Raw genomic sequence first — 144,179 nt, forward strand, 5'->3', positions numbered from 1 at the left:
AATGACTGAAGCTCGGTTAATGTCAATATTATTTAAAAAAGCACGTAAATAAACTTATTAATACATTGTGGTTCGTACTACACAGGTTTCTCACCGTCAAATTCAAACTTTTCGTTGGTTACAACAATTATAATATAACAAAGTTGCATATCATAACTTACAATATTGTTGTTGGTGATGGTGTGTGTACATTTAAAGAGTTCGTCATATCACCCTTTTACTCCGAAGTTTATTAACGCACGTTTTAAACTCCCTCACGTTTATGATGCTCCAAGCGTTCGTAAAATATGAAGAGCAGGATTATTATTTATATTTTATTTAAAATCCCTCACTGATGAATATACGATTGAAGAGAAGTTTGCTCTCCCACTAAAGCGTGTATTGCCTCCACTTCTCTTATTAACGATGATAATCCATATGAGGTTTGAATTGATGGAGCATCTTTAATGATGCCACCTAAAGGAAGTATTGCCATGGTATAATGCTATTCAGCCCAACTCAAATCTTTTATAATTTTTGTTTTTTGCAATGCATATTTTACCTGAATTTATTTTATTAATCTTACTTCAGCAAAACGATTAAAGAAATTATTTACAAGTCTTATTTCGATTTAACTTCAGTTAAATTATTTACGTTTTGATTCTTTTATTGACTGCGTCAGTTATATATTTAATTAAAACACAATTTTTATGTAAAAAAGTAGGGAACCTCCAAATTGGTCACACTTTATGTATATGTTTTATTTTAACCAAAAATATGTATAGTATTAAAATAGTTTATAGTAAGTGAACTTAAATTTATGTATGTTTTATCCTTTAAACTGTTGCTAACCGGCTGAACTCTTTTGTTACCGGTGTAGGGCTACAAAGCTTTTTTTGTAACCGCGCAAATATTGAAAAGGCGAAATGTTTAAGCGAAGTTGTTACAGCGATCAAATACAATGGGACGAGTAATGATGCTATGGGTGGTCAGCTATTAGACTAACTTCATTTGCAAAACTCTTCTCCTTAAATAATATTCTAAGCAATATTTCAATATCGTTAAATACATAGTTTCGTTTTGTATTAATGCATCTTTATATATAATATATATTTCTTCTGTGCGTGTGTATGTCACTGAACTCCTCCTAGACGGCTGGACCGATTTTGATGAAATTTTTTGTGTGAGTTCAATGGGCGTCGAGGATGGTTTAGATTCACAATTCGATCAACTAGATAATGTTTTTACAATGAATTTATTTATTTTTTAAATTGTTGTTGATTTTAGAACGTTTTACATAGAATTCCGGCAGACTGCGATGCAGTTGTGTCAGATATTCAAAAGTATATTTGAGTTACAGTTGCCAATGGTAGATGGCGCTGAGATAATATTCTAAGGTAGCATAAAGTGCATTAATAAATTATGTAAGGCGTTTATGGGAGGAAGGTAGTTGAGTGAATTTTATAACTTCTACTATTTATATACTACTTATTACGTAAGATTTTAAATTTAAAAATTCATCCCTTTCGCGGTAAGATTTGGCGTTATAGAATAGCGCCATCTGTACTTCATATATTTAACTTGATATTGAAACAGATAAAAATCTATGCCTATGCTTATATACCCTACATACATTGGGTCAATTACACTTTGAAAATTTACAAAATTATATAAACAAGTGTAGAATTACAAAAAAAAAAAAAAAAATAATAAACGTTGTGGTAAAATTAACACTACTAGCAATTAAAAATTACATACACATTAAAACATTGGCATACATCCCGCAATACCCCTTGTAACAAGCAGGATTGCGTACAAAAAATATATATAAAAGCACATTGATCTCTTCAACGAGCTCTCAATTGCACGAGCACATAAATATTATATGTATAATACATACAAGTCCATGTATTGGGGTGTACCTAAATACATCAACATAAGGACATACCAAATATTGTTAAATTGAAAGTGTAAAAGTTTTTAATAATTAAATTAAGAAAATATAATTTACAATCGGCATAAATAATAAAAATATACACAAGTAAATACAAAACGGTATTCTTAACACTAAATGAACGTTTTTAAAATATAATTTGAAATACTAAACTCTTATTCACCTAAAAGAGTATTTGGTAAAAATTATCATTTATCGCTTTAGAGACATAAGTTTTTAGTTTGCACTTAGAAAAGTTTAATTCGTTTTGAAAAATATTTAACATACTACAAAAATGATAAATGTTGATAAAAAACAAAATATATTCCTGGAGCTACACGTTCAAAACTGGTTGCTATATTTATTTCAGAAAGTGACAGGTTAATAAGATACTGCAATAGATTTTCATCTTCACCGATTCAAGACTATTCTGAATTGGTACTAGAAATTAAAATTAAAAATCTCGACAATTTTTTGACACGACTCCAAGCAAACTGATTCATCAGATCTACCACAGAATCTTAAAACCTCAGCTTTTTCCAATTATGAAAACTGCTTAGACCAGAATGAATCTACAAAAGCTATGATCTCCGATCAATTAAAACTAATAAAAGCTATTGCACCTACTCCACATCCAAGAGTAGAGCTGTCACAAATTCAAAGTCTAGAAACAAGTTCAGGCAACGAGGTTCCCACATGTGACACAGAAATATTTAATGAAGGTTATGAAGAATGGCCGTCCTTTCGGGACATGTTCACAGCCGTATACATCAACCATCCAAAAGTGTCAAAAGCAAAAGCAAAAATTGTATCACCTTCGATACAAGACTAAAGGTCAAGCAGGCGTCATAGTCAAGCAGTTCGCACTAAATGACGATAATTTCAAACTGGCTTGAGAAGCTCTTAAATCAAGATACGAAAACGAAAGAATATTGGTCGATAAACAAATATGGATATTAATGAACTTGCCAAAAATTCAAAAGAAAACAAGTGAAGAATTTATCAAACTTCAATTCACTGTTTCAACGTTTGTCGGTTTTATCGACACAAAACATTCCCACAGACAGCTGGGACCCTATACCGGTAAACATATATACCACCGCATTACCAGAAAAATTATTACTTCTATGGGAGCAATCGCTCTCATCACGAAGAAAATTACCCACGTGGCAACAAATGAAAGATTTCCTAACTACCCAGTAGGAAATCGCTGAAAGGGTAGACAAAAAAATAGTCAAAACGAAAACCGTTCAACACGACCTAAATAGAAGCTTCCACAGACCCCAAGCCAGTAGCAACAATAATTTTGATAGAAGCTTTTTTAAAAATCAATCGTTCACATCCGAACAATATAAACAAACGTCATGCGAACTGTGTACAGGAGGGCATAAGCTCAAATCTTGCAAGAAATTAAAAAACATTGAATATTATCGACCGAAATAATTTTGTAAAAACCAAAAGACTTTGTACAAATTGCCTGTCACATGTGCATACACTTAAAGAGTGCTAAAACAAATTTAATTGCGTTTATTGTCATACACGACATCATTTCATGCTGCATAAAGCACATTTTCCAGCTCACCACCAAATAGCGCAAAATATGAAAACAACCACGGGCTTAGTTGCAACAGCAAATCCCGAAGTGAGAAATCTCGAAAATTTACAACAAGAGCAACACTGCGAAAATCAAGGTAGAGTACTATTACCCACAGCAGTCCGCCCCATCGAACACCGAGGAGAACTGTTTAAGCTTAGGGCCTTAATAGACCAAGGATCACAACGATCATTTATAGGATCTAGGGCACAAAATAGGCTACAACTGCCGACAAAACTAGCGAACTTTGAAATCACAGGAATGTACGAAAGAGTAGACCAAAACTCAAATAAAATCTACCCCATTACCCTAATTTCCCCCTTAGCAGATAAGCGAATTGTAGCAGAAGCTATAGTCCTACCGCAACTTACTAACATGCTTCCAAGCTATCACATAAATAGCAAGCATTGACAAAAGGTTTCACACCTAAATCTAGCAGACTACAACACCCCCGCTCAAATAGATATTCTAATAGGCAGCGACCTTATACCGCAAATAATACTTGAAGGTGTTGAAAAAATTTCAACCACCCTTCTAGCCCAAAATATTGTACTATTTTTGGTTGGATCCTAAGTGGACTAGTTACCGAACCAACTACCACCAGGATCACTCAAGTTGACGAAAGTTCAAAAGAATACCTTAATTCACAGTTAAGGAAATTTCAGGAGTTAGAAAAACTCCCCCCTATATCAATTACAACTTCAAAGATAAGTATTGTGAAGACTTCTACAAAGCCACAACTACTAAATCAAATAATGGCCGGTACCTCATATGACTACCACTAAATTCACAATGTTGTAGAAAAAACAAAGTCAGAGATCGGGTTTAAAAACACAAATATGTAACTTTTCGACCCCGCAGGATGGCTCTTGCCAATAATGATACAAAAATCCTACTTCAAAACAGACAACTCAACTACTTGTCAAATTGGAGCGTACGCACTTAACATAACATATAACAAAATTATCCTAAAAAAGTCGAAAAACCGACACCTCTTTTACTATAGTGCATCATAGTTGTCAAAATTTTCATAGTTATAAAATAATTCAAAAATCAAGTTAAGGGATCACCATACTCCCAATGTGATACAGTGACGTACCTAGACTTACAAAAAGCTAAGTTTGCACTTATCGCATCTGTTTAAGTGCTCCTAATATGGGTGGTTTATGGGAATCGTCTATAAAAAGCTTCAAATCCCATTTCCAGAAAGTAGATGGATATAACATATATAAATATGTATATTGAATTTGCCACATTACTATCTCTAGAAAAAGCTGTTCTCAATTCTCGGCCAATCATTGTACTCTCGCAAGATCCCTCTTCACTGGTTTCAAAGGAGCACCCTTTCTGGCCAGGCGTGGAGTCGGTATCCTATAAGCCGAAATAAAGAAATTGCAAAGAAGTGCCGCTAATACAGACAAATTAAATAAACAAGCTTCTTCAAGTACCAACTCCCATATCAAAATACATAACATCCATTTACAACAAAAAAAAAGTTTCTTACACTTACAGCATGTAACTGTCGGCTGCTCCATTAGCACTACGCCGAAATACATGTAACATCAGTACAATACACCACAGTCATACATCACCACACGGGGCAACACAACACACCACAGCATCGCGCCTGTACAACTCACATCAGTTTGACTCGACACCACTCCGCAAGCATCTTATAATTTCGTTTTTGTCTACGGGCCTGAGCGCCAGATTGACTTTTCGATCGACATCGGTCCAAATTATTACTTTCCAGATATTAATACATATCAGCAATAAAAATAACTTGATTTTATATATAATAAAATATTGTATATTGTAAACGAGAAAAATCGCATTTTTATTTATAATTTTAAACGCGAGTGTATTGAGTGTCAGCATTTTAAAGACAGTGGTGGGTGCTCCCATACAAATTGTGTATCGCTTTAAACAAAGTTATCTCTAATAATAAAAGTTTATATAGTTTAAAGGCTTCTAATTCTGTTTCGATGTCTTTTGCATGGTATGAACAACGAACGAATTTGAAATTTTAAATTCTCCAAACGAGTATATTATTTTATTTTGTAAAATGTTATACTGATTGTCGTCTAGCTCGGTATATATCCCTATTTTCCCTTTTGTTAAATGCTTTTTCAAAATGATTTCTAAATTGTTTTCTAAGTCAAAAATGCTTATATAAATTATTTATTTGTATGTTCAGTACTTCCGTATCTTTAGATTTGTCGTCTGTTATAATAATTTGATTTTAAACCTAATTCTATATTCCTATATTCCAAAATTGCGATGTGGTCATGAAAGTCATCAGATTGTGTGTGAATTGTGTCTAAATCGTTTGATATGTTATTATATAATATAAAGAACCTGTAGAGGCATCTAATAAATATAATAATTTCGTTAGTGTCTGCGTTAATTCTGCGAGGGAAATCCGCTACTAGATTTTCTTTGCCTTTAATGTAAGATGTATTTATATTAAATTCACTTAATTTGATTAACCATCGATGTAGCCTTGGACTAATTTTTCCTTGCGATTTGATGAAAAGCCATTTCAATGGACAGAATTTAAAACTTACAACTGAATGTCGCCACAGCATGGTGTGGTCGACATAGTTCGTAGCTAGTAGTTCTCGTTCGGTAACCGAATAACTTTTCTCATGATCGCTTAACATTCTACTCGCTTTTTGACCATTGGTTGACCATCCTGTTGTAAAACTGCTCCAAGAGCGTCGGTACTTGCATCTGTCACGAGCTGGAAATCTTTCTTAAAATCCCGGTACTTAAGTACCGGTGATTGTGTAAATATTTTTTTAAGATTTTTCAAATGAGTTTATATAATTTGGATCGTTTAATTTAACCCCCTTTTTTAATTACCTTATCATGGGGTAAGATACCTTTGAAAAATCTATTATAAATTTCCGATAGTAACCGGTTACACTAACAAACGATTTAATCTGTTTTACAGATTAACCAATTCTAATTCTAAATTTTATCTATTATAGTAGTATTTGGCTTAACACCTTCGGCTGTTAAGATATGACCTAAGTATAAAATTTTTTTTGCAAAGAACTTACATTTATTGATATGAATATTTAAATTTGCTTTATGAAGTTTTGCAAGTACTTGTTTTATGTTATTTATATGTTCTTAGAGACTTGTAGACACATATTTTATTAATTAGGTCTTTTAACAGAGTGTTAATGTGAAATGTGGTAGGCGCATTTGTTTAGCCCAAACGGCATTCGGTCGAACTCAAAATGTCCATATGGAGTGGAAAAGGCAGTTTTCACCCGGTCTTCTTGTTTAACAAGAATTTGGTGAAACCCTTTTGCCAAATCGTATTTTGTATTGAAATATTGCCTAGTTTATCCCAAATACAAAAAAAAATTCTATATTTGGTATAGGAAATTTGTCATTTACGGTTATGTTATTTAAGCTCCGGTAATCGACGACAATCCTCCATTACTTTTCACCTGAACTGTCTAACCTTTTTGTAACGGACTATTATATGGCGAGTTGCTTTCTCAAATAATACCTTGCTTAAGCATATCATCAATTTGCCTACATATTTCTTGATCGTGTATTTGAGGATAACGATATATTTTCGAATATATTGGTCTATCTGATACAGTTTTAATTTCATGTTCTATAATACTATTTGTAAGATATTGGCCTTCCATGTAAATAAGGTCACTATAAATGTTATGAATTTTTTTAAAACATTTTCTTCTTCTTTGTTTAAACCGCGATATACAAGTAATCTGTCGAGGACTTGCTTATCAACATTGATTTCTTCAAAACTATGAATTTCACTGAAAATAAACGGATTTGGCTGATAAAAATTTACTTCATTACCATTAAACGTAATCGTTCGATTGTACAACGCTACGTATTAGAGTCGATATATTCTGTCCAATAATTGCATTAAAATATTAACCCTTGTTTCCAAGTCATAGTTGAATTTTCATTACATTCTAAAGGATCATTTGTGATTATTTCTTGCTTAAAATAAGTGCTATTATTTAATGATGTAAGACAAATGTTTTGCATAAGCAGTATTCTTTTATATTTTCGTAATTTATTTATATCAAGTATAAGAGTTAGAAAACCTCCGAAAATGTGTATGTCTACTCGTATTTTGGTTATTAAAGGACTGCGAATTAGATTGCTTATTATATAAACTTGTTTTTGCGTTGGAAAAGTACAAGGAAACATTAAATTGAATATTGCAAATATTAATTATATTGATTAATATTACATTTATTTAAATTTCTTGAATTTGTATTACTTTTATTGCAACTTAACAAAACCATCTCTATATATTTGTAACTTTAAAATTTATAATGACTGAAGCTCGGTTAATGTCAATATTATTTAAAAAAGCACGTAAATAAACTTATTAATACATTGTGGTTCGTACTACACAGGTTTCTCACCGTCAAATTCAAACTTTTCGTTGGTTACAACAATTATAATATAACAAAGTTGCATATCATAACTTACAATATTGTTGTTGGTGATGGTGTGTGTACATTTAAAGAGTTCGTCATATCACCCTTTTACTCCGAAGTTTATTAACGCACGTTTTAAACTCCCTCACGTTTATGATGCTCCAAGCGTTCGTAAAATATGAAGAGCAGGATTATTATTTATATTTTATTTAAAATCCCTCACTGATGAATATACGATTGAAGAGAAGTTTGCTCTCCCACTAAAGCGTGTATTGCCTCCACTTCTCTTATTAACGATGATAATCCATATGAGGTTTGAATTGATGGAGCATCTTTAATGATGCCACCTAAAGGAAGTATTGCCATGGTATAATGCTATTCAGCCCAACTCAAATCTTTTATAATTTTTGTTTTTTGCAATGCATATTTTACCTGAATTTATTTTATTAATCTTACTTCAGCAAAACGATTAAAGAAATTATTTACAAGTCTTATTTCGATTTAACTTCAGTTAAATTATTTACGTTTTGATTCTTTTATTGACTGCGTCAGTTATATATTTAATTAAAACACAATTTTTATGTAAAAAAGTAGGGAACCTCCAAATTGGTCACACTTTATGTATATGTTTTATTTTAACCAAAAATATGTATAGTATTAAAATAGTTTATAGTAAGTGAACTTAAATTTATGTATGTTTTATCCTTTAAACTGTTGCTAACCGGCTGAACTCTTTTGTTACCGGTGTAGGGCTACAAAGCTTTTTTTGTAACCGCGCAAATATTGAAAAGGCGAAATGTTTAAGCGAAGTTGTTACAGCGATCAAATACAATGGGACGAGTAATGATGCTATGGGTGGTCAGCTATTAGACTAACTTCATTTGCAAAACTCTTCTCCTTAAATAATATTCTAAGCAATATTTCAATATCGTTAAATACATAGTTTCGTTTTGTATTAATGCATCTTTATATATAATATATATTTCTTCTGTGCGTGTGTATGTCACTGAACTCCTCCTAGACGGCTGGACCGATTTTGATGAAATTTTTTGTGTGAGTTCAATGGGCGTCGAGGATGGTTTAGATTCACAATTCGATCAACTAGATAATGTTTTTACAATGAATTTATTTATTTTTTAAATTGTTGTTGATTTTAGAACGTTTTACATAGAATTCCGGCAGACTGCGATGCAGTTGTGTCAGATATTCAAAAGTATATTTGAGTTACAGTTGCCAATGGTAGATGGCGCTGAGATAATATTCTAAGGTAGCATAAAGTGCATTAATAAATTATGTAAGGCGTTTATGGGAGGAAGGTAGTTGAGTGAATTTTATAACTTCTACTATTTATATACTACTTATTACGTAAGATTTTAAATTTAAAAATTCATCCCTTTCGCGGTAAGACTTGGCGTTATAGAATAGCGCCATCTGTACTTCATATATTTAACTTGATATTGAAACAGATAAAAATCTATGCCTATGCTTATATACCCTACATACATTGGGTCAATTACACTTTGAAAATTTACAAAATTATATAAACAAGTGTAGAATTACAAAAAAAAAAAAAAAAAATAATAAACGTTGTGGTAAAATTAACACTACTAGCAATTAAAAATTACATACACATTAAAACATTGGCATACATCCCGCAATACCCCTTGTAACAAGCAGGATTGCGTACAAAAAATATATATAAAAGCACATTGATCTCTTCAACGAGCTCTCAATTGCACGAGCACATAAATATTATATGTATAATACATACAAGTCCATGTATTGGGGTGTACCTAAATACATCAACATAAGGACATACCAAATATTGTTAAATTGAAAGTGTAAAAGTTTTTAATAATTAAATTAAGAAAATATAATTTACAATCGGCATAAATAATAAAAATATACACAAGTAAATACAAAACGGTATTCTTAACACTAAATGAACGTTTTTAAAATATAATTTGAAATACTAAACTCTTATTCACCTAAAAGAGTATTTGGTAAAAATTATCATTTATCGCTTTAGAGACATAAGTTTTTAGTTTGCACTTAGAAAAGTTTAATTCGTTTTGAAAAATATTTAACATACTACAAAAATGATAAATGTTGATAAAAAACAAAATATATTCCTGGAGCTACACGTTCAAAACTGGTTGCTATATTTATTTCAGAAAGTGACAGGTTAATAAGATACTGCAATAGATTTTCATCTTCACCGATTCAAGACTATTCTGAATTGGTACTAGAAATTAAAATTAAAAATCTCGACAATTTTTTGACACGACTCCAAGCAAACTGATTCATCAGATCTACCACAGAATCTTAAAACCTCAGCTTTTTCCAATTATGAAAACTGCTTAGACCAGAATGAATCTACAAAAGCTATGATCTCCGATCAATTAAAACTAATAAAAGCTATTGCACCTACTCCACATCCAAGAGTAGAGCTGTCACAAATTCAAAGTCTAGAGACAAGTTCAGGCAACGAGGTTCCCACATGTGACACAGAAATATTTAATGAAGGTTATGAAGAATGGCCGTCCTTCCGGGACATGTTCACAGCCGTATACATCAACCATCCAAAAGTGTCAAAAGCAAAAGCAAAAATTGTATCACCTTCGATACAAGACTAAAGGTCAAGCAGGCGTCATAGTCAAGCAGTTCGCACTAAATGACGATAATTTCAAACTGGCTTGAGAAGCTCTTAAATCAAGATACGAAAACGAAAGAATATTGGTCGATAAACAAATATGGATATTAATGAACTTGCCAAAAATTCAAAAGAAAACAAGTGAAGAATTTATCAAACTTCAATTCACTGTTTCAACTCGTTTGTCGGTTTTATCGACACAAAACATTCCCACAGACAGCTGGGACCCTATACCGGTAAACATATATACCACCGCATTACCAGAAAAATTATTACTTCTATGGGAGCAATCGCTCTCATCACGAAGAAAATTACCCACGTGGCAACAAATGAAAGATTTCCTAACTACCCAGTAGGAAATCGCTGAAAGGGTAGACAAAAAAATAGTCAAAACGAAAACCGTTCAACACGACCTAAATAGAAGCTTCCACAGACCCCAAGCCAGTAGCAACAATAATTTTGATAGAAGCTTTTTTAAAAATCAATCGTTCACATCCGAACAATATAAACAAACGTCATGCGAACTGTGTACAGGAGGGCATACGCTCAAGTCTTGCAAGAAATTAAAAAACATTGAATATTATCGACCGAAATAATTTTGTAAAAACCAAAAGACTTTGTACAAATTGCCTGTCACATGTGCATACACTTAAAGAGTGCTAAAACAAATTTAATTGCGTTTATTGTCATACACGACATCATTTCATGCTGCATTAAGCACATTTTCCAGCTCACCACCAAATAGCGCAAAATATGAAAACAACCACGGGCTTAGTTGCAACAGCAAATCCCGAAGTGAGAAATCTCGAAAATTTACAACAAGAGCAACACTGCGAAAATCAAGGTAGAGTACTATTACCCACAGCAGTCCGCCCCATCGAACACCGAGGAGAACTGTTTAAGCTTAGGGCCTTAATAGACCAAGGATCACAACGATCATTTATAGGATCTAGGGCACAAAATAGGCTACAACTGCCGACAAAACTAGCGAACTTTGAAATCACAGGAATGTACGAAAGAGTAGACCAAAACTCAAATAAAATCTACCCCATTACCCTAATTTCCCCCTTAGCAGATAAGCGAATTGTAGCAGAAGCTATAGTCCTACCGCAACTTACTAACATGCTTCCAAGCTATCACATAAATAGCAAGCATTGACAAAAGGTTTCACACCTAAATCTAGCAGACTACAACACCCCCGCTCAAATAGATATTCTAATAGGCAGCGACCTTATACCGCAAATAATACTTGAAGGTGTTGAAAAAATTTCAACCACCCTTCTAGCCCAAAATATTGTACTATTTTTGGTTGGATCCTAAGTGGACTAGTTACCGAACCAACTACCACCAGGATCACTCAAGTTGACGAAAGTTCAAAAGAATACCTTAATTCACAGTTAAGGAAATTTCAGGAGTTAGAAAAACTCCCCCCTATATCAATTACAACTTCAAAGATAAGTATTGTGAAGACTTCTACAAAGCCACAACTACTAAATCAAATAATGGCCGGTACCTCATATGACTACCACTAAATTCACAATGTTGTAGAAAAAACAAAGTCAGAGATCGGGTTTAAAAACACAAATATGTAACTTTTCGACCCCGCAGGATGGCTCTTGCCAATAATGATACAAAAATCCTACTTCAAAACAGACAACTCAACTACTTGTCAAATTGGAGCGTACGCACTTAACATAACATATAACAAAATTATCCTAAAAAAGTCGAAAAACCGACACCTCTTTTACTATAGTGCATCATAGTTGTCAAAATTTTCATAGTTATAAAATAATTCAAAAATCAAGTTAAGGGATCACCATACTCCCAATGTGATACAGTGACGTACCTAGACTTACAAAAAGCTAAGTTTGCACTTATCGCATCTGTTTAAGTGCTCCTAATATGGGTGGTTTATGGGAATCGTCTATAAAAAGCTTCAAATCCCATTTCCAGAAAGTAGATGGATATAACATATATAAATATGTATATTGAATTTGCCACATTACTATCTCTAGAAAAAGCTGTTCTCAATTCTCGGCCAATCATTGTACTCTCGCAAGATCCCTCTTCATTGGTTTCAAAGGAGCACCCTTTCTGGCCAGGCGTGGAGTCGGTATCCTATAAGCCGAAATAAAGAAATTGCAAAGAAGTGCCGCTAATACAGACAAATTAAATAAACAAGCTTCTTCAAGTACCAACTCCCATATCAAAATACATAACATCTATTTACAACAAAAAAAAAGTTTCTTACACTTACAGCATGTAACTGTCGGCTGCTCCATTAGCACTACGCCGAAATACATGTAACATCAGTACAATACACCACAGTCATACATCACCACACGGGGCAACACAACACACCACAGCATCGCGCCTGTACAACTCACATCAGTTTGACTCGACACCACTCCGCAAGCATCTTATATTTTCGTTTTTGTCTACGGGCCTGAGCGCCAGATTGACTTTTCGATCGACATCGGTCCAAATTATTACTTTCCAGATATTAATACATATCAGCAATAAAAATAACTTGATTTTATATATAATAAAATATTGTACATTGTAAACGAGAAAAATCGCATTTTTATTTATAATTTTAAACGCGAGTGTATTGAGTGTCAGCATTTTAAAGACAGTGGTCGGTGCTCCCATACAAATTGTGTATCGCTTTAAACAAAGTTATCTCTAATAATAAAAGTTTATATAGTTTAAAGGCTTCTAATTCTGTTTCGATGTCTTTTGCATGGTATGAACAACGAACGAATTTGAAATTTTAAATTCTCCAAACGAGTATATTATTTTATTTTGTAAAATGTTATACTGATTGTCGTCTAGCTCGGTATATATCCCTATTTTCCCTTTTGTTAAATGCTTTTTCAAAATGATTTCTAAATTGTTTTCTAAGTCAAAAATGCTTATATAAATTATTTATTTGTATGTTCAGTACTTCCGTATCTTTAGATTTGTCGTCTGTTATAATAATTTGATTTTAAACCTAATTCTATATTCCTATATTCCAAAATTGCGATGTGGTCATGAAAGTCATCAGATTGTGTGTGAATTGTGTCTAAATCGTTTGATATGTTATTATATAATATAAAGAACCTGTAGAGGCATCTAATAAATATAATAATTTCGTTAGTGTCTGCGTTAATTCTGCGAGGGAAATCCGCTACTAGATTTTCTTTGCCTTTAATGTAAGATGTATTTATATTAAATTCACTTAATTTGATTAACCATCGATGTAGCCTTGGACTAATTTTTCCTTGCGATTTGATGAAAAGCCATTTCAATGGACAGAATTTAAAACTTACAACTGAATGTCGCCACAGCATGGTGTGGTCGACATAGTTCGTAGCTAGTAGTTCTCGTTCGGTAACCGAATAACTTTTCTCATGATCGCTTAACATTCTACTCGCTTTTTGACCATTGGTTGACCATCCTGTTGTAAAACTGCTCCAAGAGCGTCGGTACTTGCATCTGTCACGAGCTGGAAATCTTTCTTAAAATCCCGGTACTTAAGTACCGGTGATTGTGTAAATATTTTTTTAAGATTTTTCAAATGAGTTTATATAATTTGGATCGTTTAATTTAACCCCCTTTTTTAATTACCTTATCATGGGGTAAGATACCTTTGAAAAATCTATTATAAATTTCCGATAGTAACCGGTTACACTAACAAACGATTTAATCTGTTTTACAGATTGACCAATTCTAATTCTAAATTTTATCTATTATAGTAGTATTTGGCTTAACACCTTCGGCTGTTAAGATATGACCTAAGTATAAAATTTTTTTTGCAAAGAACTTACATTTATTGATATGAATATTTAAATTTGCTTTATGAAGTTTTGCAAGTACTTGTTTCATGTTATTTATGTGTTCTTAAAGACTTGTAGACACATATTTTATTAATTAGGTCTTTTAACAGAGTGTTAATGAGGCTTTGAAATGTGGTAGGCGTATTTGTTTAGCCCAAACGACATTCGGTCGAACTCAAAATGTCCATATGGAGTGGAAAAATTCTTGTTTAACAAGAATTTGGTGAAACCCTTTTGCCAAATCGTATTTTGTATTGAAATATTGCCTAGTTTATCCAAAATACAAAAAAAAATTCTATATTTGGTATAGGAAATTTGTCATCTACGGTTATGTTGTTTAAGCTCCGGTAATCGACGACAATCCTCCATTACTTTACACCTGAACTGTCTAATCTTTTTGTAACGGACTATTATATTGCGAATTGTTTTCTAAAATAATACCTTGCTTAAGCATATCATCAATTTACCTACATATTTCTTGATCGTGTATTTGAGGATAACGATATATTTTCGAATATATTGGTCTATCTGATACAGTTTTAATTTCATGTTCTATAATACTATTTGTAAGATATTGGCCTTCCATGTAAATAAGGTCACTATAAATGTTATGAATTTTTTTAAAACATTTTCTTCTTCTTTGTTTAAACCGCGATATACAAGTAAACTGTCGAGGACTTGCTTATCAACATTGATTTTTTCAAAACTATGAATTTCACTGAAAATGAACGGATTTGGCTGATAAAAATTTACTTCATTACCATTAAACGTAATCGTTCGATTGTACAACGCTACGTATTAGAGTCGATATATTCTGTCCAATAATTGCATTAAAATATTAACCCTTGTTTCCAAGTCATAGTTGAATTTTCATTACATTCTAAAGGATCATTTGTGATTATTTCTTGCTTAAAATAAGTGCTATTATTTAATGATGTAAGACAAATGTTTTGCATAAGCAGTATTCTTTTATATTTTCGTAATTTATTTATATCAAGTATAAGAGTTAGAAAACCTCCGAAAATGTTTATGTCTACTCGTATTTTGGTTATTAAAGGACTGCTATTAGATTGCTTATTATATAATATAAACTTGTTTTTGCGTTGGAAAAGTACAAGGAAACATTAAATTGAATATTGCAAATATAATTTAAATTGATTAATATTACATTTATTAAAATTTCTTGAATTTGTATTACGTTTATTGCAACTTAACAAAACGATCTGTATATATTTGTAACTTTAAAATTTATAATGACTGAAGCTCGGTTAATGTCAACATTATTTAAAAAAGCACGAAAACTAAACTTATTAATACATTGTGGTTCGTACTACACAGGCTTCTCACCGTCAAATTCAAATTTTTCGTTGGTTACAACAATTATAATATAACATAGTTGCATATCATAACTTACAATATTGTTGTTGGTGACGGTGTGTGTGCATTTAAAGAGTTCGTCATATCACTCTTTTACTCCAAAGTTTATTAACGCACGTTTTACACTCCCTCACGTTTATGATGCTCAAAGCGTTCGTAAAATATGAAGAGCAGGACCTTGCATTTTATTTAAAATCACTCACTGATGAATATACGATTGGAGAGAAGTTTGCTCTCCCACTAAAGCGTGTATTGCCTCCACTTCTCTTATTAACGATGATAATCCATATGCGGTTTGAATTGATGGAGCATCTTTAATGATGTCACCTAAAGGAAGTATTGCCATGGTATTATATAATGCTATTCAGCCCAACTCATATCTTTTAAAATTTTTGTTTTTTGCAATGCATATTTTACCTGAATTTATTTTATTAATCTTACTTCAGCAAAACGATTAAAGAAATTATTTACAAGTCTTATTTCGATTTAACTTCAGTTAAATTATTTGCGTTTTGATTCTTTTATTGACTACGTCAGTTATATATTTAATTAAAACACAATTTTTATGTAAAAAAGTAGGGAACCTCCAAATGGGTCACACTTTATGTATATGTTTTATTTTAACCAAAAATATGTATAGTATTAAAATAGTTTATAGTAAGTGAACTTAAATTTATGTATGTTTTATCCTTTAAACTGTTGCTAACCGACTGAACTCTTTTGTTACCGGTGTAGGGCTACAAAGCTTTTTTTGTAACCGCGCAAATATTGAAAAGGCGAAAGGTTTAAGCGAAGTTGTAACAGCGATAAAATACAATGGGACGAGTAATAATGCGATGGGTGGTCAGCTATTAGACTAACTTCATTTGCAAAACGCTTCTCCTTAAATAATATTCTAAGCAATATTTCAATATCGTTAAATACATAGTTTCGTTTTGTATTAATGCATCTTTATATATAATATATATTTCTTCTGTGCGTGTGTATGTCACTGAACTCCTCCTAGACGGCTGGACCGATTTTGATGAAATTTTTTGTGTGAGTTCAATGGGCGTCGAGGATGGTTTAGATTCACAATTCGATCAACTAGATAATGTTTTTACAATGAATTTATTTATTTTTATACTTTCGCAACCTGTTGCTACAGGGTATAATAGTTATGTTCACCTAACGGTTGTTTGTATCACCTAAAACTAATCGAGTTGGATATAGGGTTATATATATATAAATGATCAGGATGAAGAGACGAGTTGAAATCCGGGTGACTGTCTGTCCGTCCGTGCAAGCTGTAACTTGAGTGAAAAATTGAGTTATCTTTATGAAACTTGGTAGGCATGTTTCTTGGTACCGTGAGACGGTTGGTATTGCAGATGGGTGTAATCGGACCACTGCCACGCCCACAAAACGCCATTAATCAAAAACAAATAAATTGCCATAACTAAGCCCCGCAATAAGATACAAGACTGTTGTTTGGTACACAGGATCACACTAGGGAGGGGCATCTGCGGTTGAAATGTTTTTTTTTTAAACTGGGCGTGGTACCGCCTCTAATAGGTTTAATGTGCATATCTCCTAAATGGCTAATGCTATAATAACAAAATTCACTGGAAGCAAATGTTTTTAGCACTTCTATTGACGGTGTGAAAATTGTTGAAATCTTGTGGCAACTCCGCCCACTCCCGATATAACGGTACTGTTAAAAACTACTAAAAGCGCGATAAATCAAGCACTAAACACGCCAGAAACATTAAATTTTATCTCTGGGAGGGTATGAGATGACTTTATAGGAACCGCGTTCAAAATTAGACAGTGGGCGTGGCACCGCCCACACTTATTCATTATTGAATACCCTAATAATCTTAATGATAAATTAACTTTACTACTTAATAAAACGATAATGACTTACGGATCGGATAGTGCCGTAACTAAAGAATTAAACGCAAAAGATAGGCGGGATAGCCAATATATTATTTTCACTATCACCAAGTGATTTGCCAAATGCGTTGGCAAAAGCACAAAAATTAGAATCAAATAATATGCGAGCAATTTTCGCATCACAATTCGGGAAAAATCCGAATTTTTACAGACAACGTACAAACAACAAAACATTCAGACACGACCTATCCCAATGGATGTCGATCCAAAACCGACCACATTATAACGTAAATAATAATGTTCAGAACACAAGAATAAATACTACAGATAAACGAACATATGAGAGGGCACAACTAAGTAATCAACCACCAAATAAAACGCAAAGGATATATAATATTAAAGAGGATAATTTTTTAGATCAAAACTAACTCTGCCATATATTTTCCTACATGACAGGGTTAATGGCCAAAACTTTAAAATACTAGTAGATACGGGAGCAACATGTTGCTATATAAAATCAGGAATTTATGAGAATAAAAACGAGTTAAATATATATAAAAGAGTAAAAACAATTAATGGATTTTCGATAATACGTTATTATCATTTTATTACTCTTATTCGGTAAAAAACAAATTTTTTACGAAGTCGAAAATTTAGAAGCAGACTTTTTAATTGGATACAAATTTCTGAAAGCAATTAATGCAGTGATCAACTTGAAAGAAAAAAAGTTAATAATAAATATTGAAAAGGAAGAAAACAAATTTAGCTTTGGAAATGAATCTAAGTACCATGAGAGTTGAATAAAAATATACCCAATTTATTGGGAGCACGAAATTTATTTTCACTAGCTTTAAATAGGGTTAAAGGAAGCACTCGATTATTTAGTTGTATAATTGAACCTAACGGTTGTTTGTATCACCTAAAACTAATCGAGTTAGATATAGGGTTATATATATATAAATGATCAGGATGAAGAGACGAGTTGAAATCCGGGTGACTGTCTGTCCGTCCGTGCAAGCTCTAACTTGAGTAAAAATTGAGATATCTTTATGAAACTTGGTAGACATGTTTCTTGCTACCGTGAGACAGTTGGTATTGCAGATGGGCGTAATCGGACGTAATCGCCATTAATCAAAAACAAATAAATTGCCATAACAAAGCTCCGCAATAAGATACAAGACTGTTATTTGGTAAAAAGTATCACATTAGTGAGGGGCATCTGCAGTTAAATTTTTTTTTTTAAAGTAGGCGTGGTCCCGTTCTTAATAAGTTTAATGTGTATATCTCCTAAGCCGCTAATGCTATAATAACACAATTCACTGGAAGCAAATGTTTTTAGAACCTCTACCTACAGTGTGAAAATAGTTGAAATCGGGTGGCAACTCCGCCCACTCCCCATATAACGGTGCTGTTAAAAAATAGTAAAAGCGTGATAAACCAAGCACTAAACACGCCAGAGACATTAAATTTTATATCTAGGATGGTATGAGATGACTTTATAGGAACCGCGTTCAAAATTAGGTAGTGGGCGTGGCACCGCCCACTTTTAGGTGAAACCCCATATCTTTATATATCTTTCATACTTTTAAGTCATAGTGCGCCTACTTCCAATATAACACCATTTTAAATTCCATCTGATTCTTTCACTTTCCACTATGCATATCAAGTAACAATGATTATATCGGGATAAAACTTTGCGTGAATAATGCGATTAAAGTATGCCACCTTGTGGCCAAAAATTGTCTAAATCGAACCAAAACTGTTTAAGCCCCTAAGTACTAAATATGTGGACCCCAGTGCCTATAGTTGACCTTCTACCGAAAATATCAGTCAATCCACAAAGAAATCTCAAACGAGTATACCATTTGACTTTGCGAGAGTATAAAATGTTCGGTTACATCCGAACTTAGCCCTTCCTTACTTGTTTGTGTTAGTTTTGTATATCGCGCCCGTTGTTGTAATTTTATTTAACCACTGTTAGTATGTATTTAGGTATGCATATATGTACTTATATTAGTACTTTTGACCTTTCCGTTTTTGGGTTTTTTTTTATACTCTCGCAACCTGTTGCTACAGAGTATAATAGTTTTGTTCACCTAACGGTTGTTTGTATCACCTAAAACTAATCGAGTTAGATATAGGGTTATATATATATAAATGATCAGGATGAAGAGACGAGTTGAAATCCGGGTGACTGTCTGTCCGTCCGTCCGTCTGTCCGTCCGTCCGTGCAAGCTCTAACTTGAGTAAAAATTGAGATATCTTTATGAAACTTGGTAGACATGTTTCATGGTACCGTGAGACGGTTGGTATTGCAGATGGGCGTAATCGGACCACTGCCACGCCCACAAAACGCCATTAATCAAAAACAAATAACTTGCCATAACTAAGCTCCGCAATAAGATACAAGACTGTTGTTTGGTACACAGGATCACATTAGGGAGGGGCATCTGCAGTTAAAATTTTTTTTTAAAAAGTGGGCGTGGTCCCGCCTCTAATAGGTTTAATGTGCATATCTCCTAAACCGCTAATGCTATAATAACAAAATTCACTGGAAGCAAATGTTTTTAGCACTTCTATTGACGGTGTGAAAATAGTTGAAATCGGGTGGCAACTCCGCCCACTCCCCATATAACGGTACTGTTAAAAACTACTAAAAGCGCGATAAATCAAGCACTAAACACGCCAGAGACATTAAATTTTATCTCTGAGATGGTATAAGATGACTTTATAGGAACCGCGTTCAAAATTAGACAGTGGGCGTGGCACAGTCCACTTTTAGGTGAAAACCCATATCTTGAGATCTGCTTAACCGATTTCAACCAAATTCGGTGCGTAACGTTCTTTTCATGTTTCTATGTCATAGTGCGAAAATGGGCGAAATCGGACTACAACCACGCTTACTTCCCATGTAACACCATTTTTAATTCCATCTGATTCTTTCACTTTCCACTATGCAAATCAGGTAACAATGATTATATCGGGGTAAAACTTTGCGTGAATAATGCAATTAAAGTATGCCACCTTGCGGCCAAAAATTGTCTAAATCGAACCAAAACTGTTCAAACCCCTAAGTACTAAATATGTGGACCCCAGTGCCTATAGTTGACCTTCTACCGAAAATATCAGTCAATCCACAAAGAAATCTCAAACGAGTATACCATTTGACTTTGCGAGAGTATAAAATGTTCGGTTACATCCGAACTTAGCCCTTCCTTACTTGCTCTATTGTTATTTTCGTTGTCATCTTATACGTGGACTAAGGTAATAAATAGATGCATCTTTTTAGTTAACACAACTTCTTTATTTCACTTCACTCCTACAGTATACTTAAACACACAGTATATACTCACATGCTACTGATCGGTCGAATTTGGATAAGTGTACAAGTTAACGGCAGCCTCCACACAGTAGCTTTACGCTAATTATAAAAAAAAACTCTATCTTTGCACTTAGCAATAATACAGCTTCTTAATAAGCATCTTTGCTTATTTAGGTAATCAATATTCTTTTTCATTAAGCTAAGACCACAGCTTCTTAATAAGCATCTTTGCTTATTTAAGTAACCAATATTCTTTCTTATTAAGCTAAGACCACCCATAAAATGTAAAGAATAGAACCAATTACTGAATAAGCGAATATTGTAACTGACAGTTATTGTAAGAATTTAGCAAATAAGAAAATTGTATAAATAGGGGAAAATTGAAATAAAGAGACTAGTTATCCATCAGGATCGTTTGCGGAATATTTTTTTTAACACTTCCTAAACGAAGGAAGTTAATTGGCGCCCAACAACGTTGGGCATGTGTTACATTTGTTAAGTGATATCCTAGGCAAAAAAAGAGGGAGCAAATAACAAGTATCCCTAGTCGAAAGGACAATCACAGTGAAGGGTGTCGGAACCGCAAATCTAACTATCAAGTATTCTCTCGGGAGGAGAAAAGTAAAAAAAAAACCAAGGACGAATTCTCCAACAACATTACAATTCCTAAGTTCCACAAGTGACTAAATTTTTTACAACACTAAAATTAATAAACTCCACTAGTGAATAAATGTTTTACAAAACTTTAAAATTACTAAATGCCACAAGTGAATAAATATTTTACAACAACATTAAAATTACTAAATTCCACAAGTGAATAAATGTTTTACAAGAACAATAAAATTACTAAATTCCACAAGCGAATAAATGATTTACAATAACAAAAAAACTAGAACAAACAGAATAACACAAAAAAGAAGAATTAAGGAATTGCACGCTAAGCCGAAGCGTTGCCAACGAGGGACACAATTAATTAAAAACAAAACGACCAGGGAAGCTAAACAGCAAGCAACACTGGCAAAGGAATTAAAACAGCAATCAACAAAACCCCTTTAGAAAAGGACGAAAAGTAGTAAGTTTATACTTTAATATATTTACGATATATTTAATTTTTAACAAGAAAATTGAATAAAAATTTTGTAAAATAATCCCAGTAATATAAAATATTTTAAGCCTAAGTTTTCTGAGCATTGTAAATCTGAAACTTACAAGTACTCAAATTTATAAAAATAAACATGTTATAAATGAAGGCTCGACCAGCCATATAACAAATATTTTGAAACCGCGATCCACCACCGCAAGGGGGACCTTTTAAAAATCTTAACATATAAAAACATAGAAGAAAATATTTTTTTTTTTAAATGGGATAATTCAAGTACACTAAAATACGAAAGGAAAATGTACTATTGTAATCATTGCAAGGGCAACCATAGAACTGAAACTTGCCCATATTTAGAACACACAAGTCTTTGATTATAAAATAGCAGTGATCGATCCATATATCAATTGTGATGAGTCACTTGAGGTGGTCAAGTCACTACCAGAATTTAATGGAAAACAAACTAAATACGTTAGCTGAAGGGAATCAGCCAATAACGCAATGAGCTTAAATGTAAGGGGCAGCCGTAGATATTTTTCTGCATTAACTATACCAATCACGGAACGGTTCTTAATTTCGATGCCATTTTCGCACGACTCGAATTTGCTTACGCGGACAAGCGACCAGCTTATATTATCGAACAGGAGATGAGCATTTTGCGACAGGGCACTTATTCAATTATTGAATACCCTAATAATGTTAATGAAAAATTAACTTTACTAATTAATAAAACGATAGTGACTTACGGATCGGATAGTGCCGTAACTAAAGAATTAAACGCAAAATATAGGCGGGATGCGTTGTGTATATTTACAACAGGTCTAAATGGAAATTTAGCCAATATATTATTTTCACTATCACCAAGTGATTTGCCAAATGCGTTGGCAAAGGCACAAAAATTAGAATCAAATAATATGCGAGCAATTTTCGCATCACAATTCGGGAAAAATCCGAATTATTACAGACAATGTACTAACATCAATAACGGAAATTTCAATAATAATTTACGGTTTCCACAAACCCAATTTCAAAGAGGCTACAACCAAAGGCCCTTACAAAAAAACATTCAGACACGACCTATCCCAATGGATGTCGATTCAAGTACTCGAATCCAAAACCGACCACATTATAACGTAAATAATAATGTTCAGAATACAAGAATAAATACTACAGATAAACGACCATATGCCAGCGCACAACTAAGTAATCAACCACCAAATAAAACACAAAGGATAAATAATATTAAAGAGGATAATTTTTTAGATCAAAACTAACTCTGCCATATATTTTCTTACATGACAGGGTTAATGGCCAAAACTTTAAAATACTAGTAGATACGGGAGCAACATGTTGCTATATAAAATCAGGAATTTATGGGAATAAAAACGAGTTAAATATATATAAAAGAGTAAAAACAATTAATGGATTTTCGATAATACGTTATTATCATTTTATTACTCTTATTTGGTAAAAAACAAATTTTTTACGAAGGCAAAAATTTAGAAGCAGACTTTTTAATTGGATACAAATTTTTGAAAGCAATTAATGCAGTGATCAACTTGAAAGAAAAAAAGTTAATAATAAATCTTGAAAAGGAAGAAAACAAATTTAGCTTTGGAAATGAATCTAAGTACCATGAGAGTTGAATAAAAATATACCCAATTTATTGGGAGCACGAAATTTATTTTCACTAGCTTTAAATAGGGTTAAAGGAAGCACTCGATTATTTAGTTGTATAATTGAACTCCGTTTAAATTTATTTATATACCAAATTATTAATTATTAAACAATTAAAATTTAATAAAAGTAAATAGTTGTGCAACCAGCTGATTTCGCGAAAACGATGTCCGAACAATGAAGGTTTGTCGTCGACGCGCTGTACCGCAGAGAAGAAGTTAGCGCGTAGGATCACTATTTAATCGAGTGTGTATAAGCGAATGTCCAGGATCGCTGTATTAGCGGTCTAATAAGCGAATGTAATGGTATGTTGTGTTGTCCATGTGGGGTGAAATTCCTTGAGTGTTCACAGGTGTGGTGTGTTTCACTAGGGTGTGTCAGTTTTTCCGGGTAGAGTGGTGCACTTGGAGGAGGGAGTTTAAACTCATTTAAACATCCTGGGCCCCCTAGGCGAATATTTTGCCTAGTATTAAACATACATTTGTTTGTTTGTATTTACGATTTTTTCTTTTATCAATTTTTTATGCGGATTGTTTATGATTTGCCTTTTCTGTATTATCAGCAATTATTTACAATCTCTTTATTATCGGCTTATGAGGATAGCGACTCCACGCCTGGCTCAGATATAGCCAGAATGGGTGCTCCTTTCAAACTTTTGAAGAGGGATCTTGCGAGAGTAAGATTTGAGATTTTCGCTCACTTTTTTGAAGTGAGATTTACAACTTTTACAAGTGTTTCCCATCAACTACCCGTATGATGAGCGCTTAGATAGATGCGATAAGTGCGACCTTTGCTTTTTGTAAGTCTGGGTGCGTCACTGTATCACATTGCAAGTATGGTGATTCCTTAACTTTAATTTTGAATTGTATTTGATTATGAAAATTTAGGCAACTATGAGGCACTATAGTAAGAGAACTGTCGATTTTTGGACATTTTATGACAATTACTCGTATGTTGCGGACGATATTATATATGGAAGTGGGCGATTGTGGCCAAGAATCGGTAGATTCGGATATTGTTAAGATTGTTTGAGGATTGTGACCATTTTTCTAAGTGAAGAAGAATTAGGATTTCGATCGCTTGTATCATATTTGGCGAAAGCCATCCTGCGGGGTCAAAAATGTTATTGCGGATAATGCGGATATTGATTCAGTAGGATATGAAAGCTGATCAGATATCGCATTCCATTGGATCCCCTGTATTTTTATGTTGTACTGCCCTTTTCAAATTTAAGGAAATTAGTGTACAACAAATTTTCTTTTCGAATACTTAGTGATATATCTTGATGATTTAGTTGAATTATAGATATATGTGTTTTTAACACTGGGGTTGTCAGAAGAAACTCTGACATGGTTCTTTGCGCCAATTTGTATAGTGTTGGAAGATTGTGGCTTTGGTGGTAGTCGTACGACGTACCGGCCATTATTTGATCGAGTAGTTGTGGCTTTGTGGAAGTCTTCACAATACTGATCTTCTGGGGTTGTAATTGATATGAGGTGGCATTTTTCTAACTCACGAAACTTCCTTAATTGTGAATTAAGGTATTCTTTTGAATTTTCGTCAACTTGAGTTGTTGATGTGGAAACTGGTTCAGTAACTAGTCCACTTAGAATCCAACCGAATATAGTATTTTGGGCTAGAAGGGTCGTTGAAATTTTTTCAACACCTTCAAGCATTATTTGCGGTATAAGGTCGCTGCCTATTAGAATATCTATGTTAGCGGGGGTGTTGCAGTTGGGATCTGCTAGCTTTAGGTGTGAAACCTTTTGCCAATGCTTGCTATTTATGTGATAGCTTGGATGCATGTTAGTAAGTTGCGGTAGAACTATAGCTTCTGCTACAATTCGCTTATCCGCTTGGGGGGAAATTGGGGTAATGGGGCAGATTTTATTTGAGTTTTGGACTACTCTTCCGCCGATTCCCGTAATTTCAAAATTCGATTGTTTTGATGGCAGTTTCAGCCTATTTTGTGCCTTAGACGCTATAAATGATCGATGTGATCCTTGATCTATTAAGGCCCTAAGCTTAAAAAGTTCTCCGCGGTGCTCGATGGAGATGACTGCTGTGGGTAGTAATACCCTACTTTGAATATCGCTGTGTAGCGTTTGTATTTTTGATGCCTTTGAGCAGCACGGTGCTTTTTGGAAATTTCCGGGATTTCGGTTTTTGGCAGTTTCTATTACCACTAAACCTGTGGTTCTTTTTGTATAAGCGCTTCTTTGGGGTGAAATGGGAAATTTGCTGTAATGGAGCATTGAGTGGTGTCTTTTGTGACAATATAAGCAATTGAATTTGCTTTTGCAATTTTTATACTTATGCGCATGTGACAAGCAATTTGTACAAAGTCTTTTTGATCTGACAAAATTATTTCGTTCGTTAATTTTTAAGTTTTTAAACTTCTCGCAAGATTGTAGTTTATGCCTTCTTGTGCATAGTTCGCATGACGTATGTTTGTTCTGTTCGGATGTGAACGATTGACATTTGTAGAAGCTTCTGTTTAATTTGTTTATGCTACTAGCTTGGGGTCTATTGAAGCTTCTTTTTAGATCGTTTTGAACGTTTTTAGTTCTAACTAGTTTTTTGACTACCCTTTCTGCTATTTCATATTGGGTAGTTAGAAATTCTTTCATGTGCTGCCACGTTGGGCATTTTTTCCGAGATGAGAGCGATTGCTCCCACAAAAGTAACGATTTTTCTGGTAATGCCGCGGTGCATATATTTACCAGAATAGGGTCCCAGCTGTCTGTGGGAATATTTTGTGTCGATAAAACCGACAAACAATTAGAAACAGTGGATTGTAGTCTAATAAATTCTTCACTTGTTTCTTTTTTAATTTTAGGCAAGTTTATTAGTGTCGTTACCTGGTTATCGACCAATATTCTTTCATTTTCATATCTTGCTTTTAGAGCTTCCCAAGCCAAATTGAAATTGTCGTCATTAAGTGCGAACTGTTTGACTATTATGCTTGCTTCACCTTTTCTTTTGTATCGGAGGTGATACAATTTTTGCGCTTTTGATAATTTTGGATGGTTGATGTAAACGGCTGTAAACATGTCCCGGAAGGACGGCCATTCTTCATAACCTCCATGAAATGTTTCTGTGTCACATGCGGGCACCTCGAGGTGGATGCCCGAACTTGCCTCTTGACTTTGAAATTGTGGCAGCTCTACTCTCGGATGTGGAGTAGGTGCAATCGCTTTTATTAGCTTAAATTGATCAAAAATCATAGCTTTTGTTTCTTCGTACTGGTCTAAGCAGTTTTCGTATAGTGCGTAAGCCGATGATTTAAAATCGTGTGGTAGATCTGAATTGTCATAATCCACTATGGCGTCATGAGCCGTTTGGAGACGAGTCCAAAAATTGTCAATATTTTGTTTTTTTATTTCCAATAACGATTCAGAGATGTCTTGAATCGGTGAAGATGAAAATCGAGTGCAGTATCGTGTAAGTCTGTCACTCTCAGAAATGAATTTGGTGGCCCAAATATTTTTGCCTTTTGTTTGCTTTGTGGTAACCTGTCTTGCGCGTGTAGCTTCTGCAGGTGTAATTTGAATTTTATCCTCATTCATAATTTTTTTTTTTGTATGTTAAAATATTTGCCAAAATTTATTAAAATTTGCTCAGTGTAAACTGTATTTACTAGCAATATGATTTTGTTGTGGTTTTATTTTGAATGTATTGCTTTAATTAATTTAATTATTAAAAATCGCACTTTTAATTCAATAATACTTTTTATGCCCTTATGTTGATGTATTTAGGTACACCCTAATACACGGACTTGTTAGTATATATTTATGTGCTCGTGAAATTGAGAGCTCGTTGAAGAGATCAATACACTTTGTACATAAGTATGCACGGATTGTTTGTGCGAATGTGTGTGTTTTTTTAATGCAATTGAGAGCTCGTTGGAGAGATCAATGCGCTTGTTTTTTTTGTATGCAATCCTGCTTGTTTTTGTTTGCCAAAGAACAAGGGGTATTGCTGGATAATTGCCTATAAGGACTTAGAATATATGTAAAATTGTATAGGTATACCAATATATGTAACATATGTTTGTAAGTATGCTGATGGAATTTTTTTTTGTTTTTTTGTTTAATCCCGCTTTTTGTTTTTTAATAAATTATATATTGTTAATATGTTTATTTTTTAATATTTTATTTGTTTACTGACCGTCTAATTATTTTTGAAATAATAGGTAATTTTTTCAATTATTTTATAAAATTTGCAAATCGAACTGACCCAATGTATATAAGGTAAATATATAAGCATAGGCAGATTGTTTGCCGTATGTATGTATATATTAAATATGCATATTATTTTTGTGGTACGAATAAAGCGAGAATTGATAATGCGCAGGTAGTTTACCGTCTTGGCTATATGTAAATATTTTATTGTGCAAATTTGTATTTGTCACGTATGTACCATACATTACAGTTTCTAAATTTCGTTTGTTAATATATATGGTATATATTGCGTTTGGCAATTATATGTATAAAGAATAAATACGAATATATGTACGTATTATGAATAAGTATTTATGTATATTTTTGCAGTAAAGTATGCTATATGTTTGTATGTTTACTTTTATTTATATATTTTTGTGTAGAATTTAATATATTTAAATATACGATGGTAATGGACGTATATAAGCAAAAAATGTTATATACAATACATGTATGTGGATACATATATAATTTAAAGTTTATGTTAAGACAAACTGTATTTTCCGGACAAACATATGTATGTGCTCAAATAAATAAAAGTGAAAAGAAAACGCTCACTTTGGTTCTGTAGGGTATTTTTTGGAGGGTGTATGTGTGAATGTTGTCTTTGTGCCTTTTGCGTTTTGTTCCTATTCCTGTGTTCCTCTCTGAAATGCTTCCAGCTGGTATGCCTAGTGATGTTGTTTGTGTGTATATTGTTTTTATGCTTTTAAATTCGCGCCCGTTTCTTTGTTATACTCTCGCAACCTGTTGCTGCAGAGTATAATAGTTTTGTTCACCTAACGGTTGTTTGTATCACCTAAAACTAATCGAGTTAGATATAGGGTTATATATCTATAAATGATCAGGATGAAGAGACGAGTTGAAATCCGGGTGACTGTCCGTCCGTCCGTGCAAGCTCTAACTTGAGTAAAAATTGAGATATCTTTATGAAACTTGGTAGACATGTTTAATGGTACCGTGAGACGGTTGGTATTGCAGATGGGCGTAATCGGACCACTGCCACGCCCACAAAACGCCATTAATCAAAAACAAATAACTTGCCATAACTAAGCTCCGCAATAAGATACAAGACTGTTATTTGGTACACAGGATCACATTAGGGAGGGGCATCTGCAGTTTTAAAAAGTGGGCGTGGTCCCGCCTCTAATAGGTTTAATGTGCATATCTCCTAAACCGCTAATGCTATAATAACAAAATTCACTGGAAGCAAATGTTTTTAGCACTTCTATTGACGGCGTGAAAATAGTTGAAATCGGGTGGCAACTCCGCCCACTCCCCATATAACGGTACTGTTAAAAACTACTAAAAGCGCGATAAATCACGCACTAAACACGCCAGAGACATTAAATTTTATCTCTGAGATGGTATGAGATGACTTTATAGGAACCGCGTTCAAAATTAGACAGTGGGCGTGGCACAGCCCACTTTTAGGTGAAAACCCATATCTTGAGATCTGCTTAACCGATTTCAACCAAATTCGGTGCGTAACGTTCTTTTCATGTTTCTATGTCATAGTGCGAAAATGGGCGAAATCGGATTACAACCACGCCTATTTTCCATATGACACCATTTTAAATACCACTTGATTCTTTCACTTTCCACTATGCAAATCAAGCAACAATGATTATATCGGCGTAAAACTTTGCGTGAATAATACGTTTAAAGTATGTCACCTTGTGACCAAAAATTTTCTAAATCGAACCAAAACTGTTCAAGCCCCTAGGTACTGAATATGTGGACCCCAGTACCTATAGTTGACTTTTTACCGTAAATATCGGCCATTGTGTAAGATATATAATTGAAATTCATATAATAGAATAAATAAATGAAGTTATCGATAATAGTTTGTCTTTGTTTCAAAAATGGGTTGAATCGGATCAATAGTTCTTGTAGCCCTCATATATCTAATATAAATATTTTTGAACTTCCGCGGGACTTTATACCGCATATGTGAGTTATCTCAATGAAAATGAGAGAGCGTGTTTTACTCATAACAAGATCAAATCGGGTGAAAATTTTCCTTAGCCCTTATGTAACTAATATCAGGATTTTCGAACATTCGTCTGACTTTACTCCATTTGAGGTATATATGATTTCCGTCTTTCCACCTGACTTTACACCGTTCCGGTTGATCAACGTGATATTTTAACGAAATTAAGTGGAAAAGATTTCCTTAAAATTATGTGGTTTGACGCTGAATTAGAATGAAATTAGTATATACTAAGTCTAAACCTCACACCTTCATATAATGAATTCCGATTCTCTGGTTGACGTGTGCTAACCTAAGCTGATAATATAAAATTTAGCCACTTTGGTGGAGTTAATATCACATTCATACTTATGTATATCTCACTTCAAGCAATAAAACTGAGACTAAGTTTATGGCCTTTAATATAAGTCAAGAAGATACCAAATTTGATTGTAATTTAATCACGATATCATTTAATAATGGATGTTTAATCAACATTTTTTAATATACGGTTTGGAGGAATTTTCTGGTCTTTGATTTTCCCAGCTCACATGTACTACTTATGGTATAATTTTTTTCGTCAATTTGATAATTTAATGAAATTAAATGGACAGTTTTTCTTAAAAATAATGTATATCGCTGCATATGAATGAAATTGGTCTAGACTTTGTTTAAACCTTATAACCCTAATATACTGATTTCCGCTCCTCTGTTACAACAGCAACCTCATATACCCCACATATTAAATCTAACCCATTTGGTTCAGTTTATATCACATATACCATGTTTGAGTTAAATAGCTTCTTTTTATAAAAGTTAACATTTCGGAGAAAAAAATAGTATTGACACAAAATAAATCTATGATCAATAACATAAGTTAATAAGATACCAAATAATAATCGAGTAATGAATGTTGAATTCGCAACATTTTTATACTTTCGCAACATGTTGCAACAGAGTATAGTTTTGTTCACCAAAGAGTTGTTTGCATCACCTAAAGTGATAGATATAGATTTCTATATACATATATTTCTTCTAATATTTGGTGATAATCAGTGGTTAGGTATATTTTCTCAGCCATTATGTTGAACTTATTATAAAATATACCAGACAACAATGCTAATAAAGTTTCTTAGAGTGCTGGACTTTGTATAGAGCAAAAAAATCTTTCTACAAAAAATTGCATGAAATAAATATTAGTAATGTAGTATCAAAAGCGACACATTTTAATATGAAGGTCATGAAGTGAGCTGTAAACTCAAGAAAATTACATTTTTACCTAGCGCCGTTGGCAGCTTATGAAAGGTTTAGATATTAAGACAGAAAGAAGAAAATCTACATACCTGTTCTACATATGTGTATACCATAATTAAATTTATGTAAGTTATTGTTAATTTAGCCTTCATGGGTAGACCCTTCAAACTATGGTACCTGTTTTAGAAAGCGTTTAACAAAAGTAATTTACGGAGGGATTTTCCGAGAACTTAATTTCAATACAATGAAATAAACTACTAATTTCTAAAATATAAATATAACTAAACATTATGTATTCTTATGTTAGTGAATAGCTAAATAATATATAGGTATACAAAAGTACGTAAGCTGTACCAACATGTTGCAAGAGTATAATAAATATCAGTACACTGTGTTTGTAGTTTCAGTTTCACTAGATGTCTTTACAAGCAAAGTGCTTAATTCAAACTAATTTTAGTGTATTACACAGTACAGTGTACAGTGACGAGCAATAGCATAGCAAGGACTTACAAGGAAACAGTGAAAGAGAGCAGCACCTAGGATCCAACTTTTAACACCCGGACGGACTGAATTATATAAGTATTATCCATAAGTATTTTATATATTAACCCATTTATTATTAATTAATTATGCCTAGATTAAGTAGAAAATCTATATTACTAAGTCGTCTTCAGAATAGAAGACGTATGAGAGTTCTTCGTGCGAACTCTTTATATAGAGATAGTGAGCAGTCACAAAATACTGTAAGTCACGCTAATCGTAGATTAGATTCCGATGTACGTCTGTCCGAACAAATAATCAATACAAATCAACATAGAACCAGGCGGGAAAATCCGCAAATTCGATCTGAAGAGCAAATAAGAAATACTCGAGGTCATAGGTCTCGGCGTGAAGACCCCGAGTTTCGATCTGTTGAGCAAATAAGAGATACTCGAGGTCATAGGTCTCGGCGTGAAGACCCCGAGGTTCGATCTGTTGAGCAAGTTGCAAATACTGTTCAACATAGAACAAGGCGGCAAGATCCCCAAATTCGCTCTGAAGAGCAAATAAGAAATACTCGAGGTCATAGATCTCGGCGTGAAGACCCCGAGGTTCGATCTGTTGAGCAAGTTACAAATACTGTTCAACATAGAACAAGGCGGCAAGATCCCCAAATTCGCTCTGAAGAGCAAATAAGAGATACTCGAGGTCATAGGTCTCGGCGTGAAGACCCCGAGGTTCGATCTGTTGAGCAAGTTGCAAATACTGTTCAACATAGAACAAGGCGGCAAGATCCCCAAACTCGCTCTGAAGAGCAAATAAGAAATACTCGAGGTCATAGATCTCGGCGTGAAGACCCCGAGGTTCGATCTGTTGAGCAAGTTACAAATACTGTTCAACATAGAACAAGGCGGCAAGATCCCCAAATTCGCTCTGAAGAGCAAATAAGAGATACTCGAGGTCATAGGTCTCGGCGTGAAGACCCCGAGGTTCGATCTGTTGAGCAAGTTGCAAATACTGTTCAACATAGAACAAGGCGGCAAGATCCCCAAATTCGCTCTGAAGAGCAAATAAGAAATACTCGAGGTCATAGATCTCGTCGGGAAAGTCCTGAGGTACGTTATGATGAACACAGTAGGAACACTAGGGATCATAGAGAACTTCGCGCAAGAAATCCTGAGTATAGGAATTTAGAGCGCATTCGTGATCAAATGCAAAGGGAACATGCAAGAAGAAATCCTGAAATAAGGAGAGAGGAGCGTGATAGAGAAACACAACGTCGACAGCTTAGTAGGAGGGGTATGAGGGAAGAAATTTTGAATCAGAGACGTCTTAGACAAGGTCAAGTTCGCCTTCGTAGAGATAACCCACTCAATAGACAAATTGAAAACCAAAGGCAGTCCCAACAAATCCGATTAACGAGAGAAAATAATGTTATAGAAACTGATAATAGTGGCAATTTAACAGATTTCAAAAACATTTATTTCCAAAATATAAATAAGGGCCCTACTGAAATATGTATTTGCTGCGGCGGCTTATGGTTTTCACACCAAGTTCGCAAATTAAATTTCGAAACTATTGCGCAAGGTCACCCGAATGCTGCATCCGCCTTCTTTTTAATGCAAAAATTTCCTTCAGAAGATGGAAATTACAATTTTTGTGCTACTTGCAAAAATGCGATTGTTAAAAAGAACGTTCCAAAAATATGTTTAGCTAACGGTCTAGACTTTCCTGAAATACCGGATTGTTTGAAAGGTTTAACTCCAATTGAAGAACGTCTCATAATGCCTAGATTGCTTTTATGACAATCCGTCCGTTAGGATATCAAGGTCAGAGTTTGCTCAAAGGTGCTGTTGTTAGTATACCAATTTCTGTTAACAATATTGTGACATCTCTACCAAGGTCCTTTGACGAGGCTCATGTTATACAAATTCACTTAAGAAGGCGTTTGGAATACAATCATGATTACATGATCGATACCATACGCCCCGCAAAGATTATGGAAGCTTTGCAGTTCTTAGTGAATACCCCTCTGTATCGTGAGCACAATATACATATTAATGAAAACTGGATTTCAGAATTTAATAACCAAGAAGAAGTTCCGTTTGTTGCATCTGCAGAGGATTCCCGATTGGTTCAATCTTTTCATGCGGGACAAACTTCCTATGATAATCCCTCAGGCAATAATATTCCCACGGGTCTTTTACCTTCAGAGCTAAATCCAGGCGGTCAAGAAACTCTTTTGGACAATATTCCTGTAGAAAACTTAGACTATAACCGTTTAGTTATAGCGCCAGGTGAAGGACAAAGACCAATTGACATAATTCAAGATAATAATTCAGAAGAGTTGTCATTTGGAACAATATACGTTGGGCAGAAGCGTACATGCTCTGAAACGTATAGCAAGATAATACGTTCTGAAATTCGTCGTTTTGACAGAAGAGCGTGTACCATTCCAAAGTTGTTCTATGATTACAAAAAATTAGAACTGCTACAAATTAAGAATAGTACATCCATTTGCCTTAGAAAGTTTTCAGGTCGCAACCGAGTTACGGCCCAAAATCTATTAAACGAAAACTTTGTTCAAAACTTGATTCAACACGATGATGGTTACAAGGTTTTGAAAGGCGTTAGATCCTCACCTGCGCACTGGGAAGCTGAGAAGAAAAAGGCAATCGCTATGATTCGCCAATTTGGGCTTCCAACCTTCTTTATCACTTTATCGGCTGCAGAATCTCAGTGGGTTGAGCTTTTGGTCATCCTCTTTAAAACTGTTGATTCTAAAGATATTTCGGAAGAGGAAGCCAACAGTTTAACAACCCAAGATAGATATCGCTTAATTCGGTCAGACGCGGTTACTTGTGCTAGATATTTTGACTACCGCTATCGACAAATTCTTAAGCTTTTTTAAGATAACGCCGGCATTTTTGGAGAGCATTTTGTTACAAATTTCTACTGGAGAGTGGAGTTTCAACAGAGAGGTTTCCCGCATGTACATGACATGTATTGGCTTAATAATGCTCCCAGGATCAACCTTCAAGATCCTCAGACATTCCCTGATGTCATTAGTTTTATTGACAATTATATTTCTACTGATGGTTCGATCAGCCACTTAGAAAATTATTTGGGTTATCAAAAGCATAACCACAGTCGGTCTTGTACTGGGGAAATAAGAGGACAACAGTTTTGTCGTTTTGGTATTCCATATCCACCAATGCCTTCAACGCAAATACTGTTACCTCTTACAGAAACAAGTCAAAATTCAGAAAGACACAAGGAAAACTTTTTCAAAATTCAAAACGTTTTAAATTCAAATATGGCTACAGAAGACATTTCTAATTTAAACGATTTTGAACACTTCCTGTCTGATAGTAGAATAAATATGTCTTTTGATGACTATTTGTTAGCCCTTAGGTCAAGTTTAACAAAACCCAAAATTTTTCTAAAAAGAAAATTACAGGATCGTTTTATAAACGCTTATAATCCTCTGATTTTGGAACTCCATAGAGCAAATATGGATATCCAATATATACTGGATGCATATGCTTGCTGTTCATATATAATTAATTATATTAACAAGTCTAACAGGGGAACTTCTAGGCTCTTAAATGAAGCTATATCAGAGGTAAATGCTGGAAATTATACTATTAAGCAAAAACTTAAACATATAGGTCACAAATTTATATCAGGCACAGAAATATCTGCACAAGAAGCAGTATATAGCTGCATTGGGCTCCATCTTTCGGAAGCAAGTAATGCAGAAATATTTATAAATACCTCTCGACCTGAGGAACGTGTTCGAATGGTAAAACTTAGAGCGGAACTTCAGAACCTTCCTTCAGGTTCGACTGAAATATTCGTAGCCGGTATTTTAGACCGTTATGTTCAAAGATCCGATCAGTTAGAAACTCTTTGTTTAGCTGATTTTGCATCTAGGTATAAATATTTTAAATCTAGTAGAAGAGCACAAGATAGTGATCATGAAGAAGAAGAGAGGGAAGACGATAATTTACCAGAAAGCGGGGTTGTCAACGTACCAAACCTTGTATTATTCGGTATAGAAGGTTTAACCCAGATTTGGCCAGAGTTGAGTATTTCCGCGAAATGTTAATGCTTTACTATCCTTGGCGGAATGAACAGCAAGATCTCATTGAAAACGATAATGAGCAGACTTGCATAACACATCGTATTATAATTGAGGAAAATCAAAGAAAATATGATGTTTTTGAGCAAAGAGAACTTGAAAATGTTCTAGAAAGTCTTTATAATGAAATAGACTTGGACGAAGGTGCTCAAAATGAACTACCTATCGTGGAAAATGAGAAATAAATAAACCCAGAAATAAACCCAAATATAAATTTGCTAGACTTGCATGGCGAAGATTCAACAGATAATGGCACTGAATCTGATTGCAATATTAGACTTATTAAACTACCCCCTTCAATTCCAGTTGAGGAATTATTTTCTTTAGTTCAAAGTCTAAATACTAAGCAAAGAACCTATTTGACACATTTGATGCACCACCTAAACAGAAATCTCCCATTTTATGAGTTCATTGGCGGCGGTGCAGGTGTAGGAAAGAATCGTTTGATATCTGCAATATATCAAGCTCTTAACCATCGTTACAATTCTACACCTGGATCCAATCCAAGTTCCTTAAAAGTTCTTCTTTGCGCACCTACGGGTAAAGCAGCATTCGGAATAGGTGGAATGACCCTTCATTCAATATTCTCTTTACCTGTTAATCAGTTGAATAGAGAGTTAAGGCCACTTAGCAATGACACAGTGAATTCATTGTATTCCAGACTTATCGATTTAAAATTAATCATAATTGATGAAATATCGATGGTAGGTGCTCGTATGTTTAGCTCTGTTGATGCGAGATTAAAACAAATTTTCAAAACAGACAGCCCCTTCGGTGGTATACCGATCATAGTGTTTGGTGATTTGAAGCAACTCTCACCTGTTGGAGATAGGTGGATATTCTCTCCTAATCCCAATGATGCATACAGCACTTTAGTTGGTTCCCCTTTGTGGGGGTTATTTAAACACTTTGAATTAACAGAGATAATGAGACAACGGGAGGATCAGGCCTTTGCAATTGCATTAAATCATATGGCATCTGGTACTATGACAAATGAGGACATATCACTCATTGAAACTCGAGTAGTTAATTTCGAAGAAGTTCCCGATGATGCAATACATTTATTTTGGTCCAATGAAGAGACAAATAATTTCAATGCCCTTAAGCTCAGTCGAATCCCAACAGAAGCTTTCCTTTCAACTGCAAAAGACTCAGTTAAAGGAATTGGTATAAATGAAATTGATAATATTTTGGAAAGAGTTAAACTTTTCAAAACTTCTGAAACGCAGGGACTGCCCTATGAATTGACACTAAAAACCTCCGCCAAATATATGATTACAGTGAACATAAACACGTGTGATGGCTTGGTTAATGGGGCAGCTGGACAACTTATGCAAATTGATTTCCATTGTTCTTTTCCAACAATTCTGTGGATTAAATTTTTGGAACCTTCTGTTGGTTTGATAGCACGATCAAAAAAGCCTCATCCTCTAGAAAGTTCTTGGACACCAATTGAAAAAGTTCTAAAATCTTTTCAATATAAAAGAAATGAACAAATTTCAATTGAAAGAAATCAGTTTCCAGTTGTTCCGGCTGAGGGAATAACTATTCATAAAAGTCAGGGTGCCACATATAATAAAGTTGTAGTTCATACTCGACCCAGAATGCCTAGAGCTTCAATATATGTCGCTTGTAGTCGAGCTACTTCTGCAGAAGGTCTATTCATCATAGGAAATTTTATTCCTCCTAACAAATTTTCTGAATCGGATCCCGTATTTAGGGAACTGAGGGAATTGAACACAAATAAAGCTTTGACAACAAGTTTCAATTTTATGATTTCCCGAACATCAGGACATCAAATTTTATTCCATAATGTTCAGAGTTTTCACGCTCACATTAATGATATAAAAAGCGACTGTTTGATGCTATTTTCAGATATTTTATGTTTTGTAGAAACTTGGAGTTATCCTTGCGAAAATTTTGATATACCAGGATTTACTCCAATTAACGAGCTGAGGATAGATAGCACGGAAACAACCAACAGAAATAAACGGGGCATTATAATATATGCAAAGCATAGTATTGCTTGCTCTATAGAATCAAAGGCTCTAAAGAAAATTTATTCAGGCCGCAAAGTTTTAGAAGCGGTTTTGTTTAAATGTTTCAATATTAATATTCTGGTTCTATATAGAAATTCAGCTTTCTCTGTCAGACAATTAATTGTAGAACTTCAGGAAGTCCTTACATCTGAGTTAGGCAATCAAAATGTGCTAATTGTTGGAGATTTTAACATTTGTTTAATGTCTACAGGGACTGCAATAGGAAATCTGCTCCAAGAAAAAAACTTTAGTTCCCTGCTTGGTGCAGAATATTCAACTACACCTGCCGGTACACAAATTGATTGGGCATTTTCAAACATGGATCCTTCCCGTGTAAATGCAATTACTTTTGAGACAGTACACAGCTATCATGATAGTATTTGTGTCTCTATTTCGAACTAAAGTTTTCAGACTTAGTGCAATAGTTCTTCATTTTTTTTTTCCAAATATAATCGAATTGGAATGGTATAGGAATTTTGACAGTAGTTTTTAAAACAATTTTAAGAAAAATATGTAAATAATCTAATTAAGAAAATTTAAATTATATATATAATTTGTTATTATATATGACATTATTGTATAAATATATGATAGAAATTAAATAGTATAAGGAAAAAAGAAATATAGATTGGATATATGTGTAAGAATCTCTACAAAAATTTATGTTTAATATTGTAAATATTATATACAAATTAATATAATAATATTATATCATTTTTAAAGTTGTTAATATTTATTATTTTTAAGCTAAACATGTATAATAATATCGATATAATAAATATAAAATGTTATTCATTGTTCAAAACCGATTTCTTTTCATACTTCTCAATACAGTTGTAATGCATTCTATATAAAATCAATTATAAGCGTATACAAAAAGCACAAGAACGATTTCTCATAATTTGAGTAAATTTAGTTTACAAATTGCTCTAATTATTTTCACTGTGAGTGAAAAGTAAATAACTAAGGCAACAGTTCCTTCTTCTAATTATTAGAATACATATATAAAGAAGTCTCAAACGAATATACCATTTAACTTTGCGAGAGTATAAAATGTTCGGTTACATCCGAACTTATCCCTTCCTTACTTTTTATACTCTCGCAACCTGTTGCTACAGAGTATAATAGTTTTGTTCACCTAACGGTTGTTTGTATCACCTAAAACTAATCGAGTTAGATATAGGGTTATATATATATAAATGATCAGGATGAAGAGACGAGTTGAAATCCGGGTGACTGTCTGTCCGTCCGTCCGTCCGTCCGTCCGTGCAAGCTCTAACTTGATTAAAAACTTGGTAGACATGTTTCTTGGTACCGTGAGACGGTTGGTATTGCAGATGGGCGTAATCGGACCACTGCCACGCCCACAAAACGCCATTAATCAAAAACAAATAAATTGGTATAACTAAGCTCCCCAAAAAGATACAATACTGTTATTTGGTACACAAGATCACATTAGGTGGGGGCATCTGCAGTTAAAACTTTTTTTTTAAAGTGGGCGTGGTCCCGCCTCTAATAGGTTTAATGTGCATATCCGCCAATGCTATAATAACAAAATTCACTAGAAGCAAATGTTTTTAGCACTTCTATTGACGGTGTGAAAATAGTTGAAATCGGGTGGCAACTCCGCCCACTCCCCATATAACGGTATTGTTAAAAACTACTAAAAGCGCGATAAATCAAGCACTAAACACGCCAGAGACATTAAATTTTATCTCTGAGATGGTATGAGTTGGCTTTATAGGAACCGCGTTCAAAATTAGTCAGTGGGCGTGGCACAGCACACTTTTAGGTGAAACCCCATATCTTGAGATCTGCTCAACCGATTTCAACCAAATTCGGTGCATAACGTTCTTTTTATGTTTCTATGTCATAGTGCGAAAATGGGCGAAATCAGACCACAACCACGCCTACTTCCCATGAAACACCATTTTCAATTCCATCTGATTCTTTCACTTTCCACTATGCATATCAAGCAACAATAATTATATCGGGGTAAAACTTTGCGTGAATAATACGTTTAAAGTATGCCACCTTGTGACCAAAAATTGTCTAAATCGAACCAAAACTGTTCAAGCCCCTAAGTACTAAATATGTGGACCCCAGTGCCTATAGTTGACCTTCTACCGAAAATATCAGTCAATCCACAAAGAAATCTCAAACGAGTATACCATTTGACTTTGCGAGAGTATAAAATGTTCGGTTACATCCGAACTTAGCCCTTCCTTACTTGTTTTTATTTATATTTTGTGTTTAAGTGCTTTTAGGTTTTGTCTCTTCACCCTTTTGTAACTATGTATGTATATTTGTCAATATGTAACTATTATTTTGCACCGCTTTTTTGTTTTATTTTTGTTATATATATGCTTGTTTACTTATCTGTATGTATGTTGTTTGTACCATTATATATAATATTATATAGTTTTGGGTCACCGAACTTTATAACCGCACTGTTTATACATATATGTGGATTTTTTTTTTTTAATCCAGAGTGCCGCTCACTATGGCTCGAAGGACCATGAATAAAAATATACCCAATTTATTGGGAGCACGAAATTTATTTTCACTAGCTTTAAATAGGGTTAAAGGAAGCACTCGATTATTTAGTTGTATAATTGAACTCCGTTTAAATTTATTTATATACCAAATTATTAATTATTAAACAATTAAAATTTAATAAAAGTAAATGTCCGAACAATGAAGGTTTGTCGTCGATGCGCTGTACCGCAGAGAAGAAGTTAGCGCGTAGGATCACTATTTAATCGAGTGTGTATAAGCGAATGTCCAGGATCGCTGTATTAGCGGTCTAATAAGCGAATGTAATGGTATGTTGTGTTGTCCATGTGGGGTGAAATTCCTTAAGTGTTCACAGGTGTGGTGTGTTTCACTAGGGTGTGTCAGTTTTTCCGGGTAGAGTGGTGCACTTGGAGGAGGGAGTTTAAACTCATTTAAACAAGAGTAAAGGAAATTTAAAAAATGAAAACATTAAAGGAAATATTTAAAATAAAAAAAATATACTGTAAAACAAAAAAGTTCTACAACGCTAGCCGATGGTAATACCGGCAACCAAAATTAAAAATTCCAATATAAAAAATAAAATGTGGAACAAAATAGTTCTACAACGCCAGCCGACAGTAAAACCGGCAATAAAAATAAAAAATATATTGTGGAACAAGAAAATTCTACAACGCCAGCCGATGGTAATACCGGCAACAAAAATACAAAATATAATGTGGAACAAAAAAGTTCTACAACGCCAGCCGATGATGATACCGGCAAAAAAATAAAAAATATAATGTGGAACAAAAAAGTACTACAACGCCAGTCGATGTACTTACCGACAATAAAGAAAATTATCTAAACAAAATTACTTTGGAGGAAGAATTCTCTGAAGCACCAGCCGAAGAAAATACCGGCATAAATAAAGAAAAAATTGAATATTTGAGGAAAATAAGAAATAAAATAAATGAAATACATTCTTCAATAAACATGAATTTACGTTTTGAACGGATATTCGTGCGGAAATAAGAAGCTCGGTAAATACTCCAATTTGGATTAAACAGTATCAGTATCATTTCGCATCAAATGCTTTTGTGAATAAAGAAATCGATAATTTTTTAATAAACGAAGTTTTATGACAAAGTAAAAGTCCTTATAATTCTCCAATCTGAGTGGTACCAAAAAAGGGTATCAATGATGATGGCACAGCAAAATTAGGAATGGTAGTAGATTTCAAAAAACTAAATGAAATTACTATTTCGGATACATATCCGATACCAGATACAAATGTTATACTTTCAAATCCAGGAGGATCATTATTTCTCCACAATCGATTTAGAATCAGGATTTCACCAAATTTTAATGAAACCTGAGGACATCGAGAAAGCTGCATTTTCAGTAAATAATGGAAAATATGAATTTTTAAGAATGCCATTTGGTTTAAAGAATGCACCAAGTATTTTCCAACGAGCTATAGATAATGTATTAAGAGAATTTATTGGAAAATTCTGTCATGTATATATTGATGATATAATTGTTTTTTCACGCAACTTAGTCGATCATATAAAACATTTGATTCAAGTAATCAACATACTTAAAAAATCGAATATGAAAATATCTTTAGAAAAGTCAAAAAATTTTGAAAATGAAGTTGAATTTTTGTAATATATAGTTGCAAAAGATGTAATCAAAACGGATCCGCATAAAGTTGAAGCGATTTGTAATTTTCCATTACCAAAAACAGTACGACAACTTCGAAGTTTCATTGGAATGATTGGATATCATATGAAATTTATCAAGGATTTCGCAGCAATAGCTAAACAATTAAACAAACCTTTATCAGGAGAAAGTAGACATGTTTCTCAGCATATGTCAAGGAAAATTGAAGTTCGATTAGAACAGGACGCAATTTTAGCATTTGAAAAATTAAAACAATTACTAACCAATCAAGTAGAATTAACGCAACCAGACTTTAATAAAAAATTTGTATTAGCAACCGATGCCTCAAATGATGCATTAAGTGGTGTATTAAGCCAAGATTGAAAACCTATTACATTTATCTCTGAAGCATTGAATTTCACAGAAAAGAATTATGCAACGAATGACAAAGAACTTTATGCCATAGTTCACAGTACAGATCACCAACCTTTGACTTTCGCAGTCTCTTCGAGAAATCCTAATGTAAAAATGAAAAGATGGCATACCATTATTGAGGAATATGCTCCAAAAATGATTTACAAACCGGGAAAAATTAATATAGTCGCGGATGCAATATCCCGACAAAACATAAATAATATAACTGATGATTCATCAGAAATGGACACACAGCATTGAGCAGAGAGCTCTGATAATACACAAATTCAAGAAACTAAAAAACCATTGAATCAATTCAAGCAACAAATACTTCTTAGTAAAGGTCGCTTTACTATTTACGAATCTATTAATTATTTTAATAAAACTAGGCATATTATTGAATATGATACACTTGAAAATTTAATGACTATTCTAAAATAATTTTTACAACCCAATCTTGTAACTGCAATATATTGTACACCCGAAGATGTTATGAAACAAAGGTTAAATTAAAAGAATCATTTACTAACAAGTTTTTATTTACAAAAAAATTTCCCATGGATACACCAAATAAAGAAGACCAGGGAACAATAATAGAGCAAACTCATAACAGAGCGCACAGAGGCTTTCTCGAAAATAATAAACAAATCTCAAGTTTTTACTATTGGCCAGAAATGCATAAACAATTTAAAGAATACATTAGAAATTGTGAAATTTGTAATAAAAATAAATATGATAGACATCCCATAAAAATACCTATTGGAGAGGTCCCTAAGAGAAGGGGATTACAAATACACATAGATATATTTTATGCACAATCATTAAAAGCCATTACATGTATCGATAGTTATTCAGAGTTTTTGATTATTAAACAAATTGAAGATAAAATTAATTGAGAAGATAAAGTGTTAGAGATATTACAAGGTAGGTGTAAAGAGAATAACAATTGATAATGAACCAGGATTTACTACTGTACAATTTAAATCCCTGATGCAGAGACTTCAGACTGAAATTTATTTCTGCAACCCAAATCATATCACCACAAATGGTCAGATAGAGAGGGTCCATTCAACAATAATTAAAGTATCACGATGTATAAAACCAGAATATAATTTAATCAGCTTTTCGGAATCAATATATAGAGCCGCTCACCAATACAATAAAACTATACATTCGGTAACTGATAAGAAATTCGAAGTCCTTTATAATAAGGTCTCTCATGATAATTTACCAGACAAGCTTTTATTAGCACAAACTGGGATGCTAGAAAGACAAAATAAAAATAGATTTAACAAAACATATTTATGTGGAGAGGTTATATATAAAAGATAAGAAAAATAAGCTAAATCCTAGATACAAAAAACAAGTAATAAAAGAAGATTTAGGGAATAAGGTTAAAATTAACTACAGAAATAGAATAGTACTTGAAGATAATATTAAATCTTGAATATATATTTTCAGAAAATGATACCCTTAATATTTCTAATATCAATTATTCAAACAATGACGGACCTTGTGATTGACTATACAAGAGAAGATTATGTCTTATTAGAGGACGGAGACGTAGCTTTATATAATGACTATGGACACATTTTTCACATTACTAATTTAACTTATTTTAGAGAACTTATAAATTCAGATAAAAGTTATAGTAATAAAAAATACAGATATAATAATATACGATTTAGTGTTAATAAATAATAAGTAAAACGAACTAATTGAAAATAATAATAAACAACACACAACAAACTCTGAAATTTTTAAAATGATCAGTCAATTAACAGAAACAATTAAAAAGGAAAACGAAAATTCACATGTTAAGCTTTTAATGAAAAGGAAATATCAATTTTAATAACTGAACTATAAAATATGGTTCATATGATAGCTATGGCAAAAATAGGACTTTTAAACCATGCAATTTTACATTTAAATGAGATAAAAAATATTAAACAAAATGAACACGGACGATTGACTATAACTGATTTAATGGACATTTCTTACTTTAAGATATTACAAAATAAAGATGTAATTGTTACATATTTTAAGTATCCAAAAATTATAAATGATTGCAAATATTATGAAGTAAGAGCAATCACACAAGAAGACGGTAAATTAGTAATTGGCAAAGAAATTGCAAAATGCAAAAAAGAATATATTAATATAAGAGATTGTAAAAAAGAAATGATTAACACGTATTGTAAAATTAATAATACAAATACTTGCCTATCAGATATTTTGTCCAAAAAAAGGTAAATGTAAAAAAATCAAAGAAAAAAATAAAGAATTAAATGTAATTAAAGAAGGAGCAATATTAGTCTCCGGCAATAACATAATTGATGGCTAAGCCATAAATGGAGTTTATCTTGTTACTTTTGAGAATTATACAAATATTAACAAAGTTATATATGAAAATGTCGATTGTAAAGTTTGGAAATATTTAAAGAACAATCATATTAATAATTTTGAAATTATAGAATATATTGAAGCAAAAAATTAAGAATTGAAACTTGAAAACATAAATATTTTAGCTAACCGAATGAAAGTTTTTGAACATCATTAATTTTTATGGTACATACTTGTAATTTTGTTAATAATGTACATAATTTATAAGATTGTAAAATTTAAAAAATCTTATAAAACTTCTACAATAAAAAGAAATTTAGAATCTCAAAAAATATCATATAACGCTATTTTGGATAAAATAAATAACCTATCGAAAAATGATATTGAATCGGGAACGATTCATCATAGAGAGGGGGGAGTTAGCGGCAGCCTCCACACAGTAGCTTTACGCTAATTATAAACAAAACTGTATCTTTGCACTCAGTAATAATACAGCTTATTAATAAGCATCTTTGCTTATTTAAGTAATCAATATTCTTTTTCATTAAGCTAAGACCACAGCTTCTTAATAAGCATCTTTGCTTATTTAAGTAACCAATATTCTTTTTCATTAAGCTAAGAGCACCCATAAAATGTAAACAATAAAACCAATTACTGAATAAGCGAATATTGTAACTGACACTTATTGTAAGAATTAAGCAAATAAGAAAATTGTATAAATAAGAGTTTGAATTGAAATAAAGAGACCAGTTATCCATCAGGATCACTCAAACTATCATATTTGATTTCTTCCGCGCGTTTGCGGAAAACTATATTTTTACTTCCTAAACGAAGGAAGTTAACTTACATGTAATGGTGTTAGATATTAATTAAAATAACTCTTGACTAATAATTTTCAGAAAAACGGTCCAGATTGTTACAGCTTATTAAAGAAGGTTTGAAATTTTCGAATTAACGACGTGTGTACAGGACAACGTCTAACGTGTCTGCTAGTATATACAATACATAAGTATGTAAGTTATATACCTTTAACAGTTCATAAAAGGAGAATAACCCAAGTACATATTTTACGATAATGTCCAACGATGCAGTCTAATACTGACCACACTCCGAAATAATAACAACCCAACGATTACCCTCCTCCCGCCCAACCGACGCGAGGGGCGCAATCCGCATACGTGCGGAATTAGCCGAGTCAGAAAAGGCAAGAGAGTTTTTTAAGTGTTGAGATCTAAAACTGCTCAGCTACAGAAACAAAAATTTCAACAGCTAAGATTTAAAGTTACAATATAATAAATTGTTACATTTTCATTTATTAAGAGAAAACAATAAAGTCATTTTAATTTTGAAAATTGAGTCAGATAAGTCAAATGTGCTGGAATGAGAATTAAAATCATGACATATACGGCGGAATGGCTCGTTTAGTTCAAAATTTGATCTACAGGATTTTAGTAGTAAAGGTCTGAACTGCCTCGAAAGGCGAACCGGGATATTAAATTTAATTTCAGACAGGAGAAAAGAACTGCAAACAGTTCCATTCAAAAGTTTCACTAAGAATATTATGCCAAGCATTTCCCTACGACTAGAAAGTGTAGGTAGATTAATAAGTTTTAAACGACTAGTGTATGGAGGTAGACTTACCCTAGCATCCCATCGGAAATGCGCTAAGGCGAAAAGTAAAAATTGTTTTTGAACCGACTCTAACTTGTCAGAATGGATTTGGTAGCTAGGGTTCCATACCACAGAGCCATATTCCAATATAGGTCTAACCAAAGTTGTATAAAGTGTTTTAGTAATATACGATCTCCAAATTCTTTAGACCAACGTTTAACAAAACTGAGGACAGGATTTGCTTTCAAGACCATGGTATCAATATGAAGACTGAAATTAAGCTTAGGGTCCATATTAACTCCCAAATCAACATAGTTAAAAACTTGCTCTAGAATATGGTGTTTTATTACATAAAAAGAGGGGTGCACAGATCTACGGGAAAAGCACATTGTCTTACATTTATTGAGATTCAATGGCAAATCATTTCTATCACACCATGCAACCAAATTGTTTAAGTCTGTTTGCAACAGACACCTTTCCTTAGTTGAAGTGTATGATTTAAAAATCTTTACGTCGTCAGCGTATAATAAAAGAATTCTATTACTGAAGAGATATCGTTAATAAACAACAAGAACAGAATCGGGCCAAGATGACTACCTTGCGGAACACCTGAAGAAACATTAATTGTATCTGAAGGTGTATCCTCAAATATCACTCGTTGTGTTCTATTATAAAGATAAGAAGCTAAACATTTAATACATCTTGGCTGAAAGCTCACCAGATCAAGTTTATGTACGAAAATCAAGAGATTTACTTTATCGAAAGCTTTGCTAAAGTCTGTGTATATAACATCCGTATGCTTATGTTCCCTAAAACCCAATGATACATTATTTACACATTTAAGCAAGTTTGTTAGAGTCGATTTCCCTTAAGAAATCCATGCTGAGATGAGGAAACTAACGGAGAAATCGAAAAGGTTATATGGTCAGTGATGATAGCTTCAAAAAGTTTAGGTATAACCGATAGTTTTGCGATACCTCTATAGTTTTCAATGTTGGATTTAAATCCACTTTTATGCAAAGGGATCATAAATGACTGTTTCCATATTGAAGGAAATATACCGTGTTTAAGAGAGGAATTAAATATCCTTGTCAAAGTCAAGTAAATATATTTGGCACTATTTTTTAGGAAGCATGAGGGTATCATGTCTGGGCCATAACTAAAAGATGGTTTTAACTTATTTAAATTAAATAGGACGTCTTCTTCAGAAATAATTGGAGCGTTAAATAAAGTATTCGAACACATCACTTGCTGATAAGAAAAAGTTTTGGAAGAATTATTACAGTAGTTTGACTTGAAAAATTCTGCAAACATATTGGATATAATATCATTGTCCCTTGAAATGATAGATTTGTATTTCATTGCGGACGGAAATTTGGAAATCCGGCGTTTGGAGTTGACGAAATCATAAAACGATTTTGGATTACTTACAATATTTTTACTACTTTATTTAAGTAATTATTATAACATTTTTTGTTTAGGTCAAAATATTGTCGACGCAATAGAGAATATTTAGAATAGTCGACAAGTGAACCGGTTTTTTTTAAATGTTTAAAGGCTCGAGTTTTTCTGTTTTTCAATTTATATAACTCTTTCGAAAACCACGGACTTATACTTTTGCTTTTATTAACAATTACTATTGGAACATACTTTTCAAATAATTTCATAATAATGTTATTAAAATGAGAGACACTCAATTCAATGTCACCATTATAATTAGGCCATGTTATTGTAGAAAGTTCTGTATTTAACTTTTTAAAATTAGCTTTTGCAAAGTTAAACCGAGTACAGAAGCACGAAGTTTGATGATTATTATCCCGTACAATGCCTGAGATTTCGACAGATATTTCCAAAGCAGGATGATATGAGTCCTCTGGTAGAACAAGAGGATTACTCTGAATAACGGAACACTTTGCAGAGGTATCAATGTATACTAAATCTAAACATTTACCAAATTTATTCGGAATCAAATTAATTTGGTTCAGACCCAACTCGGACATTTTTTCGACAAACTCATTAAAACATGACCGATTGCAAATCGGCACGATATAGTCATCGAAAGGTTTCCACGAAGCACACGGTAAATTGAAATCACCTAATACAGTTATTGAATCTGCATTATTTGCCATCGAGGTAGCACTATTTATTAAAGAAGCATGCTGCATGTATACAGATAAGTCCGAATGGGGTGGTATATAAGATAGGGTTAAATAAATAAAGCAACTATTAACGTATACTCTAATACATTTAAATTCAAATGAGTCGGTCCCTGGAACAAGAATATTTTCAGATGGGATAGAGGAATGCACAGCAAATAGAACACCTTCACCGATTCTGTTCAGTCGATCACATCTAAAAATTTGAAATTCGCTGTTTAAAATCTCATTATCAAAAATGTGAGGTTTTAACCAAGTTTCTGTAAATCCAATTATATGGAAATTAAAATTGGAACTGTTCAAATACAAGTCAGTTAATTTTGTATTAAGGCCTCTAACATTTTGATAATAAATGCTTAGCGAATTTCTACCAATCAGTTTTTTATATCGGTGGTTGCTTTTGGTAATTTAACAATGTTTTCCTCAGTTTGACTTCTAAGTTTAGGTTTAAATTCGCGTACAAAAGCCCCAGGTGGCCAGAATGAACTATCTAAGATCTTTTTGAATATTTCAAGAGATACGTCTATTTTAAACGATGATATACTTCTATCATAATTGAAGTTAAATTTACGTATATTGATATCATCGATTTTTAAACGTGACGAAATGTAAGATTTAATGTCCTCCACCAAGGTATATAAATGATGTGCAAAAGCACAAAAAACTCACTCGTGCCCCACGTTGGGCACCAAAAAATGTAGGGCTACAAGCTTTTTTTGTAGCCGCGCAAATATCGAAAAAGCGAAAGGTTTAAGCGAAGTTGTAACATCGATAAAATACAAAGGGCCGAGTAATGATGCTATGTGTGGTCAGTTATTCCACTATTTTTATTTGCAAAACTCTTCTCCTTAAATAATATTCTAAGCAATATTTCAATACCGTTAAAGACATAGTTTCGTTTTGTATTAATGCATAAGTATGTAAGTTATATACCTTTAACAGTTCATAAAAGGAGAATAACCCAAGTACATATTTTACGCATTGCTCCTTCGTATATAATATATTATTGTTATTAAGAAAAAAAGAAATATGAACAAGTAGGGAAGGGCTAAGTTCGGATGTAACCGAACATTTTATACTCTCGGAAAGTCAAATGGTATACTCGTTTGAGATTTCTTTGTGGATTGACAGATATTTTCGGTAGAAGGTCAACTATAGGCACTGGGGTCCACATATTTAGTACTTAGGGGTTTGAACAGTTTTGGTTCGATTTAGACAATTTTTGGCCGCAAGGTGGCATACTTTGGCATAAAGCCAATTTATACCATCTCAGAGATAAAATTTAATGTCTCTGGCGTGTTTAGTGCTTGATTTATCGCGCTTTTAGTAGTTTTTAACAGTACCGTTATATGGGGAGTGGGCGGAGTTGCCACCCGATTTCAACTATTTTCACACCGTCAATAGAAGTGCTAAAAACATTTGCTTCTAGTGAATTTTGTTATTATAGCATTAGCGGTTTAGGAGATATGCACATTAAACCTATTAAAGGCGGGACCACGCCCACTTTTAAAAAAAAAATTTTAACTGCAGATGCCCCTCCCTAATGTGATCCTGTGTACCAAATAACAGTCTTGTATCTTATTGCGGAGCTTAGTTATGGCAAGTTATTTGTTTTTGATTAATGGCGTTTTGTGGGCGTGGCAGTGGTCCGATTACGCCCATCTGCAATACCAACCGTCTCACGGTACCAAGAAACATGTCTACCAAGTTTCATAAAAATATCTCAATTTTTAATCAAGTTAGAGCTTGCACGGACGGACGGACGGACGGACGGACAGACAGTCACCCGGATTTCAACTCGTCTCTTCATCCTGATCATTTATATATATATAACCCTATATCTAACTCGATTAGTTTTAGGTGATACAAACAACCGTTAGGTGAACAAAACTATTATACTCTGTAGCAACAGGTTGCGAGAGTATAAAAATGGGAACGCATCATTGCAAGTGGCTGCTTACATATTAAGCTTAGTACATGTTAAATGGGACTAGCTAATGTGCGCAAACAAATATTCATGCAATTGCGTCTACGAAAACATAGCGGTAGCATAAATGTACAAAGCAAATAAATATGTAAGTGTATGTACACAATGCAAATACAATTAAATACTAATGCTGGCCCTTGAATATTTTAGGCAAATAAATAGAGAACAAGAAATAGCAAAAAGTGTATTAGAACATAATACCGTATTGGTCGCCGACTGATTCCTTTCGTTGTTCGAATGTCCACCACACGCACTTTAAAGTCCTTTCTTGGAATACAGTTTATAAATCTTCCAATGTGCCATTTTTGAGGTGGTAAGTTGTCTTCGTGGATGATAACCATTGAGTTGTTGTTGATGTTTTGTCGCTCCGAAAACCACTTTGATCGTACTTGAAGTTCGTTGATGTATTCATTTGACCATCTGCTCCAAAACATCTGTTTAATGCTTGTGACCTGATTCCATCGTTGTACGTTGCTGATGTTAGCTGACAATCTCCGCTCTGGGAGTGCCCTAAGTGCACTACCAATAATAAAATGCCCCGAAATTAATATTTTATAATCGTATGGATCCGATGACATTGGTGTTATTGGCCGAGAATTTAACACAGCTTCTATCTCAACCAGGACTGTTGTTAGCTCCTCGGCTGTGAGTCTTGCATTTTTGATGGTGCGATTGAGGTAACCCTTAGCCGATTTGGCTGCTGCCTCCCAAATACCCCCGAAATGAGGTGCTCTGGGAGGAATAAAATTTAAATTTATAAATCCACTAGCTGACCCGGCCACGCGTTGCTGTGGCTAAGTTTTTGTTATATTACATTATCACATAAACAATCTAAGAGGAACAATAAGAGAACATCAGTCACGGAGTCCACTATGCTTTTTCACACAGATGGTATTTTAAAAAAAATATGGTGATCTCCTTATTTGACTTTCTACTACTATAACCCTTTAGTACAATGAAATTATTTACGAACAAAGATGAAAATGTTGATGTTGGTATACAAATTCACTGGATTGAGATTTAAAGGGGAAGTACGTTGAACACAATTAATTAAAATGTTCTTACACTTGATATTAAGCAGAAATCCATACAAAGTAAAAATTTATCAGATTTATTATTTCCATTTAATTTTATAACAAATAAGTATATTACAGTATAATACAGTAAATAACATGTGACGCTTAAACTCATGAATGAGGTAGGCAAGGCAGACAGTCTTAAACTTTTAAACATTAATATCTATTTTGTTGAATTATAAATACTTTCAATTTCAATTTAATTTAACACCAATCGGTGCACAATGTTTTTGGTTAACCTGTCTTTAGCTAACACAAATAGATTCGACGGTTTCCCAACACGTGAACACGCAACATTTAGTTGCCCATGAGAAAAACATGGATTTTCCAAATCTAAACCACAAATGGACATTGTTTGACCTTGAGATTTATTGATAGACATGGCGAAAGCTAAACGAATTGGAAACTGTAGCCTTTTGAAGAGTATGGTAGAGTCTAATGGTATCATCGGAATACGTGGCAGCGGGACCACTTTTCCTTTAAACTTCTCAGCCAAAATGGTTGCTTCAAGAATGTTTCCGGTGATCTTTTTGATGACCAAACGCGTACCGTTACATAATTGAGGTGGATTCAAATTACGAAGGAGAATAATAGGGGAACCAATCTTTAATCGAAGATTATGTGGTGGCATTCCAGGGATATCTAATGAATTTAAAAATTCAATCGGAAAATTTACGCCAGATCGCCTGGTAACAACTGTTGTATCTGGAAGTTAATTTCGTCAACATCAACGTTTTTGGCTGCCAAAATCGCCCGTTGACTAAGCCATTCATGATTCAAATAATTATTCTGTATATTCGGGAAAATACTCTGAATCAATTAATTTTTATCCTGAACAACAGTGCAAAAATTGTCTGGTAGTTTAATGCATTGCGTATTTGGTTGCAGTTCTATTTTACCATTCCCAATATCTAGTAGTTGTTTGGAAAATATTTGTGCTGATGGATCATTTTGCAATTGTACTCGCATATTTATGGTCAATCGAAGTGTTTCAACACTTCGCCATAAGAATGATTGTTTCAAACATGCATTAATCTCATCCGCGAAAGTAGAGCGAGGTATAACCGGTAAGGTCTGCGGAAGTCACCAGACAAAAGTAAGATAGCACCACCGAAAAGTTTATTATTGCTGTTTAAATCTTTAATTATGTAACACGTAATGTAATTATGCTGTTAAAATGTAGCTTATATGACACGTTCGTAGATTTACCATAGCAGCGCCATCTATTAATTACTTACTCAACCCAGTCGAAAGGAATCGACATTTGTTAGAATCATTTGGAGTTAACAGATAATTGTGACTGTCAAATAATAACAGACAAATAATTAGCAATAAATTAAAATTGCGACTATAATTTGAGATTCAAACTATCCTATCTCTCAAGTTGGATCGAACTGCACATGGTGTGCGAATTTTATTATAATCGGTTAAGTGGTTTAGGAGTCCATTGAGGACAAACATTGTGACACGAGATTTATATATATTAAGATTAGCATAATATTTTTTGATTGCATCTTTGTTTTCGGTTTTAAACAAAAATGACTTTAATTCAGCTAGTTTGTTGCAAGCACCCACAAAATTTGTTGCGTTATCGTAAAAGATGTCAAAGGGTAGACCTCTTCTTCCAATCATGTGCTTCAATGACGCTAAGAATGCGTCCGTGGATAGATCCGATACTAGTTCGTTGTGAACCGCCTTTGTCGCTAGACAAACCAAGATCCCAATGTACGCTTTATAAGGTGTTTTGCCTCGAATAGGCAAATATACGTTGACTGGCCCGCAGAAATCAATTCCGCATCGCGCAAAAGGGCGATATGGAGTTAATCGCTCGACAGGTAACTGTCCCATTACTTGGTTCATCAGCTTCGGCTTGTAACGTATACAATGGGTGCATGATCTGACGATGCGTCTTGCTAAATCGCGCGCATTGACTATCCAAATCTGAAGTCTTATCAGTGCTACGAGTGCCTTTGGTCCTGCTTGGTAGTGCTTCCGATGTAGATGGTGAACGTAATACACAATGTTTCTTGTATTTCCTTTCTTCTCGAATATCTGCTGATTCCAATCGAACCCCAACTTTGAGTTTTTGAAATCCTTAGGTATACTCGAGAAAAGGATTTAAATAACGTAAGGGGCCATTTATCGTAAGCTCTTTCTGTAAAAAATGAATTTCATTAGCGAAATGTATGTGTTCAATATGTATGAAGACTGGCACCATGTCGAAATTTATTGATGAAGCGGAACATCCAAGCTATTAATTGAAGGTTGCTGGTGTAGTTGCTCCGCTGATTCACAGTTTCCAAAATATAATTGGTGCTAACAATTGTATTGAATAATGATTTTCGTTTCTCCCTATTGACAATTTCCATGTCGATATCGTCGCAGCTGTTCTTTGGCCATTTATCAGAGTTTTCGTATAGAAAGTTTGGTCCGGTGTACCATATTGAATTAACAAGTTCGTTTACAGTACATCCTCTAGAGGCAGTATCCGCCAGGTTACAATGCGTTGGTACATGTCTCCAATGGGCGCCTTTGGTTAAATCTTGAATTTCCGAAATTCGATTACCAAAAAAGTCGAAAGTGTTGCAGAATGCACCTTAAGCCAATGTAATACTATTTGTGAGTCTGTCCAAAGAAAAATGTTAAAATATTTGTTAGAAATTGTTGGTTTGATTTTTGCTAAAAGACGAGCAAGAAGAAGAGCGCCTCAAAGTTCTAATTTGGGTAACGATTGTTTTTTGGTAGGTGCCACTCTGGACTTCGCAGTGAGTAGGCGAATGGTAGTAGTAGTGCCACATTTGTTGATAACGCGAGTTTATATTGCGCAGGCATATGTACGAATCGATGCGTCACAAAATCCATGTATCTGAAGAGATTCCACATCTGTCAAAAAACAGTGCCTCGGTACTTTAATTATTGAAAGATCCGATAAGCAGCTAAGAAACTTTTTTCAAGCAAATTTTCTGTGCACAGATTCATCCCAATCCAACTTTAGTAACTATATTTTTTGCAAAAAAATTTTTAATGTTATAATAACAGAAACTAAAAGACCAAGTGCGTCGTAAAGTGATGATGCAACAAAAAGGATGGAATGTTTTGTAAGTCGGCCAGTCAGTTTTAGTTTTGCTTCAAATGAAAAAATAAAACAATCAAGATTTTGGTTCCATTTTAGTCCAAGTGTACTAGTGATGGATGTACCTACGTTTAGATCCTTTATAGAGTCGTCTTCTCTGAATTGATGGTATTTGGAATGACACGTTGTTAATTTAAACTGTCCTAATTCTAACAGTTGTATTACCTCTTGCTTTATATGTACAAGTTCGGTTAGAGAATCAGCACCACAGAGTAGGTCGACTGTGTAGAGTGGTGACATCACGATTTTTGCGTCAATTGTAAATTGTTCTGAATGCTGCTCAGCTAAATAGAACAAACTCCGTATAGTAATATATGGTACAACAGCCATTCCATACGTTACAGTATTTAGTTGATACGTGCGAATATCTTCAGTTGGTGAACTCCTCCACAGAATGTACTGGAACTTTCGATCATCTTCGTGTATTAATACTTGGCGATTCATCTTGACTATGTCGGCAGTGAGTGCAAACCTGTGGAATCGAAAACGAAGAAGAAGAAGAAAAAGTTTGCATTGAATTGTAGGGCCAACCATCTGAATATCGTTTAATGATTTTTGGGATGTGGTTCGATAGGAAGCGTCAAATACAACTCGATGCTTTGTTGTTGTACTTGTTGGTTTTAGCACACAATGATGTGGTATATAATAATGCGGTTTGCTGAGATGTGGATTCTTTACAACGTTCATATGACCCAAACTCTCGTAGTCGCTCATAAATTCATTGTGCTTTCAATTGCGGTGATTTGCCTAATCGACGTTCTTGTGCATTGAATCGTCTCAATGCCTTAGTACATATATGACTCGCCCAAACACGTCGGATCATCCTTGAAAGGTAATTAGACAACTATTCTGCCACAAGGTCTTCTTGACACAGTTGAATTGTATATGTGATCGCGACTCTGTTGTTTACCATGCATGCCTCTGGTATGGTAGTGATTTCTTCCAATTTCCACAACTTTTCGAATTTGGCATCTAAAGATTCATTGGCTAAAAATAAATAAGATAGTTTAGATATGTTGTTACTGCCCGTCAAATACGTCCCGAAACAATCCAGCCTAAGAGTGTCTTTTACAAGATGGGTAAATTAGATCCCAGATTGATTTGGCCTACAGATAAAAGACTGAAGAACGTTTCTGTACCCAGCAACATGCCGATTTTCTTTGGTATATAAAATTCATCATCAGCGAACGCTATATTGTGTGGAATATTCTATGTTGAAATATTGATTTCAGGATCTGGTTGATAAGCAATGTGCGATGTAATACAAAAAGTCAATGGAAGTTCGAAGCCAGTGACTTGCGACTTGATATTAGTTGATGTTTTGAATTTAATATTTGTCGACGATGAAGCGATGCTTTGTATTTGTATGTTTTGCTTATTTCTTGGCATAAGGAACTTTTGCGAAAAATCATCTGTAATAAAATTTACCTGTGAACAGGAATCTAGCGGTGCTGTACCCAATCTGTAGCTCTCCGCTGCATCACGAATGAAAATTTTTGCTGTTGCAAAGATGACGTTATTGAACGATGAATAACTCCTGTGTATATGCGTGACTGTGACCTCTTGTTTTGTAAATACCTGAGTAGGTGTTTGTTGGCCTGAAGTAGAACCGCGGGGGAGTAAACTGTGGTGCTGCCGTGCACAAACCTTGCACCTGTGTGATGATGGACAATTGGTTACACGATGTCCCTTTGATAGGCAATTGATGCAAAGTCCAATTTTCTTTGCATGATTGAAACGCAGAGTAATGTTTAGTGACTTAAAGCGTTCGCAATTAAAAACCTGATGGTTGTTACTGGAACAGAAAGTACACGTTATGTTGGAGCAGAAAAATGTATAGCCTCGTGGTTGATTTCTTGATTTCGAGCACCTTGAGTTGACGAAGTACTAAAATGCGTGTTGTCCAGTGACTCCAGGTATTGGCAGTGTCTTTCTAAAACTATGGTGCAATCCTCCCATGACGGCAGCGTTCTGAAATCTAGCGACTCCTTCCACTTTTTGTTGGTTTGTTCATTAGACTTCTGCAAAATTAAATGAATATAGCGATGTCATGGAACCATAAATAGCTGAAGTCTTATTAATTAAACTTCTTAACTGAATGCCATTTGGTTTCATAACTGCTGGTAAATCAAATAACGAATTTATTCCTTCCATTTGTGTTTTTTTGTCATACCGTACCTTCAACCGTTCTAACGCCTTCGGATAGTTTTTATTTGTCACTTGGAATGTATTTACAGTTTCTAAGGCTTGACCTTGGAGATAATTTCGCAAATGGTTGAAGTTTTCAATATTATTAAAATTGAACTTACGATTAATTATTTGCTTGAACGAGGTGATAAAATTTTGATAATTCGGATACTTGCCATTAAACGTAGAAAGCTTAAGTGGTGGAAGTTTTGAACTTGATTGTACCACGCAAGTTCGAAATCGATTTTACTTTGAATATTGTGGGATTTGGAAGATTATTACTATATTGTTTTTATTTAAGGCAACGGCAACTTTGATATTTGTATAACTGTCGAAATTGTTATCAAATTAAGATGTATTTGTTAGAATGTCCGTAGGAATTATTAAAAGTTCAGTGGAAAATATTATCTGTCCAATCTCATCGACATTGTTTCGTAAAAGTGATATGTCATAATTAATTTGGGAAATTTGTTCTACAAGTATAAATGGAATTTCATCTGCTATTGTAGCTATTATGTTTTCCATAAAGTTTTTGAATTTATTCAAATAATTTCCTATTAGAATTTGTTTTTGGGTTACCTGGTCCGTAATGTTCTGCATTTGGGAGAATATAAAGTGGTTAACAAATGTTGGGTTATAAATTTAGTTTGTCAAAGTTTCTTTATTTTTATAAAGTGATCTGAGTGATTTATACCATATATTTCAGTTTGGTCGTCACTGTCCCATGTACCTGTTATACACTTGAGTCCTTTCCCTAATACGTTTATTAGTCCCTTTTATTTGTCTGAAGTGTGGTTTTAATTTTTATATTTTTCCTTTTAAATGTGCCAAATTTTTGTTAACCGTATCGAACAATGGCCTGGTTTCAATTCTGTTAGTGCTAGGGGTTTGTATATTTCCCAGAATGTTTAATCAATTTAGTTGTGATGTATATATAAAACATATTTATTTTAAAGAAACCAAAGCCTATACATGCTTACCTTTGTGTATCCAAACACACATATTTAATAAACACAAAAAAAAATTTTTTTTCAACTACTCACTTGACCACTTTTTCCGGCAATACCCCTTATGTTTAATAAATCATAAGCAGGATTGCGCAAAATAAGTAAGCAAGGCAAATTGGAAAAATAAATAAAATTCAAACGGAAAAAAAAGAAAGAAAAACATACATACATATCTGCACGATTACTTGCCAAGTACTTACAAATCTATATACTATATATATTACATTTAATATACGTTTATATATACGTAACTAACAAAGTTACGAAGAGAATAATTTTTAACATATATACAAGAACGATACCAACTAAAAAGTGTGTACCTGCACATTATTTATTTTCTTTTCCCGCGTCATTCCTCTAGCAAACCTAACAAGCATATACATACATACACACGGCTTAAAATTTGCCTATGTCTGTATACCCTACACACATTGGGTACAATATTTAAAATTATTTTAGGTAAAACTATTGCTAATAATAAAAGACTTTAAACGTAATAATAACAAAATTTCCGAACATTAAGCGTTGCGGTACATAAGTAGGAATTATTAAATTTTTAGACAGAATTAAAATTTATTACAACAAAAAACAAGGGCACAAGAACAATCGGTTTAACAAACGAAAAAACAAAGACAAAGTAATGCTTGGTGGGAATAGCGCATAACTAGTACACACACAGTAGATATATTCAAAGACCGTATCGGCACTTTTCTGGCAATACCCCTTGTTCTTGTTAAAACACAAACAAGCAGGATTGCAAACAAAACTTTTAAGCATATTACATATGCACATAACGTGCACGCTTATGTACAAAGGTTAATAACCTCATTTTTAAAAAGCGGTAATATACACAATTAAAATACATACAAACGAGTACGTAACAATAAATTATAAAATACAAAGAGAGAAAAACAAAAAGCGAACTAAATAAAACCCGATAATAAGAAAAACGAAATACGCGTTTGTTATTGGCGAAGTCCGGATACAACAAAAAAAAACATACTATTTATCTATAAGGTAATCTCTTCATTTATCCAATATCATCAGTGTAAAATTTATAAAATATATCTAAAAAAAAAAAAAATTTAAACTTTTAATTTTACTTTCATCTTTTTAAATGAACGCAGATTCTAAGGAATCTAAAGCAATTCAACATCTAAAAGTACCAAAAATGATTTCGCACGAAAAGAGTCCATGTACACCTGCAGAAGCTACACGCTCAAAGCAAGGTGCTACAAAACAAAAAAAGATAAAAGACATTTCATATACCAAATTCATTGCAGAGAGTGACAGTCTAATTTTGATATTTGAGGATACACCTTCAGATACAATTAATGTTTCTTCTGGTGTTCCGCAAGGTAGTCATCTTGGCCCGATTCTGTTCTTGTTGTTTATTAACGATATCTCTTCAGTAATAGAATCCTCTAAAATTTTATTATACGCTGTAAAGCTTTTTAAACCATACACTTCAACTGAGGAAAGGTGTCTGTTGCAAACAGACTTAAACAATTTGGGTGCATGGTGTGATAGAAATGATTTGCCATTGAATCTCAATAAATGTAAGACGATGTGCTTTTCCCATAGATCTGAGCACCCCTCTTCTTATGTAATAAAACACCATATTCTAGAGCAAGTTTTAAACTATGTTAATTTGGGAGTTAATATGGACCCTAAGCTTAATTTCAGTCTTCATATTGATACCAGGGTCTTGAAAGCAAAAGCTGTCCTCAGTTTTGTTAAACGTTGGTCTAAAGAATTTAGAGATCCGTATATTACTAAAACACTTTATAGAACTTTGGTTAGACCTATATTAGAATATGGCTCTGTGGTATGGAACCCTAGCTACCAAATCCATTCTGACAAGTTAGAGTTGGTTCAAAAACAATTTTTACTTTTCGCCTTAGCGCATTTCTGATGGGATGCTAGGGTAAGTCTACCTCCATACACTAGTCGTTTAAAACTTATTAATCTACCTACACTTTCTAGTCGTAGGGAAATGCTTGGCATAACATTCTTAGTGAAACTTTTGAATGGAACTGTTTGCAGTTCTTTTCTCCTGTCTGAAATTAAATATAATATCCCGGTTCGCCTTTCGAGGCAGTTTAGACTTTTACTGCTAAAATTCTGTAGATCAAATTTTGAACTAACCGAGCCATTCCGCCGTATATGTCATGATTTTAATTCTCATTCCAGCACATTTGACTTATCTGACTCACTTTTCAAAATTAAAAAGACTTTATTGTTTTCTCTTAATAAATGAAAATGTAACAATTTATTATATTGTAACTTTAAATCTTAGCTGTTGAAATTTTTGTTTCTGTAGCTGAGCAGTTTTAGATCTCAACACTTAAAAAACTCTCTTGCCTTTTCTGACTCGGCTAATTCCGCACGTATGCGGATTGCGCCCCGCGTCGGTTGGGCGGGAGGAGGGTAATCGTTGGGTATTAAAAAACAAAAAAAAACAAAAAAAATACGATACTGCACTCGCTTTTCATCTTCGCCGATTCAGGACAATTCTGAATCGGTATTAGAAATTAAAAAAGACAATCTTGACAATTTTTGGACACGTCTCCAAGCTTCATATGACGCAATCGTTGAATCTGACGACTCAGATCTACCGGAAAATTTCAAATCTTCTGCTTACGCCAAATACGAAAACTGCTTAGCCCAGTTTGAAGAAACAAAAGCAATGATTTCTGACCAATTAAAATTAATCAAAGCAATTGCACCTACTCCACAGCCAAGAGTAGAGCTGCCACAAATCCAATGCCAAGAGGCAAATTCAGGCATCTATCTCAAGGTGCCCGCATGTGACACAGAAATCTTTCATGGTGGTTATGAACAATGGCCGTCCTTCCGAGACATGTTTACTGCCGTTTACATAAACCATCCAAAATTAACAAATGCTCAAAAATTGTATCACCTTCGATACAAAACAAAAGGTCAAGCAGGAGTAAAAGTAAAACAGTTCGCACTAAATAACGATAATTTCAATTTGGTTTGGGAAGCTCTTAAATCAAGATTCGAGAACGAAAGAATATTGGTCGATAAACAAATATCGATATTAATGAACTTGCCAAAAATTCAAAAGGAAACAAGTGAAGAATTTATCAAACTTCAATCCACTGTTTCAAATTGTTTGTAAATTTTATCGACACAAAATATTCCCACAGACAGCTGGGACCCTATACTGGTAAACATATGCACTGCCGCATTACCAGAAAAATCATAACTTCTATGGGAGCAATCGCTCTCATCACGAAGAAAATGCCCCACGTGGCAACAAATGAAAGATTTCCTAACTACCCAGTACGAAATCGCAGAAAGGGTAGACAAAAAAATAGTCAGAACGAAAAGCGTTCAACACGACGTAAATAGAAGCTTCCACAGACCCCAAGCCAGTAGCAACAACAATTTAAATAGAAGCTTCTTCAGAAAGCAAACGTTCACATCCGAACAGTACAAACAAACGTCATGCGAACTGTGTACAGGGGGGCATAAGCTCAAATCTTGCGAGAAATTCAAAAAAATGAATATTACCGATCGAAATAATTATGTACGAACAAAAAGGCTTTGTACAAATTGCCTATCACATGCACATACACTTAAAGAGTGCGAAAGCAAATGTAATTGCGTTTATTGTCATAAACGACATCATTCAATGCTGCATTACAGCACATTTTCCAGCTCATCCCCCAACAGCGCAAATATGAAAAGAGCCACGGGTTTAGTTGCAACAGCAAATTCCGAAGTGCGAAATCCCGAAAATTGCCAAGAAGCACCATGCTGCTCAAAGGCATTAAAAACCCAAACGCTACACTGCGAAAATCAAAGTAGAGTATTATTACCCACAGCTGTCGTCCCCATCGGATACCTGTTTAAGCTTAGGGCCTTAATAGACCAAGGATCACAACGATCATTCATAGCGTCTAGGGCTCAAAATAGGCTATAACTGCCAACAAAACTAGCCAATTTTGAAATCACGGGAATGGGCGGAAGAGTAGTCCAAAACTCGAATAAAATCTGCCCCATTACCCTAATTTCCCCCCAGGCGGATAAGCACATACAAGCAGAAGCTATAGTCTTACCGCAACTTACAAATATGCTTCCAAGCTATCACATAAATAGCAAGCATTGGCAAAAGGTTTCACACCTAAAGCTAACAGATCCCAACTGCAACACTCCCGCTCAAATAGACCTTCTATTAGGCAGCGATCTCATACCACAGATAATATTCGAAGGTATTGAGAAAATTTCAAATACACTTCTGGCACAAAATACTATTTTTGGTTGGATCCTAAGTGGACTAGTTTCGGAACCAGTTACCACCATGACCCTCAGGTTGAGGAAATCTCAAACGAATACCTCAATTCACAATTAAAAAGTTTTGGGAGTTAGAAGAACTCCCCCCCATATCAATCACAACCCCTGAAGATCAGTATTGTGAAGACTTTTACAAAGCCACAACTACTAGATCAGATAATGGTCGGTACGTCGTACTACTACCACTAAAACAACAATTTCCTAACACACTCGCCCTAGGTCACTCTCGCACTTCTGCATTACAGCAATTTTAAGTATGGAAAAAAACTTACTTAAAAAAGGTGAGCTTAAGCCAGAATACGATGGCGTGTTAGAAGAATACCTCCATTTAGACCACATGGAGGAAGTAAGCCCATGCGATCATAAATGGCAAATATTACTCATTTTACTTGCCTCATCACGCAGTAGTAAAGCCAGACAAAAAAAACAACTAAAGTAAGAGTTGTATTTAATGCATCAAGATCTACTAGCTCGGGGAATTCCCTAAATGATATTCTATTTACGGGACCCACGCTCCAACCAGATTTAATGCTACTCATTTTAAATTGGCGTATATTCAAATACGTATTTAACGGAGACGTCGAAAAAATGTATAGACAAATAGTCGTACATAAACACGATCAAGATTTTCAGCGAATTATTTTCCGAAAATCTCCCAATAGTCCACTCCGCGACTATAAATTGAAAACAGTTACCTTTGGTGTCAACTGTGCTCCATATTTAGCCATTCGAACACTGCACGAATTGGCAGAAAACACCAAGTCAGAATTTCCTCTGGCAACCCAGGTGTTAAAAACACAAACGTATGTAGACGATATCCTGTCTGGAAGTCACAGTCTTCCACAAGCATACGAGTCACTATCACAGGTGGTAAAAGCCCTCAAAACCGCAGGGTTTCCGTTAAAAAAGATAACGGCGAAGCACCCTAATATCTTAAAGGATATACCTAAAGAAAATCTGTTGGACACTAATTTCCTTAAATTCGAAAAGGAAAGTACAACAAAAACTCTGGGGATCCAATGGAATGCGATATCTGACCAGTTTTCATACACTACAGAGTCAATATCAGCATTATCCGCCATAACAAAGCGACAAATTCTATCCTCTGTGACGAAACTTTCGACCCCGCAGGATGGCTTTCGCCAGTTATGATACAAGCAAAAATTCTAATACAAGAATTATGGCTAGATGGAACCGACTGGGACGAACAAGTAAAACCACTTCGTTTAGAAAAGTGGTCCCAGTTTGCAAACAATCTAAACGATATCTCACAGATACAAATCCCACGATGGGTAAATTATGCCCCAGAGCACAACTACACGGCTTCTGTGACGCTTCTGAAAACGCATATTGCGCAACTATATATGTTCGCACACAAAGCGACAATGCAACCACATGCCACTTACTAGTAGCAAAAGCAAAAGTAGCTACTTTAAAAACAATAAGTCTGCCACGACTTGAATTATGTGGAGCGCTACTACTATCCAAACTCGTGTCCATCGTACAAACGCATTTAAACATGGCACAATATAAATTATATCTATGGTCCGATTCCGAAATTGTACTAGCCTGGTTAGAAAAACCACCACATGCATGAAAGACGTATATTTCCAATCGAACGTCTCAAATCCTTGACCTAGTAGGATCAGCCACTTGGCGACATGTAGCCAGTGCTGACAATCCTGCTGATCTAGGTACAAGAGGATGCAAACCCCTGCATCTTGCCACCACCACCCTCTGGTGGAATGGCCCCCGATGGTTAACAGAATCTCCCGATTCTTGGCCACAATCGCCCATGCGCAATATAATTGCCCCAGAAAGTCGAAAAATTTACTCTTTTCACACAACAGAGGATGATACTGACATCCTCGAACGATTTTCATCGTATCCCCGAGCACTCAGGGTAATCGCTTACATGCTCAAGTTCATATAGCGACTCAAAATTAAACTTAAGGGAGTAACTTCATTACACTCCCAATTCGATACAGTGACGAACCTAGACTTACAAAAAGCAAAGGTCGCTCTTATCGCATCTACGCAAGCGCGCTACTTCAGCCGCGATATATCACTTTTGAGAGAATCAAAACCTATTGACAAGAGAAGTTCCCTCTTAGTCCTAAACCCATTCCTCGACACGAAAGGTCTTCTTCGTGTGAATGGTCGGCTTGCCAATTCAAGCCTGACGTATAACGAACGCCATCCCATAATTGTTCCAGAGAAGTCTCGATTTGCCACACTACTCATCAATTATATCCACATATTAATGCTTCATGCCGAACATCGCCTCATGCAACATATGGTCCGTCAGGAATTTTACATTCCCCGACTTAAGCCCCAAATAAAGAAGTGCATTTTCTTGTGCAAAATCTGTACCACGCACAAGCAAAAGATGAGAACACAGATTATGGCAGCACTTCCCCCGGAACGCTGCAACTTCGCTCTGCCTTTCTCCATCACAGGTGTCGACTTTGCTGGGCCTTTTCAAATAAAGGCGTCCATGTTAAGGTCTCCCACTCTGATGAAAGGCTATGTGGCTGTTTTTGTCTGTTTTACGACAAAAGCAGTGCACCTTGAGCTTTGTACTAATCTGACGAAGGAGGCTTTTTTTGCGGCATTTGCTCGCTTCGTCAGTCGACGCGGGTTTCCATCGAAGATCATGAGCGATAATGGTAAAACATTTATCGGCGCTCAAAGAGCCACCGAAAAACAATTTGTGGACTTTATCAAACAAGTCTCACCTGAGATTGTACAAAAGTACGCACCCCAAGGCATTAATTGGCAATTCATCCCCCCAAGCGCTCCTCATACGGGTGGTTTATGGGAATCAGCTGTAAACAGCTTCAAATCCCACTTCAAAAAAGTAGCTGGAAATTACAAATTCAGTTACGAAGAATTTACAACGTTACTAATCCGTATCGAAGCCGTTCTCAATTCACGGCCACTAACGACACTCTCGCAAGATTTGACAGCCCTAACTCCAGGGCATTTTCTCAAAGGAACACCCATTCTGGCCATACCTGAGCCAGGCGTGGAGTCGCTATCCTTATTAAATCGATGGGAAAGAATCAAAATTCTCCATCATGACTTTAGCCGTCGATGGAAAGAAGAATATTTAAAGGACCTCCACAAGAGGTACCGCTGGAAAACTCCAGAAAAAGCGCCAAAGCTTGGAGATTGCGTCCCCCATGATGATTGTCTCCCCCCACAGAATGGCGGCTTGGCCGCATAGAAAAGCTTCATTCCGGATACGACGGTCATATCCGAATAGTAGATCTCTGCACGCAATCGGGAACGCTAACCAGACCGCTCGTAAAACTATGCTTCCTGCCCACCTACCGTACTACCGAAGCTAAAATGATATCCAAATCAAATAAATCGAGTCAATAAACCCGCAAATAAAGAAAAAAAAACAACAATCCCAAACCAAAGAGAAAGGAACGCAGCACAACCACCGGCAGCGTCGCCATTGATGCCACCGGAGCCGCACCGCACCCGATGTCCGCTGTGTCGCCGCTCACACCGGCTACAGCACTGTAGCATCTTTAAATCAATGCAACCCAGTCAACGTCAGCGGGTAGCCCAGGCGCATGGACACTGCCTCAATTGCCTAAGTGTCACCCATACGACGCAAGAGTGTGACTCGGAGTGTTCGTGTCAGTTGTGCGAAAGGCTACACCATATGTTCCTTCACCGCACGGCGCCGACGGCCCAGAGCATCATCCCGCCGCCCCACTGGCCTCAGCAGTGTTGTAGCAACGTTGCAACAACTGCAGAATTTGCTAGGCTAAATATTTGCCTAGGTGGGCCGGGATGGTTAAATGACTAATTCAACATATCATCCCACACACATTCCACACCAACCCTACCACCACGATCACCCCACACATGCAGACCCACTACACACCACACCGAAGGAGTTAAAAAGGGGACGACGAGCGATCACAGGCCCCTTTTTTCGCTACATCATCGTAACGTCGCCATCTCCGCTACCGGCTGTTTTTAAAATCGCGTCCATACTAGGTCTTACGGAAAAGTTGTGAACTTAAAGAAAAAAAAAAATAATAAAGAAAATTTAATTTAAATTGCAAACTAAAAAAAAAGCGTGGTCATTATAAAACAAGATAAGGAAAAGAAGTTGGTGAGTGATATCTTTGTGACATAGTTTAAACAGGATGAGAAAGAACTTTATGCCATAGTTTGGGCATTAAAAACTTTAAGAAACTACCTTTATGGAGTATCAGATTTAGAAATACATACAGATCACCAACCTTTGACTTTTGCAGTTTCTTCGAGCAATCCCAATGTAAAAATTAAAAGATGGCATACCATTATTGAGGAATATGCTCCAAAAATGATTTATAAACCGGGAAAAATGAATATAGTCGGATGAAATATCCCGACAAAACATAAATAATATAACTGATGTTTCATCAATGGACACACAACATTCAGCAGAGAGTTCTGATAATACACAAATTCAAGAAAAAAAAACCCATTGAATCAATTCAAGCAACAAATACTTCTTAGTAAAGGTCGCTTTACCATTCACGAATCTATTAATAATTTTAATAAAACTAGACATATTATTGAATATGATACACTCGAAAATTTAATGACTATTCTAAAAGAATTTTTACAACCAAATCAAGATACAAGATAAATTTTAAATTTTTATTTATATAATATTAAAAATAAATAAATGATATACCAAGTTAAGATTAATAGATATATATATACATATAAATATTTAGTTAATTAATAGATATCTATAATCATATAAAACAAAGCCTTAAGATTCATAGATGTATAACAATTATATCAATTTATTAGTATATAATATAATCTAACATTATAAACATTTTTATAGATTAATGATAAAAATAAATGTATTGTATTCATCTTTCTATTTATATGAAGTTGGTCTTTTAATTCTCGGAAATGTCTATATTGGAATTTTAAATTATCTAGTTAACTTTTTAATTTAATTTTTAAACTACTTTTTTTATTTATGTAAATCAAAAAAATTTTATAATTAATTAAATAATGTATATATATTAAAATTAAGTATTAATAAAAAAAAAAAATCCTAAGGAAATCACCCTATTTCAAATGAAATAAGTTAATTTCATTCAATGAATTGCCTGATAAAAGGGTTACCTTGATAGGGTAAATTATGTAATAACATTACATTCATTATATTTAATAGAATTAAACTATTCCTAAAAGTATCAAAAACTTTTGTGCATCATACACTAAAATATAAACTTAAAAAGATAAGCTAATTAAGCTACTGGGCTCATACCCCACTTATAAAGGTTCCAACCCTTTTCTTTTTAATTTTTAATAATTCAGCTAAAATTATATTTTTCTTTATCCTAATAACAGGAACTATAATTGCCGTCTCGTCTAATTCTTGACTAGGTGCTTGAATAGGATTAGAAATCAATTTATTATCATTTATCCCCCTAATAAATAATAATAACTTGATATCTACAGAAGCCTCATTAAAGTACTTTTTAACTCAAGCTATAGCCTCAGCTGTATTACTATTTGCTATCATAATAAGATACCTAAACAACCATCCTATTATACAAGATAATACCATCTACGGTGACTTAATAATTACTTCATCATTATTGTTAAAAAGTGGTGCTGCACCTTTCCACTTCTGATTCCCTAATGTAATAGAAGGGCTCTCCTGAATAAGTGCACTCACTTTAATGACATGACAAAAAATCGCCCCCCTTATATTAATTTCTTACACTATACAAAGCAATTTTATTATCTTAGTAATTATTACTTCGACTATTACCGGTTCCTTAGGAGGGCTTAACCAAACCTCCCTAAGGAAATTAATGGCTTTTTCATCCATCAATCATTTAGGATGAATACTAGCAGCTATACAAGCAAATGAATCGCTATGAATTATTTATTTCTCTTTTTACACATTCCTATCTTTCAGCCTAATCTTCATATTCAATAGCTTCAAAATATTTCATATTAATCAATTATTTAATTCATTTTTCAGTTCTAAAATTCTAAAATTCACCCTATTTTTAAATTTATTATCTTTAGGGGGACTACCGCCTTTTATCGGATTTTTACCTAAATGATTAGTTATTCAATTACTAGTGTTAAAAAATCAATACATCTTAATAACAATTATAACAGTAATAACATTAATCACATTATTTTTTTATTTACGATTATGCTTCGCAGCCTTTATACTTAATTATTACGAAAACAATTGACCTACTAATATAAAAATTAATTTTATCTCTTTCAAAATTATATTAACCCTATCTTTCATCCCCACTTTCAGTTTAATCCTAGTGTCTATAATTTATTTATTCTTATAAATTTTATAGCAAGGCTTTAAGTTAATCAAACTAATAGCCTTCAAAGCTATAAATATAAGTTTAATCTTTTAAGCCTTAGTAAAATTTTACTCCTTTAGAATTGCAGTCTAATATCATTATTGACTACAAGGCCATGATTAAAAAGAATAAATTCTTATAGATAGATTTACAGTCTATCGCCTAAACTTCAGCCATTTAATCGCGACAATGGCTATTTTCAACAAATCACAAAGATATTGGAACTTTATACTTCATTTTCGGAGCCTGAGCAGGAATAGTTGGCACATCTCTTAGAATTTTAGTTCGAGCAGAACTAGGTCATCCTGGAGCATTAATTGGAGATGATCAAATTTATAATGTAATTGTAACTGCTCACGCTTTCGTAATAATTTTTTTCATAGTTATACCTATTATAATCGGGGGGTTTGGAAATTGATTAGTCCCTTTAATATTAGGGGCACCAGATATAGCATTCCCCCGAATAAATAATATAAGATTCTGGTTATTACCCCCTTCTCTCACTCTATTGTTAGTCAGCAGCATAGTGGAAAACGGAGCCGGTACAGGTTGAACTGTATACCCACCATTATCATCTATTATTGCACATGGAGGAGCATCTGTCGATCTAGCCATCTTTTCACTCCATTTAGCAGGTATCTCCTCAATCTTAGGAGCTGTAAATTTTATTACAACAGTAATTAATATGCGATCAACAGGAATCACATTCGATCGAATACCTTTATTTGTTTGAGCAGTAGTACTAACAGCCCTACTACTTTTACTATCTCTACCTGTCTTAGCCGGTGCTATCACAATACTTTTAACAGATCGAAATCTGAATACTTCCTTTTTCGACCCAGCCGGTGGAGGAGACCCAATCCTTTACCAACATTTATTTTGATTTTTCGGACACCCAGAAGTATATATTCTAATTCTCCCTGGATTTGGTATAATCTCTCACATTATTAGTCAAGAATCAGGTAAAAAGGAAACCTTTGGGTCTCTAGGAATAATCTACGCTATAATAGCAATTGGACTTCTAGGTTTTATTGTATGAGCTCACCATATATTTACAGTAGGAATAGATGTAGACACTCGAGCCTACTTTACTTCAGCTACAATAATCATTGCAGTACCTACAGGCATTAAAATTTTCAGTTGATTAGCTACTCTTCACGGCACACAGTTAAATTATTCCCCAGCAATATTATGAGCCCTAGGATTTGTATTCTTATTTACAGTAGGAGGATTAACGGGAGTTGTACTTGCTAATTCTTCTGTAGACATTATTTTACATGATACATACTATGTAGTAGCCCATTTTCACTACGTACTATCTATGGGAGCAGTATTCGCAATTATAGCCGGATTTGTACACTGATACCCCCTATTCACCGGACTAAATCTAAACCCTAATTGATTAAAAAGTCAATTTATTATTATATTTATCGGCGTAAATTTAACATTCTTCCCTCAACATTTCTTAGGATTAGCGGGAATACCGCGCCGATACTCAGATTACCCAGACGCCTATACAACATGAAATGTAGTATCCACAATTGGCTCATCTATTTCTTTACTAGGAATCTTATTTTTCTTATTTATTATTTGAGAAAGATTAGTAACACAACGGCAAGTAATTTACCCCATACAACTTAATTCATCAATTGAATGACTTCAAAATACTCCTCCAGCCGAACATAGTTACTCAGAATTACCTCTTTTAACTAATTATCTAATATGGCAGATTAGTGCAATGGATTTAAGCTCCATATATAAAGTATTTTACTTTTATTAGAAACGAATGACAACATGAGCTGCCCTTGGCCTTCAAGATAGAGCCTCCCCTCTTATAGAACAACTTACCTTCTTCCATGATCACGCACTAATAATTCTAGTAATAATCACAACATTAGTTGGCTACTTAATATTTATACTATTTTTCAACTCATATACAAACCGAAATCTCCTCCACGGACAAACCATTGAAATAATTTGAACAATCCTCCCAGCTATTGTACTCCTATTTATTGCTCTTCCATCTCTTCGACTACTTTATTTATTAGATGAAATTAATGAACCTTCAGTAACTCTTAAAGCCATCGGGCATCAATGATACTGAAGCTATGAATACTCAGATTTTTTAAACGTTGAATTTGACTCTTATATAATTCCAACCAACGAATTATCCGCAGATGGATTCCGTCTATTAGATGTTGACAACCGAGTAATTCTACCTATAAACTCACAAATTCGAATTTTAGTGACAGCTGCAGATGTTATTCATTCTTGAACAGTCCCTGCTCTAGGCGTAAAAGTAGATGGAACACCAGGACGATTAAACCAAACAAACTTCCTAATAAACCGGCCTGGTTTATTTTACGGCCAATGTTCAGAAATTTGCGGAGCTAATCACAGATTTATACCTATTGTAATCGAAAGACTCCCTGTTAATCATTTCATTAAATGAGTAACTAATAGAGCTAACTCATAACTTTCATTAGATGACTGAAAGCAAGTATTGGTCTCTTAAACCACCTAATAGTAAATTAGCGCTTACTTCTAATGAAAAAATTAGTTAAAAAATAACATTAGTATGTCAAACTAAAATTATTAAATTATTTAATATTTTTTAATCCCACAAATAGCCCCTATAGGTTGATTAAGCTTATTTATTGTCTTTTCAATTACCTTTATTTTATTTAGCATAATAAATTATTACTCCGTAATCCCCCAAACACCTAAATCACAAATTTCAAATAAGTATTCAACAACTTCTTTAAATTGAAAATGATAACTAATCTATTCTCCGTATTCGACCCGTCCTCAAGCATCTTCAATCTTTCTATAAATTGAATAAGAACATTTTTAGGGTTAACATTAATCCCTTCCGCCTATTGATTAATACCCTCCCGATGACATATCTTCTGAAACTCAATTCTACTAACCTTACATAAAGAATTCAAAACTCTTTTAGGCCCCTCAGGACATTCAGGTTCAACTTTCATTTTTGTCTCTCTATTTTCACTAATTTTATTTAATAATTTTATAGGATTATTCCCTTACATTTTTACTAGAACAAGTCATCTTACATTAACTCTTACACTAGCTCTACCCCTATGACTATGTTTTATATTATATGGATGAATTAACCATACCCAACATATATTTGCACACTTAGTACCCCAAGGAACTCCAGCAGTACTTATACCATTTATAGTCTGTATTGAAACTATTAGTAACATTATCCGCCCTGGAACCTTAGCTGTTCGATTAGCAGCCAACATAATTGCAGGACACCTACTCCTTACTCTATTAGGTAACACTGGACCTTCACTTTCCTACATAATTATATCATTTTTATTAATAGGTCAAATTGCTCTTCTAGTACTAGAATCAGCTGTTGCTATTATTCAATCATATGTATTTGCAGTATTAAGAACACTATACTCTAGCGAAGTAAATTAATGTCAACACACTCAAATCACCCATTCCATTTAGTAGATTACAGCCCCTGACCTTTAACAGGAGCAATTGGAGCTATAACATCCGTATCAGGATTAGTAAAATGATTCCATCAATATGACATTTCACTCTTTGTATTAGGCAATATGATTACCATTTTAACAGTATACCAATGATGACGAGATGTCTCTCGAGAAGGAACCTTTCAAGGCCTACACACTCTACCCGTAACCTTAGGACTTCGATGAGGAATAATCCTATTCATTTTATCAGAAGTATTGTTCTTTGTATCTTTTTTCTGAGCTTTTTTTCATAGAAGACTATCTCCAGCTATCGAATTAGGGGCTATATGGCCTCCAGCAGGAATTCAACCATTTAATCCATTCCAAATCCCTTTACTAAATACAGCAATCCTTTTATCTTCAGGAGTCACAGTGACTTGAGCTCACCACAGACTAATAGAAGGTAATCATTCACAAGCTACACAAGGATTATTTTTTACAGTACTATTAGGAATTTATTTTACTATTTTACAAGCGTACGAATATATTGAAGCCCCATTTACTATTGCAGACTCAGTTTATGGGTCTACCTTTTTCATAGCAACAGGATTCCACGGAATTCACGTATTAATCGGAACTTCATTCCTACTTGTATGCCTAATCCGCCATTTAAATAATCATTTTTCAAAAACACATCATTTTGGATTCGAAGCAGCTGCATGATACTGACATTTTGTTGATATTGTTTGACTATTCCTATATATCTCAATTTACTGATGAGGAGGCTAATTTATAATTATCTATATAGTATATAAGTATATTTGACTTCCAATCATAAGGCCTACTAATTAGTAGTATAGATAATCTTTTCAATTGCTATTATAACATCAATTTTAATTATTATCGCAAGAGTAGTAATAATATTAGCATCTATTTTATCAAAAAAAACTCTTACAGATCGTGAAAAATGTTCTCCATTTGAATGTGGATTCGACCCAAAATCATCCTCTCGATTACCTTTTTCACTTCGATTCTTTCTAATCACTATCATTTTCTTAATTTTTGATGTAGAAATTGCTCTTATTTTACCCATAATTTTAATTATCTCCACTTCAAATATAATCGTATGAACAACAACAAGAGTTGTATTTATCATTATTCTAATTATCGGCCTATATCACGAATGAAACCAAGGTATACTAAATTGATCAAACTAGGGTTGTAGTTAATTATAACAGTTGATTTGCATTCAAAAAGTATTGAAATATTCAATCTACCTTAAACCAAGAATATGAAGCGATTTATTGCAATTAGTTTCGACCTAATCTTAGGTATTTAATACCCCTATTCTATATATATACCTCTAATAATTAAATATTAATTGAAGCCAAACAGAGGCTTATCACTGTTAATGATAGAACTGAGATTATTCTCCAATTAAGGAAGTATGAGGTTCAAGAAAAAGCCGCTAACTTTTATCTTTTAATGGTTAAACTCCATTTATACTTCTATTTATATAGTTTAAAAAAAACATTACATTTTCATTGTAAAAACAAAATTACTTATTTTTATAAATTACTAAAATAAATACACTATATCCAAGAATTAGACAATTACCCTAACATCTTCAGTGTTATGCTCTATTTTAAGCTACTTGAATTAAAATATCAAAAAAAAAAATAAAATAATAATTCACAAAACAAATAATAATAAATAAATCTTCAAACTATTATTATGTATAACAAATACATGCCGAGAATAACTAACTAAATTATTATATAAATTCTGACCCCCTAAAAATTCCGATCAACCTTGATCAAATGATTTACAAACTCTTCCCCCTAAAATCAAAGAATAATTAATAATCCCATAAGTAGAGATATAAGGCATAAATCACATCGAACCAAAAAAATAACTTACCAAATAATTATGTAAAGACTTATTAAAATAAAATAAAGAAACATCTGAAATTAAATACCCAAATACCCCTCCTATAACACAAACAAACAAAGTTAATAACTTCAAATAACTAGGTAAACAAATTATATAAGGAGTTGAAAAAATTAATCAATTCAACATTCTACCCCCAATAATTCTCATAATTAATAGCCCACTTATGCCACGTAACATGATTCAACCCTCATCACTAAGCATATTTAAAGAACCACAATTCAGCTCCCCAGTTATAGAATAATATACTAACCGAAAAGAATAACAAACTGTTAACCCAGTAGAAAAAAAATATAAAAAAAAAGAAAATATATTAATATTTCTTAAAGAAACAATTTCTAAAATCATATCCTTAGAATAAAACCCAGCTAAAAAAGGTATGCCACATAAAGCCAAATTAGCTACATTAAAACATCCTGAAGTCAAAGGCATATAAACACTTAGCCCTCCTATTAACCGAATATCCTGTGAATTATTTATATTATGAATAATAGCCCCAGCACACATAAACAACAAAGCCTTAAATAAAGCATGAGTTAATAAATGAAAAAAAGCAAGTTTATAAAATCCTATAGATAAAATTCTTATTATTAATCCCAACTGTCTAAGAGTAGATAATGCAATAATCTTCTTTAAATCAAATTCAAAATTGGCTCCTAACCCAGCTATAAATATAGTTAATCCAGATAATAATAACAATAAATCTCCCAATCATCTACCTCTTAATAAAACATTAAAACGAATTAATAAATAAACACCAGCAGTTACTAAAGTTGAAGAATGAACTAAAGCAGAAACTGGAGTGGGAGCAGCCATAGCAGCTGGCAATCAAGATGAAAAAGGAATTTGAGCTCTCTTAGTTATAGCTGCTAATATAATTAACCCCCCAATAATTTCTATCTCCATTCTATGTTTTATAGTTTCTAAATAAAAAATATAATTTCATCTCCCATAATTTAATATTCAAGCAATTGCTAATAAAAAAGCTACATCTCCAATTCGATTAGATAGTGCTGTTAATATCCCAGCATTATATGACTTAACATTTTGAAAATAAATTACCAAACAATAAGAAACTAATCCCAACCCATCTCATCCTAATAAAATTCTAATTATATTAGGACTAATAATTAACAACATTATTGATAATACAAACATAAGCACTAATATAATAAATCGATTAATATTTTTATCCTCTCTCATATATTCCTTTCTATAATAAATTACCAACGAAGCAATTAATAAAACAAAAGATATAAACAATAATCTCATTCAATCGAATAAAAAAGTTATAACAATTCTCACAGAATTTAAACTAACAACTTCTCATTCCAAAAATACAGAATAATCATTTAATAAAAAAAAAAGTCTTAATAAAAAAAAATTAATTCTAACTATAATTAAAATTAAAAATCTAATTCTACAAATTGATAAATACTTCACGATCTAAAATGATTAACTCATATCATTGACACCACAAATCAATATTTTAAATAAACTATTTAAATTTAAAGCCAAAATAAACAAATATCTCTTTTTAAAATCAACAAATTTAAAGGAAATCAATGAAGGAATAATAAAAGGTATTCACGAATCTTACCCCCTCTAAATGAATAAATACCTGAAAACCCCCTACCATGTTGACTATAGGCGTACAAATACAAAGTATAAGCAGCTCTAAAAAAAGACAACAAAGATAAAGAAATTATAGTAATTGAAGACCAACTAATAATTCTATTTAATAAAGAAATTTCCCCCAATAAATTCAAAGAAGGTGGAGCAGCTATATTACAAGCTCTTAACAAAAACCACCACAAAGTCATTGAAGGTATAAAATTCAATAAACCCTTATTAATCAATAAGCTACGACTCCCTAACCGTTCATAAGTAATATTCGCCAAACAAAATAATCCTGACGAACACAATCCATGAGCAATTATCAAAGTATAAGAACCACAAAGTCCTCAGTAAGTTAAAGTTATCAAACCACCTAAAACAATCCCCATATGAGCTACAGAAGAATAAGCAATTAAAGCCTTTAAATCAGTTTGACGTAAACAAACTAATCTAATTAAAACCCCCCCAACTAATCTAATTCTTACTCATAAATAATTATACTTAATTCCTCTTACTTGTAAAAAAGAAAAAACTCGTAACAACCCATAGCCCCCCAATTTTAACATAATTCCAGCTAAAATTATTGACCCAGAAACCGGGGCTTCAACATGAGCTTTAGGTAACCACAAATGAACCAAAAACATTGGCATCTTAACTAAAAAAGCTAAAATTAAAGACAAATAAAGTAAATCATAATTAAACATATAATTACTTAATAAATAAAAATCCATTGTATTTAAACTGTTATACAAATAAAAAATCCCAACTAATATAGGTAAAGAAACTAATAAAGTATAAAACAATAAATACACCCCCGCCTGAAGACGTTCAGGTTGATACCCTCATCCTAAAATTAAAAATAAAGTAGGAATCAATCTTCTTTCAAAAAATAAATAAAACATAAACAAGCTCATTCTTCTAAAAGTCAAAACTAAAAAAATTAACAAAATTAAAATATTAAATAAAAATAAATTTTTATAACTATCATACTTATAAACAGACTCACTAGCTGTAAGTATAAGAGTACAAATCCAAAATCTTAACAAAATCAATCCATAAGAAATCACATCAAACCCTAAAAAATAAGAAATATTCACAAAATAATTTGTACAATAATTTAAAACAATAAAAATAAAAGTTACAATAAATAATAAATTTTGAACCATTCAAAATAAACCATTTATAAAACAAATAGGACTAATAAAAATTATTATAAAAATTAATTTTAACATTGCAAAACATTAAACGATTGAAAATAATCATTTCCATGTGTACGAATTATAGAAACCAAAATAGAAAGCCCCAAAGCACCTTCACAAACTCTAAAAGTTAAAAATATTATACTAAAAAATCTTCTATAATCTATCAAATTCAAATAGATAAACAAAAGAAAAAATAAATTCAACACAATATATTCCAATCTCAAAAGCATTGATAATAAATGTTTTCGATTAGAAACAAAAACAAAAATACCTATTAAAAATAAAAAACAAGGTAACCCTCAATATAATCTTATTAACATTAGTTTTAATAGTTTAATAAAAACATTGGTCTTGTAAACCAAAAATAAGATTTAATCTTTTAAAACTTCAAGAGAAAAGAAATAACTTTATCATTAATCCCCAAAATTAATATTTTAATTAAACTACCTCTTGAAATCATACAATTCTTATTATATTCTTCCACATTAATTTCAAGATTTATTTTCATTCAAATAAACCACCCATTAGCTATAGGATTAATACTTTTAATTCAAACACTACAAATTTGTTTATTAACAGGACTAATAGCAAAAAGATTCTGATTCTCCTATATTTTATTTTTAATTTTTCTAGGAGGAATATTAGTATTATTCATCTATGTAACTTCATTAGCTTCAAATGAAATATTTTCTTTATCCATAAAATTAACAACTCTTTGTATTACTATTATAACAAGTCTTACATTTATTTCTCTATTTATTGATAAACTATCTACACTTCCTTTTATTCAAAACTTAGAAATAAATACCTACTTTAATCCTAACTTATTTACACATGAAAATTCATTAAATCTACATAAATTATATAACTTCCCAACAAACCTAATAACAATTTTATTAATAAATTATTTATTAATTACACTAATTGCAGTAGTAAAAATTACTAAATTATTCTACGGACCTCTCCGGCCTATAAACTAATGAACAAACCTTTACGAACCCAACATCCCCTATTTCAAATTGCAAATAATGCTCTAGTAGATCTTCCAGCACCAATTAATATTTCAGCCTGATGAAACTTCGGGTCATTATTAGGATTATGTTTAACTATTCAAATTTTAACGGGATTATTCCTAGCTATACATTACACCGCAGATATCAGCTTAGCGTTCAATAGAGTAAATCACATTTGTCGTGACGTAAACTATGGTTGATTACTACGAACTATTCACGCTAACGGTGCTTCATTTTTTTTTATTTGTATTTACTTACATGTAGGACGTGGAATTTACTACGGCTCATATTTATTTACTCCTACATGATTAGTGGGAGTCCTAATCTTATTTTTAATTATAGCAACAGCTTTCATAGGATATGTCCTACCTTGAGGACAAATATCTTTCTGAGGAGCAACAGTTATTACTAATTTATTATCCGCTATCCCATACCTAGGAATTGATTTAGTACAATGAGTATGAGGAGGATTCGCAGTAGACAATGCTACTCTAACCCGATTTTTCACATTTCACTTCATCTTACCATTTATTGTACTAGCAATAACATTAATTCATCTTTTATTTCTCCATCAAACCGGTTCAAATAATCCCATCGGATTAAATTCCAATATTGACAAAATCCCTTTCCACCCCTACTTTTCATACAAAGATATTGTTGGATTTGTAATTATAGTAGCAGCCCTACTACTCTTAACATTAATTAACCCATATTTATTAGGAGACCCAGACAACTTTATCCCAGCTAATCCTTTAGTTACCCCAGTTCATATTCAGCCAGAATGATATTTCCTTTTCGCCTACGCCATTCTTCGGTCAATCCCTAATAAACTAGGAGGAGTTATTGCTCTAGTATTATCAATTGCTATTCTAGCTATTCTTCCATTTTACCACATAAGAAAATTCCGGGGAATTCAATTTTACCCAATCAATAAAATTTTATTTTGAACTATAGTGGTTACAGTAATTTTATTAACATGAATTGGAGCACGACCAGTAGAAGAACCTTACGTTCTAGTAGGACAAATCCTAACTATCATTTATTTTTTATATTATATTATTAACCCATTAATTAATAAATGATGAGATAATTTAATTAATTAGTCAATGAGCTTGAACAAGCATGTGTTTTGAAAACACAAGATAGAAATTAACCTTTCTATTGACTTTACTAAATAAAATTAACCATATATAATAAATCAACAATAATTTAAACCCAATTACAAATAACAAAAAATTTAATGAAAAAGGTAAAAAACTCTTTCAAGCTAAATATATCAATTTATCATAACGAAACCGAGGTAAAGTACCTCGAACCCAAATAAACATAAATGAAATAAAAGTCAACTTTAAATAAAATATAATACTAAACAAATCACACCCCAAAAAAATAACACAAAATAATATACTTATAAATAAAATTCTAGCATATTCAGCTATAAAAATTAAAGCAAACCCCCCTCTTCTGTATTCAATATTAAACCCAGAAACCAATTCCGATTCACCCTCAGCAAAATCAAAAGGAGTTCGATTAGTTTCAGCCAAACAAATACAAAACCACACTAATCTTATAGGAAACAAAATTACCAAAAACCAAACAAATTTTTGATAATAAAAAAAATCTAAAATATTATATCTACCAATTAAAAAAACAAAAGATAACAACACCAACGCTATTCTAACTTCATAAGAAATTGTTTGTGCAACAGCACGTAGTCCCCCTAATAAAGCATAATTAGAATTAGATGATCAACCAGCAACCATAACAGTATAAACCCCCAATCTAGCACAACACAAAAAAAATAACAACCCTAAATTAAAAGAAAATAATTTAACAAATAAAGGAATACACAACCAAGCAACTAAAGACAAAAATAAAGAAAAAATAGGAGAAAAATAATAAGAGATATAATTCGATAAAAGGGGGTAAGTTTGTTCCTTAGTAAATAACTTAATTGCATCACAAAAAGGTTGAGGAATACCTATTAAACCAACCTTATTAGGACCTTTACGAATCTGAATATAACCTAAAACCTTACGTTCCAAAAGAGTTAAAAAAGCTACTCTCACTAAAACGCAAATTACTAAAATTAAACCTCCAATAACTGATAAAATAAATTCCATAAAAAACAAGTACTATTTGTAATAATAAATTACATAAATAAATTCTAAATTTATTGCACTAATCTGCCAAAATAGTAATTAATCACATTCTATAAATAAAATATTATTATTTTAATGCCTGGTCCTTTCGTACTAAGGCATTATAAAAATTTAAAGATAGAAACCAACCTGGCTTACGCCGGTCTGAACTCAGATCATGTAAGAATTTAAAAGTCGAACAGACTTAACATTTAAGCGACTACACCTAAAATTATATCTTAATCCAACATCGAGGTCGCAAACTTTTTTATCGATATGAACTCTCCAAAAAAATTACGCTGTTATCCCTAAAGTAACTTAATCTTATAATCACTATTAATGGATCAATAACTCATAAATTAATGATTTTAAATAATTAAAAGTTAATTAAATTTTAATATCACCCCAACAAAATATTTTATATTATAAAAATAAACCAATCCCAAAAAATTTAAACAACACAAAATATAAAGATTTATAGGGTCTTCTCGTCTTTTAAATATATTTTAGCTTTTTGACTAAAATATAAAATTCTGTTATAAATTTATATGAAACAGCTTATACCTCGTCCAACCGTTCATACCAGCCTTCAATTAAAAGACTAATGATTATGCTACCTTTGCACAGTTAAAATACTGCGGCCATTTAAATAATTTCAGTGGGCAGGTCAGACTTTAAAAATAACTCAAAAAGACATGTTTTTGTTAAACAGGCGGGTAAAAAATTTGCCGAGTTCTTTATATAAACTTAACATAAAAAATTATCTAAACAAAACATATACTAATTCTATCATTATTCCCCTTTATAAATTATTAATAAAACAATTTTTATAAATAAATTAAAATATAATAAATAATATAATTAATAAAATAATTTATAACAAACTTTATAATGATTGCTAATTCTAAGCATACATTTTATACTACTACTATTAATTTTTAATAATTTATCTTAAAGCTTATCCCTTAAGATATTCAAGTTAATAAATATTTTAATTAATTAAATAACCAAAAAATCAAAAACTTGTAAATTAAATTTATTTCTAAAAAAACTAGATACCTTTATAAACGAATAACATCTCATTTCTAATAATTTATTTAAAATAATTTTGACACATTAACTTTAATAAATTATTAACTCTTATAAAATCGAGATCAATAAATTTCTATTAATTATTTAATAAACCCTGATACACAAGGTACAATAAATTAAATCTTCTTTCACCACAAAAATTTTTCAAAATATTTCAATTACCTTTCACAATACTAATAAACTATTATAAAAATTATTTTTTCATTAAAAATTACTAAAACATTAAATTATACAATTATTTTTAATACAATAAATCAAAAAACTAAAAAAATTAATAAATAAATATTGTTCAATTTATATTGATTTGCACAAAAACCTTTTCAATGTAAATGAAACGCTTTACTAAATAAGCTTTAAACTGTCATTCTAGATACACCTTCCGGTACATCTACTATGTTACGACTTATCTTACCTTAATAGTAAGAGCGACGGGCGATGTGTGCATATTCTAGAGCTAAAATCAAATTAACAATCTTTAAAATTTTACTATCAAATCCACCTTCACTAAAATATTTCAAAATTAGATCCGTCTAAATAAATTTATTGTAACCCATCTCTACTTAAACATAAGCTACACCTTGATCTGATATACATTCTTATAAAAATTATAGAAAATTATTTTTCTAATAAAATATTCTGATAACGACGGTATATAAACTGAAAAACAAATTCAAGCGAGGTTCATCGTGGATTATCAATTACAGGACAGGTTCCTCTGAATAGACTAAAATACCGCCAAATTTTTTAAGTTTCAAGAACATAACTACTACTACCTTAGTGTTTATAATTACATTTTAAATAATAGGGTATCTAATCCTAGTCTATAATTAAAATTTACAAGCTTCAAAATATTTACACAAAAAAATTCTCAAATTTAAAATTTCACCTAATAAACTCAATATTATTTCAAAACAATACATTTTAACTCACACCAAACCAATTTTATTCGCATTATTTGTATAACCGCGGCTGCTGGCACAAATTTAACCAATGCTCTATGAAATCACTATCTCCAAGTTTCCTTGATTAATAATTCTATTTACTGAGATTACAATTAAAATTTAATTACTATTTAAATAAATAAAAATACACGCAAAAACTTACATATAAAATAAATCAATAATAAAATTTAAAGCCAAAATAAAACTTTAATGTTAACAAATAAAAATTTATCAATCAGTAATTTATAAATAAATAACACATTTAAATAACAATTATTAATTCATAAAGTTAAAAAATTCAAATTTTATTAAATAAAAAAAAAATAGTAATTCCTCCCATGTCAGTAACCAATAATCTTGTAACTACAATATATTGTACACCTGAAGACTTATATGAAATAAAGGTTAAATTAAAAGAAACATTTACTAACACGTTTTTATTTACACAAAATTTTCCCATGGATATACCAAACAAAGAAGACCAGGGAACAATAATAGAGCAAACTCAGAACAGAGCGCACAGGGGCTTTGACGAAAATATTAAACAAATCTCAACTTTTTACTATTGGCCAGAAATGCATAAACAATTTAAAGAATACATTAGAAATTGTGAAATTTTTAATAAAAATATATATGATAGACATCCCATAAAAATACCTATTGGAGAGGTCCCTATACCTAAAGAGAAGGGAATTCAAATACACATAGATATATTTTATGCACAATCATTAAAATTCATTACATGTATCGATAGTTATTCAAAGTTTTTGGTTATTAAACAAATTGAAGATAAGATTAATTTAGAAGATAAAGTGTTAGATATATTACAAAGTTTCCCTAATGTAAAGAGAATAACAATTGATAATGAACTAGGATTTACTACGGTACAATTTAAATCCCTGATGCAGAGACTTCAGATTGAAATTTATTTCTGCAACCCAAATCATAGCACTACAAATGGTCAGATAGAGAGGGTCCATTCAACAATAATTGAAGTATCACGATGTATTAAACCAGAATATAATTTAATCAGCTTTTCGGAATCAATATATAGAGCCGCACACCAATACAATAAAACTATACATTCGGTAACTGGTAAGAAACCATTCGAAGTCCTTTATAATAAGGTCTCTCATGATAATTTACCAGACAAGCTTTTATTAGCACAAACTGGGATGCTAGAAAGACAAAATAAAAATAGATTTACCAAAACATATTTATGTAGAGAGGTTATATATGAAAAAATAATAGGGGAGAGAAATAAGCTAAATCCTAGATACAAGAAACAAGTAATATAAGAAGATTTAGGGAATGAGGTTGAAATTAACTACAGAAATAGAATAGTACCTAAAGATAATATTAAATCTTGAATATATACTTTCAGAAAATGATATCCTTAATATTTCTAATATTAATTGTTCAAACAATGACGGACATTGTGGACTATACAAGAGAAGAATATGTCTTATTAGAGGACGGAGACGTAGCTTTATACAATGACTATGGCGACATTTTTCACATTACTAATTTAACTTATTTTAGAGAACTTATAAATTCAGGCAAAAGTTATAGTAATAAAAAATACAGATATAATCATTTACATGGAAATTATGAAAATGAGGTAGCATATATTAATGATTTAGATACAGAACCAGAAATTGAAATTACCGAAACTTTATTAGAGCAAATACAAATAAAGATACAAGATATAAAAGAGGGATAAATGAATTAGGGACACTATGGAAGTGGATAGCAGGAACACCAGATCATGACGATTTAGTGTTAATAATTAATAAGTTAAACGAACTAATTGAAAATAACAATACACAACAAACTCTGAAATTTTTAAAATAATCAGTAAATTAACAGATCGAAAACGAAAATTCACATGTTAAAATTTTACCGAAAAGTAAATATCAATTTTTAATAACTGAACTACAAAATATGGTTTATACGATAGCTATGGCAAAAATAGGAATTTTAAACCCTGCAGTTTTACATTTAGAAGAGATAAAAAATATATGTAATACAAAATGAACACGGCCGATTGACTATAACTGATTTAATGGACATTTCTAATTTTAAGATATTAGAAAATAAAGATGTAATTGTTACATATATTAAGTATCCAAAAATTATAAATGATTGCAAATATTATGAAGTAAGAGCAATCACACAAGAAGACGGTAAATTAGTAATTGGCAAAGAAATTACCAAATGCAAAAAAGAATATATTAATATAAGAGATTGTAAAAAAGAAATGATAAACACGTATTGTAAAATTAATAATACAAATACTTGCCTATCAGATATTTTGTCCAAAAAAAGGTTAATGTAAAAAAATCAAAGAAAAAAATAAAGAATTAGATGTAATTAAAGAAGGAGCAATATTAGTCTCCGGCAATAACATAATTGATGGCTAAGCCATAAATGGAGTTTATCTTGTTACTTTTGAGAATTATACAAATATTAACAATGTTATATATGAAAATGTCGATTGTAAAATTTGGAAATATTTAAAGAACAATCATATTAATAATTTTGAAATTATAGAATATATTGAAACAAAAAATAAAGAAATGAACTTTGAAAACATAAATATTTGAGCTGAACGAATGAAAGTTTTTAAACATCATTAATTTTTATGGTACATGCTGGTAATTTTGTTAATAATGTTCATAATTTATAGGATTGCAAAATTTAAAAAATCTTATAAAAATTCTAAAATAAATAAAAATTTAGAATCTCCAATAATATCATATAACGCTATATTGAAAAAAATAAATAACCTTTCAAAAAATGATACTGAATAGGGGACGATTCATCTTAGAGAGGGGGGAGTTAACGGCAGCCTTCACAAAGTAGCTTTACGCTCATTATAAACAAAACTATTTCTTTGCACTCAGCAATAATACAATTTCTTAATAAGCATCTTTGCTTATTTAAGTAATCAATACTGTCGGGGTACTCGACGTTGAGTTTGCCTTTGTGCCAAATAAAATAAAATATTAATTAAAATTCAACAAAATGTAACTTTAATTACTTTGAGTATATAGGGTAGAAATATAGACAATTTGTGTGGGTTAATTGTACAATATTTATGTGCGTGTTTGTTAAGTGTTATACATATGTATAACTCAATTTATGTGTTATTTATAACTTAGACTTAAATAAGATAAATTAACTATGAATTCAATTATAACCTGATGTGGGTTGATAATCCCGCGTAGATTTTGGTGGTGGTGCTGTTGTTGTTGTTGTCCTGCTGGGGCGATCTGATTTTCGCGCCTTTTTGTGTCCGTCCGCGCTGATATTTGCTCCTGCCTGCTGATTTGTTCTAATTAGAATTATGAGCTATGTTGGTGCTGTTGAGCCTTTTGCATTGTCCTCTAATTCGTATTTATACGAGTTTGGAGAACAATGCAGGGATGTGTTCATTTGGTATGAACATCCCGGCCGCCTTGCAGGGTCTGCGAATAAAAAAGTTATTAGATCTATTTCGCTTTGGGTTAATGAATATTGTTTTAAAATGGGTTGAGTGGTTACTTAGGGTTTAAATCGCACAAGCACCGGTTAGAGTCCAACCGAGTGCGGTGTTTTGTGCGATCACGGTGCTGTTGTCTGGGTTGAATAATCCGGGTTTCATTGTCCTTGGGTAGATGTCTGCTCCCAGTTCCATCATGATTTTCTCATCCTTGTGAAACATAGGGTCGCCTAGGACTAAATGGTCGAATTTCTTAAAGATTTCGCCACCAATATCACGATTGTAGGGTCGGGTCGCTAATTCCTGCGTCATAAGGCAGTTGACATCGACATGCCAGTCGAAATCAGTGAGTGACCCTATGACGATTTTACATATGCGGTGAGAGTCAAGGTACGTTTTCGGTAACCTCAATCTCTGAACTAGCTCCGAGGCAATAATTGTCACCTTTCTGGTCGGGTTAATTATGGCACGTATTTTATTCCATTTGCCATCGAGTTTTATTTTTATCATGGCAGTGGGTATAAGGCTCGGCTTGGCCAGTAGTGTTGGAATCTCTTGATCTTTGTGCAGTCGTTCGTCGCTCTTTGTTGGTTTGGTTTTCTCTTTGCAAAACAACCTGGGGTGTCCATGTAGGGTTTAATGGTGCTTTCCGTTACACATGTTTCATCGTTTTGCGCTTGTGCATTTTTGTGTTGAGTGTGATCTGGCCAAGCAGTTGACGCAGTACTTATATTTAGTTACTGCGTCAAACTTTTCGTGAATGTTCGTTTTATCAAATTTTGAACATGTCACCAGCCGATGATCTTTTTTGCACAATCTACAGGCGACGTGTTTATGTGCGCGTTTTGATGAATGGGTGATAGTACGCCGAGCCGAGCGGTGGGTACTTCTTCTTTCTTCTTGAATGGGGGAGAGGGTCGCTTTAAAGCGATGTAAGCGTCTAGCCAGGGTCCCATTGTCGGAGAGTGGGGTGATGCTTCGGGTGACGCTGGGCTGCTCTGTCAGCTGCAGATTGATTTTATGCTGTTTTGAGGAGCCATGTCACTATAAAGAAATAAGAATAGTACCGTAAGGTGACTATTTTGGTTATTGGGCGGGTTACTCTGGTCTTATTGTCTGCACCAAGATAGGTTTTTTCGATGCGACCAAGTTTCCATTCATTTGGGGGTAGAGTTTCTTGGCGTATAACTACCATATCATTGACCTCTATATTGCGTTGAGGGTATTTCCACTTATACCGTTTGTGGAGTTCTTTTAGATATTCTTCTTTCCATCGTTTGCAGAAGTGTTAATGGAGTATCTTTAACTTTTGCCATCTATGTGCGATGCTTAGCTGCGTATCTTCTAATTTGGGTTCTGCTGGGGTTAATAAAGCGGTACCTATTAAGAAATGGCCTGGAGTTAAAGGTTCTATATTCCTGGTGTCTTCAATTAGTAGGCTTAAAGGTCGAGAATGCAAGCAGCTTTCGATTCGAATTAGAAGGATTGATTAGGGAATCGTAATCCTTAATGAAGGTTTTCCAGCGATGGAGAGTTAAGGGTTTTAAACTTTTATCAGAAACGGATTTATCGAGTCATATTTGTTGCATTATTATTTTGGCTGTGACTACAACGGGACTGAGCCAACCAGCTGGGTCGAACAATTTTGCTATAATCGATAATAGGTACTTCTCTTTTAGTAAACGATGTCTTATCGTGAATAGGGTTGATGAAAAAACGAATGCATCTTTTTTTGCATTCCATCTGATCCCCAGTGTTTTTGTGCTATTGGAACGGTAAACTAAGTAAGTTCGTATCCAACAAGTGTTCTTGTGAGATTCCAGATAAGACTTTTGGGTCATTTGAGGTCCATTTGCGTAGAGCAAATCCTGCGGACTCCAAAGATGAAGTAAGTTCGTCTCGTGCCATCCTCGCAGTTGCTACGTCATGTGCTCCTGCAAGTACGTCATCGACGTACATTCCGTTTCGAAGTATCTCTGCTGCCAGTGGGTGGATTTCTTATACATCATCCGCTAATTTGAGGAGGGTACGGATAGCTAAATATGGGGCACAGTTAATACCAAAAGTAACAGTTTGTAGTGCAAAATCTTCTACGGGGTCATTAATCGATTTTCTAAATAAGATTCTTTGAAATGGGGTGTGTTTTCTTTCAACAAGTATTTGACGATACATTTTTTGAATATCTGCATTGAATACAATTCGAAACATACGCCACTTTACCACTAGGAATACCAGGTCTGCTTGTAAAATAGGTCCAGTGTGTAGTACATCGTTGAAGCTGTTTCTATTTCAGGTGTGGCAGGATGCGTTGAATACCACTCGCAGTTGGGTCGTTAAGCGATCGGTTTTGATGACTGCGTGATGTGGTAGATAGTATATTTTCGTATTCTCTGCGGGGTCATATTCTATTTTGGTCATATGACCGAGTTCCAGGTGCTCGTTGATGGCCTTGTCGTATTCTGTTTTTATTTCAGGTTTTCTAGATAGGGATTTTTCATTTCTTAGAAACTGAGCTAAAGCTATATGTCTTGAGTTGCCCAAGTCTACTTTTTCTGGGGTTTTAAAGGATAATGTTACCACGTAGCGCCCAGTTGGGTGTCTTCGGGTTGTTTTTTGATAATTTTGCTCACACAGTATATCCGAAGTTGAGGGTAGAGGCTTTTTCGGAATTTCTTCGACTTCCCAAAATTGTGTGAGCAACTTGTCGGGGGTCGTCTTATTGAAAAATGACAATAATGAGGGTGAGATGGGGTTTTCAGGTGTGGGTCCGGAAAGAATCCAACGGAATTCTGTTTCTTGGCCTAGTAATGATCCGAGTACATTTCTCTGTACGCCACTGAGAATTATTTGTGGGTAAGGATCACTTCCGATAAGGATGTCGACAGGTCTGTGTTTATAGAAGTGAGGGTCAGCTAAGCTAAAACCGAATTCTTTATTAGAAATTATTCTATGAAGTGAGTGAGTGGGTAAGTTATCGGTTAAAGTTTTTAAGGTAAACGCGTGGGTTGTTATCTTAAATTCCCTTTTTGTTGGTGAACGAAGGGTGAGTTCGCAAGTTTTGGTAGCTGTTGCGGATACTGTGTTGTTCAATCCGATCACTTGTGCGTTTTTCTTGAATGTGGGTATGTTCAATTTTCTGTGGAACTTCTCGGAAAAGAACGTAGCTTCTGACCCAGAGTTGATTAGTGCTCGAGCTGTATATAATTGCCCTTTGTAAGAAACTTGCACTACCTAGCAAAACCTGCTTCCTACCTGAGTTGTGTGGGTCCTGAGTTTTATTTTGAGTGGACTGTAAGAGGGTTGTGTAGGCTTGCGGATTTGTATTGGGATTACGGGTTTGGGAGACACTACTATCGGTAGAGTCAAGAGGCGAGTTCGAGGCTCTTGATCCTTGCGGGAGGGATTGGGAGCGGAAGGGGGAACTCGTTTGTGTTCGTATTGTGATACCAGGTCCCTCCATGCCATCAAGAAACCATCATTTGTTAATGGAGCGTTTTTAACTATTGCTCTTGGTTCTCCTCGAGTTTTTTGAATTAAGTGAAACAGTCTCTCCACGTTACTAGTTTTGTGATTGTTTACATATATGGCCGTAAACATGTCTCTGAATGAGGGCCAGGTTACGAAGTCGCCATAAAATATGTCCGTGTGACAAGGGGGTAGATGAATTGAAGATCCTATGTCCTGCGATGTGTTTTCATCTGAAGCTCGTTCTTTTATTGTGGGGGTTGGGGTCTTAAGATCATCTATAGCTTGGCTAATAAATCCCAAACATTTCAAATATAATTGATGACCTGTTTTAAATTTTTCTTTAACTTTTGAGAAGTCAATAGTCTCACCGGGTTTTTGTGGGGTTCTACGAAAGGCATCGTACGACTTGTTTGCCTTATCGTAAATAGCGTTGAGTTCAACTCATTTTATTTCCAGAGTATAAACGGATTCATCTTCGGGGTGGGTTTCGTAATGTTCTTCGATATATTCGAATAAATCCGAAATACAGAATCTAAATTCTTCCATTTTCGAGAAAAAATTTATTTATTTCTTTATTATATAGATATGTATGTATATATCGCAACAATTAATAAAATTTAAATGAAACAAACAAATAAATTTAAAGTAATTTTTCTTTATTTAAATTTTAACAAGAAAATTCCCGAATTTCCAAAAAATTTTTGTTTTGTGTGTGTCTTATATATGCACAATATTTAAAATTCCGATGGACGAAAACTTTCCTACTGGGTCTTTTGAATTTTTTCCTACAGGGTTTTTTGCTTGCTCGTAATGCACTAGCAATGAATATTTAACAGAGCGGGTAATGCAATTTGAGTATATATATATATATGTACGTGTATGTACGAATAGGTACCAAGAGTAAGTGCACTTTTACACAGGGACTCAAAAGAGTCTCATTTTTTTCAAATTTTCTTTTGGTGTCGCTCTGTGCATTCACACGGTCAAAAAGAGTCCAGCAACTCGAGTCTAGTTTTTCTGCATTCCTTTTCACAAAATTTTCGTAAATATTTGTGCGGTTCGACTGCGCAACACTGCGTGCTGCGTATTTCATTTGTATGTTGAGATGATGGTCACACATTTTGCTTGCAATGAATTACCATGAATATGGTAGAACAATATGCATAATACAAGTACCTACCCGCTAAATAGTTTCAAAGAAATACTAAAGACGGGAATTCCCCAGTCCACAAGAATGTATTGAATCTCCGCTACTAATATTTTCAAGGCCAAATTTATAATAGGAATTTCCTAATCTTTAAGTATTAAAAACTCATAATTTCTTTACTCCGTATTAAAAATTCATAATTTCTTTACTCCATAATCTATATCTTAATTTTCTCCTTATTTACAATTTGTCATAATATTTCTATTATTCTATGCATACATAGTTGCATATTACATACAAAAATAGATAACAGAACTCAAATTTGCGATCGAATTCATTTGAAACCGAGCGCTCTTGCAACCATTCAAAGAATTTGAAAGTGAAAAGGAATGCTGAAAAGGGTAGCAGCGAGCTGTTACGAACAAGAACACAAAGCGTGCCAGCCGAACACGAGTGGCACGGTCCCTTCGTCTTTCCTCGTCGTCCCCTCGCCCACAATAAACTGGTTTGAGACTCTTTTGAGTCTCCGTGTAAAAGCACACTAACGCTGCTTGGCTCTCAAAAATTTTATATTATATTGTAAGTACGTACTTATGAGTAATTTGAATATACAGTCAAAGACAAAAGTTTAAATACACAAACAAAATATCACTTTTTATGCAAACAAAGCATTTTAACGCAAATGTAAGCATGAAGTTTAATTTTAGTAAATTATTTATTAACATTGAAACCAAAAAAAACATCCAATGTAGCTTAAATAGCGGTTAATTCATCAGAAACATAAATAAAGTCCACGGAACAAAAGTTTAAATACAACCACTGAAAAATACGCATCGCATATGTTTCACAAATGTGCCGTTATATGCGATGATTTAGCAACTTATACATTTGTATTCGGTATTAGAAGCGATTTCTTCTCCAAGAGTGGACATAGAATAAAAAAATGGGTAAAGGAAAACAAATAGAGAGTGGCGTTAAAAATTTAATAATTAAACATTTTCAAGATGGAAAATCTTACCGAGATATAGGGAAAATCCTTAATATATCTTGTGCAAGTGTGCAAAATATTATTCGAAAGTACAAAACGCACAAATCCGTGGAAAATAGGCCAAGGTCTGGGCGTCCAAGGAAGCTTTCTCGGCGAGATGTTAGTTTAATCATCAAAGAAGTGACAAAAAATCCCAAAATAAGTGCTCCAAAGATAGCCGATAGCATCGCTGCAGCTTCCGGTAAATCTGTACACCCAAAAACTGTAGCAAGAGCCTTACGGGAAAATATCTATCAAAGCAGAGTTCCACGAAAAAAACCTCTCATATCTGAGAAAAATAAGCAACTTCGTCTAGAATTTGCAAACAAATACAAGGATATGGATGGATCTTTTTGGAGAAGAGTCCTGTTTACTGACGAATTTAAGTTCAACCTTTTCGGAAGCGATGGTCGTAAAAAAAATTTGGCGTAAAACAAAAACAGCATATGAAACCCAAAATTTAATACCAACCGTTAAGCATGGGGGGGGTAGCGTCATGGTTTGGGGAGCGATGGGAGCAGCTGGCGTAGGATATCTAACGTTTATCGATGGTATAATGAACAAATATGTTTACAAAAGTATTTTGGAACAACATATGCAGTCTTCGGTGGATTGCTTAGGCCTCGGAAGTTCTTGGATATTCCAACAAGACAATGACCCTAAGCATACCGCGGGTTTGGTGAAGGATTGGCTGTTGTATTATGCTCCTCGTCAACTCTATAGTCCGCCACAATCACCAGACTTGAACCCGATTGAGCATGTTTGGGAGCTATTGGCACGGAAAATTGATAATGCGTGTTCAACTAGCACTAGACTAATGTCTTATATTTTAGTTTAATTTAGTCGCGATATGAAACTCTATGTAATGTATTTAAACTTTTGTCCCGCGTAATTTTATGTTTTTGATGAATTTACAGTTATCTAAGCTATATTGAAAGTTTTTTTTAATTTCAATGTAAGTAAATAATTGACTATAAATAAACTTCCCACTTACATTTTTGTTAAAATAATTTTTTCCAATAAAAAGTGAAATTTTATTGGTGTATTTAAACTTTTGTCTTTGACTGTATATATATATGTATAAGTGTATGTACTATTGTTACCAAGAGAAACGCTACTTGGCTCTCAAAAAATATATATTATATTAAAATACCTAAGTACGTACTTAGGTATATATTATGAGCAATGTGCTAAACGGAATATGGCAATAACAAATTCGCAAATACTTTGTACTTAATACCTGTTAAGCACAAGATTTATTTTATTATATATATTTGTTTTCACTTTGCACTTTTATTCCGTATTGCACTGATATTATATTTTTTAAAAATTTGGGTTTATATACTCACAATTTTTTCCACGTATGAAATCCTTGTTGCTTTTGTAAATCCAAGTTTGTGGATGATTGGGTGTGTGAGTATATAACTTCTGATGATCCAAACGGTGGTTGATTGGGTGGGTGAATGTATAATATATAAACGGTGTTTAATTGGGTGGGTTTTATTTTATCGGGAACGAATCCGGCTCGAAGGACCAAAATGTCGGGGTACTCGACGTTGAGTTTGCCGGTGTGCCAAATAAAATAAAATATTAATTAAAATTCAACAATATGTAACTTTAATTACTTTGAGTATATAGGGTAGAAATATAGACAATTTGTGTGGGTTAATTGTACAATATTTATGTGTGTGTTTGTTAAGTGTTATAGGTACATATGTATGTATAATTAAATTTATGTGTTATTTATAACTTAAACTTAAATAAGATAAATTAACTATAAATTCAATTATAACCTGATCCCGCGTAGATTTTGGTGGTACTGCTATTGTTGTTGTTGTCCTGCTGGGGCGATCTGATTTTCGCGCCTTTTTGTGTCCGTTCGCGCTAATATTTGCTCCTGCCTGCTGATTTGTTCTAATTAGAATTATGAGCTATGTTGGTGCTGTTGAGCCTTTTGCTTTGTCCTCTAATTCGTATTTATACGAGTTTGGAAAACAATGCAGGGATGTGTTCATTTGGTATGAACAAATACTCTTTTCAATAAAGCTAAGACCACAGCTTCTTAAATAAGCATCTTTGCTTATTTAAGCAACCAATATTCTTTTTATTAAGCTAAGACCACCCATACAATGTAAACAATAAAACTAATTGCTGAATAAGCGAATATTGTAAATTGACAGTTATTGTAAGACTTAAGCATATACGAAAAATATATAAATAAGAGCAAATTGAAATAAAGAGATTTAGTCTTCCATCAGGACCACTCAACTTAATTGTTTGATTTCTTTCGCGCGTTCGCGCGGAAACTTATATTTTTTAATACTTCCATAAAGAAGGAAGTTAATTTGCAACGATCATGCAAATATGAGCTGCAGGCAGTGATAACGACTAGACTTAGCGGTGGAAAACTGGTGTGCTGTGCTGTGTGCTAGCAATGCTGGTGACTCCAATGGTAAAGATTTCCAACGGTTACTAAGTTTAATGGTGACAAAGTCCAATATCGGTAATTTCCAATGACGATAATGTCGAATCATGCAGTCTAATACTGACCACACTTCGAAATGATGTGCGAAAGAACAAAAAACTCACTCGTGCCCCACGTTGGGCGCCAAAAAATGTAGGGCTACAAGCTTTTTTTGTAGCCGCGCAAATATCGAAAAAGCGAAAGGTTTAAGCGAAGTTGTAACATCGATAAAATACAAAGGGCCGAGTAATGATGCTATGTGTGGTCAGCTATTACACTAACTTTATTTGCAAAACTCTTCTCCTTAAATAATATTCTATGCAATATTTCAATACCGTTAAATACATAGTTTCGTTTTGTATTAATGCATATATACATAAGTATGTAAGTAATATACCTTTAACAGTTCATAAAAGGAGAATAACCCAAGTACATATTTTAAGCTAATGCTATCGTATATAATATATAATATATAATATTATTGTTATTAAGAAAAAGAGAAATATAAAATATGGGAACGCAGCATTGCAAGAGGCTGCTTACATATTAAGCTTAGTACATGTTAAATGGGACTAGCTAATGTGCACAAACAAATATTCATGTAATTGCGTGGACAAAAACAAAGCGGTATCATAAATGTACAAAGCAAGCGCAAGCAAGCAAATAAATATGTAAGTATGTACACAATGCAAATATAATTATTAACCGCATTGAGATAAATGACTTCTAATGCTTGCCCTTGAATATTTTCGGCAAATAAATAGAGAAAAAGAAATAGCAAAAAGTGTATTAGAACATATGACCGTATAATGCATTGGTTCTCAATCGGTGACCCAACAACCGGCTTTGGTTTGTTTTTGACGTTTCTCATTAAACAGATGGTAGAGTTGCCATCGCTAACACTAGCTACTGTGGTTATATTAGGGTTTGTTTTATTCATTTCGTCTTATATTTTTTTTAGAATGCCGCATGTATTGAATAATCGTGAAATTCAGAATATTATTCTAGAAGACATTCCTTCAAATGGTAAAAGTGTGTGTAGTGTGGAATGAGATGAAGAATACAGTGATGGACCGTAAACTGTGATGGCACTCAGCGAAATAAACCCAAGAGCAGGCAGGGCTTAATAACGAATTTGGCCCGGATGGTGACATACCTTTGTCAGAAGAAGCCAGTACTTAAAATAGTCACATACCTACTACAAGTGCTTCAGAAACATCGAACCAAGCTGTTGTGGCAGAACCAAGGTGGAAGAAAAGGTTCAGCTCGGAAGAGCCGAGTGAATATTCCGGAGGCGAAGGTATACCGCATGATATATTACATTTAAAAAATGTCGCACCTACACAGCTATTTCGCTTGTTTTGGTCAGAGGATCTTATAGAAATAGTCTGTTTTGGCAAGGCATCATAGCACCAGCTCAGGCAAAGAAACACAACCGGAGCTCTAAGCGTTCCCTCAATAGCTTTGAATCGTCTTCTCCATTACCAGTCATGATAAAACGCCACAAGTCATCAGTTCCAACAAAACTACGGTTTGAAAGCAATATGCATCAGCCAGAGCGAACCGTCTTCACGAAGATGCGCGAAATGCAGCAGTAAAAAGAGACCAGCACATACTGTATGCCAATGCAGCACCTAGAAAGTCCCTCTTTGTATCCGCAAAGATAACACATGATTTTTAGATGTTCATAAAAATAAATGAAATATATGTATGTAAATACATACGTAACATACGTATATATAAGTTTTTTATGCCTATCGTCACGGTGGTTAATAAACTAGCATCCTTATTTCTCAAAAAATGTTGCTTCATTTATTTTAATTTCGGCTACTGTTCTTACAACTGGCCGTTTTGCTTATCATTTAACAACTAACTGGTTACTTATTGCTAGTGGTTTCTATATACTAATAATTATGTCCACATTGCATATTTGATCAGCGATTTATTATGTGTAAACAAATTTTAAAGAATTTGGAATAGTTGGTTTTGTAAATATTGGCATGTGCAGGATATGCAAGTTATGAATTTAGTGCTGACAAAAGTTCTTAATTGTTGTTTTGTTTTGGGAAAGGCCGAAAATGCTGACTCGTTAAGATACGTAATTACGTGTTTATATATTATTTTAAAGGCTTTGCTATAACATCCCCACCGCTAGATTGAGGCTCCGACGAAATAGTAAAAATCTTTAACCAAATGGTGGTAAAAATACTTCAGTTATGTTTGGTGTGTTAATTTAACAATTTTCGAATTTTATTATAATATATTTATTTATTCAATTTAGATATAGTATACAAATATAATATTATATCTAAAAAAGAGACCACTGGCTGCCAGGGCCTACGGCTCAGCTTTTCGAAATGGTATTGTTATTATCATTGCGCAATTTATTTATTTTGATTTATGTATTGTACATATATTTTTTAATTAGATTTTCTTGCTTAAGTCTAGTTCCTTGAAAAATTGGTTTATTATTTCGATGTTAGTTTTTGTGATGTTTGTAAGTAAATCACTTGGAGCAACTTGCCCGAAGATTCTTTCTCGCGTCGATTTTAATATTTTGCAGTCGTGGATTAGGTGGTCTGTGGATAATAATCCTTTGCAGAAGGGACATGGTTTTTTGGGAGTCGCTGTCAAGAGGTGTTCGTGTGTCAATTTACTGTGGCCTATTCGTAGGCGAACCATTATTGTAGACTGTAGAGTTGTTCTTGGGTATGTTTCCCGTGTGCCCTTAGGATTTAATGTGACGTATCGATGGGGGTCTTGCTGCAACTCTATTTCTATTTTTTCAGCTAAACTGTGAGTTCAGTTGTGTGAAAATTTAGGTACACTGCTTTGCCTGCGGAACGTCGGCGGAGTCGGCGAATTCATTTCCGCTGATACCTATATGACTTGGTGTCCATATCAGTTTTGTTTTTTTGCTGTATCTGAGAAGAAAATTTCTAATGTTGTTTAATAAGGGGTTGTTGTTGCAAATGTTTTTACATGCTATCAGTGCAGATTGCAAATTTTCCTTTGTTGTGGCTTGCAAAATCCAATGCTTGTTTAATGGCTGTCGATTCCGCTGTAAATATCGAACAATATGGCTCGAGTATGCCTCCGGCGATCAATGATCCGTCTTCATGTACTACAGCAAATGTTGTTGTAAACTCGGTTTTGGAGCCATCCGTGAATATCATATTCCAGTTTTGATTTTAATATGAAACCGATAAGTCGTGGAATAATTTTCGATGAATGACATGGTTGACATCGTTTTTATTATTTTTGTGGAGTGTGGTTTATTCTTATGCTAATACATTGTTTTCTAAATGTAAGTCTTTTAACGAAAATAATTCCTAATATGTGAAATGGTTTGACAAGGTATTATTTATCCTTACCCGAAAAGTGCGATTTGTCAGGAAGGCCTTTATGATGTTAAAGGTTTTCTGACCAACGCCCCACTTTTCAAGCTGTGACAATATCGTATGAATTCCTACCCGATCAAACGCCTTTTCGAAGTCTGTCGATAATACAGTGACATGATTTTTTATCGAAAGAGTGTTTGACGCGTAATGTTGAATGTGAAGCAGAGAGTCTATCGTGCTTTGCTTGCTTTTGAATGCCACCTGAATATGACTTATTAATTTGTTATTGGTTAAAAACCCCATTAGTCTTTTAGCCAAGATTTTTTCGAAAATTTTACTCATGCATGGCAACAGAGAGATTGGGCGGTATCCGCAAATTGCATTTGTAGGTTTATTGGGTTTGGGTATAGGTAAAACGATTGCACAGCGCCACGTGTGAGGGTAACGGCCAGAATCGAATATATTGTTAAAGGTGTGTAGAATTTCAGTTACAATTGATTCTTGAAATGTTCGCATATCGCAGTATGCTTCTTCATAGTTTAGTATATTTGAAAGGGATTTATTTAAGATTTGTATATATTCTTAAGGTAATTAATGTTAATATTTTAAATATTATTTTTTGAATCTACACGTATTTCATAAGTATTTAAACTAATCGATTTGTTATTTAGATTAGGAATATCCACGAATATAATTTTTAATAAATTTTCCTTTGAATATTGTGGGATTCGGAAGATTATTACTATATTGTTTCTATTTAAGGCGACGGCAACTTTGATATTTTTATAACTGTCGAAATTGTTATCAAATTAAGATGTATTTGTAAGAATGTCCATAGGAATTATTAAAAGTTCAGTGGAAAATATTATCTGCCCAATCTCATCGACATGGTTTCGTAAAAGTGAAATGTCATAATTAATTTGGGAAATTTGTTCTATAAACGGAATTTCATCTGCTATTGTAGCTATTATGTTTTCCATAAAGTTTTTGAATTTATTCGAATAATTTCCTATTAGAATTTGTTTTTGGGTTACCTGGGCCGTAATGTTCTGCATTTCTGAGAATATGAAGTGGTTAACAAATGTGGGGTTATAAATTTAGTTTGTCAAAGTTTCTTTATTTTTATAAAGTGATCTGAGTGATTTATACCATATATTATATTTTAGCTTCGTCGTCACTGTCCCATGTACCTGTTGAACACTTGAGTCCTTTCCCTAATACGTTTATTAGTCCTTTTTATTTGTCTGAAGTGTGGTTTTAATTTTTATATTTTTCTTTTTAAAAGTGCAAAATTTTTGGTTACCGTATCGAACAATGGCCTGGTTTTAATTCTGTTAGTGTTAGGGGTTTGTATATTTCCCAGAATGTTTTTTGTTTTGTTTTATAGGAGCCTTGTAATATTTATATCCTGTCTTTGCATTTGCTACGTGGCCTTCTTCAATTTTTCTAGTATTTATCTTCCTATATTTCCTATGATTTTTACCTTCTCTAATTTCCTTAATGCAATTTATACCTTTTTCCATTTCTCCGTCTACTCTATTTCAAAACTAATTTAGATAGGTATCGTTTCATATTTATCCTCGTGGATTTTTCCATTCAAAGAGTCAATTGGTTTTATTTTAGCTATGCTGTGTATTGTGTTGTTGTAAATGAAGTCCTTCAATGTGCGCATTGGGAGTGTGATAGCTATTTGACGTGAAGTGTATATGGATGTTTTTTTCTCTAAGGAATGCTTGCATTGGTAAAGCTTTGAATCCAAATTCGTAGTGAAGTGACATAGTGTAATTTTATAGGCTACTGCAAATTTTGTAAATTTGTCAATTATTGTCATGAAAAGTTCTTTTCCTAAAGTGTGTAACACATAACATCGATGTGTATAACTTCACGACGCTTATCTTAAAAGGTATTTAAGGTGGTTTTATGTCGTATATTTCTAGAGTACATATTTCACAATTGCAGATGGATGCCTAAGAACGCGTGCTAGCTTAGATGTGGTCCAGCTCAGTTGGTCGCTGTCCAGGTATCTCGCAGTCAATGCACGAGATGGTTATAGTTAACTTCTTTGGTCTATTACGTTGGGAGCTTTACTTCGCTCTCTTATCGCTGGCCTTGGCTGTAATCACAACAATAACAAGAAGTTATATTATAACGGCAAAAGTATGGAGAAAGTATGTCTATTGAAAGTAAAATACTAACTGATTGATATTACAAAATTGGACTTAAAGCTAAACCTAAAAGTTGGACCCATAAGCTACAAAGCTACAGCCGGCAAGCCGACTCAGATATTTGCAGCATAATCAAATATCAGGTTACCGCAGCTGACCTAGTAATCAGGCCACTGAACTCATGCGTCAACGAAGCAAATGGGTAAGAGTAACAACAATTTTCTTAATTCTTATGTATTGACTACTCCCCCCTCAAGTCGATGACCGTCCTCGTTTATTTTATAGTTGTTGATGAACTTCTGTACCTCCCGCGAAGCTTGTCGTCTTTTTGAGATTTGCCATATGATAGGCCACTTAAGATGACGCTGAGAGCAACACCGGCGATAATCCATGTATTGAATGAGTCGGTGGACGCCAGTCTTTGACATCTTGAATGACACGAATATTGACATTGCTCATTCTAAATGAGTTGCGGCATACTCAAGACTGGGTCGTGACTAACGATGTTAAGCAGCGGTGACCTCGCTATGCCTGGCTTCCCATTTAGTATCTCACGCTGTTTCACAAATTTCATTCCATTGATAATTGCGGAGATACGGAAGGTGACGAGGTGTGTCCCGTTCGTAATGATTTCTGGGCCATCGTCTGTACTGACCCTTGCTATGCTCTCGTTAATAATTATGATTCCATCATCTACTTGCGAGATAGGCTTCAGGTGGCTTGGTTGAGTGCGGCAGGAGGCCACGCCGCTAGCATGCAGTGCTCGTGCACAGGTCTTGTGCCGCCAACTTGCAAACGGATGTGGTGTTACATGTTGATGTGATACCGGGAAAATGGTGACTCCGGTACAGATAAACTTAATTCTAGGGTAGGCTATGTGTATATTAATTATATTTTCGGACTGTAGGACTTTAATCTTGGATGCTTCAGTTGGGCTAACTATGGGAATTTCTACGTTCCTTTAAGATTCTCTCCAAATCTTCATGATTAAAAATAGTGGGATTTATTATGTTAGCCTTAGACAATGTAATTGTGAGAATTAAGTTTCAATTCTGGTTTATTAACATTATTCGGTGTGTCAACCAACTCATTCTTTTTTTTCTTTAATTTATTAAACAATTTGTTTCTGTGTTTCTGAATTAATTAATATTTGCCTATTATTTGCATCGACTAACTTTGACACGGACCATTTAACTTTTTCAAAATCGGCCGCATCTGGCGTGCCGGCTATTACCTTGAGTGCTGAGCCTAGGAAATCCAGACTTCTTGCCATTCTATGGTGCACTTTTATTATGGACAACAAATTTCTAATATGACGTATTTCTTTATCTACGTCCAATAACTTTCGCATATGCGATTGAGGGAATAACTCTGCTGATTCTGCGATCTCATCTAGCATGCTAGCAAATTCTGTTTGCCTTAGCCTGTGCGATTTTCTCGTGTGTAAGTAAGTGCTACTTAAGGTTGTCTTTGTGTACCACCCTCCCTTTAATAAGAACAGACGTTAATAGGTCTGCTTGAATCGTTTCCCCTGTGTGTGTGTTAACTTATTTCCTAACCTTTTATTGTTTTTTTCGAACACTTTTTCGCCAACTTCAAAAACTCTATTTTGCCTATTCGGGTAAGATCTTTCAATGTTATCAAGTTGGGCTTTTGCGATTTAATTTTTTATGGTCCGCCTGACTTCGCTAGATACTGCGTGAATCACATCGATCGGGGTTTGGCTTGTGACCGAGTGTATGGATCGATTGTAGGCTATTGTTTAAAAGATCTAGCTATGTCCGCAAGAGTGCCATGAAAGCGTTACACTTGCCCATTTGAACAACTGTAAAGAGGTGGTGCATTCACAATGTCTATGTCATACCCATTTTTTAACAGTGATCTAATTGTCTCCGAATTGAAAGCGGCTTCATTGTCGAAATAAATTGTTTTTGTTTGAGGAAACAAATTTAGAAGTAGGATAATGGACATTTTTACATCCATTATCGTGCGAGACGCGATCGGTTGTACAACGGCAAACTTGGAGAACTTGTCAACGCAAGTAAGAAGGATTTTTAGTTTCCGAAAAATTTAACAGAGCATTACTGTGACAGTGTAAACTTCACAGATGTTAATGTTAATGTAGTGCCCATGTCCGGGCTTAATGTAATTCTTTGCCGCCTCTGTATCGATTAATATTTTTGAAATTCTCCCACCCAACTGTCGTTTGATGTACGGCAGTCGGGATTGTTCCCTAAAAAATGAAGTGAGTCATTGTCACACAGCGACTCAGTGTCCTCTTAGTTTCTGAGCATTAGAGTCACTCTGAACAACATTGTTCAGCTTTTGGCGCCTGGCGACAGGGCAACGCTCTATCGGACGTATTTGATCTCTTTTGAGCGTTTTGATTGCTCCCTTGAGGTTTGGAGGAATTTGTGCGCTGCCTAAACTTGGAAGAAAAGCCAATTTCTATTGGTTCTGAAGCCTGTCCAGTTCAGTTCTTTTATTCGTTTCATGGTAACCATTGAAGTTTTGCTATTTCCTGACGAAATGAGGGTTTTTTCGCTGACCCGTTCGTCCCTATTATGCTTTCCCTGCTTTGCATAGGCGTGGTTTCTATGGTCCTATTTCCCCTGCTCTCTTTCTGCTATAGCTTAGCGTATGAGGCCGAAAACATGCTACGGGCCGGAAAAACAATAGCTTTGAGTAATGTTTTAAGACCCATCATTCAGAAGCGTTGCCTGCACCGCTTGTGTCATTACGATCTTGTTCGTAACCAGAGTTAGTTTTCTCTCAACTTCGTCATAATATTCTATTAAGGTCAAGTCACCTTGTCTAACCATCTCAAGGCCTTGCTTCAGAAGTCGTAGGGAGGTTTTGTCAGCGTAAGAGCAATCTAGTCTGGCTATGATTGCATCAAAGTTCAGGACAGGATTGTGTGATACTAATACCGCTCTGGCTGCTGCTCTGATTTTATTTCTAATGATTGTTACCGCTTGGTAATGCGTGCAGCTACCGTCAAAAGGTTTGAATAATTCGTACGCATCAATGACTGATTGCCTCCATACTACGTATTCTTCTGACCCGCCATTAAATTCTGTGAATGATTTTATTATGTCCAGAGGAATATTACAATTGATCTGTGGGTCCACAGAAATTATTTTATAGGGCTCAACTTGTGGTACTCGATACTCAATTATTTACCCGCTCATTCGTAGCGTTAAGCTTTGTTTGAAATCTTTGTTCTTGCTGCGCTAATGCTTCGCTAACAGCGGTGACTATTAATGCTTGCACTTGGTTTACGTCCATGTCGAAATTCGTTTGCTTTGGGATTTGGCTATCGTTTTTTTCTATGTCCCACTCATTATCACTGTCGGTTTTTATATTGCGTAACGCTTATAACCAACTCATGTGCTCATGTCTATAAAACAAATTTTTAGCAGCGGTTTGAATTTATTTAGAATGGATTTGCTTTTTATAGAATAATTATTTTAGCCGACACAAAGCATATATATATATATGTTTAATTTTTTTAAATAACTCGATATTTCACAATCACATCTGTTACTGTTAGTAGTTTATAACTAATTTGGTGCAAGTAAGTATTTAGATGCCTAACAACGCGTGCTAGCTTAGATGTGGTCCAACTCAGTTGGTCGCTATCAAGATATCTCGCAGTGAATGCACGAGATGATTATAGTTAACTTCTTTGGTCTATTACGTTGGGAGCTTTACTTCGCTCTCTTATCGCTGGTCTTGTGGCACAGTGATCACAACACTAACAAAAAGTTATATTATAACGGCAAAGCCTGAGCAAGAATGTTTATTGAAAATAAAATACTAACTGATTGATGTTACAAAATTAGACTTAAAGCTAAACCTAAAAGTTGGACCCATAAGCTACAGCCGGCAAGCAGGTTACCGCAGCTGACCTAGTTAGTCAGGCTACTGAACTCATACGTCAACGGAATATGTCTCAGCATAAGCGATAACATAGATATTTGCAGTATAATCAAATATCAGGTTACCATCGGAGCAAATGGGTAAAGGTAACTACAAGTTTCTTAATTCTTATGTGTTAACTTATATGTCTACGGTTCTTACATAAGTGTTGTTATACCCTGAACAGGGTATATTAATTTTGCCACGAAATTTGTAACACCCAGAAGGAAACGTCGGAGACCATATAAAGTATATATATAAATGATCACCGTGACGAGCTGAGTTGATTTAGCCATGTCCGTCTGTCTGTCCGTCCGTCTGTATATACGCGAACTAGTCCCTCAGTTTTTGAGATATCGATCTGAAATTTTGCACCTGTCCTTTTCTTACAAAGAATCTGCTCATTTGTCGGAACCGCCGATATCAGATCACTATAGCATATAGCTGCCATGTAAACTGAACAATCGGAATCAAGTGTTTGTATGGAAAACTTTTTCATTTGACGAGGTATGTTCACGAAATTCGGCATAAGTTTTTGCTAGAAGAAGTACTGCAATCTCCAAAGAAATTTTTCACATCGGATTACTATAGCATATAGCTGCCATATAAACGGAACGATCGGAATCAAGTTCTTGCATGGAAAACTTTTTCATTCGACGAAATATGTTTACAATATTTGGCATGAGTTTTTGCTAGAAGAAGTAATGCAATCTCCGAAAAATTTGTTCAGATCGGATCACTATAGCATATATCTGCCATACAAACTGAACGATCGGAATCAAGTACTTGCATGGAAAACTTTTTCATTCGACGAGATATGTTCACAATATTTGGCATAAGTTTTTGCTAGAAGAAGTAATGCAATCTCCGAAGAAATTTTTCACATCGGATTACTATAGCATATAGCTGCCATGTAAACTGAACAATCGGAATCAAGTGTTTGTATGGAAAACTTTTTCATTTGACGAGGTATGTTCACGAAATTCGGCATGGGTTATTGCTAGAAGAAGCAATGTAATCTCCGAAGAAATTGTTCAGATCGGATCACTATAGCATATATCTGCATACAGACTGAACGATCGGAATCAAGTGCTTGCATGGAAAACTTTTTCATTTGACGCGGTATGTTCACAATATTTGGCATGAGTTTTTGCTAGAAGAAGTAATGCAATCTCCGAAGAAATTGTTCAGATCGGATCACTATAGCATATATCTGCCATACAAACTGAACGATCGGAATCAAGTGCTTGCATGGAAAACTTTTTCAATTGACGCGGTATGATCTCCAAAGAAATTTTTCACATCGGATTACTATAGCATATAGCTGCCATATAAACGGAACGATCGGAATCAAGTTCTTGCATGGAAAAATTGTTCATTAGATAAAATATCTTCACGAAATCCGGCATTGATTTCTCTCAATGGCATATAGCTGCCATACAAACTGACAATCTAAATAAAGTTCTTATATGAAAAAAATTGTTTATGACAAGTTATCTTCACGAAATATGGCATGGATGATGATTGTCCAAGATATCGCTACAATTTTCGAACGAATTGTTCATATCAGACCACTATATTAAACAGCTATCATAGAAACTGACCGATCAAAATAAATTTTTGTATGGAAGCTTTTAGTATGGATTATTGCTTAAGATGTGACTTCAATCTTCGAACGAATTGTTAAGATCGGACCACTATAGCATACAGCTGTCAAATATCTCCCTTCCGCCTTTTTGCTCTTCATTCAATGCTTTATAAAAAGTGTTACAGTGATCGGATTTAGTTAAAATATGCGCCGTTTTGTTCGATGATCTGTTTCCATCTAGACGGCAACTTCATAATACCTTCCTCGTAGCAGCCCCCCTCCTTATTTGCGAAGAATTCAGACAGCCACTTTTCACAAGCCTCTTTTGAGTTCAACTTCACACCACCAAGGGCATTCGCCATGGACAGGAACAGGTGGTAATCACTTGGCGCTACGTCCGGGCTATATGGTGGATGCGATAAAACCTTCCATCCGAGCTCCCGTAGCTTCTGACGAGTCATCAACGAAGTGTGTGGTCTGCCGTTGTCCTGGTGGAACGCTACACCCTTCCTGTTGGCCAATTCTGGACGCTTCTGGTCGATCGCCTGCTTCAAGCGGTCCAGTTGTTCGCAGTAGATGGTAGAATTAAGCGTCTGGCCATATGGGAGCAGCTCATAGTGGATGATTCCCTTCCAATCCCACCAAACACACAGCAAAACCTTCCTGGCCGTGAATCCCGGCTTGGCCACTGTTTGGGACGATTCACCGGCCTTCGACCACGACCGTTTTCGCTTGATATTGTCGTATGTGATCCATTTTTCGTCGCCAGTCACCATCCGCTTCAAGAATGGGACGAGTTCGTTCCGTTTCAGCAGCATATCGCAGGCGTTGATTCGGTCCAGAAGGTTTTTTTGCGTCAAATTATGCGGCACCCAAACATCAAACTTTTTTTTGTATCCAGCCTTCTGCAGATGGTTCAAAATGGTTTGGTGACTAACTCCCATCTCCTGGGCGATGTCACGAGATGCCATATGCCGGTCTAACTCGATGTATTCCATGATTTGATCGGTATTTGTCGGCACAGGTCTTCCGCCGGCTGGCTTATCCATGGTGTCGTTTTCACCGGCTCTGAATCGTCGAAACCATTCCTCCGCGGTTCGAAGTGATAGAGTACCATCCCCCAAAACACCATTAATCTCACGGAATGTTTCTCTAGCGGATTTGCCTTTAACGAAGGAAAACTTTAAAATAGCGCGAATTTCGGCGTTAGTGAACTCCATGTTTACACGTCTATAACTGTTGAACGCAATATCCAAACAAATCATGCATATCGTTGTTTTGTAGGTTATGTCAAGACCTTTCAAATTATGTATAGTGTTGCCAGATACGAGCTCTGTAGCGCTTTGTACATAGCTGCGAAATTCAAAAGACAAAAAAGCGGAAGGGAGATATTTGACAACCTTATATATTATAAACAAATCAGATTAAGTAATTATTTATACTGTCCAATTTGAGCTTTCAATAAAAATTAACTTATATCTGCCAAAAACTGTTTTGCTTGTGCCAAAAGTAAGTTGTGACATGTACCTAATTGGGACAATAAGTTGAAAAATGTGTTAAGAATAGATACATAAGAGTAAGGAGCAAAAATATTATTTAATTAACCATAAAATAAACAAATCCCTAATTATTCAAGATATATTATTATTTATTAATAATAATAGAGAACTATCTAAAGATAATTATTCAGTTTTAAAACCCTAATTAACTGATGGATAGGTACAAACCAAATCTAGGTAGAATAATAGGTAGGAAATAAATAGTTCGAAACGTAGGTAGAAAACATAACCTAGGTAAAAAAGAACCTCTACAATGCACTTTCTGTAATTAACACATTAGTATTCCTACGAAAGTTGCTTGATGATACCAAGAAGGGCAAAAGAGTTTACAGATGTGAAGTCGGGCTCTAAAACATTTAATAAATAGGACCCAACGCATCGGATCACTTCAGTTTACGCGAGCAGCTTAAACTTTCAACAACGCAAATAACTTTCAAAATCAACGAAAAAATCCTTTTTTTAAATAATACGCATTCTTTTAATTATATTATTATTACTTAATTTATTAATATTTTAGTATATTTTTTATTTGTATAATATTTTTTAATAATTTTTGAAAATGTCAAGAGTATCTAGGCAATCGCAGGAACAAAGACGTCGCAATGCTCTGAATCGAAGCCGACGACAATATAGTCAAAATTTGGAAAATAATAGACAAAGGAACGCTGACTATTGCAGAATTACGCAGCTCAAATTTGGAGTACCACAATGAGGAGAGAACTCGTGATAGTTCTGCACGTTCCACTAGACGACAGAACCTACTTCACAGAGCTGAAGAGCAGCAGCGTAATACAGTAGGTCATTCAAATAGACGTTTGAATCCAGAATATAGAGCAGCGGAGCAGGAGCGCAACACAATGGGTCATTCAAACAGGCGCTTGGATCCGGAATATAGAGCAGCGGAGCAGGAGCGCGACACAATAGGACATTCGGTCAGGCGCTTAGATCCGGAATATAGAACTGAAGAGCAGGAACACAACACCGCGGAACATTTAAATAGGAGAACCAATCCGGAATATAGAGCAGCGGAGCAGGAGCGCAACACAATGGGTCATTCAAACAGGTGCTTGGATCCGGAATATAGAGCAGCGGAGCAGGAGCGCGACACAATGGAACGTTCTGTACGGCGCCAGAATGCAATAATAAGAGAAAAAAAAGGCAAAGAGAAGATCCAATAAGAAGACGTCGTGAGCAAATTTTAAATTCTTCTCAAAGAAGAGTGACCCGCCAGCAAACCAGGCAACAACTAGCAAACGAGCAGGAATCAACGTTGGAAAGAGTACAATTGCATAGATCGAATCCCGCAAATCATCAGTTAGAAAGCGAGAGGCAAACCAGGAGGAATATAAGAAGACGTCGTGAACTTTCTCCTAATGCACAGCTAGAAGAACAAGAACGTCAACGTCAACGTCGAGCTGACAATATCTTTGATATGTACGCATTGTTGATAAAGAAAGGACCCACTGAAATATGCGTCTGTTGCGGTGGCACTTGGTTCCCTCATCAAGTGAAAAAACTAGAAAAATGTCAGACTTCAACAAAATTTGCGCGCTCAGAAGATGCTAGAAAAGTGTTTTATCTGTCATCAAAATTTCCGTCTTCGAACCAAAAGTACAACTTTTGCAACACATGCTATCGTATTGTTAGGAAGGGCAAGATACCAAATATCTGCCTATCGGAAGGATTGGAGTTTCCTGATATTCCGGAATGCCTTTAGGATTTAACGTGTCTAGAAGAAAGACTGATATCACCGAGGATCCCATTTATGCGCATCATCTCCTTAGGATATGAACGACAATGTGCTATTCGTGGAGCAGTGGTGAATATCCCCATTTCAATTGTAGAGACAGTCACCATGCTTCCAAGAAGATTTGATAACAGCCATATTATTCAAGTGCACTTGAAACGTCGATTGGAATATGAACAAAATTTTATAACAGAGACAGTGTGACCAGCAAAAATATTGGAGGCACTAAACTATCTGCTGGGTACAGAGCTCTACGTCAAGCATAATATCCAAATGTCAAGTGATTGGCTGGCAAATGCTGGAAACGAGGAAACTGTGCCATTTATTGCGGATCCTGCAGATGAGGCAGAAGTAAGAGACCTTCTTAATGCCCGTCAGGAAAATGTACCGCTTGAAATGGAAGAGGATTTAAATCCAGGTGGTCAGGAGATTTTAATGGGCAATGAACCCGTTGAAAATCGATCCATTGAACGGGTTGCAATGGCACCAGGACAAGGTAGATGCCCAAGGGGCGTTACAACCGACGACGATGCTCAGGAATTGTCGTATCCAACGATTTACTGCGGAAAAAAGAGGACAACTACAACAACTTATAGTATTTCGACAATCGATTCCGCCAAATGCTAAAATTATTACAAAACGGGCTATTTGGAGAGAATTTAGTAGTCCGTTACTACTACAGAATTGAATTCCAGCATAACGGATCACCACATTGTCATGGCATGTACTGGCTAAGTAACGCACCACAATTGGAAAGTGATGGAATCACCAACACAAATGATGTTGAAACATTCATCGATCGACACATCACAACCGATGGGGATGATTTGGACTTTCTGGAATTCATTCAGTATCAAAAACACAGACATGGTCGAGCTTGCCTAAGAGACCTACATGGAAAACAAGTGTGCCGATTCAACATGCCATATCCGGCGATGCCACGGACAGGAATACTTTTCCCTCTGGAGAATGAGGAAGGTATTGAGCAACACAAAGCTCAATTCCAAAAAATACAGGAACTATTAACTCTAACGGATCTCCCAGAGGAAGAAATAATACGGTTGAACTGCTTCGAAAATTTTTTGGCGGATGAGCGAATCAACACTGACTATAAAGGATACAAGCTTGCTCTTCGCTCATCTGTAAAAAAGCCACACATTTTCCTAAAGAGAAAATTTTCAGACAGGCTTCTAAATGCCTATAATAAAAATATCCTTAAATTGCATAGAGCAAATATGGACATTCAATTCATTCTGGACGCATACGCTTGCTGCAGCTATATCATTAATTATATAAATAAATCCAATAGAGGAGTATCAACATTATTGAAACAAGCCATGGAGGAAATAAATGCAGGGAATTTCTCCATTAAAAGAAAACTGCAGCACATCGGAAACAAATTTGTAAATGGATCGGAAATATCGGCTCAAGAAGCAGCTTATAATATTTTGGGACTGCATCTATCAGAAGCCAGTAATGGGGAAATATTTATAAATACATCACATCCAAACAACCGAGAAAGGATGATAAAGCCCCGACTTGAATTGAATGCTTTACAGGAGGACTCTACGGACATATATGTGCCGAGTGTGTTGGAGCACTACTCTCACAGGCCCGATCAATTGGAAGAACTATGCTTAGCAGATTTTGCAGCATGGTTCAGATTTTGCAAAACAAGCAGAAATGTTTCTGATAATAACGAAGAATACAACGAAGTAGAGAACGAGGATGACACGACAGCTGCACTTCCAATGGCATTAAAGGATGGATCAGGATTTCTAAGGAAAAGGAAGCAAGCCCTTATTCTGCGTTGGAAACGTTTTAGCGTTGAAAGTTCAAGAGCCGATTTCTTCAGAGAAACCGCCATGATGTTTCACCCATGGAGAAATGAGGAAACAGACTTATTAAATAATGACGTCGAGAGTATTTGCAATTCACACAAGGAGCAAATTGAGCTGAATATGCTCAAATATGACAAATTTTCATCGAACGAACTAGAACGGATTTTGGAAAACCTTCATGTCACAGCGGAAGAAACAGCTGATGATCGAGCTGCCTCACAACTTTTAGATCCCGAATTAAGAGCTCTAGCCGTTCCAGAGCAAACAGGAGACATTAATGTTTTTCAAGAGCACAACAATACAGAGGAAGAGGAAGAGGCGGTTCGATTAATTAAACTCCCACCTCTAATATTAGAAGACCATTTACTGGCAATGGTGCAGTCACTTAACAGCAAACAGAGGGAATATTTTGCTCATGTAATGCACAATGTCAGTAAAAGGGAAATCTTCTTCGAATATGTCGGAGACGGTGCTGGAGTGGGCAAGAGTCGGCTTATAACAACTAAATATCAATCGTTGACATTGCGAGCTAATAGTGTACCAGGAACCAACCCCGAAACAGCCAAGGTGTTACTCTGCGCACCCACTGGCAAAGCAGCATTTGGAATTGGGGGCCTAACCCTTCATTCGGTTTTTTCACTCCCCGTCAACCAGTCTTCCGGCGATCTTCGGCCACTAAATAGTGACACATTAAACACAATTCATGCCAATCTCATAGATATTAGGCTTATTATAATTGACGAAATTTCAATGGTTGGAGCAAAGATGTTTGCATATTTAGATTGCAGGCTAAAGCGAATTTTCAGGAGCACCGCTTACTTTGGAGGCATACAAATTATCGTGTTTGGTGACTTAAAGCAGCTGCTGCCAGTAGGAGATCCTTTTTTTAAATAATACGCATTCTTTTAATTATATTATTATTACTTAATTTATTAATATTTTAGTATATTTTTAATTTGTATAATATTTTTTAATAATTTTTGAAAATGCCAAGAGTATCTAGGCAATCGCAGGAAAAAAGACGTCGCAATGCTCTGAATCGAAGCCGACGACAATATAGTCAAAATTTGGAAAATAATAAACAAAGGAACGCTGACTATATTGCAGAATTACGCAGCTCAAATTTGGAGTACCGCAATGAGGAGAGAACTCGTGATAGTTCTGCACGTTCCACTAGACGACAGAACCTACTTCACAGAGCTGAAGAGCAGCAGCGTAATACAGTAGGTCATTCAAATAGACGTTTGAATCCAGAATATAGAGCAGCGGAGCAGGAGCGCAACACAATAGAACATTCGGTCAGGCGCTTGGATCCGGAATATAGAGCAGCGGAGCAGGAGCGCGACACAATGGAACGTTCTGTACGGCGCCAGAATGCAATAATAAGAGAAGAAGAGATGCAACGAGATGCAGCATTGAGGAGAAGTCGTCGAGAAGATCCAATAAGAAGACGTCGTGAGCAAATTTTAAATTCTTCTCAAAGAAGAGTGACCCGCCAGCAAACCAGGCAACAACTAGCAAACGAGCAGGAATCAACGCATAGATCGAATCCCGCAAATCGTCAGTTAGAAAGCGAGAGGCAAACCAGGAGGAATATAAGAAGACGTCGTGAACTTTCTCCGTCAACGTCAACGTCGAGCTGGCAATATCTGTGATATGTACGCATTGTTGATAAAGAAAGGACCCACTGAAATATGCGTCTGTTGCGGTGGCACTTGGTTCCCTCATCAAGTGAAAAAACTAGAAAAATGTCAGACTTCAACAAAATTTGCGCGCTCAGAAGATGCTAGAAAAGTGTTATATCTGTCATCAAAATTTCCGTCTTCGAACCAAAAATACAACTTTTGCAACACATGCTATCGTATTGTTAGGAAGGGCAAGATACCAAATATCCGCCTATCGGAAGGATTGGAGTTTCCTGATATTCCGGAATGCCTTTAGGATTTAACGTGTCTAGAAGAAAGACTGATATCACCGAGGATCCCATTTATGCGCATCATCTCCTTAGGATATGAACGACAATGTGCTATTCGTGGAGCAGTGGTGAATATCCCCATTTCAGTTGTAGAGACAGTCACCATGCTTCCACGAAGATTTGATAACAGCCATATTATTCAAGTGCACTTGAAACGTCGATTGGAATATGAACAAAATTTTATGACAGAGACAGTGCGACCAGCAAAAATATTGGAGGCACTAAACTATCTGCTGGCTACAGAGCTCTACGTCAAGCATAATATCCAAATGTCAAGTGATTGGCTGGCAAATGCTGGAAACGAGGAAACTGTGCCATTTATTGCGGATCCTGCAGATGAGGCAGAAGTAAGAGACCTTCTTAATGCCCGTCAGGAAAATGTACCGCTTGAAATGGAAGAGGATTTAAATCCAGGTGGTCAGGAGACTTTAATGGACAATGAACCCGTTGAAAATCGATCCATTGAACGGATTGCAATGGCACCAGGACAAGGTAGATGCCCAAGGGGCGTTACAACCGACGACGATGCTCAGGAATTGTCGTATCCAACGATTTACTGCGGAAAAAAGAGGACAACTACAACAACTTATAGTGAAATTGCACGTTCTGAAATTCGACGCTATGATCGGCGTTGTGTGCGCGTGGACCTGCTCCTGTATATTTATAAGTTCTACGAGTTGGAGCGCCTTAAAAATGCAATTTCCATTTGCTTGCGTAAAAAGTCTGGATCGAGGAATATAACTGCTGCAAATGTGAGGGATGAAAATTTTGTCAGCAACCTTATCCAGTATGATGAAGGCTATCATGTACTCAAAGGACTTCCATCCTCACCTGCACATTGGGAGGCTGAAAAGAAGAAAGTTTTAGCCATGATCCGCCAGTTTGGTTTGCCAACATTTTTTATCACAATGTCTGCTGCAGAAACAAAATGGCCTGAGTTGTTAGTCATATTGAAGAAACTGGTGGATAAAGTAGACATTTCGGAAGAGGAAGCTACTGCTCTATCAAGCTCTGAAAAGGCGAGGCTGATAAGGACAGATCCAGTTACATGTTCCAGGTATTTCGACAATCGATTCCGCCAAATGCTAAAATTATTACAAAACGGGCTATTTGGAGAGAATTTAGTAGTCCGTTATTACTACAGAATTGAATTCCAGCATAACGGATCACCACATTGTCATGGCATGTACTGGCTAAGTAACGCACCACAATTGGAAAGTGATGGAATCACCAACACAAATGATGTTGAAACATTCATCGATCGACACATCACAACCGATGGGGATGATTTGGACTTTCTGGAATTCATTCAGTATCAAAAACACAGACATGGTCGAGCTTGCCTAAGAGACCTACATGGAAAACAAGTGTGCCGATTCAACATGCCATATCCGGCGATGCCACGGACAGGAATACTTTTCCCTCTGGAGAATGAGGAAGGTATTGAGCAACACAAAGCTCAATTCCAAAAAATACAGGAACTATTAACTCTAACGGATCTCCCAGAGGAAGAAATAATACGGTTGAACTGCTTCGAAAATTTTTTGGCGGATGAGCGAATCAACACTGACTATAAAGGATACAAGCTTGCTCTTCGCTCATCTGTAAAAAAGCCACACATTTTCCTAAAGAGAAAATTTTCAGACAGGCTTCTAAATGCCTATAATAAAAATATCCTTAAATTGCATAGAGCAAATATGGACATTCAATTCATTCTGGACGCATACGCTTGCTGCAGCTATATCATTAATTATATAAATAAATCCAATAGAGGAGTATCAACATTATTGAAACAAGCCATGGAGGAAATAAATGCAGGGAATTTCTCCATTAAAAGAAAACTGCAGCACATCGGAAACAAATTTGTAAATGGATCGGAAATATCGGCTCAAGAAGCAGCTTATAATATTTTGGGACTGCATCTATCAGAAGCCAGTAATGGGGAAATATTTATAAATACATCACATCCAAACAACCGAGAAAGGATGATAAAGCCCCGACTTGAATTGAATGCTTTACAGGAGGACTCTACGGACATATATGTGCCGAGTGTGTTGGAGCACTACTCTCAAAGGCCCGATCAATTGGAAGAACTATGCTTAGCAGATTTTGCAGCATGGTTCAGATTTTGCAAAACAAGCAGAAATGTTTCTGATAATAACGAAGAATACAACGAAGTAGAGAACGAGGATGACGCGACAGCTGCACTTCCAATGGCATTAAAGGATGGATCAGGATTTCTAAGGAAAAGGAAGCAAGCCCTTATTCTGCGTTGGAAACGTTTTAGCGTTGAAAGTTCAAGAGCCGATTTCTTCAGAGAAACCGCCATGATGTTTCACCCATGGAGAAATGAGGAAACAGACTTATTAAATAATGACGTCGAGAGTATTTGCAATTCACACAAGGAGCAAATTGAGCTGAATATGCTCAAATATGACAAATTTTCATCGAACGAACTAGAACGGATTTTGGAAAACCTTCATGTCACAGCGGAAGAAACAGCTGATGATCGAGCTGCCTCACAACTTTTAGATCCCGAATTTAGAGCTCTTGCCGTTCCAGAGCAAACAGGAGACATTAATGTTTTTCAAGAGCACAACAATACAGAGGAAGAGGAAGAGGCGGTTCGATTAATTAAACTCCCACCTCTAATATTAGAAGACCATTTACTGGCAATGGTGCAGTCACTTAACAGCAAACAGACGGAATATTTTGCTCATGTAATGCACAATGTCAGTAAAAGGGAAATCTTCTTCGAATATGTCGGAGAGGAACTAATGCAGGTTGATTCCGAATCACATAGATCTGAAAGTTCAGTGGTGCGACTATGGATAAAATTCGCAGAATCAAGATTTGGAAGCTTTGCACGTTCCAAGCAGCCTCACAGTCGCAATGTAGATTGGACACCAATCATGAGCGTGGTCCGATCATTCCAATACAAGAGAAATAAGCAAATAACCATAGAACGCAGACAGTTTCCGGTCATTCCAGCTGAAGCCATCACGATACATAAAAGTCAAGGTGGAACATACACACAAGTTGCTGTTCATCTAGAGGGTAGAGTAAGCAGATCAGCTTTATATGTAGGATGTAGCAGAGCCACAAGTGCCAATGGATTGTATATAATCGAGACATTTTCTCCCCCGAACCCATTTGGACCGCAGGATCCAATTAAAACTCAACTTAATAGGTTGAAGACAGAAGGAGCATTGACGACATGCTACAGATTTTTGACTGAAAAATCGGAACAACGTCTAGATATTTATTATCAAAATGTAAGGAGCCCAAACAAGCATATTGAAGATATCAGATCAGACAAGCTGATTTGTTCTGCTGATATTCAACAGTTTCCATATCACTTGTGTACAGGAACCCCCGCTATAGACTGCCGGAATTTAGAAACCAAGTGGAAAATAATATCCGTCAGATAACTGAACAGTATAATGGACCGTCAGTAGTCCTTGGTGACTTTAACATATGTCGCCTAACAGCAACTGATGATTTGGAGGCTCGATTGCAACAGTTAGGATTTCAATCTTCATTGGCTAAGGTCGCCACAACAAAACAGGAAACAGCAATAGATTGGGTATGGACAAACATGGATTCTGCAATGACCACATGTATCACATATGAAACACCATATAGTGACCATGACGGAATATTTTTAAGCTTTAGAAAATAGATATATTATATATATAGATATATGTTAGATTTAATATTATTGTATTAAATTTAAGTTTGTATTATAATATAAAGTGTAAGTCATAGATGTAATTATTGTAATTTATATATCATATAAAAAAGTATTATAGAATAATAAATATTATTATATGTTATATATTTTCTAATTTCTATAAATATTATAATTTGTTTTGTTTTCCATTAATTTAATGTGAATAATCAATCAGCTTAGTCTGAAAGATCTATTTACCTCAATAACTAACTTTAATTCGAATAGAAGATTGTTTATAGCAAAGAATCTGGCTAGAAAGAATTGGCAAAATGCTTTCCGTTGGATGCAAACCGTTGGCAAGTCACGTTTTCAAATGTAGTCATACATATAGTAGTTACTAAAAGAAATGCACCTATGAAGGGTATTATAGCTTCGGCGCAGCCGGAGATAACGTTTTCTCTTGTTTTACAATTATTTCGGTTAATTCAATTTCTTTATCTACATATATCTTTTAATATCCTTGCACAGCTTATATTCCTGAGTTTATCGAAATTTGAAAGGACTTCTTTATGAGTATATATAGAAGTGTCGTAATATTCGTATTTAATAAGAATTGCATTTAATCGACTTGGGTTAAAACAATTTTTTAGCAAAGGAATGGCGGTTTCCCTGTAGAATTATTTAATACCTACAGTTTTCCTTAATTTTTCAAATATTTTTTTCATTCCTTATCCTTGCGGCTCCAGCTGTAATATTCTTTATAATTAATTAATTTTTAAATACATTTATAGGATATTCCGTTTCCTTTATATCTAATTTGCAGATCTCTTATGAATTAATTTTAGCAGTTTGCAATTCTATTCTCGGTAATGCATCGGCGTTGCTATTTTGTGTTCCTTTTTATACTCTCGCAACATGTGGCTACAGAGTATAATAATTTTGTTCACCTAACGGCGTTTGTATCACCTAAAACTAATCGAGTTAGATATAGGGTTATGTATATATAAAATATCAGGATGAAGAGACGAGTGGAAATCCGGGTGATTGTCTGTCCGTCCGTCCATCCGTCTGTGCAAGCTGTAACTTGAGTAAAAATTCAGCTATCTTTATGAAACTTGGTGCACATGTTTCTTGGTACCATAAGACGATTGGTATTGCAGATGGGCGTAATCAGTCCACTGCCACGCCCATATAACTAAGCTGCATAATAAGATACAAGACTGTTATTTGGTATATAGCATCACATTAGGGAGGAGCATCTGCAGTTAAATTTTTTTTTTAAAGTGGGTGTGGTCACGCCCCCCAATATGTTTAGTGTGCATATCGCCTAAACCTCTAAGGCTATAACAACAAATTCACTCAAAACCTATATCGACAGTGTGAAAATGGGTGAAATCGGGTGACAATCCCTCCCACTCCCCATATGACGGTGCTGTTAAAAACTACTAAAAGCGCGATAAATCAAGCACTAAACACGCCAGAGACATTAAATTTTATCTCTGGGATGGTATGAGAAGGATGGATGGAGGATTACAACCACGCCTATTTCTCTAAACTATGAATTTCACTGAAAATGAACGGACTTGGCTGATAAAAATTTACTTCATTACCTCTAAACGTAATCGTCCGATTGTACATGATGATTGACTGATAAAAATTTACTTCATTAGTCAATATATTCTTTCCAATAATTGCATTAAAATATTTACCTTTCATAATGACATTTCCAAGTCATAGTTGCATTTTCAAAACATTCAAAAGGTTCATTTGTGATTATTTCTTGCTTAAAATAAGTGCTATTATTTAATAATGTAAGACAAATGTTTTGCTTCTTCAGAAACGACGATGGCCAGAACGTCACAGTCAATGGTGATCGGTATAGAGCCATGATTACTAACTTTTTCATTCCTGATGATACAATCGATTTATTGAAAGACACGTTTGGTGACCGCCGAATTTCACGTTTTGGCTCATGAATTGACCTCCAAGATCTTGTGATTTAACACCGCTAGACTACTTTCTGTGGGGTTATGTAAAGTCATTGGTCTATGCGCATAAGCCACAAACGCTTAATCATTTGGAGGACAACATTCGCCGTGTTATTGCCGATATACGGCCACAAACGTTGGAAAAAGTCATCGAAAATTGGACGTCCAGAATGGACTACATCCGAGCCAGCCGTGGCGGTCATATGCCAGAAATCATATTTAAAATGTAATGCCACAAGATTATCTTTCGGATAAATAAAATTCATGTCAATCGAATAATCCATCGTTGTGTTTCTGCAATTTAAAACAAACACTCTTTATTTTCGTAATTTATTTATATTAAGTAGCGATGTAGTTGTACCAATCTATCAATACCCATTTGGACCGCAGGATCCAATTAAAACTCAACTTAATAGGTTGAAGACAGAAGGAGCATTGACGACATGCTACAGATTTTTGACTGAAAAATCGGAACAACGTCTAGATATTTATTATCAAAATGTAAGGAGCCCAAACAAGCATATTGAAGATATCAGATCAGACAAGCTGATTTGTTCTGCTGATATTCAACAGTTTCCATATCACTTGTGTACAGGAACCCCCGCTATAGACTGCCGGAATTTAGAAACCAAGTGGAAAATAATATCCGTCAGATAACTGAACAGTATAATGGACCGTCAGTAGTCCTTGGTGACTTTAACATATGTCGCCTAACAGCAACTGATGATTTGGAGGCTCGATTGCAACAGTTAGGATTTCAATCTTCATTGGCTAAGGTCGCCACAACAAAACAGGAAACAGCAATAGATTGGGTATGGACAAACATGGATTCTGCAATGACCACATGTATCACATATGAAACACCATATAGTGACCATGACGGAATATTTTTAAGCTTTAGAAAATAGATATATTATATATATAGATATATGTTAGATTTAATATTATTGTATTAAATTTAAGTTTGTATTATAATATAAAGTGTAAGTCATAGATGTAATTATTGTAATTTATATATCATATAAAAAAGTATTATAGAATAATAAATATTATTATATGTTATATATTTTCTAATTTCTATAAATATTATAATTTGTTTTGTTTTCCATTAATTTAATGTGAATAATCAATCAGCTTAGTCTGAAAGATCTATTTACCTCAATAACTAACTTTAATTCGAATAGAAGATTGTTTATAGCAAAGAATCTGGCTAGAAAGAATTGGCAAAATGCTTTCCGTTGGATGCAAACCGTTGGCAAGTCACGTTTTCAAATGTAGTCATACATATAGTAGTTACTAAAAGAAATGCACCTATGAAGGGTATTATAGCTTCGGCGCAGCCGGAGATAACGTTTTCTCTTGTTTTACAATTATTTCGGTTAATTCAATTTCTTTATCTACATATATCTTTTAATATCCTTGCACAGCTTATATTCCTGAGTTTATCGAAATTTGAAAGGACTTCTTTATGAGTATATATAGAAGTGTCGTAATATTCGTATTTAATAAGAATTGCATTTAATCGACTTGGGTTAAAACAATTTTTTAGCAAAGGAATGGCGGTTTCCCTGTAGAATTATTTAATACCTACAGTTTTCCTTAATTTTTCAAATATTTTTTTCATTCCTTATCCTTGCGGCTCCAGCTGTAATATTCTTTATAATTAATTAATTTTTAAATACATTTATAGGATATTCCGTTTCCTTTATATCTAATTTGCAGATCTCTTATGAATTAATTTTAGCAGTTTGCAATTCTATTCTCGGTAATGCATCGGCGTTGCTATTTTGTGTTCCTTTTTATACTCTCGCAACATGTGGCTACAGAGTATAATAATTTTGTTCACCTAACGGCGTTTGTATCACCTAAAACTAATCGAGTTAGATATAGGGTTATGTATATATAAAATATCAGGATGAAGAGACGAGTGGAAATCCGGGTGATTGTCTGTCCGTCCGTCCATCCGTCTGTGCAAGCTGTAACTTGAGTAAAAATTCAGCTATCTTTATGAAACTTGGTGCACATGTTTCTTGGTACCATAAGACGATTGGTATTGCAGATGGGCGTAATCAGTCCACTGCCACGTCCATATAACTAAGCTGCATAATAAGATACAAGACTGTTATTTGGTATATAGCATCACATTAGGGAGGAGCATCTGCAGTTAAATTTTTTTTTTAAAGTGGGTGTGGTCACGCCCCCCAATATGTTTAGTGTGCATATCGCCTAAACCTCTAAGGCTATAACAACAAATTCACTCAAAACCTATATCGACAGTGTGAAAATGGGTGAAATCGGGTGACAATCCCTCCCACTCCCCATATGACGGTGCTGTTAAAAACTACTAAAAGCGCGATAAATCAAGCACTAAACACGCCAGAGACATTAAATTTTATCTCTGGGATGGTATGAGAAGGATGGATGGAGGATTACAACCACGCCTATTTCTCTAAACTATGAATTTCACTGAAAATGAACGGACTTGGCTGATAAAAATTTACTTCATTACCTCTAAACGTAATCGTCCGATTGTACATGATGATTGACTGATAAAAATTTACTTCATTAGTCAATATATTCTTTCCAATAATTGCATTAAAATATTTACCTTTCATAATGACATTTCCAAGTCATAGTTGCATTTTCAAAACATTCAAAAGGTTCATTTGTGATTATTTCTTGCTTAAAATAAGTGCTATTATTTAATAATGTAAGACAAATGTTTTGCTTCTTCAGAAACGACGATGGCCAGAACGTCACAGTCAATGGTGATCGGTATAGAGCCATGATTACTAACTTTTTCATTCCTGATGATACAATCGATTTATTGAAAGACACGTTTGGTGACCGCCGAATTTCACGTTTTGGCTCATGAATTGACCTCCAAGATCTTGTGATTTAACACCGCTAGACTACTTTCTGTGGGGTTATGTAAAGTCATTGGTCTATGCGCATAAGCCACAAACGCTTAATCATTTGGAGGACAACATTCGCCGTGTTATTGCCGATATACGGCCACAAACGTTGGAAAAAGTCATCGAAAATTGGACGTCCAGAATGGACTACATCCGAGCCAGCCGTGGCGGTCATATGCCAGAAATCATATTTAAAATGTAATGCCACAAGATTATCTTTCGGATAAATAAAATTCATGTCAATCGAATAATCCATCGTTGTGTTTCTGCAATTTAAAACAAACACTCTTTATTTTCGTAATTTATTTATATTAAGTAGCGATGTAGTTGTACCAATCTATCAATACTAAAATTTTTTCGCTTTCTATAGTTAATTCTACTAATGGTAATGATTTATTGAGGCTATTGTAAAAAATTTAAATTATCATCATTATCACGATCCCAAGAACCGCAGATGCACACTGATAAATGATCTAATTCCATAGGTAACATGTTATTCACGTCATTGTTGTTGTAACGGTTATTACGGTGATTACCTCTATTTCGCATATGTGTAGGTTGGTTTGAAAAAGGATTATTATTATAAGAGTTAGAAAACCTCCGAAAATTTGTATGTCTACTCGTATTTTGGTTATTAAAGGACTGCGAATTAGATTGCTTATTTTATAAACTTTATTTTGTGTTGGAAAGTACAAGGAAACATTGAATTGAATATTGTAAATTTTAATTATATTGATTACTATAACATTTATTAAAATTTCTTAAATTTATATAACTTTTATTGCGACTTAACCATTGACTGAAGCTCGGTTAAGGTCAATATTATTTAAAAAAGCACGAAAATAAACTTATTAATACATTGTGGTTCGTACTACACAGGCTTCTTACGTTAAAATTCAAATTTTTCGTTGGTTACAACCATTATAATATAACAAAGTAGCATATCATAACTTACAATATTGTTGTTGGTGATGGTGTTTGCACATTTAAAGAGTTCGTCATATCACTCTTTTACTCCGAAGTTTATTAACGCACATTTTACACTCCCCCACGTTTATGATGCTCCCAGCGTTCATAAAATATAAAGCAGGACCTTGTATTTTATTTGAAATCACTCGCTGATGAATATATGATTGGAGAGAAGTTCGCTCTCCCACTAAAGCTTATATTGCCTCCACTTCTCTTATAAACGATGATAATGCATATGAGTTTTGAATTGATGGATCATCTTTTATGATGTCACTCAAAGGAAGCATTGCCATGGTATAATGCTATTCAGCCCAACTCAAATCTTTTATTGTTTTTTATTGCAATGCGTATTTTACCTGAATTTATTTTATTAATCTAACTTCAACAAAACGACTAAAGAAATTATTTACAAGTCTTATTTCGATTTAACTTCAGTTAAGTTATTTGCGTTTTGATTCTTTTATTGACAACGTCAGTTATATATTTAATTAAAACACAATTTTTATGTACTTATATATATATGTATATATATTTTATAAATATGTACAACAGTTTAAATATATAACATCGAACTTTTGACTTATATGTCCAACACATGAATAAAGAAGTGGATGATCATAAATGAGGGAGAAAAGTTATGTACAAAAGAAAAGAAACGTTATAATATATATAGGGTTAATTATTATGTGTAACTACAAAAAATATATGTGGTGAATTATTATAATATGTAACTATAATTAGTATAATATGTAACCAGCCAAAATGCTCTAACGACTCATCGAAAATTGAACTAAACGGATGGACCATTTAAGACGTAGCCGCGGCCAATACACGAAAAAGATAATCTTAAAAAAATAATTGCCAAATAATCTTTTTTTGAATGATAATAAACGTTCCCCATTAAGTTTGAATTTTCATTTTTTTTCTTTAAAAAAGTGGATCACACTTTATGTATATGTTTTATTTTAACCAAAAACAAGAGAAAACGTTATCTTCGGCTGCGCCGAAGCTATAATACCCTTCACAGGTGCATTTCTTTTAGTAACTACTATATGTATGACTACATTTGAAAACGTGACTTGCCAACGGTTTGCATCCAACGGAAAGCATTTTGCCAGTTCTTTCTAGCCAGGTTCTTTGCTATAAACAATCTTCTATTCGAATTAAAGTTAGTTATTGAGGTAAATAGATCTTTCAGACATTTACATAAATTTTAATTTTTTAAGCTGATTGATTATTCACATTAAATTAATGGAAAACAAAACAAATTATAATATTTATAGAAATTAGAAAATATATAACATATAATAATATTTATTAATCTATAATACTTTTTTATATGATATATAAATTACAATAATTACATCTATGACTTACACTTTATATTATAATACAAACTTAAATTTAATAATATTAAATCTAACATATATCTATATATATAATATATCTATTTTCTAAAGCTTAAAAATATTCCGTCATGGTCGCTATATGGTGTTTCATATGTGATACATGAGCTCATTGCAGAATCCATGTTTGTCCATACCCAATCTATTGCTGTTTCCTGTTTTGTTGTATCGACCTTAGCCAATGAAGATTGAAATCCTAACTGTTGCAATCGAGCCTCCAAATCATTAATTGCTGTTAGGCGACATATGTTAAAGTCACCAAGGACTACTGACGGTCCATTATACTGTTCAGTTATCTGACGGATATTATTTTCCACTTGGTTTCTAAATTCCGGAAGTCTATAGCGGGGGTTCCTGTACACAAGTGATATGGAAACTGTTGAATTTTTTACGTTTAACAGTTGGTAAACGTTTGTTGAACCGGTGTCGTTTCTTGAAAATGATCCTTCTGATAGACCTGGGCACCTATCTTGCTTGTAGTATATTATAAGGCCGTTGGCAGGGCGTCGTCGGGTTGATCTTGTTTCTCCATCAAGGCGTGCAATAACACTGTAGCCTTCTATTGGGAATTGTTCTTGAGGTAAGGCCCATGTCTCGGCAAAGCACAGAATATCAGCAGAACAAATCAGCTTGTCTGATCTGATATCTTCAATATGCTTGTTTGGGCTCCTTACATTTTGATAATAAATATCTAGACGTTGTTCCGATTTTTCAGTCAAAAATCTGTAGCATGTCGTCAATGCTCCTTCTGTCTTCAACCTATTAAGTTGAGTTTTAATTGGATCCTGCGGTCCAAATGGGTTCGGGGGAGAAAATGTCTCGATTATATACAATCCATTGGCACTTGTGGCTCTGCTACATCCTACATATAAAGCTGATCTGCTTACTCTACCCTCTAGATGAACAGCAACTTGTGTGTATGTTCCACCTTGACTTTTATGTATCGTGATGGCTTCAGCTGGAATGACCGGAAACTGTCTGCGTTCTATGGTTATTTGCTTATTTCTCTTGTATTGGAATGATCGGACCACGCTCATGATTGGTGTCCAATCTGCATTGTGACTGTGAGGCTGCTTGGAACGTGCAAAGCTTCCAACTCTTGATTCTGCGAATTTTATCCATAGTCGCACCACTGAACTTTCAGATCTATGTGATTCGGAATCAACCTGCATTAGTTCCCCCGTAGCACCATTGACGAGACCATCACTTATGCTTATGTTGACTGTCAACATATATTTGATCGAAGTCTTGAGCTGCAATGTATAAAGAATTCCTTGTGTTTCCGATGGCTTAAAAGGCTTCACTGCTTCTAAAATGTTTGCCCTGCTGCGTTCTGTTAGGGAACTTGACTTAATTGTATCCTTCGCAGTCGAAATGAACTCCTCGGTCATCGTGTTCGCCAGTTTAGTTAAATTAAAATCATTTGCTCCAGCATTTGAATAAAATAGATGGATGGCTTCGTTCGGTATCTCATTAGAGGTCTTTTCCCTGCTTTTGATTAATTGGATGTCAGCGTGTGTCATATTTCCCTCTGACATGTTATTTAAAGCGATAGCAAATGCTTGATCTTTACGCTGGCGCATTATTTCAGTGAGCTCAAAGTACCGAAGTTGATCCCAAAGCGGTGTTCCTGTAATTGTACTGTAATGATCATTCCTATTCGGCGCAAGTATCCATCGATCTCCTACTGGCGGCAGCTGCTTGAAGTCACCCAACACGATAATTGGTATGCCTCCAAAGTAAGCGGTGCTCCTGAAAATTTGCTTTTAGCCTGCAATCTAAATATGCAAACATCTTTGCTCCAACCATTGAAATTTCGTCAATTATAATAAGCCTAATATCTATGAGATTGGCATGAATTGTGTTTAATGTGTCACTATTTAGTGGCCGAAGATCGCCGGAAGACTGATTGACGGGGAGTGAAAAAACCGAATGAAGGGTTAGGCCCCCAATTCCAAATGCTGCTTTGCCAGTGGGTGCGCAGAGTAACACCTTGGCTGTTTCGGGGTTGGTTCCTGGTACACTATTAGCTCGCAATGTCAACGATTGATATATAGTTGTTATAAGCAGACTCTTGCCCACTCCAGCACCGTCTCCGACATATTCGAAAAAGATTTCCCTTTTACTGACATTGTGCATTACATGAGCAAAATATTCCCTCTGTTTGCTGTTAAGTGACTGCACCATTGCCAGTAAATGGTCTTCTAATATTAGAGGTGGGAGTTTAATTAATCGAACCGCCTCTTCCTCTTCCTCTGTATTGTTGTGCTCTTGAAAAACATTAATGTCTCCTGTTTGCTCTGGAACGGCTAGAGCTCTAAATTCGGGATCTAAAAGTTGTGAGGCAGCTCGATCATCAGCTGTTTCTTCCGCTGTGACATGAAGGTTTTCCAAAATCCGTTCTAGTTCGTTCGATGAAAATTTGTCATATTTAAGCTTATTTAGCTCAATTTGCTCCTTGTGTGAATTGCAAATACTCTCGACGTCATTATTTAATAAGTCTGTTTCCTCATTTCTCCATGGGTGAAACATCATGGCAGTTTCTCTGAAGAAATCGGCTCTTGAACTTTCAACGCTAAAACGTTTCCAACGCAGAATAAGGGCTTGCTTCCTTTTCCTTAGAAATCCTATCCATCCTTTAATGCCATTGGAAGTGCAGCTGTCGTGTCATCCTCGTTCTCTACTTCGTTGTATTCTTCGTTATTATCAGAAACATTTCTGCTTGTTTTGCAAAATCTGAACCATGCTGCAAAATCTGCTAAGCATAGTTCTTCCAATTGATCGGGCCTTTGAGAGTAGTGCTCCAACACACTCGGCACATATATGTCCGTAGAGTCCTCCTGTAAAGCATTCAATTCAAGTCGGGGCTTTATCATCCTTTCTCGGTTGTTTGGATGTGATGTATTTATAAATATTTCCCCATTACTGGCTTCTGATAGATGCAGTCCCAAAATATTATAAGCTGCTTCTTGAGCCGATATTTCCGATCCATTTACAAATTTGTTTCCGATGTGCTGCAGTTTTCTTTTAATGGAGAAATTCCCTGCATTTATTTCCTCCATGGCTTGTTTCAATAATGTTGATACTCCTCTATTGGATTTATTTATATAATTAATGATATAGCTGCAGCAAGCGTATGCGTCCAGAATGAATTGAATGTCCATATTTGCTCTATGCAATTTAAGGATATTTTTATTATAGGTATTTAGAAGCCTGTCTGAAAATTTTCTCTTTAGGAAAATGTGTGGCTTTTTTACAGATGAGCGAAGAGCAAGCTTGTATCCTTTATAGTCAGTGTTGATTCGCTCATCCGCCAAAAAATTTTCGAAGCAGTTCAACCGTATTATTTCTTCCTCTGGGAGATCCGTTAGAGTTAATAGTTCCTGTATTTTTTGGAATTGAGCTTTGTGTTGCTCAATACCTTCCTCATTCTCCAGAGGGAAAAGTATTCCTGTCCGTGGCATCGCCGGATATGGCATGTTGAATCGGCACACTTGTTTTCCATGTAGGTCTCTTAGGCAAGCTCGACCATGTCTGTGTTTTTGATACTGAATGAATTCCAGAAAGTCCAAATCATCCCCATCGGTTGTGATGTGTCGATCGATGAATGTTTCAACATCATTTGTGTCCACCAGTTTCTTCAATATGACTAACAACTCAGGCCATTTTGTTTCTGCAGCAGACATTGTGATAAAAAATGTTGGCAAACCAAACTGGCGGATCATGGCTAAAACTTTCTTCTTTTCAGCCTCCCAATGTGCAGGTGAGGATCGAAGTCCTTTGAGTACATGATAGCCTTCATCATGCTGGATAAGGTTGCTGACAAAATTTTCATCCCTCACATTTGCAGCAGTTATATTCCTCGCTCCAGACTTTTTACGCAGGCGAATGGAAATTGCATTTTTAATGCGCTCCAACTCGTAGAACTTATAAATATACAGGAGCACGTCCACGCGTACACGCCGATCAAAGCGTCGAATTTCAGAACGTGCAATTTTACTATAAGTTGTTGTAGTTATCCTCTTTTTTCCGCAGTAAATCGTTGGATACGACAATTCCTGAGCATCGTCGTCGGTTGTAACGTCTCTTGGGCATCTACCTTGTCCTGGTGCCATTGCAACCCGTTCAATGGATCGATTTTCAACGGGTTCATTGTCCATTAAAGTCCCCTGACCACCTGGATTTAAATCCTCTTCCATTTCAAGCGGTACATTTTCCTGACGGGCATTAAGAAGGTCTCTTACTTCTGCCTCATCTGCAGGATCCGCAATAAATGGCACAGTTTCCTCGTTTCCAGCATTTGCCAGCCAATCACTTGACATTTGGATATTATGCTTGACGTAGAGCTCTGTACCCAGCAGATAGTTTAGTGCCTCCAATATTTTTGCTGGTCGCACCGTCTCCGTCATAAAATTTTGTTCATATTCCAATCGACGTTTCAAGTGCACTTGAATAATATGGCTGTTATCAAATCTTCGTGGAAGCATGGTGACTGTCTCTACAACTGAAATGGGGATATTCACCACTGCTTCACGAATAGCACATTGTCGTTCATATCCTAAGGAGATGATGTGCATAAATGGGATCCTCGGTGATATCAGTCTTTCTTCTAGACACGTTAAATCCTAAAGGCATTCCGGAATATCAGGAAACTCCAATCCTTCCGATAGGCGGATATTTGGTATCTTGCCCTTCCTAACAATACGATAGCATGTGTTGCAAAAGCTGTACTTTTGGTTCGAAGACGGAAATTTTGATGACAGATAAAACACTTTTCTAGCATCTTCTGAGCTCGCAAATTTTGTTGAAGTCTGACATTTTTCTAGTTTTTTCACTTGATGAGGGAACCAAGTGCCACCGCAACAGACGCATATTTCTGTGGGTCCTTTCTTTATCAACAATGCGTACATATCACAGATATTGCCAGCTCGACGTTGACGTTGACGGAGAAAGTTCACGACGTCTTCTTATATTCCTTCTGGTTTGCCTCTCGCTTTCTAACTGACGATTTGCGGTATTCGATCTATGCAATTGTACTCTTTCCAACGTTGATTCCTGCTCGTTTGCTAGTTGTTGCCTGGTTTGCTGGTGGGTCACTCTTCTTTGAGAAGAATTTAAAATTTGCTCACGACGTCTTCTTATTGGATCTTCTCGACGACTTCTCCTCAATGCTGCATCTCATTGCCTCTCTTCTTCTCTTATTATTGCATTCTGGCGCCGTACAGAACGTTCCATTGTGTCTCGCTCCTGCTCTGCTGCTTTATAATCCGGAGCCAAGCACCTGTTTGAATGACCCATTGTGTTGCGCTCTTGCTCCGCTGCTCTATATTCCGGATTGGTTCTCCTATTTAAATGTTCCGCGGTGTTGCGTTCCTGCTCTTCAGTTCTATATTCCGGATCTAAGCGCCTGACCGAATGTCCTATTGTGTCGCGCTCCTGCTCCGCTGCTCTATATTCCGGATCCAAGCGCCTGTTTGAATGACCCATTGTGTTGCGCTCCTACTCCGCTGCTCTATATTCCGGATTGGTTCTCCTATTTAAATGTTCCGCGGTGTTGCGTTCCTGCTCTTCAGTTCTATATTCCGGATCCAAGCGCCTGACCGAATGTCCTATTGTGTCGCGCTCCTGCTCCGCTGCTCTATATTCTGGATTCAAACGTCTATTTGAATGACCTACTGTATTACGCTGCTGCTCTTCAGCTCTGTGAAGTAGGTTCTGTCGTCTAGTCACCGTTCCTTTGTCTATTATTTTCCAAATTTTGACTATATTGTCGTCAGCTTCGATTCAGAGCATTGCGACGTCTTTGTTCCTGCGATTGCCTAGATACTCTTGGCATTTTCAAAAATTATTAGAAAATATTATACAAATAAAAAATATACTAATATATTAATAAATTAAGTAATAATAATATAATTAAAAGAATGCGTATTATTTAAAAAAAGGATTTTTTCGTTGATTTTGAAAGTTATTTGCGTTGTTGAAAGTTTAAGCTGCTCGCGTAAACTGAAGTGATCCGATGCGTTGGGTCCTATTTATTGAATGTTTTAGAGCCCGACTTCACATCTGTAAATTGTTTTGCCCTTCTTGGTGTCATCAAGCAACTTTCGTAGGAATACTAATGTGTTAATTACAGAAAGTGCATTGTAGAGGTTCTTTTTTACCTAGGTTATACTTTCTACCTAACTTGCAAGCTATGTTTACTTCCTATTTACTCTTCTACCTAGGTTTTGTTTTGTACCTACCCTTGAATAATTAGGGATTTATTTATTTTATGGGTAATTAAATAATTATTTTGCTCCTTACTCTTATGTATATCTTCTTAACATAATTTTCTACTTTACAAATTTATTTAGATCGATCAGTTTGTACGGCAACTATGTGATACAGTAGTCAGATCAGAAAAATTTCTTAGGATATTTTATTGTTACCGTGGCCAATAATCCATGCCAAATTTGATCAAGTAATTTTAGTTGAAATATTAAGGCGTTAACTACAAAAGGGGCATTATCGAGTTTTTTTTTACCTAGGTTATGTTTTCTACCTACGTTTCGAACCATTTATTTCCTACCTATTATTCTACCTAGATTTGGTTTGTACCTATCCATCCATTTATTTAATTAGATTTTTAAAACTGAATAATTATCTTTAGATAGTTCTATATTATTATTAATAAATAATAATATATCTTGAATAATTAGGGATTTGTTTATTTTATGGTTAATTAAATAATATTTTTGCTCCTTACTCTTATGTATCTATTCTTAACACATTTTGCAACTTATTGTCCCAATTAGCTACATGTCACACCTTACTTTTGGCACAAGCAAAACAGTTTTTGGCAGATATAAGATAAATTTTATTGAAAGCTCAAATTGGACAGTAATTAATCTGATTTGTTTATAATATATTATTTGTAAAGTGGTTAAATCTGACAGCTGTATGCTATAGTGGTCCGATCTTAACAATTCGTTCGAAGATTGAAGTCACATCTTAAGCAATAATCCATACTAAAAGCTTCTATACAAAAATTTATTTTGATCGGTCAGTTTCTATGATAGCTGTTTAATATAGTGGTCTGATATGAACAATTCGTTCGAAAATTGTAGCGATATCTTGGACAATCATATCCATGTCATATTTCGTGAAGATAACTTGTCATAAACAATTTTTTTCATATAAGAGCTTTATTTAGATTGTCAGTTTGTATGGCAGCTATATGCCATTGAGAGAAATCAATGCCGGATTTCGTGAAGATATTTTATCTAATGAACAATTTTTCCATGCAAGAACTTGATTCCGATCGTTCCGTTTATATGGCAGCTATATGCTATAGTAATCCGATGTGAAAAATTTCTTTGGAGATTGCATTACTTCTTCTAGCAAAAACTTATGCCAAATATTGTAAACATATCTCGTCGAATGAAAAAGTTTTCCATGCAAGTACTTGATTCCGATCGTTCAGTCTGTATGGCAGATATATGCTATAGTGATCCGATCTGAACAATTTCTTCGGAGATTGCATTACTTCTTCTAGCAAAAACTCATGCCAAATATTGTGAACATACCTCGTCAAATGAAAGAGTTTTCCATGCAAGCAATTGATTCCGATCGTTCAGTCTGTATGGCAGATATATGCTATAGTGATCCGATCTGAACAATTTCTTCGGAGATTGCATTACTTCTTCTAGCAAAAACTCATGCCAAATATTGTGAACATATCTCGTCGAATGAAAAAGTTTTCCATGCAAGTACTTGATTCCGATCGTTCAGTCTGTATGGCAGATATATGCTATAGTGATCCGATCTGAACAATTTCTTCGGAGATTGCATTACTTCTTCTAGCAAAAACTCATGCCAAATATTGTGAACATACCTCGTCAAATGAAAGAGTTTTCCATGCAAGCACTTGATTCCGATCGTTCAGTTTGTATGGCAGATATATGCTATAGTGATCCGATCTGAACAATTTCTTCGGAGATTGCATAACTTCTTCTAGCAAAAACTTATGCCAAATATTGTGAACATATCTCGTCGAATGAAAAAGTTTTCCATGCAAGTACTTGATTCCGATCGTTCAGTCTGTATGGCAGATATATGCTACAGTGATCCGATCTGAACAATTTCTTCGGAGATTGCATTACTTCTTCTAGCAAAAACTCATGCCAAATATTGTGAACATACCTCGTCAAATGAAAGAGTTTTCCATGCAAGCACTTGATTCCGATCGTTCAGTCTGTATGGCAGATATATGCTATAGTGATCCGATCTGAACAATTTCTTCGGAGATTGCATTACTTCTTCTAGCAAAAACTCATGCCACATATTGTGAACATACCTCGTCAAATGAAAGAGTTTTCCATGCAAGCACTTTATTCCGATCGTTCAGTTTGTATGGCAGATATATGCTATAGTGATCCGATCTGAACAATTTCTTCGGAGATTGCATTACTTCTTCTAGCAAAAACTCATGCCAAATATTGTGAACATACCTCGTCGAATGAAAAAGTTTTCCATGCAAGTACTTGATTCCGATCGTTCAGTCTGTATGGCAGATATATGCTATAGTGATCCGATCTGAACAATTTCTTCGGAGATTGCATTACTTCTTCTAGCAAAAACTCATGCCAAATATTGTGAACATACCTCGTCAAATGAAAGAGTTTTCCATGCAAGCACTTGATTCCGATCGTTCAGTTTGTATGGCAGATATATGCTATAGTGATCCGATCTGAACAATTTCTTCGGAGATTGCATTACTTCTTCTAGCAAAAACTCATGCCAAATATTGTGAACATACCGCGTCAAATGAAAACGTTTTCCATGCAAGTACTTGATTCCGATCGTTCAGTTTGTATGGCAGATATATGCTATAGTGATCCGATCTGAACAATTTCTTCGGAGATTGCATTACTTCTTCTAGCAAAAACTCATGCCAAATATTGTGAACATACCTCGTCAAATGAAAGAGTTTTCCATACAAGCACTTGATTCCGATCGTTCAGTTTGTATGGCAGATATATGCTATAGTGATCCGATCTGAACACTTTCTTCGGAGATTGCATTACTTCTTCTAGCAAAAACTCATGCCAAATATTGTGAACATACCGCGTCAAATGAAAACGTTTTCCATGCAAGTACTTGATTCCGATCGTTCAGTTTGTATGGCAGATATATGCTATAGTGATCCGATCTGAACAATTTCTTTGGAGATTGCATTACTTCTTCTAGCAAAAACTCATGCCAAATATTGTGAACATACCTCGTCAAATGAAAGAGTTTTCCATGCAAGCACTTGATTCCGATCGTTCAGTTTGTATGGCAGATATATGCTATAGTGATCCGATCTGAACAATTTCTTCGGAGATTGCATTACTTCTTCTAGCAAAAACTTATGCCAAATATTGTGAACATATCTCGTCGAATGAAAAAGTTTTCCATGCAAGTACTTGATTCCGATCGTTCAGTCTGTATGGCAGATATATGCTATAGTGATCCGATCTGAACAATTTCTTCAGAGATTGCATTACTTCTTCTAGCAAAAACTCATGCCAAATATTGTGAACATATCTCGTCGAATGAAAAAGTTTTCCATGCAAGTAATTGATTCCGATCGTTCAGTCTGTATGGCAGATATATGCTATAGTGATCCGATCTGAACAATTTCTTCGGAGATTGCATTACTTCTTCTAGCAAAAACTCATGCCAAATATTGTGAACATACCTCGTCAAATGAAAGAGTTTTCCATGCAAGCACTTGATTCCGATCGTTCAGTTTGTATGGCAGATATATGATATAGTGATCCGATCTGAACAATTTCTTCGGAGATTGCATTACTTCTTCTAGCAAAAACTTATGCCAAATATTGTGAACATATCTCGTCGAATGAAAAAGTTTTCCATGCAAGTACTTGATTCCGATCGTTCAGTCTGTATGGCGGATATATGCTATAGTGATCCGATCTAAACAATTTCTTCGGAGATTGCATTACTTCTTCTAGCAAAAACTCATGCCAAATATTGTGAACATACCTCGTCAAATGAAAGAGTTTTCCATGCAAGCACTTGATTCCGATCGTTCAGTCTGTATGGCAGATATATGCTATAGTGATCCGATCTGAACAATTTCTTCGGAGATTGCATTACTTCTTCTAGCAAAAACTCATGCCAAATATTGTGAACATACCTCGTCAAATGAAAGAGTTTTCCATGCAAGCACTTGATTCCGATCGTTCAGTCTGTATGGCAGATATATGCTATAGTGATCCGATCTGAACAATTTCTTCGGAGATTGCATTACTTCTTCTAGCAAAAACTCATGCCAAATATTGTGAACATACCTCGTCGAATGAAAAAGTTTTCCATGCAAGTACTTGATTCCGATCGTTCAGTCTGTATGGCAGATATATGCTATAGTGATCCGATCTGAACAATTTCTTCGGAGATTGCATTACTTCTTCTAGCAAAAACTCATGCCAAATATTGTGAACATACCTCGTCAAATGAAAGAGTTTTCCATGCAAGCACTTGATTCCGATCGTTCAGTTTGTATGGCAGATATATGCTATAGTGATCCGATCTGAACAATTTCTTCGGAGATTGCATTACTTCTTCTAGCAAAAACTCATGCCAAATATTGTGAACATACCTCGTCAAATGAAAGAGTTTTCCATGCAAGCACTTGATTCCGATCGTTCAGTTTGTATGGCAGATATATGCTATAGTGATCCGATCTGAACAATTTCTTCGGAGATTGCATTACTTCTTCTAGCAAAAACTCATGCCAAATATTGTGAACATACCGCGTCAAATGAAAACGTTTTCCATGCAAGTACTTGATTCCGATCGTTCAGTTTGTATGGCAGATATATGCTATAGTGATCCGATCTGAATAATTTCTTCGGAGATTGCATTACTTCTTCTAGCAATAACTCATGCCGAATTTCGTGAACATACCTCGTCAAATGAAAAAGTTTTCCATGCAAGTACTTGATTCCGATCGTTCAGTCTGTATGGCAGATATATGCTATAGTGATCCGATCTGAACAATTTCTTCGGAGATTGCATTACTTCTTCTAGCAAAAACTCATGCCAAATATTGTGAACATACCTCGTCAAATGAAAGAGTTTTCCATGCAAGCACTTGATTCCGATCGTTCAGTCTGTATGGCAGATATATGCTATAGTGATCCGATCTGAACAATTTCTTCGGAGATTGCATTACTTCTTCTAGCAAAAACTCATGCCAAATATTGTGAACATACCTCGTCAAATGAAAGAGTTTTCCATGCAAGCACTTGATTCCGATCGTTCAGTCTGTATGGCAGATATATGCTATAGTGATCCGATCTGAACAATTTCTTCGGAGATTGCATTACTTCTTCTAGCAAAAACTCATGCCAAATATTGTGAACATACCTCGTCAAATGAAAGAGTTTTCCATGCAAGCACTTGATTCCGATCGTTCAGTCTGTATGGCAGATATATGATATAGTGATCCGATCTGAACAATTTCTTCGGAGATTGCATTACTTCTTCTAGCAAAAACTTATGCCAAATATTGTGAACATACCTCGTCGAATGAAAAAGTTTTCCATGCAAGTACTTGATTCCGATCGTTCAGTCTGTATGGCAGATATATGCTATAGTGATCCGATCTAAACAATTTCTTCGGAGATTGCATTACTTCTTCTAGCAAAAACTCATGCCAAATATTGTGAACATACCTCGTCAAATGAAAGAGTTTTCCATGCAAGCACTTGATTCCGATCGTTCAATCTGTATGGCAGATATATGCTATAGTGATCCGATCTGAACAATTTCTTCGGAGATTGCATTACTTCTTCTAGCAAAAACTCATGCCAAATATTGTGAACATACCTCGTCAAATGAAAGAGTTTTCCATGCAAGCACTTGATTCCGATCGTTCAGTCTGTATGGCAGATATATGCTATAGTGATCCGATCTGAACAATTTCTTCGGAGATTGCATTACTTCTTCTAGCAAAAACTCATGCCAAATATTGTGAACATACCTCGTCGAATGAAAAAGTTTTCCATGCAAGTACTTGATTCCGATCGTTCAGTCTGTATGGCAGATATATGCTATAGTGATCCGATCTGAACAATTTCTTCGGAGATTGCATTACTTCTTCTAGCAAAAACTCATGCCAAATATTGTGAACATACCTCGTCAAATGAAAGAGTTTTCCATGCAAGCACTTGATTCCGATCGTTCAGTTTGTATGGCAGATATATGCTATAGTGATCCGATCTGAACAATTTCTTCGGAGATTGCATTACTTCTTCTAGCAAAAACTCATGCCAAATATTGTGAACATACCTCGTCAAATGAAAGAGTTTTCCATGCAAGCACTTGATTCCGATCGTTCAGTTTGTATGGCAGATATATGCTATAGTGATCCGATCTGAACAATTTCTTCGGAGATTGCATTACTTCTTCTAGCAAAAACTCATGCCAAATATTGTGAACATACCGCGTCAAATGAAAACGTTTTCCATGCAAGTACTTGATTCCGATCGTTCAGTTTGTATGGCAGATATATGCTATAGTGATCCGATCTGAATAATTTCTTCGGAGATTGCATTACTTCTTCTAGCAATAACTCATGCCGAATTTCGTGAACATACCTCGTCAAATGAAAAAGTTTTCCATGCAAGTACTTGATTCCGATCGTTCAGTCTGTATGGCAGATATATGCTATAGTGATCCGATCTGAACAATTTCTTCGGAGATTGCATTACTTCTTCTAGCAAAAACTCATGCCAAATATTGTGAACATACCTCGTCAAATGAAAGAGTTTTCCATGCAAGCACTTGATTCCGATCGTTCAGTCTGTATGGCAGATATATGCTATAGTGATCCGATCTGAACAATTTCTTCGGAGATTGCATTACTTCTTCTAGCAAAAACTCATGCCACATATTGTGAACATACCTCGTCAAATGAAAGAGTTTTCCATGCAAGCACTTGATTCCGATCGTTCAGTTTGTATGGCAGATATATGCTATAGTGATCCGATCTGAACAATTTCTTCGGAGATTGCATTACTTCTTCTAGCAAAAACTCATGCCAAATATTGTGAACATACCTCGTCAAATGAAAAAGTTTTCCATGTGGCTAAATGACCACTCAATCCCCCCTCACCGTAAGACACTGTCACACTACACCAATTCACACCACACATTCCACACCTACTTACCATACATTCCACATCACTACACCATGCACCAACACGCACACAAATACAACTTAACACCGATCACACCACCATGAAGACATCAGCCGATATATAAGGGACTGACAGAAGGATCCCGCCCGCTTTTTAGCATTTCGATTTCGCTAGCGAACCGAGCACCCGTATCATTCGACTCCTTTTTTTGCATTCGACTGGCAAGTGATTTGACCGTCTTTCGAGCATCCGCGTAAACCAACTCTTCGTTTCGTTCCTACAAAGGTGAGTGAAGTGAAAACTAATTTCTTAATTACATAAATATGGTCCTTCGAGCCCTAGTGGACGGCACTATGGGGTACAAAACATAAAAAAAAAAAAAAGAAAAAACAAAAAATTAACAAACAGTGAAAAAAAAAAAAAAGAGAACCAGTGCATTTAAACAAAAAACAAGTGCAGTGAAAAAGTGAACAAACACGAAAAAGGTGATGTGTCAGAAATTGAACAAAAAAAAAAACAAAAAACAGGAAAAATATATATATATATCTCATTAAAAACAACAAAAATCAAAAAGGTGCAGTGACAAAGGTGCGGTTCCAAGAAGTGAACAAACAAAAAACAAAAAAAAAAAAAAATCAAATGTGAGCATAAGCGAAGTGCAGTGTACAAAAAAAAAAAAAAAAAGAAATATTGGTACATATATATACATACATACATACATATGTATAAAAAGATTAGTGAAGTTGAGTGACCGAACATATGTTCGTACATATACACATATGAAGAAAAGAGGCAAAACATATTAACAGTGCTACAAAAACATAAAAGCAAAAATTACTTTAACACAAAAACAAACGGGCGCGAAACCAAAAAACAAAAAAACTAAACGCGGCGCGAAACCCGAAAATATACAACAAAAAAACAAAAAAAATATTAATCTAAAACGGGCGCGAGACTAAAACAAAATATATAGCAGCCAACAACAACAAAACACAGGAAGAGAGCTGCACAATAGGCATCAGGACAGCTGGAGTGAAGGAAGTTGGGAAATAAGGAACCCAAAAAACCCTCTAAATTAAACCGCTTACATTCTCCCCAAAACCCCCTTGAGGCGAGACAAAGTGAGTGTATCGTTTTCATTTTTCTTATTAATTATATATGTATGTTTGTATTTAAATCCTGTATACCCTTAAAACTAGGAAAATCCGTTGTAACAGTTTGAACCCACGGGTACAGGAAACGTTAACGGAAAGTATATATATAAAAAAAAAAAAAAAACGGAACTAAAAATTTAAGTACTATATACTTATAAATTTTCCTAACGTTAACGGAAAATTTCAAAAAAACCGATACATAAAAAACAAAAAATTGGGTTAATACACTAATATACATATATACTTATATTTACACATTTATGTATATATGTATTATATTAACAAATTATTGATTGCCTAAACTTATGTGCTTACATTTGTATATATATATACACACAACAACCAGAAAATAAAAAATAAAAATTCAAGTATTTACTTGCGAAGAATTCCGGCAGTACCCCTTAGGCTTAATAAAGCAATAAGCAGGACTGTGTAACGATAAGTAAGCTAAAGGCACAATAACAATTACAGCAAAGAGACAAACATACAAACATACAAACATACATATATATACATTCAATCGGCAAACAATATGCAAATTGCATTTGCCGATAAATCTTATAACTAAACACTCACTTATATTTTTACATATATATTATATCAGAATAAAGTAACATAAGCGCAGTCGGCAAAATACCTGCGTATTACAATTTTTACTTTTCTCCACATTCTTCTCTCACCGCGAGAAATATCACGCGTGCACAGTCGTACACATACGCACTTGTACATACGGCATCCGATCTGCCTATGCACATAACCCACATACAGTGGGTACAAATACATATTTTTAATTCATTTAATTATTTAAATATCGATTATTTTAAAACTGATTAAACAGCGCGGTTAAATAGCAACAAATAATTAATAATTACAAAAAAAAAAAAATCAAATAAAAATTTTTTTTTTTGGTAAAAGAAAGCTAAACACAATATACAAAATTCTCAACTAAAAATTGCTTCAAAGTCCATTTTGGCAAATATCCCGCAATACCCCTTGTTCTTGGCAAACAAACACAAGCAGGATTGCGCACAAACATTTCAGCACAATAATTCGTGTATACCTAGGTACAAAGTGCATTGATCTCTTCAACGAGCTCTCAATTGCTCAAGTACATAAATACATATCTACAAGTCCACGCATTAGGGTATACCTACATACCCCTAAATAAGGACATCTAAAAATAAAAAATAAAATAGATAAACAATTTATTCAATACATTGTTAAATTAAATTAAAAAGAAATACGCACCGGTATCTATAACAACTGAATCCGGGTATTTCAGTTATTTTCAAATTAAAACGTTAATTAACAAAAAAAAAAATTTTTACGGTTATACATATATACGAAAATTAATCTTTGTTTAAAGTGGAAAACTCTACTCACTAAAAAGAGCTTTCATTCAGATTTCTATATACGAAGAAATTTCCTGAATTATCCATCAGTCGACACTGAGGAATTTTGAATTTATTTCATACAATTTTTAAATGAGCTCAGATTCAAAAGAATCCAAATCAACACAGTCGCTAAAAGTACCTAAAATGATTTCTGAAGAAAAGAGTCCATGTACACCTGCAGAAGCTACACGCTCAAAGCAAGGTGCTACAAAACAAAAACGGGTGAAAGATATTTCATACACCAAATTTATCTCTGAGAGTGACGATTTTCATCTTCGCCGATTCAGGACAATTCTGAATCGGTATTAGAAATTAAAAAAGACAATCTTGACAATTTTTGGACACGTCTCCAAGCTGCATATGACGCAATCGTAGAATCTGACGACTCAGATCTACCTGAAAATTTTAAATCCTCGGCTTACGCCAAGTACGAAAACTGCTTAGACCAGTTTGAAGAAACAAAAGCAATGATTTCGGATCAATTAAAATTAATTAAAGCCATAGCACCTGCTCCACATCCGAGAGTAGAGCTGCCACAAATTCAATGTCAAGAGTCAAATTCAGGCATCCATCTCAAGGTGCCCACATGTGATACCGAAATCTTTCATGGTGGTTATGAACAATGGCCGTCCTTCCGGGACATGTTTACAGCCGTTTACATAAACCACCCAAAATTAACAAATGCACAAAAATTGTATCACCTCCGATACAAAACAAAAGGTCAAGCAGGCGTCATAGTCAAACAGTTCGCACTAAATGACGATAATTTCAATTTGGCTTGGGAAGCTCTAAAAGCGAGATACGAAAATGAAAGAATATTGGTCGATAAGCAAGTAACGATACTAATGAACTTGCCTAAAATTCAGAAAGAAACAAGTGATGAATTCATTAGACTACAATCCACTGTTTCTAATTGTTTGTCGGTTTTATCGACACAAAATATTCCCACAGACAGCTGGGACCCTATTCTGGTAAATATATGCACCGCGGCATTACCAGAAAAATCGTTACTTTTGTGGGAGCAATCGCTCTCATCTCGGAAAAAATGCCCAACGTGGCAGCAAATGAAAGAATTTCTAACTACCCAATATGAAATAGCAGAAAGGGTAGACAAAAAACTAGTTAGAACTAAAAACGTTCAAAACGACCTCAATAGAAGCTTTAATAGACCCCAAACCAGTAGCAATAACCATTTAAATAGAAGTTTCTTTAAAAATCAATCGTTCACGTCAGAACAGTATAAACAAACGTCATGCGAACTGTGTACAGGAGGGCATAAACTTAAATCTTGCGATAAATTCAAAAAATTAAATATTGTCGATAGGAACAATTTTGTGAGAACAAAAAGACTTTGTACAAATTGCCTATCACATGCACATACACTTAAAGAGTGCGAAAGCAAATTTAATTGCGTTTATTGTCATAAACGACATCATTCAATGCTGCATTACAGCACATTTTCCAGCTCACCCCCAAACAGCGCAAATATGAAAAGAGCCACGGGTTTAGTTGCAACAGCAAATCCCGAAGTGCGAAATCCCGAAAATTGCCAAGAAGCACCATGCTGCTCAAAGGCATTAAAAACCCAAACGCTACACAGCGAAATTCAAAGTAGAGTACTACTACCCACAGCAGTCGTCTCCATCGAACACCGAGGAGAGCTGTTTAAACTTAGGGCCTTAATAGACCAAGGATCACAACGATCTTTTATAGCGTCTAGGGCTCAAATTAGGCTACAATTGCCAACAAAACAAGCCAACTTTGAAATTACAGGAATGGGCGGAAGAGTAGTTCAAAACTCTAATAAAATCTGCCCCATTACCTTAATTTCCCCCCAAGCGGATAAGCACATACAAGCAGAAGCAATAGTCTTACCGCAACTTACAAATATGCTTCCAAGCTATCACATAAATAGCAAGCATTGGCAAAAGGTTTCACACCTAAAGCTGGCAGATCCCAACTGCAACACTCCCGCTCAAATAGACCTTCTATTAGGCAGCGATCTCATACCACAGATAATACTCGAAGGTGTTGAGAAAATTTCAAATACACTTCTGGCACAAAATACTATTTTCGGTTGGATCCTAAGTGGACTAGTTCCGGAACCAGTTACAACCGTGACTACTCAGGTTGAGGAAATCTCAAACGAATACCTCAATTCACAATTAAAAAGTTTTGGGAGTTAGAAGAACTCCCCCCCATATCAATCACAACCCCTGAAGATCAGTATTGTGAAGACTTTTACAAAGCCACAACTACTAGATCAGATAATGGTCGGTACGTCGTACGACTACCACTAAAACAACAATTTCCTAACACACTCGCCTTAGGTCACTCTCGCACCTCTGCAATACAGCAGTTTTTAAGTATGGAAAAAAACTTACTTAAAAAAGGTGAGCTTAAGCCAGAATACGATGGCGTGTTAGAAGAATACCTCCATTTAGATCACATGGAGGAAGTAAGCCCATGCGAAAAAATCATAAATGGCAAATATTACTCATTTTACTTGCCTCATCACGCAGTAGTAAAGCCAGACAAAAAAACAACTAAAGTAAGAGTTGTCTTTAATGCATCAAGATCTACTAGCTCGGGGAATTCCCTAAATGATATTCTATTTACGGGACCCACGCTCCAACCAGATTTAATGCTACTCATTTTAAATTGGCGTATATTCAAATACGTATTTAACGGAGACGTCGAAAAAATGTATAGGCAAATAGTCGTACATAAAGACGATCAAGATTTTCAGCGAATTATTTTCCGAAAATCTCCCAATAGTCCACTACGCGACTATAAACTTAAAACAGTTACCTTTGGCGTCAACTGTGCTCCATATTTAGCCATTCGAACACTCCACGAACTGGCAGAAAACACAAGGTCAGAATTTCCTCTGGCAACCAAAGTGTTAAAAACACAAACATATGTAGACGATATCTTGTCTGGAAGTCACAGTCTTCCACAAGCATACGAGTCACACGAGTGGTAAAAGCCCTCAAAACCGCAGGGTTTCCGTTGAAAAAGATAACGGCGAACCACCCTAATATCTTAAAGGACATACCTAAAGAAAATCTGTTGGATACCAATTTCCTTAAATTCGAAAAGGAAAGTACAACAAAAACTCTGGGGATCCAATGGAATGCGATATCTGACCAGTTTTCATACACTACAGAGTCAATATCTGCATTATCTGCCATAACAAAGCGGCAAATTCTATCCTCTGTGGCAAAACTTTTCGACCCCGCAGGATGGCTTTCGCCAGTTATGATACAAGCCAAAATTCTAATACAAGAATTATGGCTAGATGGAACCGACTGGGACGAACAAGTAAAACCACTTCGTTTAGAAAAGTGGTCCCAGTTTGCAAACAATCTAAACGATATCTCACAGATGGGTAAATTATGCCCCAGAGCACAAAGTCGAACTACACGGCTTCTGTGACGCTTCTGAAAAGGCATATTGCGCAACTATATATGTTCGCGCACAAAGCGACAATGCAACCACATGCCACTTACTAGTAGCAAAAGCAAAAGTAGCTCCGTTAAAAACAATAAGTCTGCCACGACTTGAACTGTGTGGAGCGCTACTACTAGCCAAACTAGTATCCATGGTGCGAATGCATTTAAACATGGCAAAATACAAACTATATCTGTGGTCCGATTCTGAAATCGTACTCGCCTGGTTAGAAAAACCACCACATGCATGGAAGACGTATATTTCCAATCGAACGTCTCAAATCCTTGACCTAGTAGGATCAGCCACGTGGCGACATGTAGCCAGTGCTGACAATCCGGCTGATCTAGGTACAAGAGGATGCAAACCCCTGCATCTTGCCACCACCACCCTCTGGTGGAATGGCCCCCGTTGGTTAACAGAATCTCCCGATTCTTGGCCACAATCGCCCATGCGCAATATAATTGCCCCAGAAAGTCGAAAAATCGACTCTTTTCACACAACAGTGGATGATACTGACATTCTCGAACGATTTTCATCGTTCCCACGAGCCCTCAGGGTAATCGCTTATATGCTCAAGTTCATAGAGCGACTCAAAATTAAACTTAAAGGAGTAACTTCAGTACACTCCCAATGCGATACAGTGACGCACCTAGACTTACAAAAAGCAAAGGTCGCTCTTATCGCATCTACGCAAGCGCGCTACTTCAGCCGCGATATATCACTTTTGAGAGAATCAAAACCTATTGACAAGAGAAGTCCCCTCTTAGTTCTAAATCCATTCCTCGACACGAAAGGTCTTCTTCGTGTGAATGGTCGGCTTGCCAATTCAAGCCTAACGTATAACGAACGCCATCCCATAATTGTACCAGAGAAGTCTCGACTTGCCACACTACTCATCAATTATATCCACATATTAATGCTTCATGCCGAACATCGCCTCATGCAACATATGGTCCGCCAGGAATTTTACATTCCCCGACTCAAGCCCCAAATAAAGAAGTGCATTTTCTTGTGCAAAATCTGTACAACGTACAAGCAAAAGATGCGAACACAGATTATGGCAGCACTTCCTCCGGAACGCTGCAACTTTGCTCTCCCTTTCTCCATCACAGGTGTCGATTTTGCTGGGCCTTTTCAAATAAAGGCGTCCATGTTAAGGTCTCCCACTCTGATGAAAGGCTATGTGGCTGTTTTTGTCTGTTTTACGACAAAAGCAGTGCACCTTGAGCTTTGTACTAATCTGACGAAGGAGGCTTTCCTTGCGGCATTTGCCCGCTTCGTCGGTCGACGCGGCTTTCCATCGAAGATCATGAGCGATAATGGTAAAACATTTATCGGTGCTCAAAGAGCCACCGAAAAACAATTTGTGGACTTTATCAAACAAGGCTCACCTGAGATTGTACAAAAGTACGCGCCCCAAGGCATTAATTGGCAATTCATCCCCCCAAGCGCTCCTCATATGGGTGGTTTATGGGAATCAGCTGTAAAAAGCTTCAAATCCCACTTCAAAAAAGTAGCTGGAAATTACAAATTCAATTACGAAGAATTCACGACATTATTAATTCGAATTGAAGCCGTTCTCAATTCACGGCCTCTTACAATCCTTTCGCAAGATCCCTCCGATTTCACAGCCTTAACTCCAGGCCACTTTCTCAAAGGAACACCCATTCTGGCCATACCTGAGCCAGGCGTGGAGTCGCTATCCTTACTAAATCGCTGGGAAAGAATTAAAATTCTCCATCACGATTTCAGCCGTCGATGGAAAGAAGAATACATAAAGGATCTCCATAAACGATACCGTTGGAAGACTCCTGAACAAGCACCAAAGCTTGTAGATTGTGTCATTATCCATGATGATTGTCTACCTCCTACCGAATGGCGGCTTGGGCGCATAGAAAAGCTACATTACGGCTCCGACGGTCACATACGAGTGGTTGATCTTCGTACACAAAGCGGAATGCTAACCAGACCGCTCGTGAAGCTATGCTTTCTCCCAACCGCCGATAATAGTGACACAGCAAATCGCACACAATCAACCGATACTACCGCAATTCAATAAAATAACCAAATCAATAAGCAAAAAACCGAAAAACTCGTTAATAACCGTTTAAATAACAAATACCTAATAAAAAAATGGTCGATCAATACGATGACCCATTCATGCCACATAACGTGGCACGATCATCCATATCCTTTCTATGACAAGTCTGCATTATTAAACAACTTTTTCATACAGATTAACATGGATG

The 144,179-nt window shown here is 34.8% G+C and overlaps 2 protein-coding genes, 2 long non-coding RNA genes and 2 pseudogenes across 4 annotated transcripts in view; 3 read left to right on the plus strand and 3 right to left on the minus strand.

Moving 5' to 3' along the window:
- Window positions 1–51,648: 51,648 nt before the first annotated feature.
- On the minus strand, window positions 51,649–53,906 carry LOC138858098 (uncharacterized). The gene is made up of 2 exons (XR_011397336.1): window positions 53,845–53,906; window positions 51,649–53,784 (listed from the first exon to the last, which is right to left on the minus strand). It is a non-coding gene; the product is annotated as an uncharacterized lncRNA (long non-coding RNA).
- A 16-nt stretch (window positions 53,907–53,922) lies between these two features.
- LOC118679945 (uncharacterized) lies at window positions 53,923–86,740 on the minus strand. Its single transcript, XM_070112564.1, is given in 5 exon segments — window positions 53,923–55,046; window positions 55,105–56,783; window positions 85,265–85,531; window positions 85,608–86,586; window positions 86,648–86,740. Coding segments are annotated over 2 exon segments (1,065 nt in total). The 3' UTR covers window positions 53,923–55,046; window positions 55,105–56,783; window positions 85,265–85,531; window positions 85,608–85,614.
- On the plus strand, window positions 67,562–70,372 carry LOC138858009 (NADH-ubiquinone oxidoreductase chain 2-like; annotated as a pseudogene).
- LOC138858010 (NADH-ubiquinone oxidoreductase chain 6-like) lies at window positions 77,258–78,989 on the plus strand (annotated as a pseudogene).
- A 1,094-nt stretch (window positions 86,741–87,834) lies between the features above and the next one.
- LOC138858099 (uncharacterized) lies at window positions 87,835–100,430 on the minus strand. The gene is made up of 3 exons (XM_070112565.1): window positions 100,333–100,430; window positions 99,463–99,585; window positions 87,835–88,432 (listed from the first exon to the last, which is right to left on the minus strand). The coding sequence occupies exons 1-3, from the start codon at window positions 100,428–100,430 to the stop codon at window positions 87,835–87,837; spliced, it is 819 nt and encodes a 272-aa protein (XP_069968666.1).
- Window positions 100,431–135,877: 35,447 nt separating this feature from the next.
- Window positions 135,878–144,179, plus strand: part of LOC138858126 (uncharacterized) — an 18,170-nt gene continuing 9,868 nt past the window's right edge. The window contains exons 1-2 of the long non-coding RNA XR_011397350.1: window positions 135,878–136,214; window positions 144,167–144,179. The exon at window positions 144,167–144,179 is cut by the window's right edge and continues 959 nt beyond it. This is a non-coding gene — a long non-coding RNA (uncharacterized lncRNA). The remainder of the gene's footprint in view (window positions 136,215–144,166) is intronic.

Source organism: Bactrocera oleae, chromosome X (assembly GCF_042242935.1).
Source record: "Bactrocera oleae isolate idBacOlea1 chromosome X, idBacOlea1, whole genome shotgun sequence".
NCBI lineage: Eukaryota > Metazoa > Arthropoda > Insecta > Diptera > Tephritidae > Bactrocera > Bactrocera oleae.

What these genes read in the sequence shown, in the direction of transcription:
- LOC138858099 (XM_070112565.1), bottom strand. Translation starts at nt 100,430, where the DNA reads ATGGCAAGAAGTCTGGATTTCCTAGGCTCAGCACTCAAGGTAATAGCC. An exon ending in GTTAAATGGTCCGTGTCAAA is followed by an intron (nt 99,586 to 100,332) that starts GTTAGTCGATGC and finishes GTGTCATTCAAG; the next exon opens with ATGTCAAAGACTGGCGTCCA. An exon ending in GACGACAAGCTTCGCGGGAG is followed by an intron (nt 88,433 to 99,462) that starts GTACAGAAGTTC and finishes CTATAAACACAG; the next exon opens with ACCTGTCGACATCCTTATCG.